We start from the raw sequence: 144,179 nt of genomic DNA on the forward strand, positions 1-144,179 counted from the left end.
TCGTAGATGTTTCAAAAAGCATTGACGATTCCGAGTATAATATGACGAAGGAATTTCTGAAGGCGTTACTACCATATGTAAGTCATGTCCCCTTACAAATTCTCTAATTCGATTAGAACCAGTAAGTATAAAAATATGCCTGTTCTTACCCCGATTCTGTCGATGATCTTAATACTCCTTTGTTTGTTTGGTTAAGACATGCTTTGAAAATCGTTGTAAGCAATTGTTTAGTTAAATAAGTATGTTAAAATTAATCATTTATTCCATTTTTTTGCAGCTTGGTATAAATGATAGTGGATACGGCACCAGATTGGCACTGTATTACTGTGCATCTACATCACAAAAAATATTTAATACACATTACGCAAAGGGAGCATTTGAAGATTACAGCCAGGCACAGTTAAAAATCGATGAAATAAAGATCGATAAAATACAAGGGAACATTGGTAACGTCTCCAATTTTCAAGAGGATAACATTCAGATTGTTTAACAAAAAAGAAACTATTAGCTTATACAATGCTAAGATCGATTATCATTTCGGAATGTATTATATTATGTAAAAATAAGTTTACTCTGTGATTTTCTTATAACATTTGTGACTTAGTACTGTCTTAGATACTTATGCGGTCGACCACTCGCTCTGGTTAAAATTCATTATTTATGATGAAACACCTATATTTTAATCAATATTCTATTATATAATTTTGTACATCTTTAAACTGTTGGACTTTTAAAACGAATTTCCTTGAACAAATGTCACCCAGAATGGTTAACAAAAATCAATAACAAAATACATTTTTATTGTATGACAACAACGAAGTGTAATGAACAAACTTATCATCATTTCTTTGCGTTGTGACGCCCTAGCATGCAAATACTGAGACTTAAAACTCACCAGGTTGATATTCTGAAAATGAGTGTTTAAATCTTATCAAACATGCCCAATAATACTTTTAATGCACAAATTTTAAACAGTTCACCAACAGGCCTTAATAATAAAAATAAATAGTAAATCACGTATATTCATATATATATAGTTTACGAGTAGCACAGCCACATGGGTAACTATAAAGTATCTATGATATCCTCCATATAGTATCTGATTGGTTAGAAAATCGAATATACTTGATTGTAATAGATAACAGTTGTATTGGACAGCATTAGCCTTTTATATCTCTAATAAACAAACTTACATCAGTAACTTAAAAATTAAATTGCAGGAAGTGGTAGAGCTATAAGGAATGCCTTAATCGAAATTCTGGTCGATATTGAATCAAAACGTTTTATAACTGAATTTCGAGATGCTCGACAGATCATTATACTTATAAGTGATGGTAAGTTTTATATGGACCTAATGTGATACATGTTTATTTATAATCGCAATAATATGCTAAATGAATGTTCTGGTATTAAGTGTGTAAAGATTGCGATGGAATTCAGGATTCTCCAATGTGTCAATATAATCAATCATATATATGTAAATATATCGTTTGTCATGGTCTGCTTATAACTATAAAACTATAATCATAATTTTAATCATATTTTTAGGGCAGTTTTCTCGGTTTGGTAATCCGAAATCTGTAGCAGAACAAATTAAGGACATGGATACAGAAATATTTTCCATCGCGTTGGGAATTAAAGAATCAATTGATGGAAGATCTCTCATCGGATATTAAGGGACAGAAACACTTTTTTAAGATCAACGCCGCGACAAAGGATGACCTCAAATGAACAATCGACTTGATGATAAATCCAGGTATGTTGTTTTATTTGATCTTACAGTATATGCTTTCGCCCATAAACGCTTTGATTTTAAATAACTTGCATCATTATGACTGCCCTTGAAGGAAGGGATTTTATTTATTTTTTTTAAATTTGTGCCGGGTGCAAGAATGATATATATATTTGTCCACATTGCTGCAGATTTATCTCCCCTTGTATATATGTTTCTTAAAAAGTAGTCGTTTTCCATAGCACAACTAGATAACGATAGCCGACTGGTAAGAACTAAACGGACCTCCTCATGTGGATATACTGTAATGTTAAGTGGTGCACAGTGCTGGAATTTTATTATTTAAGCAGGAACGTCAAAGCTATTTTGCCTTCTGATATGCATTTGTGCTCATGAACATCAAGGAAGATTTAAAATCATTTCTGCCAATTCTTGCATCATAACGTACAAACACCAAGGCAGATTTTAAATAACATGTATAATTTAATGAAATTGTGCTTATTAAAAGGCATGGTATTTTTTAATTATCATACAATATCATATGTGCCTTTCTCTGTGTTGCATGTTCGAACATAAACGCCAAAGAAGGTTTAAAATACTGTTCATTAGTATATTTGGATTTCGGCAAAAAACGCCAACGATGAAATGTGTTATTGTTCATAAACGGCAAGCATACATTTCTTCATAGTTATTATACATGTGTCATAGTAGAATACGTTATATAAGACAACATTATACATACACATTATTGCAAATATGGCTTCAATTGAATAAGAAAATCCAATGATTGATTGATTGATATATATATGAATGATATCATAGACAACTAGAACACAAATGTTTATACATACATTTTTTTAGCTGAATATGACATAAAAGACATGTTATGAGTAACCTTCTCGTAAAATACTTTTTATTTAAAGACTCGATGAAACATGGGCATACGTCTTTATAACATTTCTGTATTTTAGCTTCAGTAGATACGTCTTGTGGAGCAACAAGGGCTTTTCTGACAAAGATAACTACTCAAAATGCATCCATGTATGATACATATGCCCATAGACACGCATGGCCTTGGATGGTTCAGTTAAGAAGTGTTTGTATTTTTCTTGGCTTATTGGTAAACATTCATAAGTATTAGCTATATTCACATATGCAAATGCATTTGATTAAAGGATACCTAATAAACTTGCATTAAGAGGAATAAGTCTAAAGTAAAGAAATTTGGAGCATAAATCTCGCTGTTGGATTTTGATTTTGAAATTAGATAAAAACTGCAAATATAACTATGATATTAAATTAGCAACGCAGTTGAATTTAATGATATTTCCAACATGATACGGAGCATGTATGCGGTGGATCGCTGATCAACAACCGGTGGATTTTGACGGCTGCCCACTGCTTTGGACCCAATCCTCAGCTCAAAACGATCCGCTTCAGTAATTAATTTCGTTTAACAATATCTAATTGTTAAATCATATTCACTATTCTTTTCCGAAAAAAGGTGCGATTGCACTTTAGTTCAATGAGAATGTTGATGCTAAGTATGTTGGTTTTAATACCTCTGATAATTTTTTCACGTCAACACATATATATATAAAGTCGGAGGACAATAGACACTGTAATCCCAACAGGGTTTGTAAACTGGGCTTTTCCCTGTAGTATTAATTGTATTATTTTCTCGAACAAGTTGGATGACTGCAAATATGACTGCATTTAATTTCTCACAATATTTTTTGTCATTCGAATTCTTCTGCATTTACTGCACCAACTGATTAGGGTAAATCGCACCCATTCGTCGGCAATTTCAACACACGGGGAGGGGGGGGGGGTTACAGGGTCACCACTGATTTGTATTTAAAGATTTGATTTGTTTTAAAAGCAGGCATTGTTATTGACTATGATATTTAAGTTCTATCACTTGCTGTAAAACACATATACATATATTACGTATCTACAAAACACTTAATCGTTATTCGTTAATGTTATAAATATACGTTGAGACAATTCAGTGGTAAAAATACTGGACTAGACTTGGCACTAGGCAGACTTAGTTCTGGACAACATATAGGGCCATCAATGAGTATGGTTTACTAAGTTTACAACTGTTTTTATAGGTCTATATATTTTATCAATTTTAGAAACATTAGAAAGAGATGCCACGAGCGATTTTATTGGGAACCCACTAAATCTCAAATACAAAAATAACAAATTTGCAACCGGAGAGAACCTTTTTATCCATCCAAAGTATGACGATGGCACAAAAGCTTTTGATCTTGCGCTGATACGCCTGAAAAACGCATTGAAGTTTGATGCAGATATGCATGCGTTTTGGAATGACGATCTGAAAGGTTATCATTTGTTTAATGCGTCTTTTGTTTAATAATAAAAAAACATTAATCCTTAATAAAGGTTTACCGGTCTAAAATGTGACTGACCGTCATTGATGTATATAGTTCAAACACGTCGTTACATACTTTACTTTTTCTAATCATCTTATTAATATTTTAGTATACGTTTTTTAACAAAGTACATTTTGCGTTTAATATATATATATTTTTTTATTTTATGACAAACACTTCATACACTTTTGTTCTATTTGTTTAATTATTTGCTTTATTTTTCTGTTCAAAGGTGAATTGGAAAACTATGATTACCAAAAGCTTTTTGAGGAAGGCACATATGGTGTGGCCACCGGTTGGGGATTTGTAGATAAGGACTGGAAAATAAAACCTGAATTTCTTAAACAGTTGCAGATGCCAATTCAAGCTACGTGTTCTAAAAGTTTAAAGCCCAATGATACCATACCTGACTACAATATCATGTTTTGTTCTGGAGACAAGAGTACGTTTATTGCCGTTATTTTTCATTTTCGCCGTCATATTAATTTTTACTGAATGTATAAGTGATATTATCTGTTTTCTATTTTTGTTTTACCTAAAGCAAGTCAGTTTATTAAACTGTACATTAATAACGAACATTGTGAATCATCGAAGTAAGTGCTATCTACATGCACATCTAAATTAAATGCAATGCAAAATATAATGATGCGGCTGTATCACACATAATTCATGTTTTATTTGTAGTTAAGGTTGGCGACAATTTCCAGGTGGTTGACACATGTCAAGGTGACATAGGGGGTCCTTTTGTGGTCAGCACACCGACAGAGCCAAGAAAATACATCCAAATAGGTGATTATTCTAGTCAAGTACATGCATAGTTTAGTCTAGTCATAGGGGCATTTTAAATTTGTGCAGACACACAAGCGTATCCGGGAGGGGCGCATCCGGTGCGCGCCACCCTAAAATCGAGTTTAGTTTGTATTTCAATAAAAGAGAACAAGGAATAAAATACACACAAAATGCACCGTTTCGGACAATAAATTGTTAAAAATAAATTGCATTACTTTGAATCCTGGATTCGCCCCTGAGATAGCTATATTGTGATAGTTGCATAAATGAAGGTTATAAGTATTTGTTCTGGTTCATGGTACGAAACCCTACTAATTCCAGTGTAATACACCAAGTATATCAGATATGTCAACTGAAGTATGTCATTGAAGGTGTTCCTGCGATGGGCTAAAGACCATATTTTTCTTCTTTTCTTCTCTGTTTTCTTTAAAAAATATTTATATTCTTTAGATCTTGCTAACTCAGCGTGTAAAGGTTAAATACTAATAGAATTTACCCTAATATTAACAGTTAGGAAATAAGTTTGAATTATCCTAACGCTTAACTTGTATAGAATCATTATAATACAGTATGTAATTCTTAACAGTTTATGAGCAAAGAATGTCACAATAAGTAGCTTTAAAATAAATAGACAAATATATCTACCCTACATGTATTTTTGAATTTGATAAAACTGTCTACTGATAATACAGCAACACTCCATCATTCTATTTAAACCCTCTTATCGATCTCGTTGTGTTTAAGATTTTAGTTTTCATGTTAAGACAACAAACGACTTTCAATATATAGCATGTATCAACACAATAATTGCCATTTATCAGTTACACATTTTGCCTAAATCATTTTTTACAATACTATTATTTTAGCGATAATCGTCAATACAATATTTACCACAATAATTACCAACAATGCACTCCTAATTGTAGATTCTCAATATTGATATAATTGTATGCTCTTCCTGTACAAAGGATCATTATTAAATTTCATTGAAAGTTCATACCTAGACTAGATAACATTTTGATATAACATGCTTACTGCCAAAACATTAAGAATAAATCACTTTTAACTATTCTCATTTAATATGAAACCTTATATACCTTACATCAGTGTTAACTTGTACATTGGTACAAACACATTCACACTATTCGAAAGTACACTTGAAGAATGATTGTCCTGTTTCTGTGATGTTCCAATGTACTTTTCTATTGTCTATGGTTCTGACATTCACTTGAAAACAATGACGACTAACGCAAAATAGCATAAATACAATGTACCTTAATTTCAAGTACACAACGACCGGATACCAACATCACATGTTAACGAATTATTAAGCCGGAGGTACAGTGCTAACTCTTAATTGGACTAGACACCAGATGGTCGAAAAATTGGCAACAACAGTATTTTCTCGCAACAAGCCTAAAACTATCCACGACTGCTAGGAGGAGGCCGAAAATACATAATTTTACATGATTGAATATAAACGCGACAATGACGTTGCTGTCTCATCTGTGCGTCCCCGTTTAAAAAGCGCATGATGGTTTTCCAGTTTAAATTATATTTGTTTATGAGTACAGACAAATATACCGACGCTATCTTTTAACATACTTGGATTTACGTGGTCGACAACCCCAGTACATTTCGATTTCACAAAATGCACAAAAAGCGAAAGATGCATGTAGTATAAGTGATCTCATACACTAGTAAGTAAGATTACGTTGTACACAGCGATGTCAATTGTATGCAAGATTTTGACAATATTCTGTTTTTCTTGCAATTGTGTCATCTGGTGCCTAGTCCCTTTAAGAGGTACGATAAAGTCCTTCGAAATCATTCAACTAGCCGCAACAAGGTTTCAAATAATGTCATAATCAAGTATCATTGTACAAACTAGGGAGCAAAATCAATATAATTAAACAATTAGTAAATATATAAATGCTGTGTAATATTCTTCGAGATGTAAACACAAAATGAAAAATGGTCTTAAAGGACATTTTCCAAAACGGCACATTGCAACTTTCCAACAAAACGTCACTGATTAATTTCTATTTTAAGTGCTTTGCAGACAGTTTGAGATAGTCTTAGACCTAGAACTGTAGCAAACAGCTCAAATCTTGGAATACTTCTTTAATTCAATAGGTGTAATATGTCTTTTGCAGCAACAAACGTCACACGTCAGATAAATTTCGTTAACATGTTTACATCTAGAGTAGATGTAGATAACAAATTCATTTGCTGCTGGTGATGCATCAACTAATGTATGACAAATCATGTACTTCAATTTGTTGTCACAAGTTCCACTTCTCAAGGTATACGTGTCAGTAGTGTGATTGGTAGTATAACTACTGTTCTTAGTATTTCAGTTCATTTAACAAATTCAGAAACTCGCTGTCCACATTTTCTGTAACATTTTCATCACAACCACTTTGTAGAATTTCCTGCATGATTTCTTAAGCTCTCATTATGTAGGATGCTTTAAATTCTAGGGGATCTAATAGTTTTTAAACATTTCCCTTTGTCAGACTTCTTGGTATGTTCGATTCCTCTCAAACTTTGAACACAAAAATATCATATTTCCTTGGAAGCATTGATCCTAAAGGCTTTGACAGTTGGTATAGTTCCAGTTCTTTGATAAGTTTCCGCTGTTCTGCCTTCTTCTTGAATTTGCTTTATTCAGTATACAAGGGATTTTGTTATCCACCTTCTAACATGCATTCCTGCTTTGTTCCGATTCCTTTTGAAACGAGACATAGCTCTATTGCTTCATCTGCGTTATCAGACAAATCTATGCTATCATCCATATAAGTGGAGTTTAGAATTGTAGCAGAGGCCATTGGATAATCACACAGTACTGCATTGCGATAGCTTACGCACTATGCTAATTAAGGTGACACATTTATCCCAAGCAATAGTCATGACTATCTCAATTGGTTTCTCTGAGGATAGTCTCCATAGGACTCTCTGAAATTAATGATCTCTGCTTTCAAGCTCTCCTCTCAAATACATCTAAGCTTTCTCACAAACTCTCACATCAACTCTCACATCAACTGGTTTCAATCCTTAAGCTTCAAAGTACATTTAACAACTTTCTTTGAAGTTTTAGTTCTCAACTAAAGCATTCATTCAAACTTATCTCGTCATGTTTGCACGAAACATCCGATACAGTTCCGTCTTTTTGACGTTTACCTTTCATGCTTTATAAGTGAAAACTGTGGATTAATCAATCTCTTTTTTCATTAATTCAAAACAGAAACCTTTTCTTCATTTAAGCGTGTGTATTCTTGTTTCAGTTCATCTATTTTTTAGCTTTTACTCGGTAAGCTGTAATATTCTAACACCACTGTTGTATTGCATGGAAATGATTCGTTGTTTTTTAAATGGCAAAGGAACAGTTTAACAACATTTACATGAATTAGGAAGACATTTGTCGTATTGTTCACACTTTTCTAAGAGTATTGTTAACTATTTATATTGGTCCAACGCATTTCACACATAGTTGTGTAAATCCAGCGATTGGTTCACCCTTTTCACTAACAATCTCTTTATTCATCAATTAACGAATTTCTCTCCCTATCTGTATTGTTAGCTTTCACTATACTTGAATGCAATATATTTTGTGTGCTTTACACTCAATGATTCTGATTGTTCATTATTCACAATGGATCATTCGGTTAGATAGAGCTCTCCAGCTTGTACCTTTACAATAAACCACGCATTTCTAGTAATTTTTCATTTTTTAACAACAGTCCTATGCCCATCTGTCTTTTACTGGCATTGGTCTTATTTTGTTAGCATCCACACAGCTTGTGCAAATCAGTACATACGTATCAATTTCTTTCTTCAATTTTTACAAAGAACTATTACTGTTTTGACATTATACTGATAAATTTTGGCGATATCACGTTAAATCGTTTGTTAACTTATTTAAACTTTATGTTTAAACTTTCAGCTACTGAGCTTGTTACTGTAATTTTCATATTAATATTGTACCTTCTTCTTCAACTGTTTAAAATATTAAAATGAACCATCCTGCATATGTCTTTCATTTTTCATGTCTTTGAGATTAATTTATTGCAGTATTTAATTAATCTAAAATATTTTCAAGATCTTTTACACTTTCGTTTCCAAATGCGGAAATGTTATCCAGTTATTTCAATAATTGGTTTACAAGACGTTTCGAGTTAAGATAACAAGTCTATTTTTCTATAACGAATATCAGGACAATTATCTAATATAATGTGTTACGCTTTGATATCATAATTTAAAAAAAAAAATGTAAAAAAAAAATGTGTCGGAGACCGGGTTCGAACCCGTGTCGTCAAAATTGCTGTCCTGACTGAGGCACGGCGGATTACGCTAAATCATTGATATACTTAAGCTATATACCTACCTCGGTAATATCACGTGATAACACCGACTAGCCAATCACGCATAAGAAATGAATTCTACCTGGTAGACATTTCCAGTAATCTTTTTTAATGGAACAATACGAAATAACTGCTAAACTTAAATAAATTGTAAACTATGTGGTACTTTATTTGTAAGTTTCAATGCATTGTACACATCGATGCCAAGTTTATGTCAGTTTTCGACAATTTTCTTTTTTTTTCGCTATTTTATCATACGGAGTACAGCCCCTTTAAAGCTTCCACTATTAAGAACTGTTTTAAATGTCGAAGTTTGATCGTATTGGCTAGATCAATTACATATGCTATCGCTACAATTATTGTTTTTTCGACTTAGTCTTATAGCACATTTGCATGAATGGTATCAACAATATCATTTGAAAGTTATATTTTAATTAATTTCTTGCTCTTGTGTTAGCTTTTTCTGTTGATCTTGTATAAACTCCTTTACTTAAGCATTATTTACATTTATCTAGAAACCTTGCTCTGCCACCACTTGAGGAGCAAAATACAATACATTTCTTGCTTACTTTATCTATTGTTCCTTTTTATCTATCAGCGTGTTTTCTATCACTCGGGACTTGCTAACTCAATGTGTAAAGGTCGCATATTTATGCAGCACTTAACACTTTTATATGATTTCTGAACGAGAAAGAAAGGAACTTACTGATTACAGTGTAATACGTTCAGTCTATCAGATAAATTTATATTCATTAAAATGTTAATTATAGGTAGTTTATCGGCCATATGCTTACTACACTTACCTCGATTTCATCTGAAATGAACAGAGATAAAACAAATATAATTTAAAAGAATTATTGGTCATTGGAAAATAAGACAAAACATCCCGATCGACATTGTAAGGTTAAACAAGAAATATTATTGGCCATTGTATCGGCAGTCGAATAAAATAACGTAGTACCGTCGAGTGCGATCTTTCTATCTTAGTGGTTGGCTCACCACAATGATGAATAAGAATGCTAGAATTATTATACAATATCGGAATTGAACTGTCTGACCGATAATCATAGCCCATGCAAACCGTATTTCGTTTTTGTCAAATACTGTGTCAAATTACTCTTTGATTTCCTGAGTAATCAACGCCGAGATGTCCATCAGCGGTCAACAATTATACAAGGACCAATTTATAGAGTCTTTAAACATTCAAGGCTGCACTAAGAATAGTCAACCGATGGTTTACCACGGCCGAATATATTTTCTAAAGATATTTATGGTTTAAAAAGGTTTGCTTTCAATACAATTGCAAGTTTTTTACCATTTCTCTTATCTATTTATATTACATGATTATAATATATCCTTTTGATCGCAGGTATTGTGTCGCATGGATATGGCTGCAAGGAGGAGGGGAAATATGGATTTTATACAAAACTCAACACAGACTTCTTGGAATGGATTGCAACGACAGTTCAAGAGGAAGATGAGAAAAAGAAACCTTTGCAATGATAATTTTCTTAAATTCAAGTGTTTCTTTAACCTTTGGTGGTTCTGGATTTTTTTTTATCTAAAAGTCACGTGACTGTTTGCTTAAATGCGATTGAGGTGGTTATTTACCCTTGGTGTTTCTGATTTTAAGTTTCATTTTAATGCACAAATGGCAAACAGTATAATTATGACATATATTTTATTGAAATCATCACATACATTATACGTCGTAATTTACCAACAAACATTGATTCAATATGTTTCGGAGCTTTACTTGAATAAAGAGAGAAAGATTTATGAAAAAAGATTCGTATGGATTTTTAGTTTAAAGTTTAGCCATTTTGATTAAAAGTACGTGTTTGCAATTAAGTAGATACCATATTTCCTATAATTTTTCGTTATGTCAACAAACATAATTTCATGTTATGAATACTATTCAGGTAGATTATTAAGACTTTCATGAAGATTGTTGCTGGAATTGAATATATATGCTATATGATTTGTATTGCATACTTACTACCCCCTTTAATTTCAAGGCCTTAAAAGAGCGACAAGAACATGTTCTGTCTTTATTTGGAATATCCAAATAAATCTTAAAATATCACCCTTATTCTTGTTACATGGTGTTGAGTTTATTTCGATTTACTCTTTACATGATCGCTTTCAAATACAAAAATATCGTTTTTATCACAGCACAGACTTGTTGTTTTTTATATAAATTTTGTTGTATGATGCAAAGCCAAGCAGTTGCTCCTGGCTAACTGAAGAATTTGTCTGTAATATCTACTGGGTACAGTCAACCTTGGGCCTAAATAAAAAAAAATGAAATGGGTTGATTATCACGTCATGTGACATGATACAACAATTCATTACGATTCCACGACTATATGTCCAGGTAGCTGCCCGTCGCTGACCCGATATCACATAGAAAACAGAGTTTTGGTTCTCCGGTATCACTATGTTTTCAAAGTTGAATAAAAAGATTAAATTACTGCTCTTTTTGCGTAACTTAAATGAAGTTTACACTAGCTTGCAAGTTTTGATAATTTCCAGTGTAGTTATTTTGATAAACTATAGATTGTGAAAGTCTGTTAATTATTTGTTTGTTTTGATATATTCAGTAGCCAACAGTTTAAACATAAACCCCATTTAATGGCACAGGGCACTTGTTATATTTGACTAAAATATTTTAATTTTACATTCTGACGTTCTGAAATTCGCCTTCTTCCGGATGAACTTGTTCTTGTAGAAAACAACTACAATGAAAAAATGGTGCGATAAAAACCTTCTTTTAAAAACTAAATCATTCATATTCTTAAATAATTGGTTAAACATAATCAGATTTACAAAATGTTTCACAATTTAATAACAATGAGCTAAACGTGACATTTCAAATTCAGAAGGTTTACAAATAAAACAACAGAACATCTTTTCTCCAATTTCAGATAAGTAGATCCAAATGCTGGAAATCCTTATCCTGCTCACGGGCAAAGATAAAAAGTACCCGGCATATGGAACTACTTTTTTACAGTCTGTGGCACCTTTGAAACATTGTATTGTGGCAATATTATAAATCCAAATAAATCATTTCTGGATTCAAGTAGAACAAAGCAAAAGATTTCACGCAGCATTCCAGAAATAATGCTGCACTCTCCTCATAACATTATATATATTTTGAATCGCGCTTATTTATGATAACCGCAAATTATCACATATCTATAGGCGAGTGGTTAGTGGTAGAAAAGGCGTCTTTCATGGGTGCTCGTGTAAAATATGTTTATCCCAACCCTCGCGCAGGGTGTTATGTGACGACTCTTTAAACCTCGTTTCCGAAAAACACCCTGCGCTCGGATTTGGCTGATTCTATCTTACACGGGCCGCCATGAAAGATACTTATAATCTTTTTACAACGCAACAAACAAGATAATTGGTAAACACAGAGGCACTTTAGATGATGATAGCATTATATTTGTACAGGATCAACGTTTACCTGACACATAAAAATAGATAAAAATAATAAAACGGAACATAATATGGCTGGGTAGTACTAGGGTAGGCGATGGAAAACAGATACGTTTTTTAATAAGTAAAATGCTTTCACTCTGGCAAAAGTTTAACCAATTTTAGCAAAACGTATTCCTGTAACCATCTGGTAAAAATCTACGATTGTATAAAACCTACGCCAAAGTCTGGTTTAAAACTGATTTGAGTTTATTTAAGGAACTACGCTGAGCTAAAGCAGTGGATTTAAACACAAACATAATTGCATAAATTGAACAGAAACTAGATGCAGTTTTCGAAAAAAAAAAAATTTTGAAAATTGGATTTCGTTTTTTTTTCGCATGTTGCCTTGTATCATAATTTATATACACCTTCTTTTTAAGAGAAATACTCTACTACGAACATATGTGCATCCTCAGATATAAAAAAAAATTTTAAAATGGACAACATGCATGTGATAAAATGATTGTGAAACAATATATTCAAATGCGATGATAAAAACGCATGCAGACGCTATTTAGAATATCCTTATAACATTTACCAGGACAACCGAATTAATGCATTTCAATGGAATACATATACAGACAGTCTCATTATGCACATGAAGATGACCCACGGTATTTTTATTGAACACGAAATGAACAAAACTTGATAAAGATATGTCACATTTTAATGATTTGTTTTAAAGAATGCCTTGCCTGACGTTGGGGAATACTTAAATGACATCGTATCACTATGAGAGTCTACGAGTACTAAAATGTCACTGATATAAGTTTGACTGTCATCAAAAATCTCTTAAATGGTTTCAGGAATGACAAGGTCATGAAAAAACATCAATCATGCCATCAGCTGAAAAAGAAAAGAAACTTATTTTCCCCCAAACGGAAAATCTAAATTAGTGTATAAATAAATACAAATAATTGTACAGGGCTTTCTTAAGGCATGAAATAAATAACGTTATCCCTTCAACAGTAAACATCCGAAATAGTAAGTGTCAACAACGGGCAATCAGTGATGCACACAATACAATTCCAACATGTTACCACTGCCATTCAAGAAATTGTATTCCTAATCGTTGCAATGGACGTAGTTCATTGTGCAGAACCGGCTATCCCATCTTTTCATTAACGGTAGAGTGTGAACGATTCCAATTGTGCATATATTACTTGTTCTAGTTGTATGTATTGCAAATTTTACGACTGCCCAATACTTAGTATTTCAAACAAAGTTACTTAGTTCAACAGACTGAAAATGAACTTCGACGACATTGTTTGATTACATATGGTAAGAACATTCTATTTATGTATAGATTTGAATATATATGAAAATTTCAATCTTTAAACAGAAACTTATTGATTATTTAAATAATACTGGCACGAATCTATTTCGAACTCAGCTCGTTGTTTTCATTATAGACTCAACTTATAGACTGCACATCTTGTTAATTTATCAACGTAATTTTCTTTAAGAAACTTCCTTTACGTGCGTGCGTGCGTGTGTGTGTTGTCAAGTAATGAGATTATTACCGTTCTGACTTGAATACCATGCTATATGCATATGTAAGCAATACACTAATGAACAAACAAACTAACATTCCTAAACATTTCACAAGTTAAATAAGTATGTATACCATATTCGAGATTATCAATTAAAGGGAGCTCATTGTGTTTAACAAATATGACATGCTTTTTATTGATGCATTCTCTTGATACAATTGCTCATGTATAGAGGTTGGATGTCAAGGAAAACCATGCTTATCAAATAAAACAAATAATGTAATACACTTACAAAATATTTATTGAAATGGTATTTGAATGGCACAACTTGGAATTCCTTTTATACTCAATTGAAAAAGAACATACCGAAACATAACACTAGTTACCACCTTTAATGGATAAACTGTTAAAGGGGGTAAGTCGTGTTTAATGTATACGATATGTTTTTATTGAAGCATTCTTTGACACAACTTCTGATGTATATAAGTTGAATGTTATGTATGTTGGTCCGGTGGCATTTTATTGCCAATTAACAAAATATTTGACGTAAATGAGAACAATTGAAGTAGTTCATATTGTTTATATCGCGCGAAGTTGTAACGTTTTAATTACGTTTTGGTTAAAAGAACGTGACGTCGAAAAACAAAATGGTATATGCTGCAAAAATAATCGGCTGTTATTCAATCCATATAGTAAAATAACATTGAAATATACTACATATACTCACCAATCGACAATATTACTTGCTTTTTCTCCTAATGAATACTCTTTATTAAAATGTATTGTAAGGAAGGTCGCATTTTGTAAGATTTAAGCAAATCGCAGCTTAAGTAAACTGAAGCACTAATTGCATAAGTCTAACGCAGAAGGATGGCAACACTACAAAGGTACTGCTGCTCGATGGGTTTTTAAATGAATTATGTTGGCTGTTTGATGCAGTTTGATTAATTGACTATTTTATTTTGTATTACTATTGAAATATAGAAAATTTTAAAATAGTTCTCAATTACTTCTCGTTACTGAAGACCACAGGAAAAAAGAATGATAATTTTCTACGTTTGAGTAAAACGATCTAGAATTTTTTTTATTTTACTTTGTTAAAGTTAAGAAGAAAATGTTAATGCAAAACTTATGCTATATTATGTAAGTTCATCAGATTAATTATAAAATGTGTTTTCACCTTTCTATGAAGAATACAGCGATGTAATACACACTTGTACAACACGATACCTCACGTATACATGAAACATATATATTAAATGTTTTCTATACGGGTAATGAGGCCCAACATCAAGTGGAAAGACAGATCCTGTAACTCAGAATTAAAAACGCTTGCTGGTTTCTGAGCTTTCCCCAAATAAAGGGTTTATCTCAGTTTTACCTCGACCACTCGACCACGTCTGTTAGCTACATTTAGCATGTTTTTACATTGACATACATTGCTCATGTTTTAAATACATACTTTTTATGTTGATCGGTTTCCCAAATTTATCTCTATGAGATTTGCAACTTATAACTTTGAAATGTTAATTTAGTTGATTCGAGTGTTTTCTTTAGAAGGTTAAAGAAAGGATTTCAGTTAACGGTAGTGCTTTTTATTGCAAGGTTAAAGAGTATTTACAAGTCTGCGTTTGCCCGCAATATAATAATACTTCTAGCCAGTTATCTACGTCCAAATTTTCATACACAGTGCATGGGAGGTTCAGTAAGGTGCTATTGTGATACAATATCTGACTCATCGAGGCACCTTAAACACATGGTCACCAATGAATTAAAGCTTTTAGAAGCATTAATGGAAAGCATGGCAGCATGTTGTTTAGTAAAGTTAACTGTGATTTTAATACATCACTTATATGTTAGTATTATGTTCCTCAATTTATGAAAAGAAAACAAAATATGCATTAATGTTAAAGTCAGCAAAACACAACTTCTTATGTTTGCAAAGCACAACTTGTATGAGTTCTGTCGTTCAACATTTATATGAAATATATTTAAAGATACAAGCCTTATCCATGGTTTTATTTCTCTCCAATCCAATCAATATGTTTTAATTATTGACAACCTATCGCACTTAACGTACCTTTGTTAGTGAAAGCCATTCTCGTTTTTTTTTCCTTTTACAGAACATTATATCAGATTTTAGTATATGCTTTTGACTCGCATGTCCACAGGTTATGATGTATTTTCCGTGGTAATGGTAAGAGATAAAAGCAATGCTTTTAAAGATCAAAGCAGTGACTAATAAATCAAGTTTCGTTGCTCGTTAATTGTTCATGCAGAGGTTAAGAAAATGTTATTATTTAATTTTGAGTCTATTGTTAGTTACAGATATATCTTTTTTTTTTAAATACATGTTTTTCATTAACTCAACATCGACTTCCCATTATGACATTAATCTGGTTATTGGACGGTGTTCAACTTTTGCATTATATATTTGCATTTGCGCGACAGGCGTGTGTATATGAGACGCTTGCCTTAACGGCAGGTGTATTTAGCTGTATATGTGTATGTTAGACGTGCGAAGCGTGAAATACTAAAGGGATTTGAACTCAAATAATGTCATAGCAAACATGTGCCTATGATATTATCATGATGGTCCTTTTATGAACAGGCCTTTTAACCGAATTCGTTTAAAAACGTTTATAACACTGTCCGAATCTGACAGAATAGTCTTTTTTCGTAAACTCGGTCCGGTTATAAGTGTATACACGTTCGCCTCCTCGTTAATCACCGTTTTTATACAACTGCGTTCGGTTCTTTGAATCACTTATATAGATTTTTCATCGATTGTGTGTTTAAATGACTTGTGAATTTCTTCATGTGTCATGTTTTACCTCATGTATTAGATTCAACTGAGAGTGGTCTAGTCAATAGATCCGCCATCTTGGATTTGGAAAAAGGGGCAGATGAGACAAAGGGCTACTTCTAAAGTCCACATCAAAACCTGTACACCCCGTCTCTTGCTTACCTCTCTTCCCCGATGGGTCTACCGCGGTGTTGAGATGTTGTCCAGGAAACAAAAGTCTGTGACTGGTACGTATATTACCTATTTGTTGAGGTTCTCTGACTCCCGAAAAAAACACAACCGCCATTAATAGAGCATGCGCAAAACAGTTGTTTCTAATACTTTTTGTAACAATCAAATACAATTATGATGAAAACCATTAATGACATGTATGCTATTGTCACATAGGTTTTGAAATTTACAATTGAGGAAAGGACAAAGTAACGCGAGAAAACAGATGTTTGTTTTTAACACGGTAAAAAAACTGTATATTAATGTTTTAAACTTAATAATTTAAATCTGATGAAGAAGGTTTCTATTGTGTAATTTACCAAGTGTAAATTCAAAATGTTAATTACATCTACAAGCAAGTATTTCTGGCCGAGTGAATAAAAGGTTCAGCTGATTTGTCATTAGAATGTAGGATTATCGGAATATTCAAATAATTTCTAAAATTTAATACAGAAAACAGACTATCGATTCAGTCACATTTATATCTGAATGCCCTCAACCAGATACTCATACAACAATTCGCACACCAATAACTAATAGCGACGTGTGCACGTACAGCAGGAGCCACGGCTCTGGATCAAATTATTGTGAAACTATGTATCTTGGCCAAGAACTAGCTAATGTTAGAAAATTATAACAAATTCCTGCGTATGTTTAACACTTGTGACTGGGTATGTCCATACCATGAAAAACATGGTTAATGGCAGGTGTATTGGGAGTTGCTATCGAGAAGATTCCTAGGCGAAGTTCAATGCAATTTGTAGTGATGCTCAATAATATTATAAGGCACTTTTCAATGTAAGATGCAGTTGGACTAGTGATCAAGCAGATTTTTATGCGGGATTCAGTGCAATTAACAGTTGAAGTTATATTCAAAAAGATTATAAGATGGCGTCTAAAGTCAGTTTAATTGTGAGTGGTGATCGAGGAGATTATTAAGCTGAGTTCAATGTAATTTGCAGTTGAAGTAGTGACCAAGAAGATCCTTATGAAAAATGTTCCAGAATAATTAAGGACATCGTACAGTGCCAGAAAAGGTGAGAATAGTGTTAACGTTAGTTGAAATACATCATGATACGTTATGGTCAAATTATTTGAGAGAATATCTAGCAGATGTTCTAGCTGTTACATTCAATAACATAGTCTACAACTGATTGACAATGCAATAATAATCAAGTACTATAAAATAATTGTTAGAGCATGAAGTGAAAACAGATTCCTGACAAATACGGAAGACAATTGCAAATACGCCCAAAGCATTTGAATGTGGGCACTTGCGGTTGAGAGAAATGCACTTGCAAACAACGATGATAAATAGCATTAAGCACCACGCTTTAACTGGAGGATACCGCACATAAACGACAGCACTTCAAAACAATTCAACTTGACACAAAATAATTTATTTTCATATTTAGAAAATACTAGCTTATTTACGGTTTTACAACATACGTATTGAGAAGTTATGATAAGAAATATATGAATTTCTCTTCCTATGTACTCGTTCAGTCAGACATAAAAATAAAACATGACTTCTATGAAATGATAACAAAATGTTGTTTAAATGAAAAATAGTCAAAAGTTTAAATTAGAGCTTTCCTTCTAATACATATTTGAAAGTGTAAAAGAAAATGCTATATAAATCGAAAATATTAGTTACGCTATTTTAAATTGAATTTGTTTTGTTGTTTGTACAATAATTCAATGTCAACAGAGTTTAAAAACGATGCCGACATGAAATATATTAACAAGTCTCTTTAAGTACACACTCATCATCATTTCGGTAAATTCCCAACAAACTGAATCATAAGTGAAGTGTTTTTCCTTTGTTTTCATAGTTATGAATGTATTGTTATTGAACATTGAGACCCAACAATTAATTTTGTTTAACAATTGATGCGAATGAACCTTTTTATTTCTGCACTAATGGATACGAATTTATGTGTATGGAAATCACACCGTTTGTTTTAAATCAAAACTAAACATATTTGCTTCCAGTAGTCATCAAAAACATCTATTGCCATAAATATTTTCCGAATAGCACATAGCTGGGCATTAGTGCCACAATTTAAAGTCTTAACTCTCATTATATGACAAATCCACTGCAAAAAAGTATAACTGGAAATAGACAATACATATAAATGAGTCAATAGACTAAGGCCATTTCATGTAAATCGAAAATTATTTGTAATGATATCTTAATTTGAATGTGTTTTGTTGGTTTCACAATAATTCAATGTCAAACGAGTTTAAAAAACGATGCCGACATTAAATATATAAACCAGTCTCTTAAGTACAGACTCATCATATTTTTAGGTGAATCCCCAACAAACTAAATCATAGGTGAAGGTTATTCACAAGTGTTTTTGTTCCTTTTTTTCATAGTTTTACATGTATTGTTATGGCACATTGAGGCCCAACAATTAAATTTGTTCAACAATTAATGCGAATGGACCTTTTTATTTGTGCCACAATTTAAAGTCTTAACTATTATCATATGACAAATCCACTTCGAAAAAGAATAAACGGAAACTGACAATAAATATAAATGAGTCGATAGACTAAGGCCATTACCATTAGCCAACACCCATCTTTACACACAATTTTCCGGATGTTTTACTCCTATTATTTAACTGACCGTTCTTAGCTTAACTTCCGGCAATTTATTAATAATTCAACACTTCAATTCTACGCCCGGTTATGTATCGGCAAGCATACGAGCATTCCACAAGTGTAGCTCCCAGATATGTATTGAGCATTCGAAAAGCTTATTTCCCAGTCAAACACTGGCCATTCCACAAGTGTAGCTCCCAGATATGCATTGAGAATTACAAAAGCTTATATCCAAGTCAAACACTGACCATTTAACAATCTTAAAGCCAAGTTATACACTGACAATTCCGCAAGTTTAACGGGCAGTAGTGTATTGACCATTTCACGAGCTTTATTCCTAGTTATGTACTGACCATTCCACAAGCTCAATTCCTAGTTATGTACTGACCATTCAACAAGCTTACCTCCAGCTATGCACTGAACATTATACCAGCTTACTCCTACCTATACCTTGACCATTCAAAAATCGCTTTGCTCCCAGTTATGCACTGCACGATACACTGACCACTTCACAAGCGGAGAACTCCTTGAATTGTACTGACCGCCCCACATTCTTTACTCCCAGCTATACACTGATTATTTAAACGCACACCTATACAATGACCATTCCACAAGCCTTATTTCAATCCATACACTCAATATTCTCTAAAGCTTAACTTCAAGTTAAACGCTGACCACGTTTTGATATATCTTGTTGTTGTTTTTTCTGCTGCTGTCGTTGTTGATGTTGTTACAGGTTGAAAATGATGATATTAATGAATATTGGTATTTTTTTACCTAGCTGCTTGCAACGTACACATTTGTAACGGATACAATGGGAATTCGTTCAAGTGTTTAATGCAGTGTGACTCATTTCTAGAGAAAATGGAAACTTTAATAACTTAGTAACTTATCATTTATGGATTACTGTATCGCAATGAACACCATTAGCAATAACTGCAATACAAAATAATATCATTTCACTCCCGTAATATTTCATCATACGCAGGGATTATAAAATCAGTCTTAAATCAAAACGATCATCGGAAATAATTGGTCCAACCATTTCGATTAATTTTCGAGTATAAAATCGAAGTGAAAATTTGATTACATTGTTCATATTGTTTATATTGCCACAACGCGTTTTTACGGGATAATGCAAACGATTTCCGGCTATCCAAATCGTACAAGATCGAATTTCAATGTCTATTTACGAAGAAACGTACTGGTCAGAAATAAAGCTTAGGGTTTACCTTTACACCCTAAGTTGTCTACCTATGCGCTGTAACAACCCCTTGTCCAAAGGTCTCATCAAGGTCAATAAGTCTGTTAAATCCATCGTCACTATCACAACGTCAAACTCATCAATATATCAAAATCTGACACAATACACTGATACATATTTCGCATTACGACCAAGCAAACCTCTTCTTAATAATCAAATCATAATTAATTTCTTTTTCTAAAAGTTTGATTTACCTTTTAGACAGCAAAACAAAAATATATATGAAAACTCAATTTCCAAGCATGCGTTTGGATATCTCATATGTAAACGCGTTTTTTAAGTTACTGTTGTCATTCATATCTATATATCCTGAACGTAAATAAGGATATTTACCAACTTGTCAGCTTCTTATTCAAATTGCAAATTATAAATAATGATAAACCCAGATTAATAATATATTTTACTATACCAACTCTCTCAGCACTTTATTTTAACCACTTATGCCCTTGCCGACCACTTGTTATGTTTTTGCTCTTTAAGCTCTATGTTATCTTACGTCGGCACCAAATAATTTTCTTATTCGGCCTACACAGTGGTGGATCTATAAAGGCATAGTTTGTTATACATTCGCTAAACGTTTTGAGTGATTTTGTAACTGATAAACATGTTATTTGTGGTGGTTTTAGGCCTATTTTTCTTAAGCGCTTCTATAACCAAGGCTAAACAAGGTAAATGATTTGTTTACCTAATCAAACAGAACAATTATTATTTGACATATAGACAAAAGAAAACTTATGTTTTGCTTTAAATATACGTGGTTTGGTGACATTTTAGTTCAATATATTGTAATTCGTCCAAATGTCATCAGAATACGCAGAAAAAAATAAAACTTTTAGCAAAAGTTCACGTTATTCTTTATAAACACGTTATAAACTCGTTCTTTACAGTGTTCACAATTTATCTATACTAGTGAATCCATTACATTTTATATAAGAGGTTACACCTCCTGAGGAATATTCCTGTGCATTCCGTGTCATGTGCTTTATTCATGTTAAAGTAAATCGTGCCCAGGGCCTAATGGTTTTAAAAAGTTTGAAATAAAATTTACGACGTTGACGACGACAGACCGTACATAGTATTGAATATTATAACGAGATTTTATTCTAATATTAGATTACCAAAATGTTACTAACTTGACTATTGTCGCTTTCTAACGTAAGCATTTCTTAACGTTACGTGCAGCATCGTTTATATGAACATATTTCTCTGACAAGTTTGAAAACCAACAAGAGCACATGTGTTTCGAACCTTCAATTCAAAATAATGACCAAATTCACCAAAATGCCCCCTAGTTTATAATTTGGTTACAATTAACATTGCATAAAGAAGGGTAAGTAAAACTAGAAATAAGATTTTCTTCTTGAACAAGATTGAATTATTTTGTTTTTAGCAATAATGAGTATTTCAAAACAGTTTAAACAGGGTAAACCCAAAGACATAGAACACAAAAACAAACCCTCACAAACCAAATACATGGAACAAGAGCACAAAACACAGTACATATATAATATATGGCGTTCTCGGGCACTTGCTAATATTATATAAATGCCCCGTGTTTGCAGATATTACACAGGTAAAGGCCTCAGTTTTAATTGTTATTTTATTTATAAAACTTGTATATAAATGGCTATAAATGGCTTTCAGTGCCAAGATGCCCTGAAATTATGACAGCAAACGGAGAAGTGACCTACATTGGAGACAGAGAGAGATACTCTTATGCAAATATTACGTAAGTTTAGTACACAACTATTAAAGTAACGTACTTAACATATGTGTTGCCACTACAGAAACAGTGACAACATTTGAGAAATGTCTAATGCACGTGTATGAACTATCAATGAATTTGAATAGAGTACATAAAACATTCAAACAACATATTCATACAAAGCTCAGAGTTTTATTTAGGTTTACAATATATTGAACAAAACGTAGAAAGGATACAGTTTATACATTTTTGAATCAATTAATCATTGTCTTTATCTGTAGACATTTTTCACACTAAACTTACACTCGAGTCAGATAAATTTGCGATTTTACAAGTGCATCCAATACTGCATTATTAACTGCGTTTTCAAACTTTAAGTTCTTTGATTGATGCACCGATTGACCCTACTTGCAGTTGCAATGAAGGCTACAGTGTAGGAAAAGATGGGCTGAAAACTGTTCTATGTCTTCAAAGTCTTCAATGGGAAAGCACTTTGAATTGTTACAGTGAGTAAACTCTATGATTAGTCGCGTCTTAAGACATCTTTGGTCAGAATGAACATACTTCGAAACATGTATCATTGTACTGTTTAGGATGAGAAAACTCGAAACTGGTATATTTGTTCAAGTAAGAATGATCTTTATTCTTAACTGGTATTATTATACAGGTACGGAAAAGTATTATTTGAACTGGTATCATTATACAGGTAAGGATCAGCATAACTATACACTGGTATTATTGTACACGTTAGAAAATAGCATACTTCGAAACTGGTATTATTGCACAGGTTAGGATGTAGCATCCTTCATATCTAGTATCATTGCACAGGTTAGGATAAAACATACTTCGACCCTGGTATCATTTCGAGGGTTAAGATATAGCTTACTTCGAAACTGGTATCATTTCGATGGTTACGATATAGCTTACTTCGAAACTGGTATCATTTCGAGGGTTACGATATAGATTACTTCGAAACTGGTATCATTTCAAGGGTTACGATATAGCTTACTTCGAAACTGGTATTATTGCAAAGGTTAGGAAATAGACTACTTCGCACCTGGTATCATTGAACAAGTTAGGATATAGCATATTACGAAAGTGGTATCATAGCACAGGTAAGGGTATAGCATCTTTCGAAACTGGTATCATTGCACAGGTAAGGATATAGCATACTTCGAAACTGTTATTATTGCACATATAAGGAAATAGAACACTTCGAAACTGTTATCATTACACAGGTTAGAATATAGCATACTTCGAAACTGGTATCATTGCACATGTTAGTATATAGCATACTTCGAAACTGGTATTATTGCAAAGGTAAGGATAAATATTACTTCAAAACTGTTATCATTGCGAAGGTAAGGATATAGCATACTTCAAATCTAATATCACTGCAAAGGAAGGGATATAGCATACTTCGAAACGGGTATCATTGCACGGAAAATGATATTGCATACTTAGAAACGGCTATCATTACACAGTTTAGGATACATAATACTTCGAAACTGCTATAAATGTATAAGTAAGCATATACCATACTTTGAAACTGATATCATTGTACAGGTTAGGATATACATACACATAAGCTTACATTTGTGTCGACCGTAGATCTACTCTTAGCGTTAGTGTGAAAAATGTGTCAACACTTCGAAATGCGGTCGAAATGATGCAAACACGTTGTCGTGTGTTAAAAATTAGTAAATGGTCGCGAGCGTGATTTTCATGATTATCATTATTGTGTTAGTGTTCAATATACCAGTTAAACATCTATAGAATATGCATTTTCTCTAAGATAGAGGAAACGGTGTTGTGGATATCTTTTGTTTATTTCTTTTAGCATCCCTTGTTCTGTATTCAAGACAAATAGCAGATATGGTGTTATTAAACGTTTTGGGTGGTACGAATAAATGTAGTTAATGTATCATATATACAGTCGATACTATGCATGATGTTTTTTAAAGTAAATTATGTATGGAATAATTGTTTATTATATTAATTCTCAGTTCTAAAATGTAATTAAATAACGAAAGTATGACCGTGTCGTTTGTTCTGAATATTCCAGAAAGGTGTTTTCAGAAAGATTTAAGACTATCGAGCAGGATGATCATTCATCAAAAGAGAAAATATGTGGAGCATGGTCAGTCTGTCCATTTATCATGCAAGGATGGCTATGAACACAGTCTGGCAAGCGACCCAGATTTTGTGTGCAGCTCTGGTAAACTCAAAGGGACAAAACCACATTGTATTCCAAGTAAGTTAACGTGCTTAATTGAAAATATAATTAAGCTTTTAACATTATATATAATTGTATAAATCAGAGTTTTATATTAAATATGTTGTTGTGTGTGAATACCGATTATGATGGTAGTACATTTGATAATCATCGTAATAAAATGATAATTTATAAGGTAATAGCTATGGGAAATCTCGTTTATTTGTGTTGCATCTTTGATATTCATTGTTTGAATGGTCGCTTTCCTGGTGATGAAGATGGCGATTTTAGTGGGTTTTTTTCAAATGATGGTTCTAGTGTTGTTGGTAATAAGGTCGTGTCTTCTTCGTTATTTCAGTACATCTTAAGGTCTTAGATGGAGATGATTCAGACCATTTTCCTATTTCACATGTTTTTGAGTTTCCAATGATTTTACATGATAATGAACAGAAAAATGATGTTAATATTCGGGGTTCAATTGAGAAATTCCGTTGGCAAAGTATTGTTTAGGATGTTGTTTTATTTATTGAAATTCAGGGACTTGTTAGAAAATCAGTACGAAAGTAAACTTCCCTGTTAATTCTGCAGGTTACAGAAGTTTCGATATGTTTCATCTCAGCCCGCATGGTGGGACGATGGGTGTGATCGATTAAAATCAATACAGTATGCTGCTGTACGTAAATTTAGTTGTACTAGCTTAGCATAAGATATCCGGTTTTATAAAGACAGGCGAAATGATTTTAAGAATTGTTGTGATAGAAAACTATACGAGTATCAACGTTCGAGTACATTTTTGTTAGTAAATAGAAGTGATAATCCCAGTTCGTTTTTGAAAGTTCTAAAGAAGAGTAAGCTCATTAAAGCTTTTGTCTCTAGTATTTCTATTGAGGGATATTTCCAGTATTTTCTTGGTCTTCTATTTGTTGATGACTCTCATGTTGCTGATCCTGATATTTGAAATAATCATGCAACTGTCGATGAAACAGCGAGCTCTCTTAACGACCCGTTTACTTTACATTACAAAACTGATAAATGATAAAAGTTTCGATATTAATAGTATTCCGGCGGATTTTCATTAATACACACTCTTTTTTGCTGATATTGCACCAGTTCTTTTGCTTTATTTTAATAAAATACTAGAAGTTTCTCGTAACGTGGTGCAGCAGTAGCAGTATGCCAATACGTAAGTCTGGTCCTTGCAATAAATTTTAGAGGTATTTCTATAACGAACACGCCTTCTTTTTACTTCTTGATTACGATATCTAAGCATATCCAAAATATGCTTCGATATCGTAAGCAATTGGTGATTGTAATTCATTTGTTAAAATGTTTAAAGACAGGATAATTGACTGTTGTAGTCAAACATGGCACGATAATGTGAGTAATGCCAGCCGATGGTACCACTACAACCACTTTAAGAGTTTGCTTAACATCCAACGATATTTGTTGATAGAGATGCCACTAAACATAAAATTGCATACGCTAAATTTAGATGTTCTAATCATGATATGCACATTTAATTTGGAATGCACTTAACAAATGAATGCATGGGTAATTTTGTCTACTGAACTATAATATATCTGAAATTGATTGTGAATATCATGCCTTTCTCATTGTAACATATGCACATTTTAGGTATCAATATTCGGTAAATTGGTATGAATCTGGGGATGATCTAAACAGTTTGTATGCCCTATTAGTAACAAATGACTTTAAAACAATTAAAAACGTAGCAGTGTACATATTTCATCAGATAAATTGTATCAAGGAATAAGAATAATTATACCTTTTGAACAAGTTTTCCTTTCATGTATAAATGTATGACACAACTATTAGCATTACGTATGACGTTTAATATTTTGAAATGTATTTTGGGCCGGAGTCCTTTATTTACAAAATTAAGTCTTCACTTCACTCGACTTAACTTCACTTGATTTGACTTGTTTAAATAAATGTAGTTACATGTTTATGTCAGAAACGCTCTGAAGTCTATTTTAGTTGGAGTTTGCCATCGAGCCTCCATTTTGACCAGAAAAAAATTATGCAATAAATTAAAAGAGAGACTTACTGATTGCTATGAAACGTTCAGGATGTATTCATTTGTCCTTTTGAAATCTATTCACTTCTTTTTTAAATATGTCATTTTTCTTATCATGAAACATAAAAAATAAAGGTGTTGCTAAGAAATCAACACAGAAACTTTAATTCCAAAACAACATATTTTCAGAAATTCTTAACGTAAATAACTAGATGTGAGGCTTCGAAGGTAAAACTTGGTTCTTCGGTATTTGAATCAAACAAAAAAAGGATGCTAATAGAAACGCTACATGTAACGGTTATCTACAAGTTCAATCGGGCATTTTTTAGAATGAACATTTACGTCTGGAGGCTATCAAGTTGTTTGAACAGTTTAATTGAAAGGTGAAAAAGGTATATTAAACATTGCCATTGCATGTGTTCGCAAAAAGTAAAATATGTATGGCTGAAACAAAGTTTTATAGATTTTTAGCCACAGTCTTAGTACTTTAGCTTTGTTGATAGCTCCGAATAATACAACGGTGTAACGTTGACATACTTTTGGTTATTGTCGGTCTGTTGAGACCAAAATTGTAAGCAAGATTTCCATGGAGATGAGCTGCCTCGACAAAACTTTTTTTATAAAAAAAATCAAAAAAATGCTCTCCATGGCTCTGCATTTTGTCAATGTGTAAAACGACATTGATAAAATCCATTTAACAGGGTTTCCAAAACATATATTTGTAGTTTATACATGTTGTTACGAGTATTGTCATCTGACATTGCTTTGACAAACGCACGATCAAAAACTATACAAGCACTTTATACTTGAAGAATTAAGAGCTTAATATCTGGTGGCATAAGTGTACCTTTTTAAGATACGATACCACAAGATTCACTCGATGCATGCGTATGTTCAAGGTATATCAAAGATGTGTACTGTGTCTCAAGAGTCTTTAGCAGTGTGTTTATGAGCCATTGTTTAACAAGCTTGACACACTCTAAATGTTTACTTACCTTTTAGATTGTATTACTCTTGATTGTTTAATTATAAAGATTACATAGCACTTTTTAAATTGCTCTGTCTGTTAAAAATCTTTTGAGCAGTAACTGCTACTACCATATGACCGTGCAAGGGAAGTGACGTTATAAACAGAAAGCTGAGAAAGCAAAGTAAATATATTACTCTGAAGTTGTAGTGTCCATATATTAGTTTTGACCACTTGAAATCTACAGGAATGTTTCTGGAATTCAATAAAAATCCGTGACTTTTTATAATCTAAATTTTGTTTTTTCTGCTTTGTTTTTGACACTTTGCTATGCTCTTGAACACAGGAAAAATCAGAAAAATAAAACGTTATATGATATTCTTCAATAACCCCTGTTTTGACAAGTGAAATAACTAAAAAGGGTAGTTTTGTCAAACTTGCTGTAGTTTTGAATTATAATTTAAAAATAGTTAGTGCTTAAGTAGTCTATAACAGAATGAATACCAATAAAAAACATTAAATTAAACAGTGATGGTAAAATGATGCCTAATTAGTTTCTGTGAATTACAGTATTATGAAAACCAAGATTCACCTTGACCGCACGCTGTATATTGAACGTTGCCTTTAGCATCAAGGGACAACAACGTTTAGTCACCCATTACACTCTTGATTGAAATTTTTCACTCGCACAATATCCGTTTGTAATGTTTACAAATGCAGTTTCGAGCCACATTTCAAGAGGTTCCTAAAAACTTGTATTGCGCGGTCACCGATGAGGTTATAATATACTGCTCATTATTTCTTTAGGTATGCAGAAGTATGGGCATTTTCAAAGTTGTTATATTCTTATGATCAACTTTAAATTATTTTAGAACCTTGTGATACTCCTACAATACAAAATGGTATATTGCGCAGTGGATATTTGAACAGGAATATTTATTCTAGAGCAACCATTATGAGCGGACGAATGGTATGTACCCTTTGTTGTTGTTTATTTCTGAGTCATTTCCATTAAAGATATGTGTATATTATCAATCATTTAAATTGATTGTTACGCCAACCCTGTATGATTTATTAGTATAGGTGTACGCTTAGGTTATGTGTTGAAATATTCACGCTGAATACGTCCATAAAGCAATATAAAAATACATGTATGTTTAAACCTCTTATTAAACTGTTAAAGGTGTCAGTATCATGCGAGGAAGATTTCTTTCTGTATGATAACAGCAAGAACGAATTTATAAAGGAGCATTTGTTGTTCATAAAATGTTCCCTCTGAAACATAAAGACCATACCATCATGCAGAAAAAGTAAGTACATCAGTCTTAACAGTATATCAGTCTTAAGCGTTGAATACATGGCCACACTGGACTATTTCATAAATGTTATGCCCGAAAACGGGCATTTCATATAAGTTGATATGAACGATGTAAAGAAGCCCAATCATGTATCCTGTGAACTGTCTTAATGTATGATTTCACATCGATCTTAAAAATTGTAACACATAATTTACTCTACATAAACTTTTCTTATCAATAAATGAATGTATAACATGAGTTTGGGCGTATGATTTTCGTGTTTGGAAGTGAAAGCACTACAAAATATAATCATCTATTATGCGGATATAAATATTTATGTTAACGTAAATATATTCATTAGTGTACTAATAAGTTAAGTAGTAGTAGTAGTAGGAGTAGTAGTAGTAGTAATAGTAATAGTAGTAGTAGTAGTAGTAGTAGTAGTAGTAGTAGTAGTAGTTGTAGTTGTAGTAGTAGTAGTAGTAGTAGTAGTAGTAGTAGTAGTAGTAGTAGTAGTAGTAGTAGTAGTAATGGTAGTAGTAGTTGTTGTTAATATCAATAATTTTGAGTGTCGTAGTGGTGGTAGTGGTAGTGTTGATGGACGTTGAGATGGTAAGTGTAAGTGTATTTTTATTATAAGTAGTATTAGCAGTAGCAGTAGAAATAATGGTGAATTTAGGTGTTTTACATTCATATAATTCTATGTTATCGACATAATTGCGGTCTACGAAAGGATATGACAAGCGCAATCATACAAAATATAATGTAAGCACGGACTTACAATGTATCTTACCAGCACATGTCAGTTAAAATAAACGAGTAATAAGAAACAAGGCCTAGAGTCGGAGCTCAGTTTTAGGGTTGATCGAGATATTGTACATAGACGTGTTTGTTTACGCCTAAATAATGTAATTAGACCTAGAACTATTGTCCTTGCCCTCTTTAAAGTATCGTGTTGACACGAATAACATATTATAAACAAATCAGGAAAATTACATTTTATTTTCGATACAATCACCTTTTCAGAGAGTTGTGAGTTTCCAGACGATTCATACGCCTCATATTATGTTAATGGAGAAAAATATACCGCAAACACAATCTCTCATGAAGAAAAGGTATATTATGGACTTTCTGAGGCTATTATATAAAGCACTGCATAGTATCGGATTCATAAAAAAAATGTTATCAGCTGAATGAAGAAAACCGAACTAAAAAGATATCCTGTTAACACAATTTCAAACAATGCTGTTATATAAGAAATATATTTTTATAGACAGATAATAATAATAGTTTTCGTTCCTCACTAACCGAACATATTGAATTATGTACTCGCATATAACATTATAATGGTATATTTATATAAGTTAGTTAAACTGAAAGCTAAATTGCTAATATGTAAATCTTATAAGCGTGTTTTTTTTTAAAGAAAAACATCATTTTAATAAAATATACGAATGTATGAAAAGTATATAGTATGATTCAGTGTTTCTAGTAATACACATACAGCAAACACATTTCATACTTCAAATCAATATCATAACAAATGTCGAACATAACTGACAAACCAGTTATTTCGAAAAACAAAACAAACAAATACTCACTTACCAATACCAACAGAAACTTTTACAATCTTACCCGAAATCAGATGTAACAAAAAATGTTATATTTTTAATACCCTCCTCGCTGTAATATATGTACTTTAAACAGGTCCGTGTCGAATGTGAATATGGTACTAGTATTACAGTGTCCTCAGATGTAAGAACATGCTGGAATGGTGCCTGGAAACCAGGAGAGGAATTCCCAGTTTGTGCACCAGGTACATTATTTACATTTTATTGATAGACATGGTAGTGTTATACTTTTACATAAGAAACAACGGATCAATGGTTCCGGAACATAATTTTGGTTAATTACGTGCATGAATCCCGACTTGTAGACCACACGATGAATAGTTCAGTAAGCTCAGTCAGCACAATACGAGAAGGACAACTCTTACAGATACAAGTACTTGTAGAGATGACAGGGTTATCTTACCAGTGTTAAACTCTATTTATACTCCTTATACATATTAAGTCATTTCTTAACTTATGTTAATATCTAAAATCACACGAAAAGGTTAAACAAAAAACAACATAAAACTATTATTTTGAATCAATCAATGAAAATAAACTATTTGAGAGATTATGAAGCGATTATATAATATGATAAGTGAAAACGTACAACGTCCTCAACATACAAAAAAAGAAAGTTCTGAAAAATTTGCTGCAGAGACGTTTTAATTAATCATAGTCAATTATATATGCATTTTAATACAAAAGAGAAAAATCATGGCGATTTACTTCCGAAGATGAGCATTAAAACACAGATGTGATCGTTTAACACAGAAAACGTATGCAGTTACAGTGTTTTTTTCGATTTATTTTTTAATGTTGGCAATATATATTTGAATGCATACATTGAATTCATGATTTATCTCGATTACACAATACAATTTTAAACTCATTTATTATGTTTTATTTTAAATTTGTAAATAAATGTAAAATTAATGGCATGTGGATAAAATTGTACATCACATTTCCTTGTTTTGTTGTTTGTGACGTTTTGGGCCTGGTTTAGTTTATGCTAGGCATTTTTTTCGTTTAAATTGTTGATTATTGGGCTTTTATTATCAAATGAATGTGTATTCTCATGTGAAATCGAATACTGTGTAAATATCTAACATGCCAAATCGGCTACATTTGTGTGTTCAGATGTGTGTGCGTGCATGTGAAGTATACGGATTTGAATTAAGTGCCATGTATCTTCTGTATTGAAAAGTTTTGCCTGCAGTGGTGGTCATACAAAGATCGACTTGAAAGGGACGCTAATATGTTCAATCATTCACTTTTTTATATTTATTATTATAAAATCACGTTCTAGGCATGATACATACAGAAAGACTCAGCTTTAATAATAATGATTAAGAAGGGCGTGCTTAGCGAACAATTCAAATGTTAGTCATTTAGATTTGACTCGATAATTTCTAACTGACTAAGAATATTAAGTTTCAGACCAAATATTGACATCATGTCTGTAAAGTAATTTTAAGAACATATTGTGCACGTTCATTATGCTTAAAGGACAGGACGAGTCTTTGACGAAAAATTTACGCGCACTCTTTTCTACTGGGTTTAAGGCAGTTTTGTGAAGCGACACATTGCCGGCAACATTGTAGAATTAAGCTTTAACTAAAACAAAAATCCATACAAAGATTAACGCAATTAAATATATTGTATTTCTTTTCACTTTTTCTGATAAAGGTACTTGTTCATGTTTTATGTCAAAGGGGCATGTTCATGTTTTATGTTTAAGGGATTCGATTACACTCTTTGTTTAAAGAGCTAGTTTACGCTTAATGTTGAAGGACTCGTTTACTCTTAGTGTATGAAAAGGGTTTGTTCACACTTTATATCTTCGGGGTCGTGTGATACGGATTCTTCCACACGCAACTCGAAGAAAAATATCATAGTTTAACAAATTAAAGTGGATTATCTTTGATGTATATGTCACGACTCTTATAGGGTTCTCTTTAGTAATTTGGGCTGTAGTACACACTGTAAACACAGTATATATGATTATTAGGACATTTATTGTCTTTGAACAAGGGACAGCTCGCGCCTATCCGATGTAAATATATGAACTGCAAAACGAATAAATACACAGAACGAATATAAATGCGAAGAAAATACATTATACACATAGTTAGAACATACATTTCCTCAATACTTCACTAACCTGTAAACACGGTTTATATGATTTTAAGGACATTTATTGTCTTTGAACAAGGGACAGCTCGCGCCTATTCGATGTAAACTTCGCAAGCGTGCCCAACAACAGAAACGGGTGTTAAAAACGCTCACAGTGCAGTAAATTAAAAAAAGGAAATGCATGCAGATCGTTAAATGAGGGGTGATGAGATGAAATGAGAACTCACATATGAATTTATAGAAAAAGACAAAGAAACAAGGACATGACAGATAATAAAACATTTCGGATGACAATCTAACCTGTGACATACTTTCCCGCCAGGACATCAATCTAGACTACTACATGACAATAATTAAATCATAAATTCCTGAAGCTAACTTATGACGTAGTCTATGACCATCAAATCTAGCTAACTAACTAATAACAACTATTGCTCACACATATTTGTAAATATCTATTTATATCATTACAGATCAAGCTAAGGACTTGTTCGATTACCCATGCCTTAATATGTGTAAACAAAACGGTTTATAGCAACACTACTGTCTTTGAATGTCATTAGACATTGAAAGACTGATCATCCTCAATTCATGAACGTTCAAATCTGAAACTCAGGTGAAATCACATGTGTACCTCTTAAAATACATTAACTTAAACTATACTATTTGTGATTGGGTTACCTAAGCACAAACAAAGATAATTAACATCCAAACAATTTCCATTCCAAAATATTGGAATGAGCCTATTAATGGGTTCGAGTTCGAACCATTTAGGCTTTAAAGCAAACAATATGGAATTCCTTACCAGAAAAATAACCAGCTCAAACAATAAAACCACTGACTGTAAATAAGTTTTAATGCAGTTGTTTACAAAGTGTTATTGTAATACATAAACGCAGTACATAGATGATGTTAATATCCATTAATGCAATATTAATGATAACAAAACAACAGTATAACACAAACAAAAAAATCAAAAAAATCACTATATGCACTGTGAAAATAGTTTTTAATCACTGACTTTCATCACAGTTATGTTCTCCAATCGGAGTTCATCTTCGAGGGTTTCTGCCTCGTCCTCTTCGGCCGTGGAGGAACAAATGGTGATGCCTCTGGTCTCAATGGGATAGTGCCCTGTCTATGTGCTGGAATAACATACTTATCAGTTGGGGCTGTGTCTCCAGGAACATTCTCAGGACTAACTGCGGCATCTGAATCCTTATGAGACTGTGTAGGAAGAACATTTCCATGATACTGATCCGCAACCCCTTCCGCTGTCGAAAAGTGAGGTTCTTGTAATGGGAGTCCCATAAATGGTAGCAGTAAATTCCTATGTAGCAGACGTCCATTTCCACACTCTGGAATAACCTGAAAAATAGGAATGTCAGAATTAGGCTGAGACTCAACTATGTACATATCCCGATATCACTTATCTACCAGCTTACACTTTCCTTGCAACCCAACGTTCTTAACAAGAAGTCTGTCACCTTCTTCCAAACGTACATTCCGGACCCGAAGATCACACCGTTTCTTGTGAGGCTTAGCCTGCTTTCGTGCCTCACTGCTTGCCACTTGGTAGGCAAACGCTAACCTTCTCTTCAAGCCATCCACATACTCTGATGAGCTCTTCTTCCGAGACGAGATGTCTGGTTCAACTCCCAGAAAAGCATCTATAGCTAAACGGGGATGTCTACCAAACGTGAGGTAATGGGGCGTAAATTCTGATGTTGAGTTATAAGCATGAACCAAAGTTGGCACAAAAGCCTTCCAATTCGCCTTCTTCTTCTCATCCAGCGTACCCAACATGTTCAGGAGAGTCTGGTTAAATCGTTCCGGCATCCCGTTACCTTGAGGATGATATGGCGTCGTACGAGACTTTTCTACATTTGCCAGGCGGCGCAACTCTTTAATAAACGACCCATCAAAATTCCTCCCCTGATCACTACGCAATCTGCTGGGAAAGCCATCATGACAAATAAACATGTCAAATAACACTTTAGCCGTCGTCTTCGCCGTCTGATTCTTTGTCGGCACCGCCTGAGCAAAATAGGTAAAATGGTCTGTAATAAGGATAATGTAATGAGGATAAGCTCATACCCACCAGACGACATCTCAAGAGTGAGAAAGTCCATGCAAACAAGCACAAGTGGATAAGAGGAATGAATAGGTACGAGACCGGCGGCATTAGAAGCCGGTGTCTTTCGACGAATACAACGAGGGCATCTTCGAACACGTGTCTCCACAAAACCGTCTAGCCCAGGCAAAAGAATCTGGATTTGAAAAGAGAAGATGTACGACCCACACCTTGATGTCCAGCATGGTCGTGTAAACCAAAAAACCAAATCATGAAACGCCTCTGGAAGAACAAGTTGATCAACCTCTTGACCGGCAACACTTCCCCGGCGGCGCCAGACGCCGTTCTTTATATATAAACCCTGTCATTCTCTCAAGTATCTCCGCACAGGTTCCGGTTCTAACGCACATTGGCGTTTGGTTGGCTTATGTCGAGCTGAAATAATGTTTAATACCCTTTAAACGGTAAGATCTCTAGATTGTTCCAGCTTCCAATATATGCCACAAAATGCTTCACAAGGAGGCGACATATCAACATGCTGTTCCAAGCTGATACACTCAAAGGCAGGTGAGGTCTCAGATGATATAATGCAGAGGCCTGAAAAATTGCCTTAACTGCATCGATTAAGACGACAGATTCCTTCTATTGTATGCGTGACAAGAAGTCAGAATCGATATTTGAACGACCAGGCCTTTACTGTTAACTGAGCCACCTGTGTGATGTTGCGTCTAACTTTGCTTTGGACAGAACATATGTAAGTGGGTTGTTGTCCGTGCGAACCCTGAAGGAGTCACAATACATGTAGTGATGAAAGGGCGACTGAAATCTGCATATGCAAGTACAGGTGGGAACGTAAGGAGACCAATCAGCTTGTCAAACCCATTCTGCTGTGCAGGACCCAAGACCTAAGGTGCAATGTCGCGCTTCGTTTAAGATGCCTTCGACCGCTTGTTGGTTGGGCGACCGGCGAGTAAGTCGTTGAGAACCTTTGATATATGTGAGAAGCCAGGAACAAAACGCCGATAATATCCAGCAAATCCCAGAACACTACGCAGTTCCTTTATATTGTTAGGAACTGGCCATTCTTTCAGAGTGCGGACTTTCTCCGGATCAGTTTCAACGCCAGATTTCAACTTGTGAAAGTCAATACAGAAGTGAACAGAGTTATCCTTTTTTTCCCATTAGAACCACATTAGAGGAAAATGGACTCTTTGATGGGCGAATGGCACTCGCAAACAACATTTTCTGCAAGTGTTCCCTTACCTCCTCAAACATACCAGGAGGAAAACGCCTATAGCTATCCTTAAAAGGAAGGGGATCTGTAAGGTTAATTTCATGCTCAACTAGGTTTGTACATCCAAAGTCAGTCGGACCTGTGGAAAATATACTCTTTCATCCCTCGATGAATAGCCAAGCCTTAGCTCTACGATCTTCTGGAATGGTATCTAAAGGAAGAGAAATTCCCAAATCCTCCATCAAAGCAGACTGACTTTCTTGCTAGGATGTATTTGAGCATTCGAACGGATCTACAGTCCTTACAACATCAACCTCCTGCAACTTCCAAATAGTAGTCTTGGGCATGATCTTCACTAGCCTAACTGTCATGTTGAAGATCCGAACCAGTACTTTGGAGTAAGTACGGTTTGGGTTTACCTTTACCAACCGAGGACAAAAATTGACAGTGTTATTATTGTCCACACCTTCAGTGGCTCCCTGCATCATTTCGCCAATACCTCCCACTAGGCCGGTTATAACTGGCATGTCAATCAAAGCTTTCACTGGAACTGCATGTTAGTTTAACATAACTTAAAAAGCTTTCTTCCAGGCAAGATCTACGTGCTGTTCTGATCCCTCTTCACCTTTGAAGTAACTGATCACATTCGTACCAATAACCAACTGTACAGTGTCAGTATAACGAGTGTCGGACACGATCAGCACAGGAACTGACACAGGTAACGGTGAATAAGGAACAACTATGTCTACTAGTGCATAACCAACATAGGGTATAATGGAGTCGATAGCACCGGTAACATTAATATCTGATATACACAAAAGTTCTGGTTGCGGTTTAAGTGAATGAAAGAAATACTCGCCTAGTGTTGTCACCATAGAACTCGTATCAATCAAACCGAGAGCTCCATTGACACTAACTGAAGTCTCGTTAGCATGGCCAACTAATCCTACTGGAGGGCCCAAAGCCACCATGTTCTCGGTTTATACTCCGTCCTGCTCTTCTTCAACTCCTGAAGCTCTTTCACCATTTATGAAACTTTAGTATTCATCGACTTCATCTCTTCGAGTTGTTTCATCAGTCTTCGAGCCCTTACCGAACCAAAGCCATTAATGTCACGACTCTTATTCATGTTCAACGGAAAACGCGCTGCGGATGCCTATTATGAACTCAATACCCATTGGCGAGCTTTTATATAACTCAATTCATTAAAAACCAAAGAACTAGCAATAAAATATGAGAATATTTCCAACATAATAAATGAGCATCTTTTGATTTTAAAATAGACGTTTCCGAACATTTACAATGCATATGTAATGTTTTAGTTTCCAATCCGTATGAATTATTTGTGACGTCGTCTGCAAAATCGAGTTGAGGTATTCACGTTCGGTGCTACACTCGCATGTGATATATTCCATAAAATTCAAACATGGGCGAAAACTAATTCTTATTTTTTTAATTCTTGTTATCGTATTATCGAGTGTGCGGATTCCCGTGCACATGTAAGAGGTTAGGGTTAATGGCATGTCCGTAATAGGTAAGTGAATGATGAATTGAAAGTATAATAAAGGAAGTGAAAGTGTGATTACGAACAGCAGACTGAACGAAAAGCGAAATACAAATAACATTGACAAACACATAGACAAATGTCCTTGCGACATAAAAATAGCTATGATTTCCCGCCTATGTGGCACGAAACCTCGGAAAATGTGAACGTCAGTGTTTCCGTCTAATAATCAAGTTTGTTGATGACGTCACATATATGTTTCAGCTCTTTGTGACGGTGGATGTCAAAACGGTGGGACATGTACCTCCCCAAACAGGTGCAACTGTCCGAAAGGATTCTCTGTTAGTCATTGCGAAACAGGCAAGTCCTCATGCAAATGTTCAAATAAATACAGTTAACGACCTAAACAGGTGCACATGTCCAGATGGATTTTCGGACAGTCATTGCGAAACAGGCGAGTCCTTATGCGCATATATATCTTTTTTTTATCTTAAGTTTTCATCTTGGTTTAACAAATTTAATTTGTTTAGGTTTTGATATAAATCTGATATATCTGTGTAAAAATAATTTAATCGTAATTTGTTGTCGTTCATATTTTGAATTTTGCGAAACATATCACGACGTCTATACGGTGCTATTGTCGTATGTGATATATTCCATAACATTCAAACATGGACGAAAACTAATTCTTTGAATCATTTTGATGCAGCCATGTTTAAAACATTGACCATTAGACCGTGAAATAAACTGGATATTTCCCACTGTGGCCCAAATTCAGAATTTTTACTCTTTGGTCATGGTCAGGAAAATTATGAATTAAACCATTAATTCCCGGCAAAGAAGTTGTACAAGGTAAGGAAATGATTTCGTTTTTCTTTGTTAGAAAGACACAGTATCATTTAAATGACATAATTTGCTGTAACATACAATATATTGAATTATAACAAACCTTGCAGGACTTGTGTCAATAAAGATATCGTCACTAGATAGGACTTTATAATTAAAGACATTATATCATGTTGGCAATAACATTTATTATAGAAATACAGATTTGCTTTAAAAGAAATCTTTAGTTGCCACAATGATTTCTTTTTATCTTTACTTTTTAGTACCTGAAAATTGTTTTGATAATTATTCATTTAAATATGTAATATGTACGCTTGGCTTGTGATTGTGTGTGTGTGTGTGTGTGTGTGTGTGTGTGCGTTCGTGCATGCGTGCGTGCGTACGTGCGTGCATGCGTGCGTGTGTGCGTGCGTGCGTGCGTGTGTGTGTGTGTTTGCTTTAAGTATTCAGTGTGTATGCTAGCCATTTAAACTATGTTTAATTTGACCAAACTGCAATATATGTTGCACTCTGACCGTTTGCACATATAAATAAATCATATAAAAATGGTAACCACCTTGCGTCATAAAAACAAATATTTGCCGAGATAAAGGTTTACAAAACAAACCTATAACATTGTTTACATTTGAAAGAAAATAATATTTTTCAAAATATGTAAACAAAATAGCTTTCATTGCCTGCTTATGAGGTACGAAAACCTCATTAAATGTTAACCATACTTTTCCTTATCATGTTCAATTTCAAATTTATTTTTCAGCTCTTTGTCCCGGGCAATGTCAAAACGATGGAACATGTATCTCTCCAAACAGGTGCAGCTGTCCGTGTGGATTATCTGGCAGTCGTTGCGAAACAGGCAAGCTCTCATGCATTAATATGCAAAGTTTTATCCTTTTTAATCACCTATTGATGTATATCGCAATTCAGAAAGTAAACCTTCACAATTTATTTTCTCTTCGTTGCTTAATTTTGTTGAAAGGAACTTCAAAACAGTTAATATCACTGTTAAAGTGTACCTTGTATATACTTTCATATTAATTTTGTTGCTTATTCAAGATATCTTCAATGTTGATATGGATTTGTTTTGGTTATAAGTAATTTCATTTTATTCATATTGCCGTTTTTCGAGACAAATAAAAAACTATAATTTCGTTATATTCAACAAATGATTGGATTTCAAAACAAACTTATAACAATATTTAAAATTAAATGTAAATATTTTATCTAATTATGTAAAAAAATCCTATATGTCCCTGCTTAAGATGCACGAGGTCTAGTTAAATGTAAACGTCACTTTTTTCTCCTCAAGTTCAATTTCGATGACTAAGTCACATATTTTTTTCAGCTCTGTGTGACGATGGATGTCAGAACGGTGGGACATGTACTTCCCCAAACAAGTGTAGCTGTCCGGATGGATTCTCTGGCGGCCGTTGCGAATCAGGCAAGTCCTCATGCGTCAGAAGGCCTCATTGTTTTTATCATCTTTTTTTATCATAGTTTAACAAATATAAGTGGCTTAATTATCTTTTAATGTATATCTGATCTGTCTGTGTAATTTTGTGACGTTGTTCGTCTTCTATAAAGTGCATTGAACGTTTTGACTCTAAACATATAGTATCGTTGATGACACGAGGTATATTTTTCAGCTCTGTGTGACGGTGGATGTCAAAACGGTGGGACATGTATCTCCCCAAACAGGTGCTGTTGTCCAAAAGGTTTCTCTGCTAGTCGTTGCGAAACAGGCAAGTCCTTATTCGATTATAGGCCTCGTTGATTTTATATTTTATTTGTATCGTAGTTTTACAAGTTAAATGGGATTATCTTCGATGTATATCTGATCTGTCTGTGTAATATGGTGACGTTGTTTGTCTCCTGTAAAAACAATTTAACGTTTTCCCTCGAGAAATATAGTATCGTTGATGACGTTAAGTATATGTTCCAGCTCTTTGTGACGGTGGATGTCAAAACGGTGGGACATGTACCTCCCCAAACAGGTGCAACTGTCCGAAAGGATTCTCTGGTAGTCGTTGCGAAACAGGCAAGTCTTTATTCGATTATAGGCCTCATTGATTTTATATTTTATTTTTATTATAGTTTAACAAGTTAAATGGGATTATCTTTGATGTATTTCTGATCTGTCTGTGTAATATTGTGACGTTGTTTGTCTCCTGTAAAGACAATTTAACGTTTTCCCTCGAGAAATATAGTATCGTTGATGACGTTAATTATATGTTCCAGCTCTTTGTGACGGTGGATGTCAAAACGGTGGGACATGTACCTCCCCAAACAGGTGCAACTGTCCGAAAGGATTCTCTGGTAGTCATTGCGAAACAGGCAAGTCCTCATGCAATTGTTCAAATAAATACAGTTAACGGCCTAATGTTAAATCGTTGAGTTCATGTATCACATTTTGGTGTTCGTGATAACTCAGTTTTTAGAAATAATTGTTTAAGCAAGCATACCTTTTTCTAAGCAGCTAAAGTATATTAAAATGTAGCAGTACGTAATACTTGGTGGGTTTTTTTTGGTCTTCAATGCATTTCAGACGACAGGCCTGGCGCAGCCTTGTGCTGGCTAATTGTTTAGAACACCAAAATGAATTGCTACCTCTCTTCATGATCAACGGAAAATACGCTGCTGATGCCAATATATAACTCAATACCCATTGGCGAGCTTTTAAATAACTCAATTGATAAAACCCAAGTACTAGAATTCCGATATAAGAATATTTCCAAAATAATTAAAGAGCATCTTTTTTTAATCAATTTTGTATGTATCCGAACATTTTCAATGCGTATCTAATGTTTTAGTTTCCAATTGGTATGAATGATATGTGACGTTGTCTGCGAAATTGAGTTGAGGTATTCACGTTCTCAACAAAAACAATTTTAACAAAAACAAAAAATTGCATACGAAACTTTTAATAATGTTTGAAATTCAATTTGAAGAAAAAATGAGACTATGTACAAATAGCTATGAATGTCTGCCAATGAGGCGGTAAACCTCGATAAATGTGTATCAATTTCGTTGACGACGTCTCATATATGTTTCAGCTCTTTGTGACACTGTGTGGGAATGGACACCGGATATAGCTCAAAAAGTGATAAGTAAACATACCAATATGCTGTTGTTTTTCTAGACCAGAGGTAAGATCTTGCTGTGTTAACGATTATCTACCGTATCCACAAATGAAACAAGTGTTTGAACTAATAGCTGAATGCTAAATTTGGCCTATGATGTGCTTTATAATGCTTAAAAATTAGCAGACCATGAAAAATGTTACTTTAAATCTGTGATGATCACCTCAAAACTCACAGAATTTCGACAAGTATTGTAATCTTAGGAAATATATCGAATAAATAAAGAAATCTGAATCGAAGGATTTTACAAACATAAGCTAAACTATGTTTATTGTAAAAACTGGCATTGTAACTTTTAAACTGTTAAAGATATGCCCTTACAAATGTTCACGATACTGTACCGGGGATAGCCGTTTTGTGTACTGGGGATAGTTTCAAAGTTGAGCAATGTGTACTGGGGATAGCATGTAAAAATGGACCAAGATGATCGTAACACAATAACAGTATATATACAATACACATAATATTTAATGGCTTCGATATTTCATTCGCATTTTCTTTAGATTTTGGAGTGCTGGTCCTTGGTATGTCTCTTTGTACATTCATATGCCTTTTCAGGTTGCTTTTGTAGTCAGTTGAATAGGTACATATGCTGCACACAAACATTTTTCCATTATCCTCAGTCACAGTTACCGCTGACAAATCCATGGATGCATCCGTCAAATCCATTTTTCAAATTATCTGCAAAAGTGAGAGTACAATGTAATGACAAATTATTGAATAAACTTAAGTTATCAATGAGTTTGGTACATGTCCTCCTAAATGAACGTATACATGTGTATGCATGCTGCTTATATTTCAAGGTTGGTCACAATACTTAGTTTCTCGGTGAAGTGAACGAGCTGAGACCATTTCCTGTTCTAAGTAATAGCAACATCGATCCAAGCTTAGAAACAGCTTCAAGTGAACAAAATTTGATCACAATATATTATTTATTATTGATGACTTAGTGTGCAAAAACGTTGCAAAAATAGCCGGGACTTTGACTTTCGGTCCAGCCAACCCCGGGTAAAATCCCCGCCCTGCGGGAACAAACTGATGGTTAAACCCCGGCCAAATGCCCCCGCACCCCAGAGACTCTACATAAGGCCCAATCTCCGCTAAATTTGGCGCTATGACAAAACCACCGCGGTCACCCGGCCCCGCGGGGGCACATGGAAAGTAAAAACACGGCCCTTTTCCCCGGCTATCCCCGGTATACCCCAGGACCTGGGGGGCCGTGGTTACAATTGACTGGTGCCCAAAGTGTAATGTAAATATTTTTTATATTATACCGAATCTTTTATATTACCATTAAATACTTTTAAAGCGCTGTAGGTGTGTTTTATAAACAAAGCTAATGAAGTTTTCTTGCGACTTTTCTACGTCGTTGTGAAAATAGCAAGCCGCACTTACTAGTTGTATGACGTCACCTGTCAATATTATATTTATGATATGGACAGCTGATGATATAAAACTGAATTTTCATTAGAATGCAAAGACATACGGACCGATCATCTTTATTTATATATACAAACAAGGGACACATTTATGTAAGGTATACTATTCATATAACAGTAACATTATTGCTCTAATTTATCGATATGGACAACATTGGACAATTTTCCCTGAGCTTGCATAGAGTTAAGAAGACGTAACCATCATCACAGTCTCGTTAATATAAATACATCGCAACTATCCTCAGTACAGCTAATAGCTATCCCCTGTGCAGTTATTTATTTGCTTCAGCTATCCCCGGTACATCTTCAGGTCATCAAAAAGGATGAATATTTCCATAACAACAAAACATATCGTATTGATATCATACACAATATTAGATGCTGTAATTATAATGAAATCGCTCGATTCAGTTTTTATTCTTATTTTCTATTTGTTGTTTTATGTTTGAAATCGTACCACATAACTGAACATTTGTGAACGATCATGCAACTTTCGGCGAGAATTTTGCTATTATACAAAAGAGGAGACACATTTCCATTATAGTCGTGTATTGCACAGGATTGATCTATTCGAAGCTCTTCGAATTTGATAAATATCACTATAAAATAAAATAATAATAACAAAAAACTTACCATGTGTCAGAATCAAATGCTTATTGATTGATCATTTTTCGAGCTATATCCGGTGTCCATTTCCACACAGTGTGTGACGAGGAATGTTAAAACGGAGGGACATGTTCATCCCCAAACAAGTGCAGCTGTTCGGGTGAATTCTCGGGCATTCATTGCGAAACAGGCAAGTCCTAATGCGCGTGTATATATTTTTATCGTACGTTTTTATCGTGGTTTAACGAATTAAAGTGGCTATATAAAGGGGTACATCACATAAAGGTATTGGGTGGTCGGGGGGTATTGATACCCCTATATATAGACAAGGGATCCAGCTGTCAAAATCAGCTGGTATAAGGTCATTATAAACTGCCATAAAAGTCAAAAAAATTATCCAATTTTCCAGATGATACACCCTGACACAGCTTAAACGTTCATCACCACAGAACACATTTTCTTTTCTTGCTATTATAAAATCTTTTTTGCACAGCGAGCTCAGAAACTCATCAATGTTAATCAAAAGTGTTTGTGCCGACAATATCGCGTTCACCGGAAATTGGTGATGTTCGCCTCTAAAACATATCAACTGCACGCGGACGAAGGGAAATGAATAATGCTTTTAAAAGTGTAATCCAAATATATCTCACAAACCTCAATTTTTAATCACTAGCAGGTCTGTGTATCCTGTAATGTCTTATTTATTGTACGTTGTGATTTTGACAGCTGGATCCCTTGTCTATATATAGGGGTATCCATACCCCCAGACCACCCAAAACCTTTATTTGATGTACCCCTTAGGGCATATATGTTGATGTATATCTGATCTGTCTGTGTATTCTTGTGATATTGTTCGTCTCCTGTAAAGTGCAATGAGCTTTGTGCCGCTAAAAGATTAGTTGCCGTTATATTTTTAAGAGTTCTGCGAGAGGTAAATTGGTGGCATATAGAACATGCTCAAGCATGCAAAATTACTTCACATTGTGGCTTACAAAATCCCGTTTGATTTCCATCCACAATTGATGTCGCATTTATTAACGTTAAAAATAAATACAGTTAAGGGCCTAATGGTTAATCGTTAATGTAAATGTTTAGTTTTAACCTATTGTTTACAACGACTGTCTAAATGTTTTGAATTTCGCGGTAACTAAGTATAGGTGATAGGTTTGTATGTATGCGTTTGATTAACTGAGCTTATAAAAATAGGATGTATTTAACTATCAGCCTACAGCTAAATAGTTATTGAGAATAGTAGCAATACGTTTATTGCTATTTTTAGGAAGACCAAAAATAAGGTTAACTTTCTTCGTGTTCAGCGAAAAATACACCGCGAATGCCTTTAATTAGTCGGTGCGCATTCGCGACCTTTAAAAAAATATCTCAGAAAATAAACCGTGAACTAGCATTCGAACATGAAAAATTTTTCAACATAATGATTGAACATCTTTTGATTTCAATCAATGTTGTATATGTTTGCAAACATTAACAATGTGTATCTTATGTTTAAATTTGTAATCTGTATGAATGATATGTGACGTCGTCGGCGAAAATGAGTTGATGTATTCTCGTTTACAACAAAAGAAATGTTCACCAAAAGATATAATTGGAAAACGAACTTATGACAATGTATATAATTTATGGATGGCAACGACTAGTAAAATTAATACCCGAGTACTCGGACGCTCGTTTGATCGAGTACTCGGGTACTCGATTACTCGGAAAAATTGAATATGTGTTCGCGAAGACAAGATTGTGTATACATGTATCGTTAATGGCGTATATTGTGCGTTGGTCGTATTATTAGTCATTTTCACCTTTAAAGTAAGTTTTCATTACGTATGTTAACAAAAATGTTATAAAAATAAAACAAATGTTGTTTTAGGCTTTTAATTTGTTTTATTCGTTTCATTTTATACAAGTATGCGCTGCAGAAATGAACAACAATCAGAATTTTAATGAACGAAAATTAATAGCATACATAAAAAAGTGAACGAAATTCAATACGAAGTTCAGTTTTTTGGTTGTTTACTCTGCAAATTATTTTTTTACTGTGTAATTGTTGTTTACCTCATTAATATTCATAATTCTTGATTTAAAATATCAACCAATCAATTGTAATAATCATTGCAAAAATAGTTAAAATACGCCCATTAAGAAATCAATTCTCGTAACGGTCGATACTCTTTCGCTCGTTAGCGTCCATTGTTTGGTGAAAGGTCTCTAATTGGTATACAGTAGAATTGTGTAGGTGAAAGTACCGCTATCAAAACTTCGCTAATTGACATCAGTGCTAATTTGAAATAGGGGTCCTTTGTTGACAGTTTGCAACTATCACAACAATTGATTGAGGTCAATTGTATACACAGCGGGGATTAGAGGGACCGTAAATTGTCCTATTGGCAAATAACCAGATCTGATATTTTGTCTGTAAATCGTGTATTTCGTGATTTTTATAGATTGTCTTCCGAGTACTCGAGTAGTGATTTGGTACTCGAGTACTCGGATGTTCGATCGAGTACTCAAGTATTCGGGTACTCGTTGCCATCCCTAATATATAGGCATCAGCAGCGTATTTTCCGTTGATCATGAAGAGAGAAAGCAATTCATTATGGTGTTCTAAACAATTAGCCAGCACATGGCTGCGCCAGGCCTGTCGTCTGAAATGCATTGAAGACCAAACAAAACCCGCCAAGTATTACGTACTGCTACATTTTAATATACTTTAGCTGCTGTGAAAAAAGGTTAATTTAGTATTTCTCCATGTGCTCTGTTAATCCAATGCTTGTTTTAACAATTATTTCTAAAACTGAGTTATCACGAACATCAAAATGTGATACATGAACTCAACGATTTAACATTAGGCCGTTAACTGTATTTATTTGAACAATTGCATAAGGACTTGCCTGTTTCGCAATGACTACCAGAAAATCCTTTCGGACAGTTGCGCCTGTTTGGGGAGGTACATGTCCCACCGTTTTGACATCCACGGTCACAAAGAGCTGGAACATATGCTTAACGTCATCAACGATACTATATTTCTTGAGGGAAAACGTTAAATTGTCTTAACAGGAGACAAACAACGTCACCATATTACACAGACAGATCAGAAATACATCAAAGATAATCCTCTTTAACTTGTTAAACTACGATATAAATAAAATATAAAATCAATGAGGCCTATAATAGAATAAGGACTTGCCTGTTTCGCAGCGACTAGCAGAGAATCCTTTTGGACAACTGCACCTGTTTGGGGAGGTACATGTCCCACCGTTTTGACATCCACCGTCACACAGAGCTGAAAAATATACATCGTGTCATCAACGATACTATATGTTTAGAGTCAAAACGTTCAATGCACTTGATAGGAGACGAACAACGTCACAATATTACACAGACAGATCAGATATACATTAAAAGTTAATTAAGCCACTTAAATTTATCAAACTGTGATGAAAAATGATAAAAACAATGAGGCCTTCTGAAGCATGAGGACTTGCCTGATTCGCAACGGCTGCCAGAGAATCCATCCGCACAGCTGCACTTGTTTGGGGAAGTACATGTCCCACCGTTCTGACATCCTCCGTCACACCGAGCTGAAAATATTTTTGACGTCGTCATCGAAAGTGAATTTGAGGAGAAAAAAGTGACGTTTACATTTTACTAAACCTCGTGCATCATAAGCAGGGAAAGATAGCTTTTTTAAATAATTAAAAAAAAAAATTTTTTTTAAACATTGTTATAAGTTGAAAATATTCAGTTTAGTTCACGGAACTTTCCTCTATCGCTGTTCGAATAACATAAAACATGTTCGCATCGTTACTAGGATGTCACACACTTTTGCTCAATGTGTACGTACTACTTAGTGCGTGATCTAATGGCCAATGTTTTAAACATGGCTGCATCAAAATGTTTTGAAGTAAAATTTATCCTTTATAATTTGAAAACATCACATGCGAGCGTGATATGTGCAATAAAGTCAATATATGATCGATAACAAAGTACATTTTGACATATTTTCAGTGTGTGTATACCACGGGATAAATTGCGTCATAAGTCGGAAGGCATCATTTTGCTTTGTATGATGTGGACTTAAAACAAAGAAAATTTTACTTTTTCTTTGCCATTTTTAGACTCAATGCGGATTTATTTTGCATGCTTAAGTATGTTCTAAATGCCGCCACTTTCATGTTAGAAGTCTAAAAAATAACACTTAATAATATAATGGAAATTATATGTTTTGAGGCACAAAGTTCAATGCACTTTATAGAAGACGAACAACGCCACAATATTACACAGACACATCAGATATACATCAAAAGATAATTAAGCCACTTAAATTTGTTAAACTATGATAAAAAAGATAAAAAAATAATGAGGCCTTCTGACGCATGAGGACTTGCCTGATTCGCAACGGCTGCCAGAGAATCCATTCGGACAGCTACACTTGTTTGGGGAAGTACATGTCCCACCGTTCTGACATCCATCGTCACACCGAGCTGAAAATATTTGTGACGTCATCATCGAAATTGAACTTGAGGAGAAAAAAGTGACGTTTACATTTAACTAGACCTCGTGCATCTTAAGCAGGGAAATATAGCTGTTTTACATAATTAAAAAATATTTAAATTAAATTTTAAATATTGTTATAAGTTTGTTTTGTAATCCAATCACTTGTTGAATATAACGAAATTATAGTTTTTTAATTAGTGTCTAAAAACGGCAATATGAATAAAATGAAATTACTTATAACCAAAACCAATCCATTTAAAAATTGAAGATATCTTGAATAAGCAACGAAATTAATATGAAAGCTTATACAAGGTACACTTTAACAGTGATATTAACTGTTTTGAAGTTCCTTTCAACAAAATTAAGCAACGAAGAGAAAATAAATTGTGAAGGTTTACTTACTCAATTGCGATATACATCAATAGGTGATTAAAATGAATAAAACTATGCCCATTAATGCATGAGAGCTTGCCTTTTTCGCAACGACTGCCAGAGAATCCATACGGACAGCTGCACCTGTTTGGAGAGATACACGTTCCACCGTTTTGACATTGCCCGGGACAAAGAGCTGAAAAATAAACTTGATGTAGAAATTGAACATGATAAGGAAAAGTATGGTTAACATTTAATGAGGTTTTCGTACCTCATAAGCAGGCAATGAAAGCTATTTTGTTTACATATTTTCAAAAATATTATATTGAAATGTTAACATTGTTATAGGTTTGTTTTGTAATCCAATATCTCGGTAAATATTTGTTTCTGTTGAAAACGTGGATATTTCAACATGACACCGTCACATAACACTCATACACATTACTCACTAAGAATAATAATTATGCATTGAAAACGTTGGGAAACATACAATGTCGATTGATAATCTAAAGAAAGTCATTGATTATGCGGAAAATGTTTTCATATCCGAATGCTTGTATCCGTGCATTACTCTAATAATAGAAGGTTTTCCATTCACTTACGTGTTTCGCATTGCAGGCCCTTTGTGAACCGTGAACATTTACACGTCTCATCTCGAATACATGTTCCTCCGTTCTGACACTCACACTTTGCTTGAATAAGAGAGGTGCAAATTTCAAAGAGCCACTTTGTAAGACTCTGATTGTTTATGTTCACGATATCGTGCATTGCTGAAATACTCTCAGAAACGTTTTATTTCTTATTCTATATCACGGCTTGGCTTCTGTGACCAGGAAATATATGATTAATTCCAAATACGAAATTTCATCTAGACGTTTTCTGGTAAAACATGTATTTAACAAACTTAACAGATGAGTGCATATGATATTTTCTTAGATACACGAAAAACCCCTAAAATATTGCGAATCGAACTTGATAGGATCACGCTCATCATTTGTTTAAATAAGGATCATATTGACCTTGACCTTTGACATTAAAATCTACAGTAGCCATTTAATGCCCATGACCAATGAAATACCGAGTTTCTAACAAGGTATTCAAAAGTTCATCGATCTGAGTCGAAAATGCAACGACGAAAAAAAGGACGCGGACGCCTAAACTTGACAAAGTAATGCCTATGTGTCTGACATGCTTAACAAGCGAATTAAAGTTTGAGGGACGCTGGCATCATTCATCCTTGGATACCGGACAAGTGTCACCGGTCATATGACCAGTGCTGGAAATATATCTCATACTCTATATACGATAAATCAAGCTTAAAACGAGTCATTTAAAGGCATTAATCCTTAGTTTGCAATTTATGAAATGGCATTTCAAATTGACAATTAACGGAGCAAGGAAATGCATTACAGAAGTATTTCAACTCTGTAAAAAGACGAGATTTTATAAGTTCATAACTTTGATTTCCATTATTCACGTTATTGCACGTCACATATTACTTCTAACGTTAACTCATTTGAATTGAGGTAGATTATGATGTCGGCATATGTTACTTAGAAACTTACTTATGTTTACCTGGAATCATTATTAAGTTTATACCTGGTCGACATTTGGGAAACGTTCCATTGTTACCTAACGACCATACACTACCTCTTCTGTTATCTTCAAACCACTTTCCCCGGTCAGATTTAAACATCCGCCTTTTTGGTTCGTATGTTACACCGTTTGCTCCAGTTTCACAGTTAAGCATGACTGATTCTCCGTGATCGATCGCATCTATGGTCGAAGCAGTGATGAACTTCGATCTGTACTTAAGAGTCATCCCTTGTTCAATAAAACTGTTTAATTTACAGTTAACTGAAAAATAAGTATATATTTAATTTAACAATTTATGCAAGCCTTTCGTTCTATTAATTTTATTTGAAACACTCATTATGATGATGAAATTCTAGTTCCTCATCTTTTCGCAAAATTCACAACTTAAGTTTTTGTATTTACACGTTGAAGAGTTGACTTGAACAAATAAATATATGTCATACTTGGTTTGCACTTAGCCTGCCTTCCATTGCACACCAAGGCAGGGATGGTTCTGTCACATGAACAACTGTATCTCTCGTACAAAAGGCTGTCAGCGTGAACGTAATCCTCATTGCACTGAAATGATTGGCCGTTATCTGTGACCTCGCCATTTGGTACAGTCTTGCACTCCTCCGGAATTGTAACGGGAATATCAGAAGTTTCTACTGTTGAAAGAATTAATCAATCTCGCTTGTATATATTCAAATCAATTTCACTTATTATACATTGAACTATATTGTAAGCGGTATTTGTGTCTTTTATAGTAAACAGCCGTCTAATGTATCTTAATTATCGAAACGTTAAGGTGTGTTTAATGTACTTCCTAAACGGTATAACCTCCTTACAGCCAATAACGTTTTCACTTACCATCGTCACAATCAAGTGTATAATCTGAGATCACTCCCTCTGTACAATTAACTATCGTACTAAGAAGTCTTGTTGGTGGACTAGTTACTTCTCCATCAGCGTCTTCGTAATCTAGGTAGTAACCCTCGTAGTAATCCGTACATTCCATCTCAGCTAAAATTTGTCTACCATGAAGAATCTACAATAAAAAATATTCCACAAACGCTATAAACGACCAATTATTTCATCAGACTGACCGAGTGTTGGCCTTTTGGCAGTTTGTCTTGGTATTCCATTGGTTGTCTAAACGTCTAATGTTGAGACGGCCCCCCACCTCCACATTCTGATGTATAATATATTTTCTTTGAAATCTCCATTTTTTATCAATTTAATTTATTAGAGAATGCACATACGATTTTTAAAACTTTTGATGCGAGGGTAAATGAGTCGAGATTGAGATTTCACTATTTTTGTTATATTGGGGGCGAGGCATTCAAACAATTACAGTGAACTTGTTTATAAATACAGAAGTATTTTCGTGATATTGGAACCCGGTCCTTCTTTGAAGAATACATTGTAGTATTGCTATAACGTGGCATTTTGTCATTACTGTTCCAATCATAACAAAAACATATCACGAAACTGTGTATACGAAATGATATTTCATAAGTCTATTGCTGTTTATTCTGGTGATGGACCTTTATTTATATCGTATATGTATTCTTCTTAATTATGATTAAAGTCTTTATATTTCAGAACAAATCATGTCTTAAGACGAGGAAGAGCAACCGATTCGAAAATGACACGACGAAACTAACTAAATACGTACATTGCAGACATGTTTTTAGAATTAAAAAACATCCTCTAACCTGCGCTCCCTCTTTCAATTCCTCGCCGGAAAGTGTCACAAATTTTACATCGGTGGACTCAGGTATGGTACAGTTAAGCTCGCCTATATATAACACGTTTTGTTTATAGCCAAAATTGAAGTATACTTAATTTAATAAATATTAGATAAACTTATTATACCTTGTGTATGATCTTAGTGATATGTGAGACTTACAATTGTTATTATTAAATATAGAGCTAGAGTGCGTTAATGAATACACTTGGATATTTTGCATTCCGAGTTATTGAATCATTTCAGCTTACCATGATCAATATCAATAGGTGATGTGGTCGGTTCACCTGGAACAGTCCCTCTTTCATTAACAGGTGACCGCGATTGAGTTTTGTTGGTGTCTGTTTGTCTTCTATCGCTGCTGTTGTATCTGTCGTGGTTGTATCTGCTCGTGTTGTATCTGCTCGTGTTGTATCTGCTGCTGTTGTTTCTACTGATGTTGTATCAGCTGCTGCGGCTGCTGCTGCTGATAAACTTGATTCGGCTGTAGGTATAATGTTCTCTTGTTGATCCCTTCTTTATTGTGATAGTTCACATGTTCTGTTACCTATCGTACCGTTTTTGCATGTCAAAGTGAAACATGCGTCATTGCCTTCCACACTGCTTTGGGAACTGTATCCTTTATGGCAAGTTACTGTAATATGTTAAGATAACCTGTCATTTGTAGGTATGCGACCCACAATTATGCTAATTTTGGATACCTGGTGACCACATATTAGTTTGGTATATTTAAATGGATTTTGTGTGTTTATAACAAGAACATGTAATACATTTACCGAAAAATATGTACCAAATACCTCAGTTGAAATGAAGAGAAAAATTATGCAAACTGTTATAACTTTATAAATGATGTACTTTCAGTCATTTTTTTACATCCTAGTAAAGAATGCAAACAAAAACATTTTTAAAATAATACAAAAAATTTTATGAGGTCACCAGACACCCACATCTAGATATATGTCTAATGGAGCTATCAAAGAAAAGTATGTGTCGACCGGATACCTCAATCAATAATTGCAGTCATAATTGAAACTTATGATAAATGCAGCAAGTTTTGATACGGTCAATGTTACGCCTTTGTGTCAATTATAATAACTTATCGTGTGACACACAACGTACTAAACAGTAGAAAATCATTCATGATCATTTTGTTAATTTACGTTTTCTCCGTGCTTCAGCTTATCCGTATTCGCGCCATTTGAGCGTGTGATGTTCGCATTTGAAATATCTGGGATAGCACATCCTGAAAGGTGTTACACAACGCAAATAGTAAATAAAAATATGAATGGAATTATAATAATACCACTTAATTCAGGTAGGAGAAATGTTGAAAATAGAAGAATAATATTTTAATCCTTAGTATTTTCAGGTGGAAAACAACCCTTTTAACAACAAAGTACTTGCACCAGAACTGCATTAAGAACATATGAAAAATATATTTACTTTTACAGAATCACAAAAATGTTAGATGTGACTCTGCAAATCGCTCCTTTAGCTTTATGAGTAACAACTAAAAACAATTGTCAATTTTTGAATGATCAACTGGCTGATAAAATTCAGAGAAAAAGACACGGAAACAGAACATTTCTAGAAACTTACTCTCAACGCATTGGTACATTTTGTCGAACTGCCCTTTTAGGCAATGTATTTCTGAATTAGAATCCTCATCGTTTCCCATTTGATCAAAGTTTCTATCGCAAACGACATTGACTTTCTCTTCATGCGCGACCTCGCCATCTTACTCCTTTTCTAATAGGAAAAACCGACGACCCTTTTCCTTATTTAAACGACATGGCTCTAAACATTAATAAAACATGATAAAACATATTGGCGACCATCACAAGTCTAATTTTTAGCTTTTACATTACGCATTATAGGCAAAGCATTTAAATATAGGAAAAAGAGCAATGATTTAAAACGGTATCATTCCAATGCGTGCACCCAAATGATACCATTTTGGCATATAAGATATTCGCATGGTTCGACATGCATTTAACAATTTATTCAGTCATTATGATTCAATTGAAGAAAACTATTGTGCAGTCGAGATAAAGATAAAGATTTCAAGTATGAAGCAATATGATATTTTAACATTAAAAAATCCAAACCAATTCGGTAATTAAGGAGGCTTAGAGATGACATACCTGGTAAGTGTTCTTATTTTTCTCGTTAAAACAACTTACGTATATGTTTTGAACAATTTAGTAACTCGTTAAAACGACTTTTTAACTCAATATAACTGCATACGGTCGTTTAATAATAATTGTTTATGTTTGTTACTTTGGAAACGATTATAGTAATTGGAGTTAACTGATTCAGAAATCATTAGAACCAACGGATCACATGTGAACTTTGATGCTCATCTTTTTGAAGAAAATTGCCATACATCTTCTTTCGCATCAATGTAAAGAGAGAAGAATAGGTGTCCCTTTCTATAGTAAATATGTGAACAATACAGTTATAACGGGACCATTTTAAAGCTTTCTCATGATTTTAAACGCCATCTTTCAGTAAAAAGTTTTTATCAGCGAAAAGTTACATGTTGATAGTCACTCATCAAACTTTATTTCTGATTTCGAGATGAAAGCAAATGCCATTTCGGTGAAACCAAAATTAGCATGAACGCTCGAGCGTATTGGAGAATGCCCATGTACGCATCTGAATGTCTAGATATCAAGTGCATGTACAGTACCTGGTTCACAAATCGGGAATGATTTTCTTGGTTTCCACACACCATTCCGGCATGTTCTGACATCGGAGCGCACTGTTAAACTAGTACCGTTTTCACACTCGACACGGACCTGTTTTATACCACAAAAACAAACAAACATTTGTTACAGTAAGAAGGGCGTTAACAATAAAAGAAACGACGTTTTTTATTACATCAGTTTTCGGGTCCCAGGAGTGTACATTCTTATTGTCATTTGTAAGTAAGTATTTTTCACGAACTATTAGGAACACGAGTCACAAACTTGTGAATTGTTAGTGTCTGATGACCCCGATACCAATTTGGTATCATTTGAAAGAGTTTTGTGTGAAGAAAAAGAACAGTAAACATTTTGTGACAAAATATTACAAATAAGATTCATTGACCTTTAGAGATTATAATATATTTCCTTTGTTTCAGATTCCGGTAGAAATAAATGAAATATATACAAACTGAATTGTATAACGTATTGGTGTTTTCTTACACTTTAGTTATCAGCAAGCAAGTACCTTCCAAATGGTACAAAACTTGTATGGAGTTACCTGGTTTTACAATTAACGTTAACGTTAATGGGGCTATCAAAAAGAAACTAGCTTATTTGTGGGTCGGATTCCTATAGAACCGTCAACACTCTTAGCAATTCTCTATACTCGTTTCATACAAACATTCACGGATACATCCCACAAACATTGTGGTCGTGAACTGTTTCAGTCGATAATGAATATGACTTGTCCAGACCAATGTGCAATTTTTCTCTCAGAACAGAAAAGTTTTGCTGTTGATTTGACAATACGATCTTCATTATAGAGGAATAGTTGTGTTTTACATTTGTCATGATATTTAAATGAAGTATTACAATGTGCTTGTTGTATGTGTTTCATATATGTATGATTTTGTGTTACAGTGTGGGCCAACACACCATGCTTATAATAAATACATATTTAACATTTGGGATACATGTTTAAATGAGTTTGTATGAATATTTCTATATAAAGTAATAGGTTTGTGCATACTTTAAAATCCATTATGGATGAATAAAACGTATTTATAGGTCCGTATGTATGTCTTTCAACATGTGTATCTTATGTATTACAGCATTGTTTGAAATTCTAGTAACAGTATATCTTTTAATTAAAGTTTTTATCACCTTATATTTACATAAACATTTTATTCCTTAACGATGGTTTGTTGTTTATATATTTCGCATTATTTCTATATAAAGTGCAATGACATTTCCCATCGAAATCGCGTGCGTTTATTCGATACTTCTGTCCTGTCAGTGGGCGCAATAATACTAATGAGCGGGGCATATTTACTACGGAACTTTTTTTTCCAATGAAATCGTAGTTAACTTATTGGCAACATGCAAAACTGTAATCTGCAGTAAAGCAGTAAAAACAAAATAAGCAAACATAATTTAATTGATTTTAATTTAGATGATATCATGATGGAAGGAACAGTTGAAGAAATATTACATTCAATGATGACGACTTATTTTGGTATTTGGAATTGGTAAAAATAAAGCATCTGACAAAACATGAAATCGAGGAAATGAAACAATCACATATTGTAGTGCACCCAGCAACGTCAAGAAGAAAGAGCTCAGTTCAACACTAAGTCTTTTCGCGTCCTCTGGCTTTCCTTCCGCGAAAGTCCACGTTACCCCACCCAACGCCACTGTCGTTTCATCAGAGACGTTTCATCCTAATTGAATGTTTACTTCTAAAGAAATGACAATCTACTTGCTGGATTGTCCAACTACGTATTCCAACATGATTTATACACCAACTGATTCTTTAAAAAAACGCTTAACAAGTAAATTGACTGGAATTTCTCTCCAATTTGAAACCTCTATCGTGACTTAACAAACGCTAGTATCGAGTATCACGCTAGATATAATGAGAATTTGTAGGTGGCAATATTTTTGTTGTTTTCTTGTAACTGTTATTTGTTCATAACTCAAGTGGTATATTTCTAGTTGTAATACAGTAATAGTACATATTTATAATATAATTGACCTTGAAAAAATAGAAAATAAACATATAAATAAGGAACTATTTTATCTGCGCATTCATTGTCGTATAAAGTTAGGTTACCGAAGCTGTTCTAATTTTCCCACCATTGAGAACAACGAGAGAAAAAATAAAGAGAAAATGCTCTTGCATAATCTATTTATTTTAGCGGAAATGTAGATTTAAATAAATGTTAATATAAGTGGTGCTGTTCAAAATGACTCAACCAGCATTTTGAACTGCGCCATTGCATACCATACCCCCCAAAAATGCAACATGTCGATTTTTAATCCTAATATAAAAAAATGAACGAATATTAATTCACTGTTCTGTATAATCGCTGGTGTTTTTCTACAACATACCTTGTTTTTATGTAAGACTGTACCGTCTCCGGTAAATGCTTCACCGTTGACATAATATGAGGCGTATGGATCGTCTGGAATCGAACAGTTCAACGCTGAAAAGAAAATTGTATAGAAAATAAAGAAAATTCAATTGATTTTGATTTAATGAATATCGGTGAATTTATTTTAATTTTTGTCTGCTTTTTAAACATGTTGGTTAAAAATGTAAAATTATGCGCTCACGTTGTTTTAATGAAAATCATAAAATCCAATATAATTGAGTTGAGTGCGGTTACTTTTAAATAAATGATTTTTAAAAAGTCCAGACACATATTCAATCCTTCATTAACCATTGCTACCGATTGCGATTTCTTTTATTTACTTGTTATTTATGTCAAACCCGTTTTCACCAACCAATGTTAGTTCAAATGCCACAACGTCGCGAGGAGCTGTGTAATCTATCTGGTAATTAAACTTGGTCCTCATACCAAGGATATTGATACATAGTTAATATGGTTAATCTGGTTAAATTTTTATAACACATATGCCCTAGTTTGTTATCAAACGAGTTCGCATGTTTACTACTAAATTTAAGCCATGTTATCAAGATTTCATCAAGATAAATATGATTAAATTTCATGAATATTAGACCGAATATAATGTCAGTAGTGTGTTCTAAAGATCTTCTGAAAATTTGCCCCAGTCACCTATTTTTTTACCCCACGTGACCCACTTTCACAAACGGTGGATATTTCATCATTGGGAACATAATGATAAACTTTGAACATTATCTGATCGATTCCGACCAATATATGGTCCCTAACATAATATAAAAGTAACGGACGGACAACGCTAAAACAATTGTCCCGTCCCGGAACAACAGCTACACAAACGTTGTGAAGTATATGTGATGCAATAATGTTTAAGTACAATAACTTAATAACTAATATAAGGGCTGCTTGAAGGCGGTCGTTTAAGTGGAATACTTGGGAACCAGGACACGCATTACAATAACAAGAATGCGTTCTGAGTTGAAACATTTTTACAAAATGGACATATTGACACAAGATGGCCACCATGGCCCTAGACCGCTCACCTGTAAAACGGTCTAAACTGTTGGGCAGGGATAAATTTGACACAAGGGTCAGGATTTGAAGAAAACTTAATAGATGTTTAAGCAGACCTGTAAACCCCTTCCAAGACTTGGCAGTGAATTATTATTAGTTTTTGTAATCAGTCACTGTCTGATAAAGTCACTTTATTATAAATTCAAGTAATTAAAACAACATTTCCGACAAATTTCTAAAATGTTTGAGGCTGAAAATGTAGAATCTAGTGTGAACACAAGGTTTGTCCATATTTGGGCTCTATGACCTAGGTTTTGACCCAAGATGACCCATAATCGATACTGACCTAAAAGTTAACAAACCAACCTTACTGACAAATTTCCAGGATATTTGGACTGAAAATGTAGTCCTAAATAGTTTACAAGGGTTTTCAATACTAAAGCCCTGTGACCTAGTTGTTGATGCCAAATGACCCATATTCGAACTTAAGCTAGAAATCATCGAAATAACCTAACTGATTAATTTCCAGGATATTTTGGCTGAAAATGTTACCTCTAGAGTGTTAACAAAGTTTGTCTATATTTGGGCTCTGTGACTTAGTTTTTGATCCGAGATGACCCATACTTCTACTTCTCCTAGAAATTATCGAAACAACCTTTTTGACAAATTTCCAGGATATTTGGGCTGAAAATGTTACCTCTTGAGTGTTAACAAGGTTTTGGGCTCTGTGACCTAGTTTTTGACCCCAGATTACCCATATTCGAACTTCAGCTAGAACTCATCAAAACAACCTTTCTGACAAATTTCTAGGATATTTGGGCTGAAAAAGTAGCATCTAGAGTGTTAACAAAAAATTTCTATTTTGGGCCATGTGACCTAGATTTTCAACCCATATTCGAAATCTTCGAGTAATTACTGGGAAAAACATCCTGACCAAGTTTCTTGACAATTGAGGCAAAAATGTGATCACTAACTACTAAAACTAAGTATGGATGGACGACGGACGACGGGCGACAGACGACGGGCGACGGACGACAAACATTCATCGATCCTAATAGCTCACCCTCAGCCTACGGCTAAGGTGAGCTATGAAAAGCAAAGACGCAGATACAAATGAGTAAAACACAGTTTTACGGAGAGCTTTCCTAAAAGTATTTTCCATCTATAAATATTTTAAATAATGCTATAAAATAATACAGAGATAAGCCATGTTTGTTTTTTCATCATATACCATTGAATAAGGTTGATGTACTTGTATTCAATATTTTGAACTTAAAAAAATCCTATTGCAAACCAGATTTATGTAGAAGAGTTCCTTATATCAACGATACTATGGTTGTTTAAACTACATTTCAGTGTGTTTTTTTTTTCAAAAATCTCAGTAAATGTTGTTAATAAAAACCACTAATATTCATAAGTTGCACTGCTAAAGCAAACGTCAAACTTTTAAAGAATGGTGCTTCGCCTAGTGGCACCATCCTCGTACACAAGAGCAGAGCGGTGATGATTTGAGTACAATAAGATTTAACATTGCCAAACCCGTGCAGACGTTATTCCTGCTAAGGTTATTTGGAGGCATTACACAAGATTTAACTAAAATTTCCCCAAACCTCGTATATTTATAACAATACACACTAGGTTTTCTTTGTCCATTTGTCTAACAAAAAAAAAAGTTTGACTAGGCAAATAATTCCCTTACCTTGTTCAGTTTGGGTTATAAAAGCACTGACGACAAATAGGCTTAAAACGCGCACAAATAACATTTCCAACAGTTACAAGGTCACCAAAAGCATTTGGCTAATTAAGGGTTAACTGTGCCTTTATAGATACATCCACTGTATAGGCCGACCAAAAAAATTATTTGGTGCAGACGTTCGATAACATAGATCTTATTTGACAAAAAGATAACAAGTGGTTAGTTTGTTAAGATAAAGTGCTGGCTAGAAATTGTTGCCACTGTATAAACCTTAAACATCCAGGTTAATAATCGTGATGCTTGTTTGATCGTAATTATTTAATGATGAGGTAATGTGGTTTGCCATTTGACTAACAAGCTGATAAGTTGTTGGCACACCAATACTCAAGCCCCGCCCGCATAGTTACAGTTATTTTCTTACATATACGCTCCGAGTTGTCTTTCTATGCACTATTTGAAGAATTACCACACTAAATTTTGAAACTTACTTTAAGTCATTGTTTTTTTCGAAATTATATCAAAGATAATGAAACTACAACTAAAGTACAATACATATGTTCAAACACATCACATTTTGTATGTAGTTGATGTTTATTAGTATATTTCAATATGTTTAGTGCATCTAATCATGCAAGGAAGACAAGTTTGTTCTGCACAATTTAGTTTATATACATCCTGTGGGCTAAACGGATATTCAGTTCTTCCCTCTTTTTGGTTATCACTACAAAACACGAAACTCATAACCTTCCAAATCCTATTTCAATGTAGTTTTCATGAACATTAAAGTTCCAACATGTCTTCCCCAGCTTAACTTCTGACCAGCGTATGATAAGTGATAAAGCGATAATCGATAAATGTCGGAAGTCGACCGTTTACGATTTAAGTCGGCGAAAACCGATCGCTTATCACAATTAGATGCAGCTTATTATATTTTTATACCACTTAAGTTTGAACATTTTCACAAAATCTCACTTCGTTTAGATAATAAAAAATGATCGAAATGGCTTGATAGAATATTTCAGATGATCGATTATGGTTAAAAAAGACTGATTTTTCAAAACCGATGTAATAATTAATTTTAGAATGGAAAAATATTACTTTGCACTACAGTTAATGCTTATGGTTGCAATTCAAATACAGTAAGCCATTGATTTTAAGTGATTGGTCACTTAGTTAAAAACATCTCCATTTTCTATAGAATTGAGGTAACATGCAATCCATACTTGAAATAACGCTAAACTCCTTTCAAGGTAAGTTAAGGTTGTAGAATGGTCAGTACATATCTGTTGGTTTAGTTTGTTGAATGATCAGTGTATAACCGGAAGTTAAGCTTAGAAAAGTAAGTGATTATTAGGGAGTTTGGCTTCTGGAAGGGTCAGTGTTTAGTGGAGAGTTGACGATGTGAATGGTTAGAATATGAAAAAAATACATTAATTATACAATAATTTTAGAGTGGCCTTAGTGTATCAAATAATTTACATTAGGAGGCAGTTTCCGGTTTTGGCGTTTTGAATATTCAAAATGTCGATACAATTCGATGAAAGAATCAACAACTTATATAAAAATGTTCAAATTTGCCTCTGCCTATCGAACTATTTACATGAAGAGTCGGTTTCCGATACTAGTATTTCGAAGTGGTTTTATGACATGATAAGTGCGTTACTTCAATTTGTGTCACAAATGGCCCGGCTATGTGCCGTTACGAACAGATGTATAACTAAAATGTTTTCAATATCGTCTTGAAGCAAAGTTTAATTTTAAATGTTTTCCATTTCATTCGTATACATATGTATACATCATTGCACATATAAGTAGAACAACATTTTAACAACAGTAAGGGTTTAATGTTTCGTTCATGTAACGATTTACTGTTAACTCTGCAAACAAAGAAACAGACGACGTGTACAATAGTCTTCAATTGAGATTGAGGTTGTCTGGTGATTCATTTCGAGTGTGTACTTGACCCTCGTTCACATATTTTATGTCGGCGACCAAGATGCACTCTTACCACCAAATAATACATGAACCACAATTGATAGAATTGTTTAAATTTACCAAAAAGATCAATATCGAAATAAGTGGGTTCTCATGAAGGATACCGTGTTTAATTTTAAAGAAAGGTGCAGAAAACACGGTATTTCTACCACATGATACGATAGTTGATCACTGTTACAAAGTAAATACTTTAGGATCCACCAGACATCGTGTAATTTGTGCCTTTACAACCATTAAATACACGGTTAAAATATTCTTATCAGTAATTTATATTTTCCATACATGCATTATTCAGTAAGTAGTTAAAGATTTATCACTCTTACAAAATCTAATTTAGGTCTTAGGCTTTGAATACGACTGTCGCTTTAAACATTGTTGAAATTGAGTTATCGTTCTCTCTGTATGCACAATAATTCAAATTTCAGTACCGCTTCAAACGACGTTCGAAAAGCATAGCACTTTCTTTCATATTTTTAAATAAGTATTAAAAGGCGAGCTCTTATGTGAAATAATGAAGATAATTTATCATTAAAACAACCCAACCATTTCGTTTTCATTTCACACGAAGTCAACGAAATCATGTGTTGTTTTTATGTCTGACCGTTAAAAACGGATACAGAGATAATTTAGTTAACTCAGTACTTCTTTCTTATCCATAGTAACTTCCCGACACATCTGTTGTAAAACAAGAGTTTTCTAAATATGGAGCTGTAGTAATTTAAAGTGTTGTCGTTAAGTGGTTGATCTTATGGAAGGGCTTATCCATTAGTAAATGTATATCTAGGATCTTTCACGAGTCGTCATATAAAACACATTTTTATTCAACGAGTTCAGTAAATATGGAGTAAGCGAGCCTGTGATGACTGGTGTTATATTGTTTTATCATATGCTTTGCCAATAAAGACGTCGTTGTTTTACCTGCTCTAGTGAAGCCGAATACCACCATTTACTGTCATTTCATGCGCTACATGCATTGCAGAAATGTAGTATCCGGAATAATTCAAAACCAAAGATACATCTTATTGTTTAATTTCTGTTTATAATTTTAATGCATACATGATTTCCAGAAAGCACTATACTTTTAACGAAATCTGCTACATTTAAGTCGTGAAATCATGTCTAATAAGTTATGTAGTAAATGTCCATGACGTCAATTCAGGATTGAACACATTTAGAACCGAATGTTATCAGAAATGTTCTTTTACGATATAAAGACTAAAAACCACGCTTTTCTCTTAAGGTTGAGATGGAAAATATACTATTGTATTCAAATAAATAGAGGATATTTGTTGATTTCAGTGTAAGATCGTATTTTATTTCACGACCCATACAAAGGTATTAACCTTATCAAATCTTAACGAATACCCGTTGAAGCACTTCCATTTTAGTGTTGTGACCCTCAGATATTTTTAAGACTACTACAAGTAATATTTGTGTAAGATTGATCGGCCAATGCGAATCAAGAATACCGCTATAACTTGCTTGGATCGTACCAAAACTGATCATTCCTTGTAATTAATTGGTTTAAAACAGTAATTTATCTCAGGAAGAAATTATTTGACTTTCATGCAGCTAATTACTTATTGTTAAAGACAAGTTTGGGAATATTTATATAAATTTAGCATGAAAGAATGTATTATTTTCACAGCGTATATCCTTTGGCAAATTACGTCATGCTCTCTTCCAATCAAAGCGCTATGCTGATACAAACAATAACGCCAACTTTTACCACTTGTAACAAAATATCTGTCCAGTTTTCTTTATCAGATCAACTCAAGATTGTTTGTTTAATTGGTAGTTAATGGCCAAAAATATATTACATACAAAATATATACAAAGGAAGTCGTGTCATGGGAATGCATCAATGCAAGCATATTATATAAATCATTCATCTAAATTACCTCCCTTTAACTATTGCAGTTCAATGAAATATGATAAACATCATTAGTTAATGAGTGCACTGTTTTGGATATGCTTGATTTCAAAAGCGTATTGATGGCTTTTAAATATGTTCCATTATATTTCTTTATGAGAGTTATACAAATATAATACAGCATGGCTATACAATATCGTCCGCACGGTTAACTCAATCGATAGAGCGTTGGACTGTGAATTGGACAACCCGGGTTCGAATCCCGGACTGAGCAGGTCACTTCTATTGTGATTCGTTATGAAAGCCTTTTAACGACCAATCGCACTGTACCACTTCCCCTGGCATGTACAGAAGTTGCTAGTTCCATGCAGAGGTGAAGGCACCTAGTACTGGTTAACCTCCCAGGATAAGTGTGCGGTGGTTGAACTGTCACTCTGGGACCCTTCAGTGTGCTAACGCCAGAATACGGAGTATAAAATCCTAACACCTATATATATAATAAATTGGGCCGCGTCGCGACAAAACCTGTCTTAATGACATTGATGATGTTTTAGGGAAAACCGGATTTAAATGACGTCACGTATTTTATCCAGGAAGTGAGAAGTTAGATTTGTAAACACTGAAGAAAAAATAGATATTTGTACAGGTTATTGACTTAGATGTGTTAAAATGGATGCAGAGTTGGAGGTAAGTTATCTTTTTATGTTTTTCATTATTTTGTTCTGTCAAAGGAGGGCGTAAATTTGGTTTTACCATAAATTTGCACTTAGGTATAACATGTGAATAAATAACGTTACATGCATACATCACCTTAAATCGGCATCATAACATCCTTAAAAACCGGTTAAGTTAACTTATTCACTGTCTTAAACTCAATCCGTCGATATAAAGAAAGTGTGTAAAGATGGGTGTGGGTGTCAAAAGAAATGTTCACAACAGCTTAATGTAGGAAATGTGTATGAACACATACTTAACTTAAGAGAAATAGACACAAATGAAAAAGACATGTATACTATGGCCATCTTACAAGACGACCGCGCCAAGGCAACAACTAAGAAAGGAAAAAAGAGACAACGGATGCGTTATACATTTAAATATAATGGGTCCATTGTTTGCAGGCGAGCATTTCACCTCTGCTATGACATAGGAAGAAGTGCCTTGCAAGGTCTGATGGCGCACATGGCAACGAATGGGATCGTTCCAAGGACCCATGGAAACACTGGAAGACGGCACAAGCACGCCCTAACGTTTGAAGCTGTGCAGCGCGTGGTAAAGTTTCTCCTGAACTATGCAGAACGTGAGGGGTTAACAATGCCTGCAGCTCCAAGAGGGCGAGACAATATTCCGCCAACTTATCTCTCTGCAAGCGAAACGAAACTGAAGACATTCAAGGAATATGAGAAACAGGCTGTAGATTCGGTGGTTCCCATTCGATGTGTGAAGCTGACCGCCTTCAAGACAATTTGGTCGACATGTGTACCCCATATCAAAATCGCATCTCCGCGTGACGACGTCTGTGCTACATGCAAAAAAATCAGGAAACGCGTGATGGACGCTGTCGAGGAAGACGACAAAAAAGAAGCGACGGATGCATACAGCGATCATATAACGAAGGCACAACAGGTAAAGTACAAAGTTTTTTTGTATGCCAAAGAAGTTTTTTGTGATGATAATATGAATAACTGTCGCATCAATTTCCTGTTCTCGAGAAGCAATAAGAAAGTACCCGTGTAGTGGATCGAACCCATGACCTTTATAGTTTTTTTATGTACATAAATCATAATGTGCACACTTACTGAAATCACAAATACGAGTCTGCTATTCTCACCTATTATTATACGACAATGTCAATTTCTGGTAAAAGTGAGTTATATTCAAGGTAAATAAAAGAGCCGATTATAACTTTTTTTCAGGAACGGGAGTTGTACAATGACTGTATACGTCGCAGTACGGAGACGCGTCACACCGCTGAATGTGAGCGGTACCACCATTTCACGTTTGACTTTGCCCAAAGTGTTAGCCTGCCGCATTACTATAGACAAATGGGGCCCTTATTCTTCTTGTCCCTTCGGAAGATCAGTATATTTGGATTCCGAATAGATGGCGACCCACACCAGCTGAATTTCCTCATCGACGAGAACGAGACCATGTGGAAAGACGGTTCGAAATCACACGGACCAGATGCCGTCATTTCAATGATAGACTGGGCCCTTCAAAACTACGACGGCCAATCGACGTCTTGCTCCATCCACGCCGATAATTGTCCAGGTAAATTTAAACACAGAACAAATCTTTCACAAAGCATATACAATTTATTACTAGCATACCAATTTATTTGAGTTCAATTGTGACGAAAGCTGATAGCTTATAGAGTAACTCTCGAATCAATTTCCTTGCTTGAACTCACCAGTACTGTGTGTCAATATGAGTGGTCACAAGAATGTTTCCCGACTGGTGATCGGAATTTGCACCTCTTTGTCGGAAAGCAGACACTCTACCTCTGCGCCATCCCTCTTACTTCTATTGGTAATTGTCTGTAACATTTACAATGTCGCACCTTTGCAGTTTTGTGCGTGTGTGCGTTTACGTGTGTTTCTGCTTTAATTTGCGCGTAAGTGGACGATACATTCTGTACAGGAAATTAATTACACACATTCATGTATTTTTTCGCATTACAGGTCAGAATAAGAATAAGTATCTCGTGGGCTACTTCATGTGGAGATTCAGCACAGTACTATTGAGTATCTTATGCAAATACCAGGTTCGTCTATCTAAGTCATTATAGTAAATATATATGCATATTTTTATACATAAACATATAACGATTTCGTTGAATACGCATATATAGATGTATATTCACATTAATTTTTGCTTATAGATTATTATAAGATTTTATTCTCCTGCTGCTTTTACAACATCGTCTTTTTGTTTCTGCAACTTTAACATCGTGCAAAATACACATGCTCTTAATTAATAAATCCGTTTATCAAACTCTTGCAGGACATGCAAAATGCCTCGTGGATAGTGGGTTTGGAAATGTGAAGCGATTGTACAGGAGAACGGACTGTGAAAGCCTGGATCAGCTGGAGGACGTTGTGAACAAATACTCATATTCTAACACAGCGTTTCGTTATCCAGCATGGTCTTGGAGAAACTGGAAAGGCTTCCTTGGCGATCATTTCAAAGCACTCAATGGAATAAGGTAACGTCACGTTCAATTACAACTCATAAAAGGCCCATACCTTCTACATAAAGATTATGGTTTTACGATTGACTAAAAACCCATATATAAATAATAACCGCAAATGTTACAGTATGTTATAAGTAGCCAATCTCCGTTTATTTATTAATGAAAATCGCTTGTTAATCAAGTGTCATGCATGATTAAATTTCAAGAAGTACCAGTACTTTCGATTTTCGTCCACTGAGCCTGAACGTTCCAAAGGATCCTGCCTTCCGGTTCGAGACCCAAGCCCGACCGGATGTTGTTCAAGCTGCAGGATTTAGCCATTAGCCATTCCCGACAAGAATCATTATATAAATGCGTCCGACCATACGTTCGGCCTCCGTACCAGGACATTTTATGCCCCGTACCAAACACTTTATAGCTGTGTATGCCTTGTCGCCGGTGATTGTTCTATTGTTAATGTAAATTCACGACATCTTTTGTATATTCATATATATTTTAGACAATAACTCTAATAAAGTGATATTGAAAGGAAATGAAGTTGTTGATTTGTTTTTTAAAATGCAGTTTTTTGCATTCTGATGCTATGATTCATGTTATTCTTAACTGTTCTTATGTTGCTAAGCAACGAAATAAAAATTGAAAATAAAACAATTAAAACGGTCTATGTCAGTAATATTCTTATGAATATATTTACTCATAAAGACAGGTGTTCGCTTAATTATCACAAAGTTTTTACGTTAGTTGTTGGTATTTTACACGTCATAACGTCACGCGTTTTCAAAAAATCGACGTTTACCCCTGTGTCACTTAAAGTGGAAAATCTCCAAAAGTTTACGAGATATCAAAAATGAAATTACATATTTTTTATTGTTATAAACACACGTATATAAAAATGTAGAAAAGTCAAAATCGATATTTTGGTCATTAAGACAGGTTTTGTCGCGACGCGGCCCATATTATATATATATAATAAAATGTTGTGGCTTCAATGATTGCCGGCCGTCAATTACCATTCTCTCAAGCACAGTTATGTTCCATCAAGTATATGGAGTATATAGTAGTTCAACAAGTTGAAATCTGGCATGAACGCCCGTCCTTGGTGTGGTCGGTCCCGCGGTAAGTTCCACATTGCGTCATGTCGAAGGTCGTTAAAATTGTACTCCCTTGCCTAGCGCTTTGAATTATAGACCATAACTTGGAAATTTTGAGTTCTCATTGCTTGTTAAAATCTGTGGACAGCAGCCTTTCCTGGTTTTATATCTACCTTACACCAGTTACATTAAGGATACATAGATATAGCGCCCGGATCTATTCAGCAACAACAATCTAAATGTGAGTGGGGAGTGCGGTCAATGTTAACTCATTTTACTTATGGCATTTAAAATCACGTGTGTGATATAACACGGAACAAGTCGTAAAGCAACCAGACCTTTCAACCTGGCAAACAGGACGATTTGAAAATAAACATATTGTAGATTAAGCAAACCCGCATAAATGAAAAATATAAATTCACGATGAGCACATAGACCAATACAAACTTTTCAATAATTATATTCATTAGTGAATTGACCGGTATGCACTGGAAAAAAAACTATAGTATAGTGTTTCATGACCCCGAACACTATACATTGGATGAAATGTCTGCTTATGCACTACACACTAAAAAACAAAAACAAAACTTTTCTCATGAAACAAGTGTTTTTCCTTGTGTTGGATAATTTGATATACATTTGTATACTTGTACTTTGCACATCAGTTGCACAGGGGAGGAAGGTATATAGTTCAACAGTCGTTTGATTCAAAGATCAGTTATAATGTGGTCTAACGGTATTAAGAGAGCCGTAATGGAGAACGAGCCAAATTATGCATTGTTATAAGACCGACCAGGAGGTGCCTTTTGTGCGATCCGATTTTGGTGTCTATAATGATAATAACATTAAGAATACGGATGCTGTTTCATATAAATGTAGTAGCTTTAATAACATGTACGGATGTCTTCAAGATGACTATTTTGTCAAGAGAATAGCCGTATGGTCGTTTAGTTACGAGAACTATCGTAAGGAATGTTCGTATTTTGCGAGAATACGCTTCTAGTGACTCAGGCCTCGAAATAACTAGGGTTATTTTTTTGAAGCAGTCAATTCATTTTATAACATCAAATTTTCAAATTCTGCTTAACCTAAGCGTAGAGTGGAGACACACACGCAATTGTGTTCAGTGAAATTATCTTATGCAATATACTCGCTGATGAATGTATTGGAAGGCCAGGACTATTCGCAAATTAAGACTATATTAAGCAACGCAAATCGCCCTGTATCGTTCACACCGGCGAGTGTGCGATGACAGATGTCAGGTTCCAGCGGAACTACAGTTCGTGAAAATGTGTAGACACTTACAGTTTTTCAATCAGACAGAAAACGACTTGTCAATTTGTCACGTGTTTTATGCAATACGATTTAAAGGTGCAGTCTTACTCCCAATTAAGCATTACCACAATTAAAACAATTGTTCCAATTTACCGAACAGATGATTAAATATCGAAAACAATGGCTTTTATGAAAGACCGTCTTTAATTTTAAAGTAAGGTGCAGAAAACAATATTTTGTACCTAATGAGACGACAGTTGATCACTGTAAATAATTTAGGACCCATTTGTCATTGAATATTAGTTCGTTTTCATCTATTTAGCACACGATTACAACATTGTTATCAGAAATAAATATTTCCATAAATGCGTTATTTAGTGAGTAGTAAAAGGTTTACGAATCAAAATGTTTCTTTGTTATACATTTTTATTTATTTATTTTAAATACCTACAAATATGCCGAATCGACTACTTAAGTATTGATACCATACACTATATAATTTGTCAATATGTTTTTTTGTACATTGGTACAGATAACAACAAGTTATAGATACCTGGAAAAAGAACTCATACTGGTTTTGTGAAGTTTAAAATTGTATGCCAACAATACGATCACTATCAATGTTAAGCGGCACTATTAAATCATTGCACTTTCTATGTGCATAATTCCACATATATAAATGCTATGTTTTACAAATGTGTCAACCCGAGTAGTTGCACTGAAATAGATTCCAGTCATAAACCACGTTATTATATTAAAATTCATTAACACAATATATATCAGGTATGCACAGCCATTTGAACTAGTCTACTTGTGGATTCGGAGATGTTTCCAGCTGTTCAAGGCGATCGTACTTATATTCGCAAACCGAATTTCGTCTATTTCGCCTGTAACTACTATCGAACCGACCACAACACGCGTTTTCAATCGAGGTGTGATGTGACGATGCCAATCACTTTTCTTGTCCCTGGTGTAGTTTGGGTAAGTCTCATTCCGGGTTGCGACCCTGAGGATGAGGATAACATTTACGGTCCTGGCGTTGGTCTCTGAGGAAGTATCTCAAGTAAATAGGCAATGTTTGCATCTTAATATTTCAGACAAAACACATCAACACGCAGTAAATCATCTGACACAACATTTAGCAGAAACAAAGCCCCTCGGTGACTTATGCACAGTTCAAAATCCCAACAGGTATTCACGTATGAATATATAGTACGTTTAGTGTAAAATAATAGACGTGTTATACGGGATTCTTCCAATCCCAAACGTCTAAACGGGAATGTGCTAAAAAGGGGGGTGTTTTAAAAATATTGAAATTGTTTTAAGTGAAGTATTATATGACTGAATTTGATCATAAAGAGTTATATTCATATTTTACCATGTAAGTGAAATGTTATTTTGCACTAAACAAGCATTTAATGCATTAAAACAAGTTGTTTACCTTTCCAATAAACCGAAAGTTGACTGACACAGACAACAATTATGCGAAGGGGAACAACTCGATACAATCGTAATAACTCGGCCTCCTCCGACAAAGCTTCGAGATAGACCTCGTTAGACAATTGTAACAACTCGGCCATGGCCGAAATGTTCCGAGCGATTTAAAACTGTGCCCTGAAGTCTTGCAGGTGCCCTTTATGAATATATCGTTATGTTTTGACTGAATGAAATGAAAAAAGTCGTCAAACTCATAATTATAAGTTGGATATTTATATTTTGTGTACGGAACTAATATAAAATAACATAATCTGGTAATATTTCTTGTTTTTATGATATTTTATAGACGCTATATGCTTTAACCCGGAATCCTGATCGGAACAACTACCCACTTTTGATACTAAACAATTTGTACGTGAAGGAGTTGCCATATCAAAAATCTAAAAACATCCGTCAACGTACAATTATTTGGACTTATAGTACGTTCTGCACTGTCATAAATTTGCAATATTTTCCATCCTTAAAATGCCTTGTAAAGCGTTTTTGTAAAGCACTCTTGTGATATGTTCATCACTGATGTTTGTGTCTATCACCGAGAAATGTTTGAATGTCTCGTCGAAGGACTCACGCGCCTTAAGCCATCCAGCGCTGCCTGTGTGACTATCTATCACGTTACTTTCGTTACGACGCTCGCTAGTAACTGAAAGGGTCCTCAATATACGTGATGACGTCACTTCTTGCTACTGTATAACAAACTCTCACCTTAGCCTGTGGTGTCTGTTGGTCCTTAACATGATCATCACCTGATTAAAATCAGCAACGAAGCCTCGAAATAGCCAGTATCAGGGTTTTGTTTGTAAGCACCCAGGTTAATATTTCAGCAACTACTTTATGCATTGAAATGAGACTTTATACAGCAGTACTCAACCATCTAACCTACTTCAAACACCAAGTTAGAAAACTCTATTTTACATCAAATGCAAATTATGACCCTTTATTATTCTAATTAGGCCAAAAAATTGTTTGTTTAGGGTAACCTTCCCAAAATGTTTAGGTAGGGTAGGTAGGGATTATTTTTTCAAAATCTGTCGTAAGTTCAGAGTGTTTCCTTGCACATGGCAGTCTTTCCTACATTACTGTCATTGCATGACTTAGTTTTATCATATAAACAATAATTATGATCGTCCAATTCGCATTTATCCGCCCTTCGTAACTGTCTATCCGCTAACGAATATTGTTTTGCTCAGATACGGAAAAAAATAGTTAGGGAGGCGCATTTTTATAGGTAGGGTCGGGTTACTCGAAACAGACATATTTTTTTGTTTAGGCCTTACGAATTCTAGATTGGGCTTTGTAAGGAACCATATTCAAGTCAATAACTAAGCAAGTACATCAAGTATTGCATTGCAACTTAAAACATGTGTTCCCACCTATCCGACCTAATTAATTATTCAAATAAAATAACTCTATATTGCATATATTGCAAATTATTGCCCTTTACATTTCGACATGAACAAATAGGTTAATATATCAGCACCTACTTAATGTATTGCATTGAGACTTTAGACATTGATATTCAATCATCCAACCTACTTGAATAATCAAGTTATATAACTATTTGTTCTTTTCTATTCGACTTAGAAATTCTAGTTTAGTTTTGCATGCAGCCCGTTTAAGTCAATTATCTCAGCAAACACATCATCTTACATATATACCTTGCATAGGTACCTTAGACATGTGTTCCCAGCTATCCATTCATCTGAATTCACAAAAATAGATAAATATGCCTTGCATTTTATCCAATTATTTTCCCTTTTATTTTTCGAATTAGAAATGTGGGTTAAGGTTTTGCATGTAACCACATTTCTGTCAATGTCAGAGTCAAAACATCATGTGTTGCATTGAAACTGTATACAATCATCCAACTTCTAATCTTATCAAGTAAGATTACTTTTTCTTGCATATAATACATTTTGCCACGTTATTCTTAGCCTCAGTAATTCAGGTTAATGGTTTGCATGTAAGAACAAGTCAACAATTTAGCAACCACTTGATTTATTTAATCGAAACTTTATATAATCAGGTATGATAACTTTATCTTACATAAGATGGAAATTCTTCCCCTTTGTTATTTATTTTAGAAATCCCGGTCAACGGTGTGCAGGTTATCTAAATTTACAGTGATCCATGAATGTTCCACCAATACTTTTAAGTCCCCAAACTTTAAAGCGGCGTAATAGCAGGCTGTCTGTATGTAATGATTGTATATACCACAAAATTTATTTCTTAAAGTTGGCTTTTCTACGACAAATACATGTTAAAGCTGGTGACAGCAAAATATAGCTAACTTGTAAGATACGAAAATTATATTAAAACAGATAAAGATCTTTTTTATTGTAAGCTGTGAATTATATTAAAATGATATTACAAATAGATGTGGGGTCGGTTGACACATCTCGTCATGCTGATAATGGTATTTCAAAGAAAATGTTTGTTAAAACTTTGAAACGGTACTGAAATATTATCCTTAAGAATGCACCTAAAATCAAATACGTTTGCTTGTATCGGTTTTATGGCCGGAAAATATATTATTCCCCTACCAAATGAACATTATCAACGCAAAATGGTTGTTTTTGTATTTGTCAATAGGATCAGGACGCGTTTGCCTGTAACATATCGCTAAAGGTAAACCAAAAAGCGGTGTAAACAGACAATAACCATGTTTAAATTTATTGAGCCATGCAGATTCCTCCAACATTAATCACTGATGTTTACGTTAGGTTTATTGTATTGTAACGTGTGTTTCTCGTTTAGTGTTGTTTAGGCCTTGATCTATATGCCGTGTTACATTGAAGGCAACTGTGCCTGCCGCTGTAGTTTCCGTTGTTTTATTATGACGCTGTACGGTGATCTTGAAAAGATCTTCTGATCATTGTAGTCCGTCCAATGGGATTTCAGTAGTGTTTTTTGCTGTTTTATGAAACTTGATCGGCAATGTCATTGTTTATGTACATTAGCACAAACCCTCAACCGAATGTCAATAGTTTCACGATCATAAGATACACAATAAGTTTGAATTTAAAAACAAATAAAAAACTGTCAATTCATGTATTTAACTTCTTAATCTTTGGACATTTGTGGTACGTTCGTTTATAAAATGACGCCATTGCATTTAACCTTAAATAATGTGTGTCTATGAATGACATATATGTAGTATTGACTCGGGACTAACGTATCAAAGCTTTATTTGTTAATTTAGGGACAACAACTCTAGTTGTACTAATCCGGTGAATTATTGGTTTACTTTGTATACCACTTCTGTTTTTTGCATACCACTTCTGTTTAATTATTACTCGATATAGTCTTTTGATGGGAAAATGTAACTTTTTTGTCAATCGAAGCCCGGACAAAGGGCAAAATTTATGGTGTTTCTGACCTGTTGTAGCCTAATCGGCTTTTGCTTAACAGCAGTATAGTTACACACACCAGTTTATTAAATCATGTCTAAATGCAACACATGACTAGCTGTTGAATAAATTCGTTTATTTACGGGCATTATCCTCTGAGTTAGTGTTCTTATCCAGATTAAACTACGCGTGTTCACTGCACTTTAGCTGTTCACATTTCATATAAGTTTCATTAAATTTTCTCTATTAATTAAATATAGTAAACGCTCTGGATGTGCATTATTTATTTATTCTAACATAACTAAAGAACAGAAAGTCTAGTGTAGCTGGCCCGCTTTTTACTGTTTTATAGTAACCGACATTCCTTAAAAGCTTTAGTAATTTCAATATTTTAGTTACATAGAAATGGCGGCCATCGAAAAAATCTTTTCTTTTTATCAATCAAACGGCAATCATCTTTGCATCACTGATCGGATGCGAGCGAAACAATTCACTCATTATTGAACTAAGCTATACGCACTGCATGCACTTTTATAAAAGAATGCATATAAATTGAATAGAAGCGGCTCTGGATAAAGCATGTTGACCTCGAATGTAAAACTGAATCTTTTTTCTTTAATGAGAGTCCAAATTGCTAGTGTTAATGAGCCGATGTAGAGTAAATGCGTGTACTGCACCTATAAGTTAAATAGTTCTGCCTTTTGGACATGCACATTTATGCTTTGTCGTGACGGAAAGAGAGACATGATGTGTTGACTTGGAGAAGAGTCCTGTGGGAAATATATATGGTTTCCCATTTATGAAAGGTTTCGTGTCTAATACGTATGTAATAATAGCTAATTTTACATATCTCGAAAAAGCTCTTTAATTCATCTTACACACTACTCTTGATTAAATTGTGTTTTTGTTACTTTCCAGACGAAACTTACGCATGAACCACTGCATTATGAATTCATTATGTTTTGTCTATAAGTAAGTAGGAGAACATACGGTAACTGTTAGTTGTACATCTACGATCATAGTCGTCTCTAAGTGATCGAAATTGAGAAAAAAACACATTTTGTTTCAGCACAGGTCATTTATTTGTCTTTTCCAATGTGACAAGCGAGAAACATATAACTAATGAGCATAATACTATGTCTATTTAGAAATGTAATCTTATGTTACATAGTCGTCCAAAGGTCAAATACCACTTGTCCATATCGGACAAAATTATATAGTAATATGTACACATATTTCATCATTAAAATGTATAAGGATAAAGTCCAGTAGCTCAAATACCTATGTTCAAAGTTCAATAGCACTGAGAAAATATTGTCAACCGACAAAGACAGAACAAACACACATACAGTTCACACAAAATCAACACTTGATCTGGGACTTTGATAAATTCCTTTCACCTTCAAATACCCACAACATGTACAACATCAGATATCATAGAGATGGTAATCATCTCTACAAGATACACAATGCAAATTAATCGGGTTGCTCATTGACAATTGTGTTGTACCCAAAATCAACATATATGATGGCATGTATAAGTGCATCGATTAGTATATTATGTGAAATAAGTGTTTTCTATTGAAACCCAAAACAAAAGGTTCTTAGAAATAAGGCCTGGCATTGAAGAAAATTGTTATTGTGAATGACACCATACTTGCACTTTCTTACTACACCTAATGTATGTCCTTTCTCAATATAATCTGTTAAAATGTTGTTTTAGAAAAGAATAAAGAAAAGCTTAATCTGTACTACATGTATATAAAAGGGGAAATTCATCAACGTTTTATTGGATTAGTTGTGCACGTGTTAAATGCATTGTTACAGAATCACTGAATTCGGCATTTCAATTTGAATTTAAATGTGTTACGTAATTTGCGTAAAACTGTGTTAGTTTTTCTCATTACCTCTCTTGAAATGTAAAGGGTTATGGGGTTGAGCCTCCATTGAACATATTTAAACATGAGCAAGCGTGACGTGTGCATATTTATATAATGATACTAACAAACCCTTAAATTGCGATAAAGGGAAGTAGACTAATAAACAGCACCATGCACTAAATGACCGAATGGACGCGTAAATGATCTTACGATGAAAGAAATATAAGCATTAAAGTTGTTTTAAGGCTTAATTCATTATATTGATCAGTTATTATTAGCAAGTTATCCGATCCACTACATCGTTCTTAGATCCAACTAACACTTATATTGAATACCAGCCCAGTTCTTGAATTCCGTAAATCGAAATCAAGTACCTTGAGATTTACATTTTGACATGAAATTTTAAAGGGATTAATGCGTCGGGGTTACAAAATGGTACCTAGGTGTTATGTGGTTTACAAAAGTACAAATTGGAAGACCGCTATATTTAATACGTTCATAAGATTGCAATGTTAATGTGCATTTGGAAGAAAGCCAAATAATCTTGAATAATTCTAGGTGAGGAACCTAAGGGGATTTTTTAAATAGAATTATACATTAATTTACTGTACACTAGCAATAAACACGCGAGATTAAAGCAATGTGCATATATTTTAGTACAAATATGTTAATCAATTACTGTTATGACAGCAGCTAATTGAATTAAAATATCATCACATACGAAAGGCACTTATCGATAACAGTTTGGGGCCTCTCAAAATATTACTTATTCGATTTTAATGCCTGTGATTACATAATTGTAAAAAAGTAAAATCATGCGTGTCGAAAACAGCTATTCAAGGTTTTCAACGCTTTCATTGATAACGTATTCACCTGAAGAAGTCATAGAGCTGTTGCACCTAAACAATTTAACATGATACGGTATGAACTATATAACAAGAAATACTATATTTACCAATGTGATATCCAAATAAACTATAAAACCCATACTCATTGCTATAACGTCAGAAGAAATATTTGTAAAATTCTAAAATGTTTTCTTTATAATATTTTGTACTATAAAGCGTATCCCGTAAATGATTATTGGTCTCACAAATTTCTAAACTCGTTTTTTATTTGATGGGCTTGAAAATGATTACCACAAACTATTCGCCTACAAATAATACATAAAAATGTTATATCGATTTATCGACAATCTGTCAAGCCGTTGTAGTTGAAAATCAAATTGACAACTGGCAAAATCCTTAAAACGTCCAGATTTCTGAAGTGTATAAGCTTCAAAAAGGACCTTCTAATTCAATCTGAATGAACTAAATTTATTTGTGAAAAGCTTACATTTGTTGACAATAAATCGTTTAGAAATGAATATGAGCCATAGAAAGTAGAGAGAAAACTGACCATGATATTGTTTTGTGGCGTAATGTTTACAGAGACTTAAAATTTGGGCTATTAACTGAATTGTCGAGATAAATGTTAAACATTGTTCCGAATGTTTCCAACTTTGTTAAAGTTAACAACGTTGTTAACATCAACTTGACTGCTCCGTCATTTCTTATGGATAAGCATGCGATTTGCGGTATTCCGACAAATATTTTAGACGTCCTCGCACATCACAGTATGTTTACATATCATAAACATTTTTAACTTTTAAAGTTAACATCAATGCCATAAGAAGGTTATAAACTTGAACAAATGATGACTCTTCGGTCAAATGTCGAACAAACTAAGAAGATTGAAATTAAAAAACTTGATCGGAGCCGACATCGACCTACACACTATATGTAGCAAGATCGTTCTCATTAAATACGTTTTGGGATAGAACTCGGCTCTCAAATCGGTGCAAGGGGGCATTAACAATAGAGGTTATAAAATACTATTTTGCTTGTATATATTTAACACCCTCTTCTTTCATTACCGATCCAGATATCCTCCCGGGTTGATTACCGGACCCTTCTCCGAATTGTTCGGTAGCGGGTCGAGTGAGTGATGCGGCGATCGAATCTGATGAGATAGACATTTTCGAATAATTTTCAGGTTGTGCTTACCAGTAATTATAAACACACAACATCACCCAAATGAATCGCTCATTTTTTGACATCGATGTTTGTTACATACGCGTACTAAATGTCATTCTTTAACAAGCGCGAATTGTGCTCCATTGTCACCTCAAGCCGATACACTAGTGCATTCGCAGTATGGGGTGAAAACTATGAGAAAATCGAATTCGAAATAAGAATTGATAAATAGGTGTGATATACCGAATCGGGGCTGTTATTTTTTTCGATATAGCGATTTCTTTCGAGATAGCGGTTTCGGATTAAAAAATGAGTTAAACAAGAAAGGTATAATATCGGGACCGAAAAATAACTTCTAAATAGTGATAAGTTCTACTATGTTCGGAAAATAACCATACGTTAAAATTTCAATTTACCAAGGATTCCCTAAACATTCCGTTCAAATCCATTTAAACAATTAAAAAAACCTATTAATCAGGGTTCTCCTAAGGACATTTACTTACGTTAAAGGCAGGCATAGTTAATGTTCTATGAATCAATGTTACATTAGGACGGAAGTAAGTCGATTTCTAATTCAGCAGAAGGTATTTTAATCGCTGAGTTATACATGATCTGTTTCTTATTGCAGGTATCGGACTTAACTAAAAGTATAACGCACGGTATATATTAACTTTCCTCATACCAAGATCAATCAAACTTGAAACGCCATCTTTGACTCACGCTTTCTGCTCATTTTGTTTTATTTATTAATGAAAACAGTAACACTTTCCGACAAAACAGCATATTGTTATCTTTATTGTATGTGTATTGGTGACTTATTGGCAAAATGTCCGAAGGACTATAACAAAATAAACTCAATCCTTGGCGGACTGATTCGAGTGAATCAAAACGGACCTACACGTGGCAGATAAACGCGAAACGTCAGATGAGGATCGGCATCAATATTAAAGCTATTTATTCTCCGATTGTTCCCAAACCTGGCTGTATATCTTCATAAAATCCAATCATCAAAGAGCATATCGTTCAGTTTAAGGTTTGATTGAACGCTTAGACTAAAACACGAAGAAAGCCACAATTTTACGAAAGAAGATTCTAATTCAATTAAGTTAACAAAGTTATAAAGTTGCTCTTAAACGCAGAAGTGCTTCAATATTTTTTAGCAGATCCCAATCTCTACTCATTTTAACACTTAACACGTCATCCAACATCCTATATGGTTCAACTGTTTTTGAAAGCTGACTCACATATACTTGGTCGACTTAAAGCTTTGGTAAAAGTTCAAGAGAAAAGAATCGACTGCAAAATGTAAGAAAGTACAACTAATTGAGTTAGATCAATTACTCAAATCTATAATTATATTGCTTTAGAATGAGTTCTCTTCGAAGTATTCAATCAACATCTTTATTAAGAAAATCAGCTTTTAAAAAAGGGCAAAACATACAATTTTCTAAGACTAGGAAACAAACTACTGCATCCCCTTGTTATAATTTAAATGCATAATTGAAAAAGTCAATATATATATGATCAACAAAGTTCTAAATGCTACATTTATCAGACCTGCATCCTACATCAGTCAAAGGCATAGAAAGAAATATCCTAACACTGTGTTGCCAGGAAAAACTCTAGGATATCTTTCAGGAAAATGGAATACAATTCAACTATAGGCATCGAGCAATGCATCAATTGTGTCGAAAACAGAACGAAAGGTCAAATGTTGCGTTTATTTTTGTTCATAAAAGGATGATTCAATATTAATCATATTAGGTAGTACCTTCTGGGTAAAGAGTTATAGTTCTGTCGTGTATGTATTCTCTCCTGTTGTATCGAAACACGTATAAATCGTCCGTGTCTTCATCATGAATGGTTACATAATCTGGTTTCCATAAGTTGCTTTTTCCAGTGGAAAGAACAATCCTCTTAATCTGAAGATCACAAATGTATGCAAATAATAACATGGTTGATAATGACAGACAGGATAGATATTACTATACGAGTGACATATTTCTATCAATTAACATTACATTTTAGAGTATGATCATGTCTATCATTATTTATGATATTATTTTCAATCATAATTGATCGAGCTATGCGTTACTTTACCAAGAACTCGTTTTTCAAATTTATTTTACCATACTTGGGTTTCTTAAATATTCGCAGTATCGTTTCCTGACTAATATAACATTTAATAGATTGTCTGCGGTGACACAGCTTATAATAAATGTAGTGTTTAAGGGACTAAAGATTCTTCCGATAAAGAATGATTACAAGACAAACTCATGCCCGTTGTTAGGATTAAGTTATAAACAATTGTAAATAATGTTAATATTTGAGCATGGGCAGACGATTTTTCCTTCTTACATATATTTGTTTTTCTTATGTTATTTGAATTTTCAATTTAGTGCCTTCATTGGAATCAATACCGACTAGTTAATAGATTGTCTTAAATGTGGTAAAAGAAACGTATTTTACAAAGACGACCATGCGGCTCACTTTTCGACTGCTGATAAAACGTTGCCACATAGAGAAATAACATGAAAATGGCAGGCTCTATCATTTATATTCCTTATGGCTTTAAATTTTATTTTTCCTACACTTTTTATAGAGCATAAAACAAGATAGAGTCGATGATGAATAATACTACTTAAGCAACAAAACCTTCTGAACGAATCAACATGAAACACTCAGGACAGTTAAATATATTCAACGCACGAGTTTGGTCCTACGGATATATTTCTAAGAATTCGTGAGTGTTTTTTTCAATTTAGAAAAGTCTAGCTATCCTAGTAGGAATCCAAAATGATGAACGAAAACCTTTTTTTTAAATATGCATTCTGTCCTTAAAGTTGATGCTATAGATATACAAAATTCACCGACTTGAACCGAAAATGTATGAGATGCTAACATATTATATGCGCATATTGATAATTAATTAGTCTTTGTACAACCTTTCCAATGTTTCGCGTAATCAGCCATTCGTCTGTAATTCTTCCACGTTCAAATGTTTGATTCAATTTTGTCCAATCTGCTGTATCTTTGCTTCCATAAATCTTAAGATGAACATTTTGCTGTGCCCCGTTATGTGTTCTATAATCGGCGGTTTTCACCCGGATTCTAAACGATGGCGCTGAAATAATAACAATAGATGTTCAAATTCCTTATGCGGAAACGACAGAATTTCCAAACAATTTTTGGTTTCCAAGTGTTCGATAAAAACATTAATGCAACTCAATTCCGGGTTATAATGTCACATAGTAGCTCTTTTCTCTGTATGCAATCTTACGCTAATACCTCCAATGCAAAGCAGTAAGTTTAATAAATGGGAATCTGCAACTAATATCTTCATGTTTTCTCAGAAAACAGTTTTCTCGAATGATATCTAAACTCTTGTACAACTTAAGCTCATAGAAAGAAAACACTGGAATCGGAAATTAGATTAGTTTCACTGTTTTGAATTTAACCCCAGACTCAGTTCCAAATCAAACGTCAGCGCGCACAAGACTGGGACACGATTAAAACGACGTGATGTTACGTGTACATACAAATTTGCGCGTTTTTCTAAAAAAGTATAATGCAATGACTTTTAACTTTAATTTTAGGTATACGATAAAAAAGATTGTTTGTTTCAGTGTTAGATAGCGATATATTTCACCTCGTGAACTCCAAAAGTGAATATTTAACTTTTGGCTACGCCACTCGTGAAATATATATTTTGTCGTTCACTCGGTATAATACACTGAAACAAACAATTATCCTCAATACATTCGGTCCCCCGACATTTGAACAGTTAAACACATGCATTAATAGGGGATTTGTTGCACTCAAAACAACTGTATAATGTTGGTGTGTTTTTATCGTATATGTGTACTAAATGCTTTCCTTTTTCAGATAAAGAGCATTTGGAATTGAGGAGCCTTACCGACTCGATGAAGAATGATGCTGGTATTGTCAATTTCACTCAAACGATGAATAAAGATATATCATGGCACTTTGTGATTCTTAATAAGTCTTAACAAATTAGGTTTTCAAATTACTTATTTATTGGTACTTTTTCAATTAATGTTTGTACCAATACATGTTGCAAACTATATTTCACACACACAAACAAATCATTTAATAGGATATACCCTTTGTTGAAAGTTACACTAGTTTTACGTAAATCGAGATACCTCTCAAACACCTGATTTGCTCTGACCAGCGGCCATTTTCACAAGTTATCTGTCCCTTAAAACTGGGTACATTGCCATCGGTGCAGCTGTCATGAGTAACAGTGAATGTGGCTCCATTTCGGTAAATTGCATTATTTCCTTTATCAATCGGAGCCTGACATCCCTCCTCTGAAAAGTAAAAATAACAGTAGAAAAATAGAAATGGGTTATGCCACAAAGCAGTAATCGGATCATTTCAATTATGTCAGTCGGAGCCGGATAGAAGTAGAAAACAGAGTTGTTTTACATTTATGATGGAATATGGTTGCCAATTTGATTATATACGATTTGTTCATTTCTGTGTAAACTGTCGACGACAATCATATACTGCATTTAAGGTAAATGAATCCTAGTTGAAATGGCAAAAAGACACACGAAATACGAACTAATAATAAAATCAAACGCATGCATTGCAATACACAGCGTATATGGTACACATTGAAATTAATCATTAATCAAAACAGTTATAGACAACAATCAAATATTGTTTAGTAAAGAAAGATGCCGCTATGGTCAACTTAATATTACTTTAATGCAAAAGGTATATTCAGGCGCACAATTAACTTGTTGCAATATCAACATGTTTTTTTTTAATATTTTAATGCATTATCGTGTTTCACGCATTTGACTTTTATGATCATAATAAAAAAACGTATGATTTAGGTACATATAACAAAAAGTTTACCTTCAGAGAAGGAATTTGAATTAATAGCTACGTGGCCACAAATTTCCCAGTTGAAAAAATGTCAAAATAACGTTCATATTGTTTAATCTGAACCTAAATCATATGTTTTTTATATGATCGTTAAAGTCAAATAAGTTAAATATGATAATGCAATTAAATAAAAAAAAAACACAAACAAATACGACATCAACCTATATTAAGCGCTTTTCATAATCATCATGTGTTTTTCTGCATTAAACATGTGTAATATTACAATAACTATCCGCTTGCTTGTTAACAACTTATCGGAAACAATACTTGCTTTATTGGTAATACTCCAGCATGTCATACGTGTACTTCCATTCTGTTTTAGTTATACAGATTTATTTGAATAAAATGTTTCTCTTCCATTAAAATCATACGAGGGGATCGGTATGTTGACTCTTGATAACATGTGAAACATTCTTAAAACGTTCGCCACTTTTTTCATTTAAGGAAAAAATGTCGTCAAGAACATATAGCAAAGATATGACATAATTTGACCGGTGGTGACGTCACCATCTAGATGAAAGCAAAATAGCAATAAGGAAAATGTTTATATTTTGATTCTTACTGGATATCATGGTGGTATTAATTCTAATTAGAAAAATAACGATAAAATACATATTTTGTTTTGAATTCTTCCGAGTACTTCATTTCTGGAATGCATGGAGAACAGGAGCGGGTATTCAGTTTATTTCACGGAAATACCGACTATCAATATTAAACTAACATTTAAACGCATCAACATCGTTAAGTTTGTGATTTGTGAAACGTTTTACTTAAAAGGGTACTTACTGCTTGGGGCTGGTCTAAGGTCAATGTTTAATACACGGAAGAATAAAAGTGTTTCCAACATGGTATTTTACCGTCATAGACACGTTATGATGTGTCTGTGTACATTCAATGTCCTTGTTACCTGAACAACTCCTATTTCCGCTTAGAACATTTGTACTGCATACACACGTTTGTTTAACATTATCGTTAGTTAATAACACGTTAACGTTAACTTGCATTTATCAAACAACGGCTTCCATTGCGATGAATCTAGTGAAATAAATACATGTATATTCCCCGGAGAGGATACTTGACAATTTAGGATGCCCTGATTCATTGTCCGAAACATAAGCGCATTGTGAAATAGTTTGTTTCAAAATATTTTATTGTATTAACTATTTTAAAAATAATAACAACACGTGCAAAACTGTTGTCCATAAGACTATTGAACGTTTTTTTAACTGATTTAAAATAAATTTCGTATTGAAGGACCACTTATGAACTATTATTTGAGATAATTAATGCAATTAAATTATAGAACTGAGCGTTTGAAACTATATAGACTTGTTAAAGATTCCTTAAATCAGATCCTCTATAATTAATGGAAGAAATTTATAGTCAAATTTCATCATCCTCTGATTTAGATAGATTATAACAATAACAATGGTTACCAATTCGTTGTAAAATATTAAGTTTAGTTTGTCTTGTATATATACTCCTTTATACTAAATTGTTTGTTACTATGCATACACGTTGACATTGATCTTTAAAACATTTGTGTTGTTGACAATGTACATAGTACAAGTCGAAAAACACTGTCCGTCAAAACCAAATCCTCTTTAGGGAATTAGTTTCAGGCTCATGCTTCTGTTATGCCCCATATGTTGTTGCATATAAGTATAAAACAATTATGATATAGCATACTCTTCAAATATTGCAACAATATGTACATATTAAAAAATTGATAAAAAGCCACAAATAAAAATATTGATATGTTTCAAATTTGTCATTTTTGTTTATGTTTAAACTAGAAAGTATTATTGTTTTTTTAGTGACTTACTATTGTAAGATTTTCCTTTAGTATTAATACAGACCATCAAGAAAGTTGACTTGCCTGTTTGGCAACGATTGCCAGAGAATCCTTCCGGACAGCTACACTTGATTGGGGAGGTACATGTCCCACCGTTTTGACATCCATCAGGACAAAGAGCTGGAATATATATCTAAAGCTATTATTTCCAGCTTACGAGGCACGATACCTCGTTAAATGTAAACGCCACTTTTTCATCCACTGGTTCAACTTTGCTGACAACTTTTAATTCAATTAAAAACATTATTATAATTTTGTTTTTCAATCCTGTCTCTTGATTTACATTTGTTTTTGTTTTTTAACTATCAATACTTTAACACAACTTGTTTTTGCAGACGACGTTAAATATCATACAAAAATACAAACTAAAAACCGTATATATACATTGTATGTGTTGGGAAACATACGAAATCAATTGAAAATCCAAATGTCGTATAAATGGAAAAAAAAACATGCACAATTGTCGTCCATAAGATTATTGAACGATTTTTTATCTGTTTTAAAATAAATTTAGTAATGAATGACTACAAATGAAATATTTTATGAGATAAATGTTGCAATCAAATTATAGAATTGAGCTTGTGAAACTCTGTAGAATTGTTAAAGATTCTTCAAATCAGGTTCTCTATAAGTAAAATTTGATCATCCTCTGATTTATATAAAAAATAACATTTACAATAGTTACCCAATTCGCTCTAGCATATTAATATCAATTATTGTTTTAAACATATACTCCTTTGTACTAAATTGTTAGTTACTATGCATACACGCTGACATTGATCATTAAAATATTTGTGTTGTTAACAATGTACATAGTACAAGTCGAAAAACACTGTCTGTCTAAAACAAACCCCTCTCTATGAAATAAGTTTCAGGCTCATGCTTCTGTTATGCCCCATATTTTGTTGCATATAAGTATAAAGCAATAAAAAAATAGTATAACTTACAAATATTGCAATAATCAGTTCTTCGAGTTCCTTATCATTTTCTGCGAAATGCACACACATAGTATTTTTTATTTACACGTTAAAACGTGAATTTGTTTTATACATATATAGTATACCTGGATTGCACTTGGCTTGCTTTCCATTGCACACCAATGCAGGGATGTTTCTGTCACATGAACAACTGTATCTCTCGTACAAAAGACTCTGAGCATTGACGTAACCCTCGTTGCATTTAACTGATTGGCCGTTATCAGTGACAATGCCATTTTGTACAGTCATGCATCCCTCCGGATTAGTAACGGCAGTATCGTTATTGTCCACTGTTAAAAGAGAGAACTCTTTGAAAGCACATCGCTTGAACAAATTCAATTTAAATGCACTTATTATAACATACATTTAACTATATTGCCAACGATAATCATGTCTATGATAATAAAATGCCGTTGGCTTTATCTTTACTTCTTTAAAACTGTAAATTTATTTCCCAATCGTTATTACCTCCTTAAAGCCTATTACGTTTCCACTTACCATCGTCACAAACCAGGGTATAATCAGAGAGGACACCATCTGTACAATTAACGTGCGTATTAACGAGTCTTGTTGGAGAACTAGTTACTTCTTCATAAGCGTCTTCGTAATTGAGGTAGTAACCCACATAGTAATCCTTACATTCCTTCTCCGCTATAAATTCTTGACCATGCTGTATCTATAACAATAAAAAAACAAATATTACTTAATTCGTCAAAAACAACAACAAATTATTTGTTCACTCGGAATGTGTACTTTAGGCCTGTTGGCAGGATGTCGGTCGGTATTTGATTGGTCTGGTCGTATACACGTCAAGGGCTGCCCCCCCCCCCCCCTCCACCTCGGAATTATTTAATTTATTTTACCGAACGTTCCAAGGCAGCAACCCCATCGTTAAGTGGTATTAACGAAATCTACATTTGGTCGTTGAGGTTTGTTGGACTTTGTTTCTTCTGCATTTGATCAAGTTCTTTTCTATTGTTTGATGCCTGGTCCCAATATCACAAGCCCTAGCGTACTACAACGGACAAGTGTTTAATAATAAATTGTTTGACAATCGTTAAAAGATACATTAGATTAAACTAATATCAGAAATAAAATCTTAATCTCAACTCATTTTATTACGTAAGATCATAGAATGTTTATATAGAAACCTTTGTTATTGTGTTAAAGGAAACTGGTTTCAAAGCAATAAATATACCCGAGTAATTTTTTAAAACAATAAATTGTACTCAATGAACCTTTTGCTGTAAACTCATTTTCAGAATCTGAACCGAATGTTTATTGATCACATTCTATGGGGCAATGCACGTTTGAAAATGTCAAAAATCAAAATCTATTTTTGATAACGTTTGATGTTATTTGGTTTGAGATTAAGATTTTACTAAAGTATGTTATGGATATTGGAGTCGGGCCCTTCCATAAAGTCTCCTTGTATTATTGATATCACGTGACCATTGTGTTATTAATGTTTCAATCAATACATAAACATATCGCGAAACCTTATATAAGAAATAATATCTCATAGGTTCATTGTTGTTAAATAAGGTAATGGTCCTTTATGTAGATTGTAGAAGTTCTCTTTTAAATTATGATCGAAATCTAAAGATTTAATAACAACCCTTGTCTTAACGCGAGGATGAGCGATCAGTTCAAAAAATGAAACGACGAAACTAACTAAACACATATATTGCACCCTTCCTTATGAAATTATTCAAAACATCCCCTTACCTGAGTCCCCTCTTTTAATTCCACGCCGGAAAGTGTCGAAAAATGTACATCTGTGGACTTAGGTATGGTGCAGTTCAGCACACCTAGATAAAAATGATTTTAATGTTAATGCTCTAATAAAGGACATGGACATGGATACCCGATAAATGTTCCATAGCGTGTGTATGATCTTAGTGATTTGGGGGTAACCTATTCGGTTAAATAAGTTAGCATGAATTAATGAATAAACTTGAATTTTTGCATTCTGATTTAATGAATAATTGCAGCTTATCATGATCCTTATCGATTGGTGAAGTGGAATGGTCACTTGGAACAATCGTTGTTTCATTGTCAGGTGTGCTTCGTTTCACCGTAAGATCCATGCTGACTTATGAAAAATACTGTCCTGTGATAGTTCACACGTTTTGTTTCCTATCGTCCGTAATTCGATGTCAGAGTGAAGTTTGGGTCATTGTCGTCAACATCAGAATAGTCAAGATGAAAAAAAAAGTCAACATACTCAATGTTTTGAACACTGTATCCTTCAGGACAAGTTACTGTGATCTGTAATGATAACCAGTTGTTTCAGGTATCCACCACTCAAATATGTAATGTTTGAATGCCTTGTAACTCTTTATTAAGTATGGTATCATTTGAAAGGGTTATGTGCGTATAACATATAATAAAATACGTTTACCAAAATTAATTAAACAAAGTTGTCTGTTCGTTCTTTTTTTGAAAAAGTTGTCGTTTTTACGTCTGATTTCAGACGGAGTAAAGGCACAAATATGCAAACTTTGATGACTTTATAGATTATGTCATTTATTTTACATTCTAGTTGTCAGCAGCAGGCAAACATCTTTCATATGATATCTAAATTATATGCGGTCATTAGATATCAATTTTCAAAATTTAGAGTTGATAGGTATGTCGGCAGAATACCTTATTCAATAATTGCCAACATAATTTTCGATATTTTACCATTGTGAGAGTTGAGCTTCTTAAACACTTCTACAAACCTGATGGAGCACTGTCAAAGTCGGTTTGTCGAAGTGTTTGATGAAAATAAAAACCTAAATACACCCAAAATATAAAACAAAGGCCGGGCTATTTAAGTGACATAGGCTATCATTGGTTTTAATTCTTCATTCAAAGCAGAATGTCTTCCAATGTAGTATTTATGATGTAATTTATTACGTTGTATGCACACACCGATACAGCCACGCTTAGTGAATGCATATGCAAAGGAGCAATCTACATATTGATGCTGATTTGAATAACGTCACAATATCTTGCAGTGATTGATATGCCTTTTAGACAGGCATGCGGCTTGATTTTGGAGGGGCTAACACGAAGTCGATTAAATTTATAAAGTAATTTCGTCGTTAATATGAAACTACGGTCACTTCGTTGCCTTTGGCTACTTAAACACGAAGACTTGCTTTGTAAGCTCTTACTTGTACGTACAAAAAAGAAAAAAAGTAAAATAATATTCGGTCATTTTCATTTATGTTTTCTCCATGCTTCAGCCTATGTATGCGTGCAAATGACACATCCTAAAATGGAAACTAACAAAAATAGTAAATAAAACATAACAATTAGAATAAAACCAAATGCATGTTGAAAACAGGCATTTTTCTATTCCATTGCTTTGTCGGTTCATCTTCAGCGCATGCGAAATATGGAGGTCATTTTGGTATATATTACCTGAAGTTTGCATGTGATAAAAGGAATCTGACTCGTGTTCTCATATTATACATAGTGAATATTATGTAAGTCGGTTGTTCCGTGGTGATGAATCACTTCGAGTTGCTTGTGAAAGAATCCGTATCACACGAGACCGAAGATATAAAGTGTGAAAAAACCCTTTTAATACACAGCGTGAACAAGTACCTTTATCATAAACGTGAACGGACGCCTTTAACCCATATTTTGGACACCAGTCCCTTAAACATTTAGCGTGAACAATTCCCTTCTAAATAATGTGTGAACAAACCCTTTTAATACACAGCGTGAACCTTTAGCATTAAGTGGGAGAACCCCTTTAAAATACGGTTTGAACGATTCCTTGTATTATAAAGCATGAACCAGACCCTTTACCATTTAAAGTTAACCAGTCCCTAGCATGAATGAGGCCCGAAAAATAAAACGTTAATCAGCCCCTATAACACAAAACGTTAACTGGCCCATTAAAATAAAAGCTTTAAAGAGTCTCTTAAGAACAAAGCATCTCTTGATAATAAAGCGTGAACCAGACCCTTTACCATTAAAAGTGAACGTGCCCCTTGAGCATATAGCATGAATGCGGCCCGAAAAATAAAACGTAAATTAGCCCCTATAACACGAAACGTTAATCAGCCCGTTTAACTAAAAGCTTTAAAGCTGCACTCTCACAAATAAACCGTTTTTACAACTTTTGTTTTGTCTTGGAAAGAGCAAATATTGGCGTAAATATCTGCCAACCAAAGCTAAAAGATCGCAGATGTTGATATTTATGTTCAAAGTAATGTTTAATGGCTAAAACTGTTATTTACGTCTTTGTGTTGATTTTTTTTGTTGAACTTAGGTCAACTTTCCAAGTTTTACCAGTTTGGTTAACTATAAAGGTGGTAGGTATTTTGTCCCCTACAACACAAACTAGGTGGTACTCCGCCTACTTCACTCTATTGAGTACCAGACTTAGCCAGAATACTGTTTTTGTATCGATTTTTTGTTAAATTATTTGTCAACTTTGCAAGTGTTTTAAAGTTTAGGAGTATACGACTGTCTTAGTATAGTGACCTATATAGGGTGAGATGTAACCCCTACTTTACTCCTTGTAGGTCATTCAATTTAAACCTCTTGCAAAGTTGACCAAAATTGTCTTGACGATTTATTTCCTTTCATTGTTAAAGGACAAAACAGAACAGAACATTGAAACATTACATTGTGATTTATAAGTATCTCTTATTGATTTTAGGATGTCTTATAAGTTCGTAAACCTTCTTATTATCTCGAGTTGGTTTGAAGTAGGACCGGTTGTAACGGTTTGATTAAGCGTTTCAAATTACACATATGTTTGCACTTTCGTTTTTTATTAGTTTAGCGTATTGTCTATAAAGCATCTTCAATGGAAGTTACTGTGAATTTGTACTTCAGATATTTTTTCTCTGTTTTGTTTGAGACACAGACTCACTGGTTGAAAAGCACTTTAACCTCGCAACTATAAATTATATTGAAAGCATTGTTCAACATTCACTTTAATCGTGTTTTCTTTTGGAAATTGTTATGCATTCTGTGCGATTGGGTCGGTGCAGTAGATATCTGTCCCGCTTGGTGTATGCATACATATTGCAGGGGAGTCCGGTAATTAAGTGCCGCACGTTAAAAGTGCCCAGAAGGGCGCCGACTATATTTGATTTTACATAAGACATTGCTCGAACTAAGGGACCAGTTCATAAATTGCAGAACAATGCTTTCGAGTTTTTCCACGTTGCACGATGAAATGAAAAGTTCAATGTGTTTTATAAAATTTTACACTTTAATTGATAATGAAACCTTAAAATATAATAACCCTGATTATCATTTTATGGATTTATTTTAATTTTAAATACCAGCTTTCCCCCCAAAAGATGAAGGTTACACGGTACTATTACAATATCCTATATGTTTCTAAATCAAATTCGCACTAATCTCCATTGGCGAACAGCAAACAAAGCGACCATGTGACCAATGTGACCATGGCGACAATTCCCCCGAATCGTATAATGACAAAACATGTACACACATATCAAGTTTGGCTGTATTAATCCTTACTCGTCTAATGGACTTAAAAGTACGTTCAGAAATAATTTAAGTATTGGTATTTACTTAATAAATAAAGATATCATAAAAACAATGTATCCAAATTTTATTACAAATATTTGTTGCATGTTCAAACTTTTACAGGTTTATAATATGAAACACTTCGGCTAAGCCTCTTTTACTTTCACGACAATATCGATTTGAAAAACTAATAGGTAAATGAATAACCTTAAAAAAAACAGAAATAATAATTGTTTTAAAATAAAATGAAACATGGTAGTTACTGATAAGAGACTATAAATTGTGAGAATTCACCAAAATGAACTCACGTGTACAAAACTCGTGAATGATGCATTCCTCTGTATCTGTATCATTTCCAATGCAAATTCCATCAGTAACAGGCGGGTGTACATCACAAGACCTGTGTCTACTTCTGTTTCCGCTTTGACATGACTGAGGACAGTCGGACCATGTAGACCAACCACTCCAGGAACTGTAAACTAGATAGATAAAAACTATATTTTACGGAGGTGGTGCAACGCAGGTCCTGAAACGACGTCGGACCATGCGGACCAGTACTAAATAAGGAAATAGAATGATTGTCTACGGAAGTTGGGCATGACAGGTCATGCGACTACTTCTGCTGCCCCTGTCACATGACTAAGATAGAAAACCCATGACGACCAGTTATTACATACACTTTGAACTAAAAAGAGAAAATAACAATAGTAAGCGGTGGTTGTGCAACGCAAGCATTGTTACTTCTGCTGCATAAAGGACATAATGACAATATCTCCATAAAATTTGACATAGATAAAGAAATAGAGCAATAGTTAACGGCTATGTGACTACTTCCACTGACCCATGTCAAAATGTCTATCCCGACCAGTCACTACATTAACTAAATAGAAATAGAACAATATAATAAATCGTCAATTGATAAATTCAAACGCGGGTTAAAATATTAAGTAAATGTTGTTGTGCAGTACTGCTACAATACATGATTATCGACACTATTTATTCGACGTCTACGTCAATATAAATTTGACGTCATTTCCAAACAGTTTTTTTCAGTTATATGGCTTGTCTTATGCAAATGATGAGTGCCGGAAACTTTCTTCTCATTCGCCGTCCATGACATACGAGAAAAAGTAATAAAAATGTCCTTTCGCATATTTTTAAAGTTGTGACAGCTTAAATGAAACAACGTTGAAAGTGCTTGCTACAATAAGAAGCTGTCCTGGGTATGTGTCGTCAGCGTTGTTTATTTTTATTTCCGTATTACTTATAGTGTCATTTTAAATTGTGTATAATTATTCATATTCACGTGTTTTTCTCTTAAAACAACGCTGGCTGCGATCATTTTGGCATAACTCGTACAAATTATCAAAGTCGTATACAAATGACTCCTGATGTATCTTTGACCTGAGCCGCTTTAGAAATGTAGAAGTACCAGCGTGACTTTATCTTCAAAGATCCTGCTTGTAAAGGTCGATATTACATTGCATGTTCTAAATATTCTCTACTCATGGCATATTAAATAACGTAATGACATAAAGACTGATTTAACTGTGGAAAGAACCATACCATACGGTACATTAGCTTAGCAAACCCATCCATTTATTTTTGATGAACATGTTCTATTCCATCATCGTCCGATTTCATTGGCAGCCAACAATGTAATTGCTTTAGACAATTAGAAAATAACTATCCTGACGTAAGCTACGATTTACTTACGCGCCCTGATGGTGACCATAATACCGTCTTCTATTGTAGATCTCTGCTCATCGATGATCCCAACAACTTCATTTGCTTTGCCTATTAGCTTTTCAACCTTCTTTTCAAGTTCAGTTGTTTCGTTTTGGACACGTGCCCGTGTCTCATTCACGTCTTGAAGTATACTAGTTTTAAAAACTTCTAGACTTTCTGTTTCGTTGGCGATATGATCTCGGACTTGAGTATTTAGAGCCATCAATGTTTTATTGTTGTCTTCTATTTGCCCTACAACGTGCAGGGCCAACTTAGTTTTAACATCAGAGCTGAGATTGCCAAAAAACGTGAATATATCAAACTTCACATCGTTCATTTCTTTTTTTTGTTTTATAAATGATGTTTTGTACATAGCGAGCGTGTTTTGAATCTCGTTTAATTCAGGTTTAGTATATTCTATAGAAGGCTCGTTCCTTGAACCGTTACTTCTAGTCAACCCGATATCGGTATCGGACTTATTAACAATTGATTCTAGCTTTGAAACTCTATCAGCTAGTGTATCAAAATATCCTTCAGTTGCGTCCAATCTCTGAAACGAGAACAATATGTTGACCAGAAGGAGAGTATGATGACAATATATACCTATCATTGCGTAAGACTAACTAGCTAGGGTCCACGGTCAATAACCTTAACAGGTCAGTAAAAAGACATATCGACCAAAACAGAAGTCTAGAGTAGTAAAATGTATACCTACCACCTCGACGGAGGCCTGAAAGGATTTCAGTTTCAGTTCCAATCGACGCTCCAATCTCTCAAATCTTCCCGCCACGCAGGTCTGCAGCACCATCATCAGCACAATGGCGGATGGTTGTAACCACATCGTTCTGTAAACATTAAATTGTCAAAATAATATGTTCAAAACAAATATAACAGGTTTTTTTTCAATGTATCTGATTCCATTGTTTATCGATACTTTTATACTATTAACATATAACGACTGAAGTATATCTAATGTATAAACGATTAATTATGTTCGTTGTTTTATTGAATACTTAAATATAATGTTATTTCTATCATGTTTAATTCGAAAAGACGGGCAACTGCTTTAGTACATTTTCTCGGTCATTCAATCAAATACGTTAAAGATGGATCCGAGGGGTTCGAAGAGAATGTAACTATGTAACAGCATCCGGATTAAGTTTGCAAATCCGGAATTTTTGCAAACTTATTTTTTTTATTTTTCACCCAATGTTTTTTATTTTTGTATTTTTAAAATGTGTCAGGTAATACTAATACGAGATATTTTTTGTTTCCTGAAATTTAATTTAGAAATATGTTTTTTTGGCATTTAAAGTCAACTTTTCCAATGGGAGTCCCATTGGAAAATGGCCTTCCCATTGGAAAAATGGTTTTTCCAATTGGAAAATCAGCCCAACATTTTTTTTTGGAAAATTCTCCCACATTTTCAAAAAAGGAATTAGTGATTAATAACAATCATTATCATTAATGGTTATAATGTTATCTAGAAAAAGTGCGTTTATAGTACTTTTTATTATTTTTTGTAAAAAAAAATCCCGTCGACCATTTTTTCCAATTGGATATTTCCCACAATTCAATATGGGAAAAGTCAGGAAATTGGAAAACTCCAATTGGAATATTGTCCCATTGGAATCTTCCAATTGGTAACATTGGCAATGGGCTTAATCCAATTGGAGGTTCTGGCAATAAATTTTAATGGGAAAATATTTCAACTTTCCTAAATCTCTTAAAAGAACACCTATTTATTTATTTAGGAATATATTTGAAGTTTTGTTTTATTGTTTACCTGTGTCCTGACATTGTATCCATCCAATTCCAAGCTAAGACTTCTGTGCTGATATCTTAGCGATAAGATTTAAGCATCTTTTAATGAATTTGAATGCAATAAATCATATCAAAAATTACCTGAAGTATTCTTACTCAACCAGTGACACAAATTCCATTTTTTAAATATCTTTACACTAGTTTCATCTCCTCAGACGCCATTTTTAATCGATTAAGTTGTGGTTACAAACAACTAAGAACTTTTTCATTTTTTCAAAGCTATACTCACTTTTACGCTTGAAAATGTTATTTCGGTTGTCAGTACCTTTACACAGAAAATGTACCATTTTCTTGATTTTTAATGAAGATGTAATTAATTGATGGAAATCCATATGAAATGTTTTACCTAAGATAATAGTTTATTTCATACACACTGTTCTGCAGGGGAGCAGGACCTTTCAACCCCAAGAGGCTTTTTAACCCTTCTAAAAAAGAACACTTTTCAGTTTTCAACCCTTAGACTTTTAAACCCCTATTTCAAAGATTTTTCAACCCCTACCTGTTTGGACTTTTTAACTCCTATAACAAAGACTTTTCAACCCCTAGTTGAATTATTTTAATAACCATATTAAAGACTTTTTAACTCCTAAATCAAAGACTTTCCAACCCCTATTATTTGGTTTTGAGCTGGTCCAAGCTAAACACCATTAAAAATGCTGCAAGGCATTTTAGAATGTTAACATGCATCATGTGCCAATGCCTTCCTCAAACAGTAATACTAGTATATGTTTTAGAAAAAAATATCGAACTGTACAAACATGTAAGGCTGGTGAATTTTGCATTACAAAATAAACGCTATTGGTAATTAATGCCATGTTGTCACTTTACTACATACCCGGTAGTAGTATATAAGCCAGTCATCCTACAAGATAGCAGTGAAGCAAAAATACACATATGATGATAACTTGTAAATCATCTTGTATATGTGGAAAAAATGAACTTGTTATCTAGCTGATTGTAAAAACACTTTGTCATTCTTAAAGGGACTCGTACCTCATTGGCACCAAATAATCATTTTCCAGGTAATGTGTCTGAAATAATTAGTTAACTCTTTGATACTGAAATTGCAGAACAAAATACAATGAAAGTATGAAAATAAAGTCTTGTTTTAATCAGGGGTGAACCTACACTTTTTACGTCATGGACAAATAAATAGCATAACCACTCAGCAAAAGGGACTCATACATAATTTATGGATATTTTGATCATGCATACCTTGGAAGCAACACCTTTTATTTCGTATTTAAAACAAATTTGCTAAAGAACCACATTTTACAAACTACGAGCTATAACTTATACAATAAACTCATACCTGGTTGAGCATTTTTGATGTAGAAATGAGGCACCCAAAATGCCAACAAGTACATATATGCATGCATAAATATTGAAGCAACGGTTAACATCGTCGCTTAAGTATATCCCTCACGCATCAAAATTAGTTTTGCAATTGCACTAGTGGCCAGAAGGAGGGGGGGGGGGGGGGGGGTGACCCCCCCCCCCCAACCACAACGTACCGATGTCGTCCAAGTTAACTTTTCGTTTCGAGGCAGGGGATACAGGGTAATCCAGAAGAACTGGAAAAAAGGTTGTGAAATTGCGTAAATTTGTTTATTTTTTGTTTAGTGACACTGTTATTCAAAATCAATACATACACATATATAACAAACATCAATTGTGACTGATAAACCTTTAACTACATACTAAATAATGCATTTATTGAAAATATTTATTACTGATAACAAGATTGTAACCATGTTTTTAATAGCAGAAAGCGCAAAAAATATTAAATGATTGGTAAATGCTAAAAGATTTATTGTGGTCTACTATAGTCTCATAAGGTAGAAATACCGTGTGTAATGCTCATTTCTTTCAAATTTTACTCGATATCCTTCATAAGAACCATTGTTTTCGACATTTATTCATTCTTTTAGGAATATTGAAACAACATTATTAATTGTGGTAAACCTTATCTGGCAGTACTTAAGAGTGCATCTTTGACTTAATTACTCGAGTGAATGCACCTTCAAACCGGTTTAACACCAACATGTCACAGTAATCAATACCATCTGTGTTAAGATGTCGGGAATGTGTTAGACGAATGATTTTGTTTTATGGAGCTTTGAAGAGCGATGAATGGCACTAAAGTGGTGCCAAATGGATATCTCAAACACCCATTGGTAAGTCATTTATTTTTTCCATTTATTTTTTTGTCTTGATTTTTGAATATATAAACAGTCAATAAGTAGGACATCTCGTAAAGAACGTTCACTTGAAACAGACCTCTTCTTATCCACACTTCGACAGGGAGTGGGGCTACTCTGCCTAAATAGCCGTCAACGAGTATTTTAAGAAATATCAAAATAATAAAAAAATGGTGTCCCAGTGGTTGCACCAGTCAATTGTAACCATGCCCCCCCCCCCCATAGTCCACCTAAATGACCATCAATGGGTTTTGACGATTTTAAGACTATGGCAGTTACAGGGATACACATGAAATGTCAAAATAATAAAAAAAGTATCCCTAATCGCTCATTATTGTTGCTACCCCCCCCCCCCCCCCCCCCCCCCCCCGCCCCCCAGTCTAAAATTGTAGACATGTAATACATTCTTCCAATCCTTACTGGTTGACGGTACATTTCCTAACAGGGCACAAATCCTGAACACCGGCTAAAACACGCGTTTGTTTACCGTGATCGATTATTCGATGATCTAGATCAATACAGAGGCTTGCCTTGGTCACACTTGCGAAGTTTCATCTTGTTTTGTTAAGCATTTTTCTAAAAAATGCCATTTATTTAATATAGCATACTTTTTAATTATAATTGTATGACCATGTATTTTCGCTTTTCAAGTGTTCGGTATTTGTGCCCTCCATAGCGTATTTTGAAGGGTGATTTACTATCCATAAAATTGAACGATTTTCGACATAATATTGACGAGATCGTGAATCTGTACTTTGACAGCTGTTTTCACATGAACCAAAGATGTTTCATACAAAAGTTTAACTTACTACAACATAAACTCTCCAAGATAATTGTAAAAAACATCAGAAAGTGTTCGGATTTGTGACCTTAGCCAGTAACGTCTAAACGGGTTTGTGCAAAAACCGGGGGTGTTTTGAAAAATATTGAAATTGTATTAAGTGAAGTATTTTATGGTTTAAATTGATCATAAAGGTTTATATTCATACTTTACCATGTAAGTGAAAAGTTATTTTGCATTAAAACACATTATTTATCTTTCCAATAAAACAAAAGTTGACTGACACAGACAACAATTATGCCAAGCGGAACAACTCGACCCAATCGTAATAACTCGGCCACCACTGACAAGCTTCTAGATAGACCTCGTAAATACAATCGTAACAACTCAGCCATGGCCGAAATGTTCCAATTGTTTAAAAATTGTGCCCTGAAGCCTTGCAGGTGCCCTTCATGTATATATCGCTATGTTTTGACAGCAAGAAATGAAAAATAAACGTCAAACTCATAATTATTCATAGGATATGACATTTTTATGTATGGAACTGATATAAAATTACATAATCTGGTAATATTTCTTGTTTTATGATATTTTTGCGATGTTAAATGCTTTAACCCAGAATCCCGATCGGAATAACTACCCACTTTTGATACTAAACAATTTGTATGTGAAGGATTTGCCATATCAAAAAAGATACAAAAATCCGTAAACGTACAATTCTTTGGTCTACTAAGATTTAGCTTGTGAATGTCATTTTACAGCGAAATCAACAAGTTAAAAAAATACTCATGACCTGTTCCTTATCAATATGAAATATCTTTAAACTTTTAGGAACATTATGCAAAAAAAACAACAGTATGTTTTACCTTCGGTATAAGAAAATAACTATTTTCTAATAAAACTACTGTTGAAAAATGTAAGCTAATGAAATGGAAAATAAAAAGATGCTTCCAAACATGCCATATTTTCTTGAGACCATTCAGGGGGATTAATGTTCAAAAGTCTGAAAATTCAGGGGGATTTTGGTAGTATTCAGGGTTTTTTTTTTAGCAGGTCTAATTGGACAAAATTTCAAAGTATTTTAAGACGCAAGTACAAAAAAACAAATAGCCATAATTTTGAAAGACTCCCGAGGGGATTATGTCCAGAATTTAAGGGGATTTGGGTCACATACCAGAGAATTTTCATCATCGCCATGTAGCATTACGGGCATGACACACGTGCCAATTTACCTTGTCTACCCCTTTTTCCAGCACTTCATCTATATTTTAATGAGACACAGCCATATTGCATAATAAAAGCACTCACTTGCAAAATAGAATACTTCACAGAAAAATATGTTTCAGAGACAATTTAATGGGCTTACCTTCCTCTAAAATTGGATACAAAATCTGCTCATTATGATCATAAATGATGACTTTCAGACTAATAGAGAGAATGGAATGATTTATCAATATTTTTCATTTTAATTCCCAAATAGTCAGATTTGTTTGCTTCTGATAAAAAGCAAATGCATAATTTATTGTTTAAGTTCATAAACATATCATCTTTTGGCATTCATCAAAAAATAAAAAAACATCACCACCATAATATTAAAATAAATAAAAGTCATTTTATCCGAATTGTCTACTTTCAGTTTCTCTTCTGGAAGTTCTGTTATTTTCCGATATTTGAGATGAAGGTCATGTCATGTATGTAAACATATTAGTGGGTCATAACAAAGAACAGCATTGTCTATTAGTTATTTTAATCCTTTTCTTTACCAAATAATGTACTGTCACCTTTAAATCATAAATCATTTTGATGACAATGACACATGTTTAAACACTTTAATTTGTTACATCCTCTCTGATTGGATAAAACCTATAGTTTTAACCAATGAAAATCGTCCTTTTATCTGACCAGTCTAATTGACATTTCTTATGCAAATTCTGACAGTTTCAATCAAAACAATGCATGAAATGTGCCCTGCTGACTTATTAAGTGTCACCCAATTGGTGTTGTTAAAACACACCATCAGTTGATAATCCAATTAAGACAAGAAGGGCATTATAACTGCAAACAGGCATATATAATTAAACCCTGTGATAATTTTGCGTAATTTTAAACACACTTTTTTTAATTCCGGGGGATTTTCATCCCCCTCTGGGAGACCAGGGGATGGGTCGAAATTCCGGGGGATTTTTCCCCCTCCGGGGGATATGGCATGTATGTCAGCTTCTGGGTTGCTTTGAAGTTGAACTGCTCACATGAACCCACAAAAGATGTGTAGGTATGTGCTTAACAATAAAGGATAAAACATTAAAATGAAGCATTTCAAGTGGAGGTTTTCATTAGGGTAGTGCTACCTTAAACACACACTTTACAATTATTTTTTTCTCTTTTTTAATCTATTTTCTTTAACCAATGGACTATACAAACAGTAGGGTCAGTCCCAGTATACAGGACAATTATTCAATAAAATGTTTATCCTTTTGATATCATAATTGGTAAAAAAATATCAAAATGTAAAGAAAAAATAACAGAGACCGGGTTCAAACTGTGGTCGCCAAAATTGCAGTCCAGTGTTGTATCCACTGCTATGAAAGTTTACATTTGTTTATTTGATTTAATATATACCTAGCTTGGTAACATTAAGTGATAACATCGACTAGCCAATCACACATAAAAATTAGTTATACTAGGTATACCCACCTAGTAATCTTTTTTAATGGAAAAAAAATGTGAAAAATCAATTAATTGTAAACTATGTGGTACTTCAGTTAGTTAGTTTCAATGCATTGTACACATTGATACCAAATTCATGTCAGTTTTCGACAATTTTCTCTTCTTTCGCTATGTCATCATACGGTGTATAGCCCCTGAATAAAGTTTCACTCTGTTTCATTGAGTATATTTCTTAAAAATCCTTTCTTTGTTCTAATCTGCTAAAAGGTCAAAAAGGTCATAGTAATGTGAGCATCTTTGAGGCCTCTCAGTTATTATAACCAATGCAACAGTCAATTGTAACGGTGACTAACCACATCCCCCCCCCCCGGTCCGGGGGTATACTGGGAATATTCGGGAAATGGGCCGTGTTTTTACTTTCTATGTGGCCACGCAGGGCCGGGTGACCGCAGTGGTTTTGTCTTTGAGCCAAATTTAGCCGAGATTGGGCCTTATATAGAGTCTCTGGTGTGCAGGGGCATTTGGCTGGTGTTTTACTGTACAGTTCGTTCCCGCAGGGGAGGGGATTAGACCCAGGGTTGGCTGGACCGAAAGTCAAAGTCCCCGCTATTCCCTGGACCTGGGGGCGCCAGGGTTACAATTGACTGGTGCACAACATATAAGATATTTATAAAATAAATAAAAGTACAGTTAATCAATATATTTTAATTTTAATGTGGTAAATTAACAAAGAATTAGATAGATGCTTTATGCAAAATCTCACAAAGATGTAAAAAAAATACTAAAGAGTTCAGGTTTGCTAGTTTGTAAAAATATTTCATGGAATCATGGTAAATTGTTATATATTATATGTCCAATGACAGCCCATATATTTTTTAACTACTTGAACCTTTCTTGTTATAATTCTTCTTATTTTTTTTTTTAGTTGATGTGTGATGCTGATAATACAGAGACAGCTAGAGTGACAGAGTTTGATGAATAAACTTAAATTAAAAAACAGTGAGTACAATAATCTATTTTAACATGTCTTGTGTGTAAAGTGTGATTCCGAAGCAGTAAATATATATATATATATGTATCTTTAAGTTTTGAATCACAAATTTAGATCAAAGATCTATTATCACACAAAACTTAAAGGATATATATGAAAAGTCATGTGAATTGTGCAAGTCATATAATATAAAATTTATATTGATCAAGTCAAGCCATGCCATGTAAAAAAAACTGACATCATATCAAAGATTGTATGAATCATTCTCAGAGCTATTGAAAATATTTAATTGGTTGTAAGCGGACCATGCACGGTAATTTTGAGTTACCCCACCAGCCAATACAATATGGCTAAAAAGGCTTTGATAATACTTTTATCTAATGTTTATCTTTCCTAAAATATTTATATTTATAAATCTATTTACCAGTATAAATCTGTATTTATTTATTTATTAATGCATTTATTTGCTCATTAATATATACAATACACTTATCGTTGTATATTGTCTAGCTAATACATGTATACAAATATGCATAATATGCATAATTATGGGGGGGGGTCATAATTACCTATGGTGTACTGTCTTGTTCTTACGAAGATATGATTTTGACTAAAATCCTTACTGAAAAGGCAGTGCAGACTGGCCTGTTTAAATAATTAATTAAATCTTAACGGGTTTAAATGTATTTTATTTTATTTTTAAAGATATTTTAGAGTTTAAAAGGAAGAGAGTCTGTTTTAAAGACTAAATAATTATATAGTCAGGAAAATAATTATATAGTCAGGATAAAAAATAATTATTTTTCAAAATCAAGTTCAAATAATTTTCCATTATTTAAATCTTAAATGCTGGTACAAATAAAAGGCGAATTTCGAGCTATTGAAATTCGTGTAACAGTCCAATGACTCTATTGTTTCCTAAGTAATGTGTGTATATTACAACGGTTTAATTTTGTTTGTACCGGAGGATTAGGTCGGAAAAACTAGAATAGCTATAATTCCGGGCTACAACTATTCCGGGCTATATGTATTAATATATATATATATATATATATATATATATATATATATATATATATGCACGAAATCAATGTGGGATTTTCATTAAGTTTTGGTTAAACCATCTTTGTAACAAATTACAGTTACTTCCAAATTACATCTTATTCTACATAATACAAACTGGAGGACAGTTCTTTTTATTTGGTAATGTTAAGAGACTTGAAGACAAAAAAAAATGTTTAAATTCAGAAAACCTTACACAAAGTAGAAACCTTCTATTAATGTCATTATCTTGAAAAAATGAACATGCCTTTTAGCAATTGTATCAATCTGTGAAAATCTACATTTTGCCTTCGACATGTTATACAATTTAAGGATAATTTTACATGGAAATTAAGTTCAATTCTAAATTGACAGTCATGTATTTCTTCCAAAATTTTCATAGTATAAGGAACATGAATTTTTTATGAATTTAAGTGCATAACTGCAGATAATGATCATTATCTTAAATCAATTACAAGCCAATTCATAGTCATGCATATAGCCGCCTTTTCAAAATATGATAGTGATTGTCTCAAATGATCAGTCTTTCTCTGTGGGGGGTGGGGGCTGTCAGTCATAAGGAAACCTTTAAAAGGCATATTCATTCAGCCAATCAGATGTCAGGTTCAGTGAAAGGGGCGATGCCAGGTCAAGTAAAAGGGGTGGAGCTAAAATAAATACTGACATTCAATGAAGATAGATCCCCCAAACACATTATATTATATTGAACAAGAATGAGCATAGAGGGAACGAAATGATAACCGGCACCTTAAGCGACACACACGATAGTGATTCACACGATGAACGAAATACTAAGCTAACAGCCAAATGTATATAGAATATTTATTGTTTTACATATTTTACCTTTTGGAATTACCGAAACATACGAATGGAATTCATGGATTTAAGCAGGTTATCTGGAACGATGAATACCAAATCGACTATCCATTATTATCAAGCCCGGTAAACAAACATTTCATCCATGGAGTTATGAGATGAACGCGTATAAATTGGATCTCTACTACTTTTAGTAGCTATAAATTACTGATTTTCAATCTACATTATGGTGACAAAACATTTCTTTTCTTTTCTTCTTTCGTTTTCACATGAAAGGATGAGGTATTAAGGAGTATGATGATATACATCGATTTAACCATAAATTATTAAATGCAAGTCACCATAACCTAAAACGAAACCAAATTATTTTTCGGGCGAAGTAATCAAGAAAGAAAACCAATATCGGTATAAACTGTATAGAGTCATTTTGAGTTAACAATTCTACCGATTTAAACCGTTACATCCATAGTGCTATTAGAAGTCCATGATGATTTTACATGCTATGGTGATGGTGTTGTAATATAACGCTTCTGGTCCAGGTTTATTGTTAGGAAAAACAGTTTTTGATCCTAGCCCTAATTCATTCATTCACTTAAAGATATTGAAATTTTGAAAATATACATGGTTACGACCTATTGATAAAAAAGAGAAGGCACTGGACCAGGGGCTACATACCTGTGTATAGAAAGTATATTATGTATTTTTTTATCCCGCACATACATATTAAAATGGAAATAATCGGGCGCAGGCCGTTTTTAAAAAAAAAATAATAAAAAAAAATATATATATATTATTAATCATTATTATTTTTAAAACAACCATAATAACCCTCTTTATATATGTACATGTACATTTAATAAACATGTAGGCAAAACAAGTAATGTCAACGCACTCTCTGGTCTTGAAGAATTTCCAATAAGTAAATAGTGAGGCAATAGTCGGGCATCGACAACAAAGTGGTCAGTTCATATATATATTAGAAATATTAATACATATAGTGGGCAAAAAGTCCTGTTCTCACAACACTTTCTTGTCAATGAACTGACCGTGAGTCTTGCCTATCCTTCAAATAAATACCTTTATTTACACGTAAATGTTTTTTAAGATACAATGCAATATCAAATTTAAGACTAGAGAAATGAAACCATATCCAATATTCAGAGCTGTGGGACCTCCCTAGATGTCATTCATCGCAGGTTTCGCGGCATTTTGGGTACAAAATTACTCCTTTGACGAATATCCCATCAACCGATGGGGGTAAAACTCCCCTTTTGGCTTCAAAATTCTGTTTAAGTCACACTTGGGGATGTGACGGGGTCAAGCCATGATGCAGCCATTATAGGGCGCGGGCAGACCTATATAAACTCAACAACAACAACAACAACAGATAGATCCCCCTTTGGCCTCACAAATATGTTTCAGTCACACTAGGGGGTGTGACAGGGTCCAGCCATAATGGAGCCATAGGCAAGCAGACTTTTATTAACCCAACAACAACAACAGGTGTAATTCTTACCAACTGAGGAAAAAACTTTAGAGGTTTATTATTGCTCATTTTTTTATACAAATTAAATATCTAACAATGACAAATATAAAATATGATAATTCAAGCATAATATTGACACCAAACATGACAGTCATCTTGCAAATGGTCTTGAATAAAATTCCTACACTTTTTATAATGATAATACATGGGACCAATATCAAAACCATTATCCTGTTAAATAGGACAATGGATTTGATATTGGTAATTCGCAGACAATACAATGTAATTAAGTAAAAAAATACACAGTATGCACATCTGGCTTCAAACAAAAATTGTTGCTTAGGCCAAAAAAAAGTATTCATAGTTTCCATTTAAATATCAAAAAAGGTAGGCATACGGTAACTGTTGTTTTTTTTAGGACCATGTTTCTTTGGCAAACTGACCTATATCAGGGAATTATTAAGGTCTTTACTAAAAAAGCACATATTGATCAAAACACCAAAAACAAAAAAGGATCAGAAGGATAAAAATAGGGTCAGTTGGGCAGAAACAAAGATTTTTGAATCCTTATTTTGTCAATGATGTCATGTCAGTGATCAAAATGATAACACAATTTAAGCCCTGCATTCTGGAATGTGGGGCTAAATTCTTGATTGTGTTATAGTAGGGCCAAAAATAAAATGATTTGGTTAGGGTTACATCCTTTTTAAAAACAGAAAGAGTAAAAAGTATAAAGGATTACATTTTTAAAATACATAATATATATGGGTTTTCACTTTAAAATACATGCATTGTTACAGTCTTGTTTTCAGTAAGTAACTTTTCCTTAAATGCATTCTTTGGAAAGTAATTTAAGGTTTATTATTCAAAATATATGTTAGTCAACTTGTGTATGTATTGATTTCCAACTTTTTTATTTTTTGTTTAAACTTTATGTATTAGAATTTCTTTGCGTAAATACCTGCTTATGTGATAAAAGACTGCTGACTAAAGATTAGATTTCAGATTTTGATATTTCCATTCCAAATTTAATGTTTTACAGCTTAAACTGCTACTAACAGTTTAAGAAAAATGCATAAAACATCAATTTTGGATGGAAGTATGAAAAGCTGCAATCTGATATTTTGTCAGCAGTCTTTTATCGCTGGTTTGCAGATATTTACGCAAAAATTCGCTAGTTCGAAGACAATTTTTTTTAAAAAAGTTGTCAAAACGTTCAATCTGTGAGGTTGCAGCTTTAATATAAGACTAACGTAAATATTAAAAACACATGAGGCCCCTTTAATATTAACATGTCAATATCAAAAAGAAGATGAAAACTGAAAACTATGAGAAAGTGTTTTTATAATTAAAAATAAATTGCTTAAAGCAAATATCTGAAATTAATAATTGTCATGCAAAGCAGCCTGTAATGAATATGAATATTAGATTTTGGCCTTGAACACCTTTTTAAGAAGAGTGTTTTGAAGTAAGGATTATCATAATGCTGAACTTAATATTGTACTGTAGCTTTGTAGCAAATCCTTATGATTAAAGTCACTGTGTCTTCCTTATGCTGTGATAAAGATCTCCATAGTAACATTTCTAAACCTAATAAATTAAGTGAAAAAGGGTGTTTATTGGGGGTAATAAAACACATCTTGATAATGGCCAATTAGTTTTAATCTTTCAAGTGTTGGTAGGATGGGAGGGGGGTCTTAACTTTTTGAACTGCCAATATTTTCCTGGTTATTTTGTCCACCATGTCAAAATGATCTGGGTTGTTTTGTCAACCCTGTCTAAATGGGTTGGACGTGTTTTGTCCCCTTAGTCAAAAATGACACATGGGATGTTTTGTGCTACATTTTTATAACGGAGTTCAGAATAAATAACACATTAGTTTTCGTGCTTATGTAAAATAAATGCAAATGACTTTCATTATAAGTTTAAAAAATACTCTTAACGCTGCATTCTCACAGATTTACCATTTTTACAACTTTTTTAATTTTGGCTTGGAAAGAGCAAATTTTTGCGTAAATATCTGCAACCCATTGATGTAAGCTTGTTGATAAAAACAGATCTTAGATTTTCATATTTTCGAAAACGTTTTAGAGCTTAAAACCTTACTAACGGTTTAAGAAAAATGCATAAAACATCAATTTATGAACTTAAATATAAAAATCCGCGATCTAATTTTTTGTCAGCAGTCTTATTAACTGGTTTCCATGGATTGTAGCAAAAATTGGCTTGTTCCAAGACAAAAATTAAAAAGTTGTCGAAATGTTTAATCTGTGATAGTGCAGCTTTAATTATGGTAGCTTTTCAGTCATTTGCCTATATATGTCTATTTGATTCAGTAAATACTTCATAATATTAAAGCTAGGCTTTTTAGGATATGCTTATTTTTTATTGGGTTCTATTTTTAGCACATAACAGCTTCATTACAAGAATATATTAATTATTATTAAAGCTGCATGCACTCTCACAAATTTACCGTTTTTACAACTTTTTTTATTTTTTTTGTCTTGGAAAGAGCAAATTTTTGGGTTTAATAGTATCTGCAAACCAATGATAAAAGACTGCTGACATAGATCATATCGCAGATTTGCATATTTTCGTTTGAAAGCCAATGTTTTGTGGGTTAAACTATTACTAACAGTTAAAGAAAAATGCATGATCTAATTTTTTGTCAGCAGTTTTATATCACTGGTTTTCATGGATTCTTGAAAAAAAAAATACTTCCTCTGTTGGCCAATTGAGAACAAAATCAAGAGGTTTTGGGTTTTGCTGTTTATACGTTCTGGAATTTTTCAAAAGCATTTATTTATAGGACTTATGAATTTTATGTCCAGCATTCTGTATATTGTCAAGTGTCCTTTTTTTTAAATTATATACAACATGTATAAATTTAATGTTTCAGGATATAACCACCATCTCTCTCAGAGGTCATCTTTCTCATTATTGTGGGGAAACCTCAAAGGGCATCAGGAAAACCTTCATCAACCTCTTTGTGCCCAGTGGCTTGTGCAACAGTGTTTCAGAAGTATAAATACCTTTTTAATTTGTGTATATCAATAATATAATGACTTGTTTTTATATATTAAATATATATATATATATGATTTATTATATATATATATATAGATGGTTAATCTTATGACTTCCTGATAGTATTTAAGTTGTGAAATATTAAATAATCTAATCATAAAAAATGCTTGGAAATGACAATAAAAAAAAGATATTTGTCGAATAGGAAGTTTCACCTGTCCTGTTTATATTACAAATAATTTTAAATCAGACAGAAAATTCAATATACTTGTTGTATCTCGCTGTTTATTTGTCTTCACATTTTGTATTGTCACATCAAGCCTGTTTGAACATCCTAGAGAAGATAAGTGTATAGAAGCGGATATGATATAATAAATATGCATATAAATGTGCTTGGGATTATTTTCAGATTATCATTAAAATGGGGATAATGGATGACTGGCCACACATATGGGGCTATGGACAAGCTTCAGAGCAGGCTGCCAGGTGGTGGTGTTAGTAGTTTATACTCCGGGTCCCGGCGTGAGCACATTGAAGGGTCCCAGAGTGACAGTTCAACCACCGCACACCTATCCTGGGCAGAACCAGTACTAGGTGCCTTCACCTCTGCAAGGAACTGACAGCTTCTGTACATGCCAGGTGCAGTGGTACAGTGCGAATGGTCGTAGAAAGGATTTCATAACCAATCACAACAGAGGTGACCTGGTCCGCCCGGGAATCGAACCCGGGTTGTCCAATTCAGAGTCCAACGCTCTTCCGATTGAGCTGACCGGGCGGTTATATTAGCTACATTAGATGACAAGCCATCTATGCTGGACATTCTTCACAATAAAATGTGATGTCACAGGAGCTGTCTATCTCAACAGCTCACACTGTCCGTATTTGACTAAAGGAATGAATGAAGTCACTGCAGAAGTTAGATTGAGGAATGTCCATGTCACTACTCATCATTTGGAAGGAGTTGGATAAAAAAAAGTGTGGCCTATGTATTGAAACAGGTCCGATTTCCAGTTACGGACAGTCTTGATTTGTCTGATTACATTTTTGACCAACATGATGGTCTAAAAGAACACTTACTGGTAACTGGTAAAATCATGGCCCAGTTGTTCCAAGAGGCAGGCGAGTGGGAAGTTACTAGACTCCATTTCTTTATGGGTTGATCTGAGGTTCCAGTTCAGTTAAAGTACTGATAGAACACCAAGTGTTTGCCATAATACAGCAACATTTGATTTGTAACTATGTATTTGTTTGAATTGTTGAAACAGTACTGTTTACTAAATAATGTGTATGTATATGAAGAATAATATTATAAATAATTTATAAGAACCTTTTGATATTAAGTAAAATGTCGATAAGTCTAAATATGTATCTGCGAATCATTTTTGTATATCTGTAAAGATTACATTGCCTATATTCCTCAATTTATATTTTTCTTTTAGCCAGTCAATAACTTTTCTTAAGTTCTATCTTCAAAATTGTCGGGACAGGGATTATAGCCCTTAATTAACTCAAATATGTAACATTCAATGCAAAATTTCTAATTGGCTGCATTTAGGCAGTTCAGATGCAGGAACAAACATCACTTGGGTCCTTAATAATAGCTTTCCATCTGACATTGAAGATCCAATAAAAGGAATTTGTCATGTGACTGTTTATTAACTCTCAATTTATTGAAAGTGAAATTACTTACATGATTTGTAACAACTAAATTATAATGATATCAAATGATTGTTTAAATTAAATAAAATAGATGATTACATACATGAACTATTTTTATTTCTTGTTTGTCAATATGAAGAGTAATGCAATGGCTTTTGAATTTCATAAAAAAGGATGGAAAAATGTATGTTTATTGTTTAAGCAATTAATTAAGTAATAAAAGTTTGTTTTCTTTTCTTTTTTCAAATTGTGCTATCTTATAATACAGATCGTCATTTGTTTAATTTTGGTACAAATGAAGTATATAAGGTATGTCTAATGTTACAAATAGCAAAAATTCAAATGCAAATCATGGTGACTTGACTAAATGTGAATGCTAATTGAATCAAAATAGTTAATAAATAATAATGTTCATTTGAAACAATTGAGAGTATAAGTTTGGTTTGTGTATGCCATATATTCCCAGGGGGGGAAGGGGGGGGGAATGAAAAAATGAAAAGTATATTACTATGCGCAGTGCTATGATAATTAATAAGTAAATGTGTTTAGCTCACCTGTCACATAGTGTCACATAGTGACAAGGTGAGCTTTTGTGATCACAATTTGTCTAGCGTCCGTCTGTCGTCCGTCCGTAAACTTTTACTTTAAACGACATCTCCTCATAAACCGCTTAGCCAATTTCTTCCAAACTTTACAGGAATGTTCCTTGGGTGGTCCCCTTTGAAAATTGTTCAAAGAATTGAATTCCATGCAGAACTCTGGTTGCCATGGCAACGGAAAGGAAAAACTTTAAAAATCTTATTTTTCAAAACCACAAGCCCTAGAGCCTTAATATTTGGTATATAGCATCATCTAGTGGTCCTCTACCAAAATTGTTAAAACTATCCCCCTGGGGTCAAAAATGGCCCTGCCCCGGGGGTCACTTGTTTTACATAGACTTATATAGGGAAAACTTTAAAAATCTTCTTCTCAAAAACCACAAGGCCTAGAACCTTGAAAATTGGTATGTGTCATCATGTAGTGGTCCTCTACAAAATTTGTTCAGATTATTCTCCTGGGGTCAAAAATGGCCCCGCCCCAGGGGTCACTAGTTTCATTACATAGTGTTATATAGTAAATCTTTAAAAATCTTCTCCGAAACTGTAAGGCCCAGGGCTTAGATATTTGGTATACAGCATCATCTAGTGGACCTCTACCAGATTTGTTCAAATTATTGCCACAGGGTCAAAATTGACCCTGCCTAGGGGGTCCTTGTTTTTACGTAGTGTTATATAGTAAATCTTTAAAAATATTCTTCTCCAGAACCGTAAGGCCAGGAGATTAAATATTTGGTATACAACATCATCTTGTGGACCTCTATCAAAGTTGTTCAAATTATTGCCACAGGGTCAAAATTGGCCCCGCCCTGAAAGTTATTTGTTTTTATATAGTCTTATATAATAAAACTTAAAAAATCCTCTTCTCCAAAATATAAGACCTAGAGCTTTCATATTTGGTATATAGTGTTACCTAGTGGACCTACACCAAAGGTATTCAAATTATTGTCCCGGGGTCAAATTGGCCTTGCTCAGGGGTCATTTGTTTTTACATTGTCTTGTCACTGAACATCTTTTCCTCTGAAAGTAAAGGTCAGAATGACTCCATACTTGATATGTAGCATCCTTACATGGTCCTTTCTCAACTTTGTTCAAATGGTTTTGTTTGGCCCCTTTTAGGGGTCACCAGAGCAAAAAATAGAAAAACCTTTAAACAACTTGATCTTATTAAGTGCTTGATGGATCTTCAAGTCTGAAGCATCCTAGCATGGGCCTCTGTCAGGTCTTTTCAAATAATTTTGTTTGGCCCCTTTTAAGGGCCACCAGAGCTAAAATTAGTAAAAAAACTTAATATTTTCTTCGCATGAACCCCTTGATAGATCTTCAGCAAATTTGGTTTGAAGTGTCCTTGCATGGACCTCTCTTAAATTTGTTCACATAATTTTGTTTGGCCCGGTTGCCATGGCAACCTAAAGGAAAATGTCAACAATTGGTTATAATCATCTTCTTCTCCTAAACCGCTTTGACAATTTTGATGAAACTTCATAGGAATGATCCTTGGTTGGTGCTTTTTCAAAATTGTTCAAAGAAATTAATTCCATTTAGAACTCTGGTTGACATGGCAACCTAAAGGAAAAGTGTCAACAATTGGTTACAATCATCTTCTCCTAAACCGCTTGGACAATTTTGATGAAACTTCATAGGAATGATCCTTGGTTGGTGCTTTTTCAAAATTGTAAAAAAAATTAATTCCTTGCAGAACTCTGGTTGCCATGGCAACCTGAAGGAAATTATAGGCTGTCGTGTCCGTGCTGTGACTTTCTCTTATATGGACAGATTTTAAAATGAAAATGCCATATGTTTTCAACATACCAAGACAATGTGTCGTGTGCAAGACCCATGTCCCTACCTCTAAGGTGAAAGATACACTAAGTGTTTATTCACAATGGAATGCTGAATATGAGGACATAAAGAGTGCTGGCTGTCATTTAGTATGATTGTGTTTTTTTTGCTCAGAGGCAATTTAATATAACTTGCAATATGTATTTGACACATAAAGGCAAGATAAACTTTTTATATGCCCAAAGGGTCATATTATGTTATGGCCTCCATCGTCTGTCCGTCTGTTTGTCCGTTTGTCCGTCCGTTAGCAATTCCGTGTCCGGGCCATAACTTGGTAACTAATAAAGCGATTTTCAAATAACTTTATACAAATCATCACTACATTAAAAGGATGTGTCGCGCGCAATTTCCAGGTCCATACCTTAAAGACTAGAATCATCATGGGGGTGCGTTAGCAATTCCGTGTCCGGGCCACAACTTTGTCACTAATAAAGTCATTTTCAAATAACTTTATACAAAGCATCATTACATTAAAAGGATGTGTCGCGCGCAATTTCCAGGTCCATACCTCAAAGACTAGAATCACCATGGGTGGGCGTTACAACTTTGTCACTAATAAAGTCATTTTCAAATAACTTTATACAAAGCATCATTACATTAAAAGGATGTGTCGCGCGCAATTTCCAGGTCCATACCTCAAAGACTAGAATCACCATGGGTGGGCGTTACAACTTTGTCACTAATAAAGTCATTTTCAAATAACTTTATACAAAGCATCATTACATTAAAAGGATGTGTGGCGCGCAATTTCCAGGTCCATACCTCAAAGACTAGAATCACCATGGGGGGGCGTTACAACTTTGTCACTAATAAAGTCATTTTCAAATAACTTTATACAAAGCATCATTACATTAAAAGGATGTGTCGCGCGCAATTTCCAGGTCCACACCTCAAAGACTAGAATCACCATGGGGGGGCATTAGCAATTCTGTTTCCGGGCCATAACTTGGTAACTAATAAAGCGATTTTCAAATAACTTTATACAAATCATCACTACATTAAAAGGATGTGTCGCGCGCAATTTCCAGGTCCATACCTCAAAGACTAGAATCACCATGGGGGTGCGTTAGCAAATCGGTGTCCGGCCACAACTTGGTCACTAATAAAGTCATTTTCAAATAACTTTATTTAAAGCATCATTACATTAAAAGGATGTGTCGCGCGCAATTTCCAGGTCCATACCTCAAACACTAGAATCACCATGGGGGGGGGGCGTTAGCAATTCTGTGTCTGGGCCACATCTTTGTTACTAATAAAGTGATTTTCAAGTAACTTTATACAAATCATCACTACATTAAAAGGATGTGTCACATGCAATTTCCAGGTCCATACCTCAAAGTCTAGAATCACCATGGGGGGACGTTAGCAATTCCATGTCCAGGCCATAACTCAAAGACTAGAATCACTAATGGGGGGGGCGTTAGCAATTCTGTGTCCTGGCCACATCTTTGTTACTCGTCTGTTAGCAATTCCGTGTCCAAAAGGATGTGTCACGCGCAATTTCCAGGTCCATACCTCAAAGACTAGAATCACCATGGGGGGGCGTAAGCAATTCTGTTTCCGGGCCACATCTTTTTTACTCGTCCGTTAGCAATTCCGTGTCCGGGCCATAACTTGGTAACTAATAAAGCGATTTTCAAATAGCTTTATACAAATCATCACTACATTAAAAGGATGTGTCGCGCGCAATTTCCAGGTCCATACCTCAAAGACTAGAATCACCATGGGGGGGGGGGCGTTAGCAATTCTGTGTCTGGGCCACATCTTTGTTACTAATAAAGTGATTTTCAAATAACTATACAAATCATCACTACATTAAAAGGATGTCACATGCAATTTCCAGGTCCATACCTCAAAGTCTAGAATCACCATGGGGGGACGTTAGCAATTCCATGTCCAGGCCATAACTCAAAGACTAGAATCACCAATGGGGGACGTTAGCAATTCTGTGTCCTGGCCACATCTTTGTTACTCGTCTGTTAGCAATTCCGTGTCCAAAAGGATGTGTCACGCGCAATTTCCAGGTCCATACCTCAAAGACTAGAATCACCAGGGGGGGGGGGGGGGGGCGTTAGCAATTCTGTTTCCGGGCCACATCTTTGTTACTCGTCTGTTAGCAATTCCGTGTCCGGGCCATAACTTGGTAACTAATAAAGCGATTTTCAAATAGCTTTATACAAATCATCACTACATTAAAAGGATGTGTCGCGCGCAATTTCCAGGTCCATACCTCAAAGACTAGAATCACCATGGGGGGGCGTTAGCAATGCTGTGTGTGGGCCACATCTTTGTTACTAATAAAGTTATTTTCAAATAACTTTATACAAATCATCACTACATTAAAAGGATGTCACATGCAATTTCCAGGTCCATACCTCAAAGGATAGAATCACCATGGGGGAGACGTTAGCAATTCCATGTCCAGGCCATAACTCAAAGACTAGAATCACCATGGGGGGGCGTTAGCAATTCCGTGTCCGGGCCATAACTTGGTAACTAATAAAGCGATTTTCAAATAACTTTATACAAATCATCACTACATTAAAAGGATGTGTTGCGCGCAATTTCCAGGTCCATACCTCAAAGACTAGAATCACCATGGGGGGGGGCATTAGCAATTCTGTGTCCGGGCCACATCTTTGTTACTCGTCCGTTAGCAATTCCGTGTCCGGGCCATAACTTGGTAACTAATAAAGCGATTTTCAAATAACTTTATACAAATCATCACTACATTAAAAGGACCTCAAGCCGAATCTTCTTCGGGCGTATAATGCTCCGTTTCGCGGTGCTCTTGTTATGTACTTGTTCATAGATCAATGTCACATTGGGGGGCATTTGTCACATACTTTGACAGCTCTTGTTCAATATTCTTTGAGAAACAAGCTATATTAATAACAAAGGTTAAACTCTTTTACTCAGGTGAGCGATTTAGGGCCATCATGGCCCTCTTGTTTTATGTATTATTTATTTATCATATGCATTGACAATTGATTATAATTTCATAATATATTATTTATTCTTTTATTGTATGTATTCTAGATCATTAAATAAATATAAGTAAATATGCATTCAAATATCTGTATTTAGTCTTAAATAATAAATGTTGATATTGTTAAGACCAAAATCCGCTGGACTTTAGACCAATATTCCCTGGAATTCAGACTAAAATCCACTGCAAAGCCTCTCAAAAGTATGGCATGCATGTATTTGTGTCTGTCTTTTACCTTAAAGGGTGTACCCACCAGGAATACTTTTTGTATCCTCTCAAAATTCAGACTAGGAAACTGACTTGAGGTTGAATATATAAGATTATATTTTTCATCATCTTTAGACAAATAGAAAATAGCTATCAGCTAAAATCTTATTCAACAATAAATGTTTGAGAATGCTAAATATTAGCAGTACACAGGGTATAAATCTTGTGAAACACATAGCAATAACGTGCTAAATAATGCACGTGAATCTAGGTAACTTGTAGTAGTAGAAGTCAAGTATCATCTTGGTTTATTACAGCAGAAGCAGTGATTACGAACTTCGTAATCACAGCCCCAGAAACAGAAGCGTTTTTATTAAATCTCCCAGCTTGCGGAAACATGGCACATCGCAGGTGCGGATCCAGGAATTGATGTTAGAGGGGTAGTAACTTAGGGGCGCAACTTTTGACATGTGCTCCTCCCTCAGAACCGAAAGTATATGGCATAAACTGTTTTACGGGAATTTGGGGTTACTCCCTCATGTATGTAGTCGGAAATGGTGCATTATGAGCTTATTTTATTACCTTTGTTTTTCCGATATTGATGAAAACAGTATACTTCGATTATTTTAGAGGTGGCGCACGCCGGGCGCTTAAACCGCTAGCGCTTCGACCAAATTCCTTGAGCTACACAGTCGGTCCAAGGCCAATTCCCCGCTATTTTGGCGCGAACACAAAACCACCGACTGTCCCCCCGGACCTGGGGTGGGGGGATGCTTACCATTGACTGGTGCATTACTTTAGCGACAGCGATAGGTTTTCATATTACTTTTTCCCTGCTTGAATGTAATATCTTAATTGTCTGTTAATATGTTCACTGATAAAACTTTTGCGGCCTGGCACATTGCATCTCATTAGTCATGGCAGTATTCTTCAAGTTCAGGCTTCTTTTTTTCAAAATTCAAAATGTTTATTTTCTAAACCATTCATTGATTTATCAACACCATATTCACACATTCTCATTTACAAGAGGTTTGATAGTGATAAATCAAATGTGTAACGCATGGCACCATCACTCTGGTGAACGAGAATAATTTCATATAGCACAATGTACATGAAATAATGACAGTATGGCGAGTCGTTCCTTCACTATTTTTACCCATAAATACTATAAATTAAGCCTTTTCATACAGTAGATCTCCATCACCTCTCCGACTCCTTTATAATTTGTGTAAATATATGAACATAATCATGTGGTCTTTAACAAAGATAGAAGTGTAAAAAAGTTTATATCTTCGACTTCAAAGAACTTCATTAATGCTAATGCTTGACCAAATTTTAGTTGCCTTTAACCTTGAAAATAATCGGTTAAATGGCAAGATGTTTGTAATCAAGCTTAACGACAGCGTTTTGGTGACATTGATGAAAGATGGATTTTTCAAACTCCGCGCAGTGTTACTTCCCTTGCAGTACAGTAATCACTGCCACCACAAGATTTTCATCCAAAATTGGATGAAAACTTTTAATGGCATTTTTTTTAATCATATATATTTATTCTTATATCCTTTCTTAAATAATTACTTTACGCCAGTTGATAGGCATAATATGTTTTATAAAAAAATAACAATTAAAAAAAAACATTCGGAAATGTTCGGTCTTTTTTCAAATTGAAAGTAGGATTTACAAATTACAATATCAACATGGATGTGTTGTTAGCTATTCAGACATGTATCGAACGTTTTGAACCAGGATTGCAAGCAAAACCAAAACAAATCGAATGTTATTTTCTAAACAAATGAAACATGTTGCTGGAATTTCTTTTAAAGGTGTTCCGTCCATTTTGTAAATTGCAATCACGTGCCGTTTTATCTATCATCACGTGATATTTGTGAAGGCAGTGATTACTGTACTGCAAGGGAAGTAATACTGCGCGGAGTTTGTGGATTTTTTTGTTTGTCTTTTTTTTCAATCGGATAAAAAATTGTACTAGTATCTGATACAGGGTTAATGAAGCAATACGATGGTTAGACGTCATGCTAACCATTGTATAGTATAACAGCGATGAGGAATATGGATAAGTCGACAGTTGACAGGTAAGGACATTGTAAGAAGTGTCATTTTGCTAATTTTTGCTTTAAATATGGCAATATTTTTCTTTATTCCCATTTCCTACATGTTCCCATTACAAAATCTTACCTGTCCTTCCAATTGGAAATTTCCCATTTTAAAACTGAACTTTATTCTCCAATTGGAATTTTCCCATTAACCAAATATTCCAATTGGAATTTTCCAATGTTCATACTTACCCACTTTGAATGTGGGAATCCGCCAATTGGAAAGATTCACTCATGGGAAGGATTCGCAAACAAATGCCTTAAATGAATCTATCGGTTCTTCATTTTTAATGAATATATTATTTTTCATGTAGTGAGTGTAAAATATTCTTAATTAAACAGTCAATTTCAATTTTAAAAATTATGTTCCAAATTCTCCCACAATTTTAATAGAGCCAGTTTTCCAATTGGAAAAGCTTGAAAAAGCCATTTTCCAATGGGAAGGCCATTTTCCAATGGGACTCCCATTGGAAAAGTTGACTTTAAATGCCAAAAAAACATATTTCTAAATTAAATTTCAGGAAACAAAAAATATCTCTTATTAGTATTACCTAACACATTTTAAAAATACAAAAATAAAAAACATTGGGTGAAAAATAAAAAAAAATAAGTTTGCAAAAATTCCGGATTTGCAAACTTAATCCGGATGCTGTTTATGTTTGATTTAATTTCTTGGAACAATATAACAATTAATTTCTGTGTGACATTTCAATTTTGGGAACCATAACAGGCATTATTTTGTCCTATTTGACTGTATCGTCTCCATCCCCGGTACTGTATTACACTCTGCATCATTGAAACCCTTAGACTTTTCGCTAGGAAAATTTCGAAATCGTTAATAATAAACAAGGCAGTTTTATTGGTGCCATATGAAACCTCTTCGGAATCAAAACTGTGTTATATTTAGTCGCAAAATCCTTTCATGACGTCAATACTAATCTTTTAGTTTGAAAATAATTAAATTGTAACCATGCGATTCTATAAGATGAACAGTTTTCTCTCATACCTCATAAATGTTTATAAAATTGAGGCTTATTCAATTCTAGGTACGAAGGTAATGCAAACGGAAGAAAGTACCGGGTTTGCCGAAGATGATATGAATGAAAGACGTTTATGTTTTAGGCTTGTAATCGCATCTTAAAAACAACAAAGTATGTTCGTAATATGTTCATTCAAATATATCCCAAACCTAGCAATGTTTCACAAAGTTAAATCAAAGTTACCAACACATAACATTTCGACCCTTTTAACAAAATGTCTCAATGATAATCCATAACCATAAGTGAGTTAATGTTCAAAGTCTTGCTGCATATTGCATTGTGCATTTCACCGGTATTCGTCTAATAATATCATGTAAACGGCGGGGACAAGTACAGAGGGGTATTAAATGTCTACGAAAGCCCTATATGTTAAAGAGTCACAATATAGGTGCAAGTAAAAAGTTGTTTTAATGCATTATTTGGTTTAACTTATTGCTAGTAAAAAGGTTAATGTGAAACAATACAAAAAAAAAAAAACAACAATATTTAATTGATTTAATCATTAAAGTGAAATGAATTAAACATAATAATGAATTATTAATATGTTTTTGCATTAACCTTTTTTGCGCCGCTTTAAGGGCTTAAACCACACAGACAGGCCTAAGCATGTTACAAGTCAACACAGACAAACAACACATGCATTTATATAGTTCTTAACTAATATAAGTAAATCGAAACTGGAGGTCGCTGGAGTTCAAACAAGTTTAGGCACGTAATACGCCACTTTTATACAAATATATATGCTAGCTGAATCCATGCTTTTCACAAGTATTAAGGCTTTGTCACTGATTACAGAAATTGGAGCTTAATTCAATAGCCAAGGTAACTTTTATTTTCGAGTTTACTTTCAGAAGTTTGTACTGTCGAATTAATTGACCAACACTGATTACAGAAATTGAACTGGAGCTTAATTCAATAGCCAAAGTAAATTTTATTTTCGAGTTTATTTTCAGAAGTTTGAACCGTCGAATTAATTGACCAACACACTCAATAGAATCATTGAGGTGTTTCTAAGGATAATTTGCTATACTGATGCGCTTTGGTTCAATACATATCGCGTTATTCAACTATGTGCATATATACATCATTTATCAAAATATTGATTTGAAAATCTCTCTGAATAGCTGAAAATTCACGCTGATTGTTCTATTAAAACATATATACTTATTAACAACAATACCTTTTCTAAATGGGAACGATTACTACGCTTATCCAGTTAAAACATTTGCACTCTTTAACTCACCGGTATTCAGAAGAATACATTCGTCTAATAATATCATGTTATCATGTTGTTATAAACGTATAACAACGTTCAAGCACGCAGGCATCCGCGTTTCTGATAGCTGAGACAAAACAGCAATCTTATTTACGCAGCTATATATTTTGAGCATAATCCCACGTACGCATATGTTTTTAAATGCCCTATTTCTTGCACACATCAGCAGTTCACAGAACGTTTATCAACAGCAAAACATTTAGCAGTTTATCTACAAGACCCATTTCCGTACGTTCAATATCGTAGCTGCAAAGTAATCTCTAAATAAATGATAGAGTATTTAAGGTTTTGTTGAAATGCTTCGATATCGAAGTTAATTTTATTGTCGTTCTATGATCATTCAAATTCATTAAATCATCATTGTTAGCTTCGAAGTTCAAGGCACAATGGTGAAAAAAGTAAAACATATGTGATTGTACTGTTCGGGATGGTGTCTTCGCCTCTCACATTAATAAGTTATTACTGGAATGATAATTAGAGATGTTTAAGGAAATATGAATAAGGTTAACTTTCCTTTACTTTTGTGAAGGCACACCGATCGTTTACTTCATAATGTATTTTAATCAATGATACAAAATGAAGCATCTTTATTTGTACAGGGCAAGGTGTAATGAAACGTATACTGAATACAAGCGTTCTGGACAGTCCTAAAATAACTATTGACTCGTTATATCGGACTAAATCTCAAAGGAGTCCCGTACGGCATTGTGAGCACTGTGCACTGCGCTACCTTGTCAGGTATATTATGTGACTCTATGACTCTATGTTGTCAAGTTATCACACCGGTTATCGCAATCGTCGATCACTAAGGCGACCCGGGGTTAATTCTCAGTTTGGGCGAGTGTGAATTTGGTTGTAGGACAAGTGGGTTTTTCTCAAGTTTTTCGGTATATCCCTCACTACAAGATTAAACTATTGTGCCATCGAGAGCGACTTAGCATAAGTTTATATTATTTTTTAATCGTTTTAAAATAAATAAAGTATACATAATCGTGTAATGATGAAACAGTCTATTGTATTTGCTTGGCATGATTAGCTTTTCTCATGTCCATACTCTTTTCAATAGATCTTTTCATGTACTACTACCTAAAACAAACGCACTTACGCAAATTTTAAAAGCAATTTGCAAAATCCAGCAAAAATTGAGCGATATGTGTCTTTTGGACAAAGATATCTGTATTAAGAAAACGCTTGCTGTAAAACTGATGTATCTTCTAAACCTTTAAATGCGAATGAATGCGAATGATGATGCGAATGCGGGATACGCTATTTTAAAGAAAACACGCTGTGTAGATTAAAGGACAAAGTCGCATATACCTTGGCCTGTTTCATTAATTCAGTAGAGTCAAACATATGCCGCGCACTATTTGGATACATTTTGCTGCCTTTCATTGTCAGTTTCATAAGTCAGTTGCAAAAAAATAATTTTATATTGTCATAATTTTCAAGCTGCATAAGGACATACCTTCTCTCCAAGGAGAAATTGTCAAACTTTATTACGATATGCTTGAATGTATTCTTATATTTAAGTACCTCTTAAACAAGTGTTCCCATAGTCATACAGGTTTAGAAAATGCCACGATATTAAGCAAAATATGTGACATTTCCAAAGAATAAATGTACTTTTTATAAAATGCCATTGAGGCAGAAATTCGCTTGGGAAACAAAAATACTCTAACATAAAAACTAAAATAGTGTATAAAATAGTAAAGAGTTTGTAAATATTCGTACCTTAAATAGTATAAAATGATTTGTGCATATTTTCTCTTAAAATGACCAAAATAAAACACTTTAACTGCGTTTAAACATCCTGAATTATATCAACAGATATCAAAGACGGTTACAAACTGTAACAAACACACCAAAGCCAAAGAAAACTATATAGCCATCAAAACAGTATATTTAATTGATCAAGGTATTTCAAAAAAAGGTATTTTTTGCCAACATTACATTGATAAGTTTCGGTGTTTTTTTCAAAACCAACAAAACATCGTTTAGAAGCCAAAGTATTTAAAAGTTTATCATGTAAGACTTTAGCCATTTATTAACCTTAAAGAGCATAGTTTTGTCTTTTTATTTTACTAGTAGGGATTGCCTTTTTCAAGCGACTGTTTAATGCTTGATTTCCTCAAAGAAGTTAATGTGTAGGTTATATACTCAACATTGTTTTGTGTTTTCTGACTGGTAAGACTTGAAATGTGGACATGACGCTTATCAAAGAATGTATTTTCAATGGCCAAACCAAATGTACCTCTGAGGGGAAACACCTGCATCTATCAATCATTAAAAAGGAATATTTTTCACCAGCAGCTGCTCTGGCAGCAGACAAGATGATTACAGAATATCAGCAAGCAAACAAATAAAAAACATAATTTCATAACAAAACAACATCTGTTTTGTATCAATGAAGGACCTGTTTTTATTTAAAGATCTTGCTTCCTCGCTGTTCTCTGTACTAAAGCATCAATAAACCTGTTGCAATTTAAACATATCTTTACCGATAATGATGACTTGTTTCATATGAGTAAAGGGTCATGCAATGAAGCTACCTTTAACGTTTTATTGAATTTAGCCTGGTAGTTTTAGAGATTTTGTTTACAGCAAAACAGAAAGTCGGCCATTGTGTTGTTGTTGTTGATGATCAATCCTAATGCCTTGTATTTTTGTAGAGGGTCATCCATGCAAGCCTCCTGTAAAGTTTCAGTATATTTGATCTGGTAGTTTCAGAGGAAATGTTTTTTAAAGAAAAACAGGAAGTTGGCTAGATTGTTGTTGTTGTTGATCAATCGCGACCCCTTGTTGTTTTTTTTGGAGAAGGTTACCCAAGGAAGCTTCCTGTAAAGTTTCATTGAATTTGGACAAGTAGTTTTAGAGGAGATGTTTTTTTAAAGCAAAACAGGAAGTTGGCCATTTTGTTGTTGTTGTTGTTGTTGTTGTTGTTGTTGTTGTTGATCAATCGTGACCCCTTGTTGTATTTTGTAGAGGGTCACCCAAGAAAGCTGCATGTAAAGTTTCGTTGAATTTGGAGTGGTAGTTCCAGAGGAAATGTATTTTTAAAGCAAATCAGGAAGTCAGCCATTTTGCTGTTGTTGCTGCTGTTTTTTATGATCAATCGTGACCCCTTGTTGTATTTTTGTAGAGGGTCACTCAAGGCAGCTTCCTGTATAGTTTTATTGAATCTGGACTGGTAGTTTTAGAGATGTTTTTAAAAGCAAAACAGGAAATTGGCCATTTGTTGTTGTTGTTGTTTTTGATCTTGATCAATCGTAACTCCTTGTTGTTGTTTTTTGTACAGGGTCACCCAAGGAAGCTTCCTGTAAAGTTTCATTGAATTTGGAGTGGTAGTTTCAGAAGAGATGCTTTTTAAAGCAAAACAGGAAGTCAGCCATTTTGTTGTTGTTGCTGTTGTAGTTGTTGTTTTTGAACAATCATGACCCCTTGTTGTATTTTTATAGAGGATCACCCAAGGAAGTTTTTCCCTATTAAGTTTCATTTAATTTGGACTGGTTGTTTCAGAGAAAATGTTTTTTAAAGGAAAATAGGAAGTCGGCCATTTTTGTTGTTGTTGATCAATATTCATTGAATTTTGTCAGGTATTTTTAGAGGAGATATTTTTTTAAGCAATTGTTGACGGGCGGACGGACGGAGGACGGACAAAGACCGATCACAATAGCTAACCTTTAGCCTTTCGTGCTCTTGTGAGCTAAAAAGAACAGTTAAATAATGTGCAAATAAGCAGAATCAGACCCTTTATCATCTAGGAATGTTTTAACATACAGGCCTTAACCCAAGTGCTCAAACATTTCAGGTGAATTGCAGCGAAAGTTAAACTGCAAAACTGATTGGTTTAACAGTAACAAGATAAAACTGTGTAACAAGTTGGATTGCTTGAAAGTCGTATGATGTTAATTCAGTTTTCATGAGCATTGTGTTAGCTGGAAAAATTCGATGTATACAGTTTGTCTTAACATTTTGCAATTATTCCTTAGTATGTAAGCCCGGTAATCTAATATAATTTTGGTATCATTTGAACAACTATTGCTTTCTGGGGATATATGTAATTGGACACTCAAAGCGTTCTTTACACAAAAGGAACACACCACTATCGTTAATTCATGTTCTAATTTCAAAGACCTTTTTAAACTTCTCTCTTACCTGAGGAGACTTCTGTTTAAAACTGTAAGATCGGATTAATCTAATTCATGAGTGAAAATATTTTCTCTCTTCACTATTTTTATGAAACTGGCTCAGGTATGTACTATTAAGGTATTCGTAATAGCGTTAACAATAAGAAAGGATTCAACACATAATAATTAGCCTAACACAGTTTTATTCAATGTTAAAAATTGTCCACACCGTTCCCAATTAAATAACAATCTCCAAAGTAACATGTAGCGACCCCATGTTCGTTGATGCTAAACTGTGTCATAAGGTTGAATATGTCTCTGCTTACGACTCTGTGCTATTATACCCTCTATCACACTATTGTTTTCAAAACATCTCTGAACAATTTAACATTCACGATTGTTTTATATATATATATATATATATATATATATATATATATATATATATATATATATATATATATATATATACGTAGACTGTCTTAATAAGTTATTAATTTTTTCAAGGAAGATATACTAAACACATTGATTTATTTGTATTTTAATGATTGTTTAAACACTAAAAGGCTACGACGGAGCACACGGTATAAAATGGGGTTGTATGTTTAAGTTTTATCGATTAAAAATATATACATGCGTATAATGCTATCAAACTTTGTGAATGAATGCCCTAATGTATTATTGATAAAATATAAAAACATAAGACTAACCTAAGTCAAATTTTCTAAGAATCAGGTTTTTATTACTGATGTGAGTGATAGAAATTCATGACGTCAAAATGTGTACGGCGCAACAATTTTTACATTTATTCGTAAAATCCTCAAATATATAAAGTTTTCTGTTTAAGAGTGCGCAAAAGTTACATATAGTTTCAGCGAGAACAGTTATTTATTCGTTTAATGTTGCCATTAGAAGTTGTCAATTTCCTGCTTTTTGACATCAACAACATGACAACCCCAATCAATTGCAAATTGCAAAACATGAGATAACGACGTTATCTCAGCGTGCAGGGCTTAACATACATACATGCTGCTTTTTGCATAAAAGAAACCGCATGATTGATGTAACTTTTCAAAAGTTATATTGTTACGGCATCTTTAACTTTGTAGTCAAAATCTTATTTAAAAATAAAGAAAATAACTATATAAATTGCGAAGCTGAATAATGGTATTCTTGCACAAATGTAAACAACGTCATTTGACGTCATAGGGTTGCACCGCCTTACTCTACCTCACCGATTTTAAAATATTACAACATCAGGCATAATCGATGTACCTGATTTAAACATTTAGAGAACAGATTCTGACGATTTCTCTGATATGCATAAATATAATTATTACCTTTAGTAGATGTTTAATGTACAGTGTCTACTTATTTTTTGAATTTTGAATGGTCCTCGTATATATATATATATATATATATATATATATATATATATCATGTATAGCATCTGCAACAATCCATTCATAATGAAGTATATAATACGGAATACTTACAAATACATATACACAATGTCAGACAATCTAATTAATAGCGCAATCGTTATTCAATACACTGGAACAATGTACATATCTCACACTATATAAAAAACCTATAATACAATCGATAAAAACACAGATAAATACTATATTATGCGGTTTTAACGAATTACCTGTAGTAATGTAAACAATTATCTGCATAAATGGATATTTATTGCACAAATATAAAATGGCGCACTTTGGAGTAAATTGTTGACTTCATAAGTGAAAGAAGATTTTAGTTGATTGGTTAACATGAAACACTGAAGTATTAGTTTTAATGTTAATTAATCACACTCTAGAGTATTGGGTCGGATGTTCGATGTCAGCAAAGAGCTTTGATACAAATCTGTATAACTGATTGTTTCGGTAACGCCTGGACATGTTCATTTTGTCAAAAATATCCAACAACAAGATACATGTCATCGACGGTTTAAAGGCACGTTTTGTCAGGCCGGTTCTATCCTGATTTCCGTTTAGCACTAGCAAGCGTCCCACTTTACACATACGCCAATACTTATTGAATGGAAAATGAATTTAAACCATATACAAGCACTTGTTTAACCGATCAATTAGGACTGGATATAGTGGTTTGATTATGCTGTTGCCAACGCATTTTCGCTGAACAACCATTGCATAAATCATACGATTCTAACTGGCGTCGTAGTTTAGTTTTTTCGATTTGGTTTGGCATGTAGATGATCAAATATATGCCACGTTAAACAAAATCTCCAGATTTTCTAAAACATACGTTAAAATCTTCGAATTTGGCTGCTTTTATATGGACATAGCGTATATGTTGTGATTTTAGACGCCAGATTCAGATCATTTCCATATGAAGTATGGTTTCAACGCTGTAAATTATTACTTAATAGTATTGTACCAACACATTAGGCGAGTTGATATTTAAATTTTCCAACAATGTAAAACTGTTGTGACTTATAACTATTCGATTTGAAATGACGATATTTAAACGCGTTGTTGCATGCCCTCTATGTGTATATGTTGAAAAGCAAGAAATATTTGATTATTTCTATATTATTTTGTTATATCAAGACCTTAGTTTTGTATTTTAATAGGCATATTTCGAGACCAATGACCTACTTTTAAATGTAGCGATGATCAGGAACAGTCGCATCTCCATGTCTTCACTGTTGCATTAAGGCCTTAGAAAGACATATGCGGTGAGAATTTCAAAACAAAAAAAAACAAAAAAAACCCAATACATATATATATAATGTAATATGTTATTTGGACAGGCAATCAGGAAATATATCTATTACATTGAATACTCTATATATACTAAGATGCTATATGAATTGTGTCATTTATAATTTAACGGTATCCTCCCCTAAACCTTCTTGCAGAGACACCATACGTCCCCGGACAAACCGTATAAAGGCGTGCGGCACGTTCACAGGACTTTTGGCGTACTACAGTGAGGGTCCGCTGGTATGTAGGATGCTAAAGGAGGCCTTCAAGAAAGGACGGATGTTTAATGTAAAAAACTGACGGGAGGATTGTCCTGGACGGCATCTCATTGTTTGATGGTCCAGTGTATAAACATAATCGTAGGAGGTCAGTAATAATATATAGTCAAAATTGATAATAGGTAACATCTCCTAAAGACGGTAACCAGGGGAAGCCATTCTTGCTATAAATAGACTGTAATTTTTTGATAGCCTAGTGGTCGAGTTCAATTTCGGTACGGTAGGTCAGTTTTACATGATATATAAATATCTGGAGTAGAGGATGAATGTATATTGTGTGGAATGTACCATATGTTGTAATTGACAAATCTTTACTGTTTGGAAGACGGATGTGTTGTCCTAGTTGGTGTTTCATTGTTTTATGACGTAACGTACTTACTATGGTAAAGTGAAATTAGCTTTTCTTAAATGCAATAGTCCTTTAATAGAAGACAGCGTTTAGAATGATCGATATAATAGTGCTCATTACAGAATAATTATTTTTAGTTAAATGTTACCAGCAAGGGCTCCTTTTATAAATTAAGTATTAAATGAGCACTCATGTAATATCCGATATTTAGTAGAAATACTTTATCTCCATAATAAAGAGGATGATTACAAATTGCATTCATGTGTTTTATGTTGTTGTTTTTTTCTGGGGATGGGGTTTAAATACAATGAACTACATCAATATTATCAAGTTAGCAACTTTAAAGGCCATACTGTTTTTTTAAGAGTAGTTTACTCTTAATCTGTTTTATATAACAAGAGAGTTACACACGTTATCAATCGTTTGACACTGAGCGTATACAATAAGTTTAGAATGTATATCTAGAATTCCGCCAATTAGGTGTGTCGTCTGACAGAAATAGGCTTCAGTAATCTACATTTGGTCGTGGTCAGTCTTCGGGATACTCATCCTAAATATTTCAGTGTGTTTAAGGAACATTGGACAGAAAAAACACCAGCATACGTTCGAGAAGCCAGAACCAGCAGACCTACATAATTATATAAATATAACGAAACATTCACTAGGTTTCTTGCATACTACAACTAAAGATTCAAAAGTCGTTCTTGTTGTGGTTGGGCATTGGTGATAATTATATACTATGGTTAGTAATTGAGGTTAAAAAAATCTTATTTTTACTTTCGTTGTATTTCTTCTAGTTTACTTTGCATTGAAAGGTCCTATCAACATGAAATATTGGCTTACACATTTTATTTTCCAAAGTTATAAAAAAATCACAGTGCCACGTGCAAGATCTATACAAACTTTCTGCAAATATTGAAAAATGTAGAGAAAAAAACAAAAACAACATTGGTTCTGTCCTATTCATTAAATTCTATGATCATATGTGAAACACACACTTATAGTGAAAACAAATAAAACTTATGAAATTAATGCAAAACGTTATCATATTTGGAATCACTGAAATCACTTCACACTTCAAAGGAATTGTATATTTTATCAATGGGATAATTGTATTTGAAATGTACATAAATGAGGTAAATTGTTATTCCTTTATTAAACGTGGAATTGCTATGGAAATGTATAATATTGCATTTGAAACGAAGATCAAATTATCATAGAAGGCCTTGTGAGTATCGTCGTCTAGTTGCATATACTAAACAAGAGTTGAGCTACAAAGTAGGCAAATATGTCCTAAATTAGGCGGATTGCCACCTGAGAAAATTAAAGGACAGCTGAATGTTTTATGTATTCATGAATAAACTTTAACTGTATAAATGTAGTTTAACTGTTACTTTATTTGGATAAGTTTTCAGTTGGATTACTAAATACTGTTTATGAATAGACCCTCTGTGTATCATTGTAGGGGAACTGGGATTGTTATTGGAAGTGAACATGCGTCATACGTGCGGAACATACGGAAGGTGAAAGGGCAACTTGCAGCCAAAGGCATCACAGAGGCCGACATAGATCAGACGGAGAAGCTGGAAGAAATAGTCACTGTCGAAGGTCCGTGACTTTCATTAGTTTTATGTTGTCGACATTCTTTCTTCGAATGATTATGTCTTGTATTGAAATATATGCATTCTGATGTTGTAAATAATATGACATGCCAATCTATAGTATAGCTACTATATACTTCACCTTTGAGCGTTTTTCGAGTTTAGTTTTGAATATGTATGTATACTACAGAATAGTAAATGTTAGATTGAAATATTCATAACGGCAATGATTCATACAAACGGTGAACTATTTTGTCCAGTTTCTGTAGGACAATTTCAAAATCTAGATTTCATTATAAATAATAATGGCTTTACAGCCAATACAATTAGTTTCTTTTTAAAAGCATAATAACACAATTTATCGTCTAAATATTATCTCTTAAATATTAAATGAAAGATATATTGTATTTTCATGTCACAATATTTCATTTTTTCTTTGACCTGGCAAGGTGGATGTTAACAATTCTTATTTTTAAATTCATTAAAAAAAATCAGAATTAATATGACAATACATTATGTAAAATATTTTTTGTCCATTATTCATATTATCTGGATGCGACTATGTTGCCCATGATGGTTTTGTTTAATACTACATTTTTGTCAACAAGGAACTATATTTCCACGTCACAATATTAAATAATTAATGTAGTAGCATTTTGTTTTATATTGTTTTACAGTTTAAGAGAATGCAATGTTATTTTCAGTAATAGGAGTGGGGTATTTTGCATATACACATGTACATGTATTTTACTGTGATGATGGAATACATTTAATATGGTTCATTATTTCAAGTTTATCTGTGCTCTAAGATTTGTTGAGTTCTTCAAGGAGATGATCGTGGAGTTGGCAGACAAGGGCATCACAGAGGCGAATGTAGATCAAAACAGACAATCGCCTGTCAATTGTTTTGTTTTGTATGTTAGCTGGTTTAGGTAAACAACTAACTCCAGTTAGAAGACAACATTTTATTAGTTCTTAACAGCATGGATGCTATAAGCAGAGTGAATACATGTATGAATGGTCAAGTGTATTCTGAGCAGAGAGACTGCTATTGGCTAGTGGGCGATACACCTTTACTACAGTGGGTTGGGCTTATCAGTAATTGGCAGCTAGTCCAATTATGTAACATCTCTCTTTCTTTGAAGTAGGGTTCTCACAGTCAGTACTAGAGTTCACAGCTTGTAGTAATTTGCTAAGTTCCTATGTCAATAAATGCACAGCTTGACTTATCCATTTTATGACTGCATAGTTTATATTACATGTCTTGTGGTTTTCTGCTAATGTAAGAACACTCTCTATTATATCTAAAATCTAACAAGAATTAAACATATAAACATGAAAAAGTAGTTCCTGAAAACATTATTTACATAGTCAATACAGCATGTATTTACAATGAAAGTTTCTGAGGCATTTTGACATTCCGACCCGATCTCGTTGTATAATAAACCCTATCATCAGATGTCTGACAATGGCTATCTGAAATGGTCTGTGCTTGTGAGTTGACAGGTATTTCAACTGAAGGGGAATTAAATGTTTCCTCTGATACTTGTGGCTGTACTGTATTACCTAGAGAAGATGACTTTTCTGTAGCAGGACAAGGTATTGGGCTAGGATTTAGATCAGAGGTGGATGGATTTGACTGATAAGATTGACCATTGGTGGGAAAAGGTTTCTCATTAGTTTTTAAAAGATGTTGCCTGTTTCTTCTGTATAATCCTTCGTTCTCTGTTTTGACAACATATGACCTATTGTTAACCCTTTTTTCTACTACAGCAGGTAACCAACGTTTTCCTTGCCTTACCCTTACATTTTCACCTATTTCAAGAGATCTGAGTGGCTTAGCAGACTGGTCATGATAAAACTTTGACTTTTGTTTGGAAATATGCATTTTGTCTTTAACAGTCTGCATATCATGTACTCGTGGCTTAAGCTGTTTGTCTACTAATGGCAGTGTTGACCTTAACTGTCTGCTCATTAAGAGCTGTGCAGGGGATTGACCACATTGTAATGGGGCATTGCGATACTCTAACAGTGCTAGGTATGGGTCATTTCCTGCCTGTTTTGTTTTTGTGAACAGAGACTTAATTGTCTTGACGGTAATTTCAGCAAGTCAATTACCCGAGGAGTGACCTGGGGAAGATGTTATGTGTTTGAAATCGTACTGTTCTGCAAATTTGTTGAACTCTAAAGAGTCATAGCATGGTCCATTATCAGATCGTAAAACTTCTGGGATGCCGTGACGGCTGAAGTAACCTTTCAATTTATCAATCACTGTGACTGACCTTGAGTTTGGGAGCATGCTAACCTCAAAATATCTGCTGTATGCATCTACCAGCAAGACATAATCAGAATTGTTCCAGTGGAACAGATCTGTGGCACAGATTTGCCATGGTCTATCGGGCACTTTGCTAGGTTGCAGGGGTTCCTTTTGATTTGAACACCTGTGTTCTAGGCAAATTGAGCAATTTAGCACTAGTGATTTTATCTCTGAAGACATATTTGGCCAAAACAGAACCTCGCGTGCGCGTTGTGTGCATTTCTCTACACCAAAGTGACCTTCATGAATCTTTTCCAACATTAAGGGTCTGATTTCCTTGGGAATAAGGATTTTGTTTCCTTTCAGTATAATGCCATCAACTACTGACAATTCATCCCTAAAGTTCCAAAATTCAAGAAGCGTGCTGGGGCATTGTGGTCTGTCATTTGACCATCCTTCAAGAATAACCTTTGCAAGTAATTGCATTTGAGAATCTGACTCTGTGGCAGTCCTTATCAGCTCCATTTTCTGATCACTTACAGGTAAATTTGACATGACAGCGTGTACATGCACGTCTAAACCTTCTGCAATTTCTGGGTATGTGTCAGGTAAATATTTGCGAGACAGCGTGTCTGCTAGAGGAATTTGTTTACCTGGGACAAATATCAATTCTACATCGTATTTCTGCAACTGTAACAGCAAACGTTGCAAACGTGGGGGTGCACAATGCAAGCCTTTTTTCCAAATTGCCAACAGTGGTTTATGATCGCTCTGACATTTGATTCGTTTACCATATACGTACTGGTGAAACCTTTTGCAACCAAAGAAAATGGCATATAGCTCTTTCGTTATCTGAGCATAGTTAACCTCTGTTTTAGTGAGAGATTTCGAAGCAAAACTGACTGGTTTCTCATCTTGCATGAGAACTGCAGCAAGGCCATATTTGGAAGCATCAACCTGTAGAGTTATTTCCTTTTTGGGGTCAAAGTAAGCTAATACAGGACCTGGACTCTGAGTTATGACATTTTTGACTTTCTGAAATGCTTCCTGTTGGGGCATATCCCATACAAATTCTACATCCTTAGAAAGTAGTTGCCTTAAGGGCAGTGTGATTTCAGAGAGTTTGGGTGCAAACCTTTGAAGGTATGTGACCATTCCCAAAATAGTTTGTAGTTCTGATTTTGAATTTGGTGGTGGCATGTCCTGTATGGCCTTGACTTTTGCAGGATCCATTTTTAGTCCCTCAGAGCTGAGAATGTGACCAAAGAAGGGGATTTCGCTCTTGCCTATATCGGTCTTATCTGCATTAAGTTTTATACCCATTTCACGACATCTCGTCATGAGCATGTCAAAATTGCGGTCGTGATCTGCATGATCCTTACCAAAAACGACAATATCGTCAACAATTGTCCTAACACCTGGCAAATTTTCAAGACAATGGTCCATTTTTTCTTGGAACAAATCATTTGCGTTATTCAGGCCAAATGGTAACCGCAAGAAACGATACCTGCCAAAGGGGCTGTTGAATGTTGTCAGGTATGAAGCCTTTTCTGTGAGCTTAATTGACCAATAACCACTGCGAGCATCAAGCTTTGAGAAAATGGTTGCATATGACAACTCTGGCAATATGTCATCAAGCGTCTTGTTTGGATAGTGTGGTCTTTTGATTGCGTCATTGAGGTCATTTGGATCTAAGCATATCCTTAAAGAACCGTTTGCTTTTTCTACAGTGACCAAACTGTTTACCCAGTCTGTAGGTTCAGTGACTTTGCAAGTGACATTTAGATGTTCCATGCGATCAAGTTCTACCTTGAGTTTGTCTTTAATTGCGACAGGGACTTTGCGAGGTGGGTGAACTACAGGTAAGACGTTTTCATGCAAGTGAATTTCACATTCACCTGGCAACTGACCAATACCTTCGAAAACGTCTGCGTATTTCGAGAGGACTTTATCCTTTGTGAGAGGTGTGTGATTTACATTATCTTTGCTTGGGGTACTAGAATTCATTGCAAGTACAAGATTTATCAGATTCATTCTCAAACATGTCTGTAAGCCTAATATGGGGCTTGAACCTGATTTAACTATGTAAAACTCTTCATTGTAAGTTTGACCATTGTACTTACAAGGTATGGTTATGTAACCTTCCACGCATAGTGGTTTGCCATCATAAGCAGTGAGGCGTGTCTGAGCTTGTCGTAATGGACCCTTTAAGCTTAGTTTCAAGTACAGTGACTTTGGGAGGACATTAACTTGCGCACCTGTGTCAATTTTCATGTCTATTATGGATGTGCCTACTTTTACTTTGGCAAATGCTTGGTTTGACAATGAGTCATGTTCAATGCTATTTACAGAAAAATCATTCTGAGAGTAACAATCGAGATCAGATCTTATATCAAAATTGTTTACCTCATTGACCTTCTTGCTGTCATTGTCCTTCTTGCGACACATTTTTGCGAAGTGGTTCAGTCTATTGCAGTAAAGACACACTTTTCCCTTGGCAGGGCAGTAGTCTTTCCTTTGGTGTTTGTTACCACAATTGTCACATATTTGAATGTTAGTCCTTGCACTTTGTCCATATTTGGAACTCCGGGCTTCACTATGTCCATATTTGGAGTTCTGGGCTTCAGGCTGTCTGTGGAACGTCTCCCTCTGTGGCGGCTTGGTCCTGCCTGGTTTCCGACTCCCGACTGCATTTACAAATTGTCCATTTGCAGTGATATCCTTCACTTGAGACTGGCTGAGCTCATGGGTGCGAGCTAGGTCTATACACTTTGTCAGTGTGAGCTCTGATCCTTCATTGATTAGCTTTTCACGGATTTTGTTTGATTTAATCCCAAACACAATGTGATCTCGGATCATCTCGTCTTGAATCCCGACTGGGTAACCACAGTCCTTTATAAGAATTTTCAGCTGCGTGACGAACGACTCGAATGGTTCTCCATCTTCCTGTGCGCGTGACTTAAACTTGTAACGGCTGAAGATGTGATTTGACTTCGGGGCACAGTAGCTCTCAAATCCGTCATAGTAATTCTTAAGTGTCTTGTTGTCATCGTCACTTAAGTTCCATGTGGAGAAAATTTGTCTTCCTTTTTCTCCAACCCATAGCATTAAGTAATTGCACTGGGCTTCCTCAGACTTTTTGTTTAGAGGTCCTCCAAACATAAAGTTTGCGTGCTCCTTGAACTTTCTAAAAGCACTTGGCAAGTCCTTTGACTCCCAATCCATTCTAGGATTGTTTTGTGAATCCATCTTCTTAAAATGGCATAAAACACAAAGACAATTGTCCACAGAATGTAGTGAACTTCGTTAATCCGAATTATACGTCATTGTCACTTTTCTTCTGACACCATGTTTTGTATGTTAGCTGGTTTAGGTAAACAACTAACTCCAGTTAGAAGACAACATTTTATTAGTTCTTAACAGCATGGATGCTATAAGCAGAGTGAATACATGTATGAATGGTCAAGTGTATTCTGAGCAGAGAGACTGCTATTGGCTAGTGGGCGATACACCTTTACTACAGTGGGTTGGGCTTATCAGTAATTGGCAGCTAGTCCAATTATGTAACAGTTTGACACTCTACTTGCGTAACTGTTGTGGATATTCTCTCTCCCGATGACCTTAAGATGCATCAAACTCAGCGTATTGTATATGATATTCCATAGAGTTGTTATAAAGAGTTTATATACTACAGAAATTGAATTTTACAGTTGTTCTTCTCGATGAAAATTATTACATTGCATAATTTTATTATGTCCTCACCCATGCTATGCATGTTTTTAACTCTGTTATGCATAACGTGAATATTAACAAAATAGAAATGATTGGCTGGAAGACTAATTGTTCAGCTTATCTTGTCTTGATCAATTTTGTTCGGGAAGCGCTGCAAGAAATGTTCCATTGAAGTTGCATATTATCATGATATGGTATTCACTATATTGTAGCTGTTTTATAATACAATCCCTGAATATAGTTTTTGCCATACATTGTTTGCGAAATCAAATGGGATTAATTAAAATGCTTTGTATTGACTCGAGATCATGTTTTTATAGTAGCATAACATCTTAATCGGAAAATAAAGACGGACATGCTTAACTTGTGTGGGTTTGCAACTTTATCTTGGGTTTCCATAACATTTCATTTTTTATAAGATATGTGTCGAATGTCTTATTCTAATGATCTGTATGTAAACAGATTGACATGTCCCAACCTTGTTTACTGATATGCACAAAAACATACACTTACAACCGACGAAATAGCTCTGTAATAAGGTGCTCAATACCGAAGGTCCAGGTTTTAATTTAAATAAAAAACGCTTCGTTTCAACGAAAATGTAAAACTAGCATTTACACTCATTTTAGTGTTAAGGTAACAGTATGAAACTGGGCGTACTCAGTACTGGTTAGGCATAGAACAATTTCACCGTTGTTTCTGTGCATTAAACTAGGATTGTGATTGAACCGGCCGGTCGATTCAAAAGAGCAAAGCCACCATTCTTCCCGATAGTTTTATCATACTCTTTATGTGTAAAACTGAATCAAATACAAAACCATATGGGGGAGGGGGGGTCAAGTGCAGGGGTGAATCCAGGATTTGACGTTAGAGGGGACGTTAGTTGGGCCACAATTCTGATGTAATTGCTGGGTCAGCAACCGGCCATAACAAAAAAGCTCCATACGGGACATAACCACTAGGACATATATGCATGTAGGTCATTGGGATATTTTAGTGTAGAGTGAAGTGGTACGAGTTATATTGTCATATACTTGCAGGCTTCTCATCCAAAATATGTTAGGTTCCGGCCCCAATTCCTATGCCTTAAAAATGACAATTGTACTTGCTTGTACCCAGGATAAGAACCTAACACCGGTTCCTATCAGTTTTAGCTTAACAAATTCTTGTAAGTATAAGTATACCTACCCATAATACGGCCCGTGTAAACGATCATTAAACATTGCTTAATTACCCTGGTTCACAATCGTTTTTAAATGTGCGTGTTTGAAGTGTATTTCAAGTTTATGAAATGTTTTTCTTAATGTGCAAATAAATATTGCAGGTACAATAAAACTCGTTAGACGTAGTCAATTTTAAAAATTATGTGAGGTCAAACACGACGGTCCAGACCAATTAAATTAAATGTTTTTATTTGTGCGAAAATGAACCTTATTCAGCTTTGAAATTAATGTAGTTGTTGTCTTAATATTTAAATACCATTTCGACTCCATAGATATATATCTTTACAACATTACCAATGCAAAGTTACATACATAATGTAGATCCTTTTTAAAAACATAGCAAGTTTGCATATGAAGCACAGCATGCTGAGATACCGTCGTTATTTTGACGTTGTTTCAATTTGCAAAACAAATGTGTTTAAACATAGCTTAAAACTATATTATTTGTTCTACTCCTTAATAATACATCATGTTAACATGTGGCTGAATATTAGAGCCTTTGAACGAGTTATACTTTTTCAGACATTTAACTGAGTTTTAAGTTTCTTGACCTAGTCCGCTTATTTAACTGGCAGAGTTGCTGCATAACTTGCTGTGCTGAGAAAAGTTAATTTGTTGGTATATCGGTATAGAAGTACAGGTTATAGCTGTTTTTTATGGTAAAATTGCGTTATATCATTAATATAATTTATTTTAGAATCGTTTTCGTTACTGCATATTATTAAATTCCTTCTCATACACACATACAATTGCCATATTTCTGCACCATATTAAATAATTGTTTAAAGTTTCTCCTAAATACACGAGTACCATTTCAAAAAAAGAGATAATGTATTGTAAATTTAAACATTAGACGGTCTGTCAGTAGAACACGCAGTTAGTTTTAGTTTTTGCTTTATTTATTTCCAGCTTCCAGTCAGTAAAGTAACTACTAACATCCCCCTCAGAAATTTGTTTGATAGTTTGTTTCCAGCGTTCATTGTCTGTGTAGGTCCTCAAATAATAGGTGAACTATTTTGTCTTGCCTCACTCTAATGATAGACGCGAACTAATGGTTCAGGAATTGTACTCATTTGGACTATATCCATGACTAAAATAACACTCAAAACGTATCACAGAGGCTACGATCGTAATTCATTCATATAACTTTGCAATATATTTCTTTTCGGCACTGTGAAGACCCAAATGAAACGCTTGTTCAGACCATAAACGATTAAAAATAAAAATTGGTATACTTTTTCAGGCCTAATCAAGGAATATCTTTGTAAAACGAAAGGCACGTATGAAGTCAATTGTAGTACGATGCGGGGACGCTGATCCTATTATGCAGATCCTAAATTACATGTAACAATCATAATACCCACTATATCTCCGTCAATTTGAGGACTTATGCGACTATATTTTAATCGTATGTACTTAGGCGACCACGTGATACTTCCCGATGTACTATGAACTGTCGACCTGTGTACTAAATGTATGGAAAGTCGACTCGTTTATTATTCGAAATTGGCAATACCGAATGCGTTTCATTCTACAGATTTTTCAGTTACGCTCACAATACGATGGTCCTAAATTAGTTCAAGATGTACATACAAATATACTATAAATAGAATATTTCGGCCAAAAGAAATCATGATTACCTTTTGTAGCTTTCTTCAATACAATCACAAACTATTAGGGGAAAGAGTCATATTTTTCTAGGTAACCTTCGCGTAACCTTTCAAAAATTATATAACCCCCCTTAATCTCGAAAACTATGCAAGCAACTAATGGCAAGTAATTTCTACGTCTTAGTAATTATATTGCCTTTTTATTCTAATAGATGAGTTACCCGGTTAAATCCCACATACACACACTAATCTCCTGATTTGTCCAACAGTTCCAAGGCGGTAGCTTACTATATATATTCATAACTGATACTTAAATAATTATTTATTGTGTGACTTTAATTCTATATGTCTCTCCTTGATTATCTGCTTGGCGTTGATTGTTGTGTAAAAAATATCACTTTAAAACATATGGTTGCTTGGATTGTCCCTGTAGTTTCCATAGCTTTATTTAATTACCCAAATAAGCCAATCGCGATTCTTTCATCTGATTCTTTCAGAAGAAAAATCAACAACAATGTTATCCACATTCCAATACACTAAGCACCATGGTTGAGGCTCAAACAATTCTTCAAGCTGAAATAAGTTAAAAGGAATGATTATTAACAATCTAAATAACAAGAAATCCAATATCTTTATCCGTGCGACTAAAATCTCTTAAGACGAATGTCGAATTGCTATATTTCTTGAACAAGCTTTAATTCATTTTAGCTCGGTTGTAAACAAGCTGTTTTTTTGAATGGAACCATCACAATGGCGTTAAACTATCCGTTGATTGTTTGTTTCGCCGATGCGTCGACTGTTTTTGTTGCTTACATAGTTGTTATGTCTTCATCACGATGTGAGTCGTTCGCTCAGTATTCATAGAGCTTCGACCTTTGTGTCTTAAAACAAGGGTTTAGTCAAAAGTGTGGATGATTTGTTTGTAGTTCTCATTGTAATATACACTTGCGGAAAAACGTTACTGTGCAGGCAAAAACATGGTGTTTCTGCTAAAGTGTAAGAAATAACAACTGTTTGATAGAGGAGTTTTATTCTCAAAAATTGTCATATGTCTAGTTAAACAAGCATTGCTATGTAGCAGGTATTTGGTAAACAACACAAACTCGTCAAATGTTTTCCTACCATTTTAGATTTATCCATTATCATGCACAGTTTCTTTTTTCTCAGTGGCGGATCTACCGAGGGGGGGGGGCTGGCCGGCAAGTAATGTTAATTGGGGCACATCTTTATTGATTTAATGGTACAAATTATTGTTTTGTAACAATTTAAAGTTTATATAATTATTTGAGCAAATAAACAATTGAACCTGATTCTCGTGTTCCGTTATTTATGGTATGCCAATGTCATAGTATTATATAGTATACGACACGAAAAAGTCTCTTGAAAATGACATCGGGGCCCGAACATTCGGTAATTATAAATCGGCGCAGCATTTTACACAGACAGCTGATCAAATGTAAACAAATATGGCTGCAGTTATACGGGTAAGTTTACTGTTTTCAGAATATATCCTATACCAGAAATATAAGTTGTTTAAAACAGTTAACATGTGCACATTATATGTTCGTCATTGCTTTTAATAATGTCATTGTGTGTCAACAAGATATGTGTGTTCATAGTATTTATTCTACATCACATATGTGTGTCTCAGGTGGCCGAGTGGTTAACAACTTCGCCTTCAAATCCGTCGACCCCGGTTCGATCCCCAAACCGGCATGATATTTTTTTGAAAGGTTTATCTTATATCAAATTCATCTGAAATATTGAGAAAATCAATATTTATTTTTTTATATGTTTATAATTAGTTGTGCCCCCTCACCCCCATTTAGAAAGTCCTGAATCCGCCACTGTTTCTGCTAGTATATAAACAAATGCAAATCGCATTAAAGTAATTTTCAAATTAATTCGGGGCAGCATTGCTGTTTTCAGACACAAACGTTTATTTAGAGCCCCAGTATTCATGTAATATTTTGGGTACTTATGTTGATCTTAACAGAAATTGTATGGTTTGGATGAATATATAATCATTATATAGCTTTCTATATTTTAACTCCCTCACCGTGCCAGTGTGTCCCCCCCCCCCTCCTCACCGTGCCAGTGTGTTAAACTCCCTCACCGTGCTAGTGTGTTTAAATCCCCAAAATGCCAGCGTGTTTAATGGTGAGGTAGTTACACACTGGCACGGTGAGGGAGTTTAACACACTAGCACGGTGAGGGAGTTAAACACACTGTCACGGTGAGGGAGATCAACACACTGGCATGATAAGGGGGTTTAACACACTGGCACGTTGAGGAGGTTAAACATATTGGCACTGTAAGGGGTGGGGGTAACACACTTGCATGATGACGGGTTTTAACACACCGGCACGGTGAGGGGTTTAACACACTGGCAGTGGAGAAAGTAAGTCATAATTATGAGTTAGTATCTCCTAATTATAAGTCAGTATATTGTAATTAGAACTTAGTTAGTCATATTAATGAGTTAGTATCTCCTAATTAGGAGATAGTATATTGGAAAATATTTTTCACTTTGTCACCTGGACGCTTTCATATATGACGACGTATTTAAACTAAAACTTCGTGCTCCAGATACCCCGACATGATTTTAAAATTACTGGAATTTTCGTTAAAGAATTCCATATTTAATGACACTGTACTTGCCTGTTCTAGAAAGTTTAAAATTTATTTTGTGTAAAAAATAAACACATTGCATGAGCTGTTTTTAAGTTTTATAATTGTCTACATATTTGTTATCACCCCGTATAATTTAAATGATGATACGTAACAAGAAGATAGAAAACAGAACAAACACACACAACAGGAGAAAGAATAAAACCAAAGACAATAATTATTATTCTGCGTATAGATTAATAGGAAACATTTTAAACCTGTCAGCAACACACATTCCAAATTATAATAATTGTATGATATTGCTTAGTAATACTATTATCTTAATCAGGATATACAAGGGACTCGTTCACGTTTAATAGGGTCAGACATTGAAAACAAATAAATTCACGTGAAATGTAAACAAAACGTTTGTGATAATACATCATCAAAAGTTAAATTTAAAGCTCTATTGTTAACAATTATTTAAAAAATGTTACAGGAATTGCTTTGCTTTGCCGAAAAGCGTTAGTGTTCTAATACCAGTTATGGCTTGGTGTTGATTCTTTACCACACAGTAAGTAAAATAACTGAATTTGAACATATTTGAAGAATTATGTTGCCAACATTCTGCGAACGAGTCCTTTAATGAATATTTATGTCAATAACGTTTGAGTTCAAATTTGACAGGGAATGTACATTGCTATTACATTTTAGTGATAGCTATTTATTTCCTTACGATCTACATAATTTCTCTATATCTAAATACATTATCTTTTTAATAACCCGTTTGCAAATTGATCTATTTCAAATGAATAACCTTATCACACTCAAACCATGTAAGCAATGGTTGTCTCTTACACTTGTGCGTTTTGTAATGACTGTATAATCATACTTTTATATGTTGGAAAGAAAATGTTCACACTACCATTGCGTTTTTAGAGCTATGAAATAGCATGCGTGCCTTTGTTAAAATCGAACACTTACATGCATGTAATATGTCGAAGGTGACCAATGTCTAGTTGCAAGATATATACGAAGTTTAAAAGTTAAAGAAGTTGACACTTCTAAATAATATTACTCGTGAGAAAATACAACATTGATAGCACTTATTAATAATTAGTGGGACAAAAATGATATAGGGTTCCCATACCTTTTTTGCATGTTAAGCCCCCAGTGATTTCCTATTTCGCAGACCGTTTAAAGGTGGTAACATGTAGTATAAAATCTTTGTTATATATGTGAAGTTTTTCTTTTTGTGTATTTTTACGTTGTGTGCCTCTCGTTAAAGTGACACTCTTATTCAAAATCAACACATACACATGTATAACAAACATCAATTTTGACTGATAAACCTTTAACTACTTACTAAATAATGCATTTATGGAAAATATTAATTACTGATAACAATATTGTAACCGTGTATTTAATAGCAGAAAGCGCAAAAATATTAAATGATTGGTGAATGCTATAAGATTTACTGTGCTCTACTATCGTCTAATAAGGTAAAAATACCGTGTTTTATGATCATTTCTTTCAAATTAAACTCGGTATCCTTTATAAGAACCATTGTTGTCGACATTTATTCATCCTTTTTAGAATATTAAAACAATATTATTAATTGTGGTAAATCTTATTTGGGAGTAAGAGTGCATCTTTAAGTGTATGCTAGTCATTAGCATCGTGACTCTAAACAGTATATTGGTTATTGTTTTGGTCTTGTCCTTCTAGTTTGCATTGTTTAAGTATAGAAAAAAAAACACCATAGTTAAACCTTCTAAAGGAAAGTTATGGTCGAAAGCGGTAAATAATATTACATTATTAATCGTTTAATGTCATGTAGACACGGAATATCGTATCTTACTAAAACTGTTGACTGCTCAATTGGCAACAAATCGCAGTTATCTATATTGCTTTCTTGTCTTTGTCTTTTTATTAAAAAAAATGATAATTTAATTTTAAAAATTGCAGAACAAGAACAAAAATTGATCTGTTATAAATTGAAATAATATTTTGTCTAAACGATGAAATATCAATTATTAAGCTAATGAAAACGGTTTTATTTAAGGAAGTTATTTGCTTCAGAATACAATGTGAGTCGGTTTGGATTTCCCCACTGTTCAGTGGTTACAGTATGTTTGCGACCTTGAAATCCACACTTAGTCGTTTGATAACTATGAATTGTGTTTAACGTTTCATTTTCGGATTTTAAAGTAATTCGAAAATTACCTTTAAAATGGCATCAATACAAGTACAGTGTGAAATGTGCTGTACGGAACACGCAGTTGGATGTTGCAATACATGTGGAAATATTGGTGAATCGTGTTTCGAAATTCATAAGACAGGAAGGGCTTTTACAACTCACATCCTGAAGATGTATGGAAAGGATGGATACAATCCAAGGCGCATTATGTATGATATCACAGAGGAGATATGTAAATACCATCCCACTGAAAGAGCGTTTTTGTTTTGTAAAATTCATGATACTATGATATGTGGTCGATGTCTTTATTCGGATCATCTTTCATGTGGTAACGAGATAGTTGATTTGTGTCATGAGGCAAGACATATTGATTACGATCAAGTTAATGCTATGACCGCAGCTTTAAGCGATATTACGGATGACATTAAGCGCATGAAGGTTGAAGCTGATCGAAAAAACGCAACAAGTAAAACCCATGCGGTTAAATGCAATAAGGAAATGGATGATTTGGAAAAAAAAATGAAAGGGAACGTGGAAGATTTGATAAAAGGTTTCAGACAGGAAGCGTGTACACTTATCGACAGAAACACATACGCATATTCATGTATTTCTTCCGTGTGTGAAGATAAATCGGTATGGGTTGATAAAGAGGAACGTCAAATTGATGACATTGTTACTAATTCGTTGACTGGTAACCTATACGTTATGAGCCGGAACTTTGACAAGAGAATTTCGGAGGTCAAAAGGGAGATGAAGGAAGCCGAATATAAGCATACATTTAAACAGGTTTGCCTTCACGAAAATAAAGTAGCCTTAAAATGCTTAACTGAAGACCTGAGAGATGTTTGTGAACTTACGGATGACGTTGATGGAAGCGACGAATTAACCACACACTCAGTTGGGAGTGCGGATCAAGAAACGCAAAAGGTATGCCGTGATACTAATTATTTCCTCTTTACATAAACACGATGTATTGTATAAGGAGGTCTTTGTTTTATATAATATTAAAGCAAAATTACATCATCACAAAAGACTGTTCACTATTTCATCCTAATTTGGGAATATGTCCCTCTCCTAAAATAACTAGAGTAATGTATCAACAATAAACATTATTATATGTTTTCCGGTGATTTATAGAGATTTATCAGTGAACTAAAAATGATATTTCACTGAAATAAGAAATTTATATTTTTCACTATTTTGAAATTTAACCCGCTCCTTATTCGAAATCAAACATCAGCGAGCACAGGGCTAGGACACATTTCAACCACGACCTTTCAGAAATGACGTAACGTTTGCATACAATTTGGCGCGGTTTTCTAAAGTACTACAATTAACTGTCATTTTATCTTCTGTACGGCATATGATAAACAGAAAAAAGTAGTTTCAGTGTAAGATTGCAATATCGACGCTACTCGTGAGCTATAACTTTTGGTGCTCACTCGGTGAAATATATAACGATTTTACGCTGAAACAAACCATTTTCTTGTTTTTTATCAATACCCGAGGAAGATTTGCCAAATGTATTTACTTGCCCTAGAGATAAATTAGTTATATATCGCAAATATTGACAAGGAGAGATGGGCTGAAGGTGAATCATAATTATCGTTTTATATTCAGAATCCGTCATCCGTTGCCTTATTCCTTATTAATGAAAATAAACTTTTCAACCACAAGATTAATCTATGAACATGTACCAGCAGCTGAGGCTCGTTCTTCAATGTTGTTCAAAGTGAG

General features: G+C 34.1%; 4 protein-coding genes, 1 long non-coding RNA gene and 1 pseudogene across 10 annotated transcripts; 3 read left to right on the forward strand and 3 right to left on the reverse strand.

The window, feature by feature from the left end:
* The first annotated feature begins 21,631 nt into the window (after positions 1 to 21,631).
* Positions 21,632 to 38,390, forward strand: LOC128240249 (uncharacterized). Its single transcript, XM_052956792.1, has 8 exons — positions 21,632 to 21,824; positions 22,801 to 22,885; positions 23,276 to 23,367; positions 24,927 to 25,115; positions 28,954 to 29,051; positions 30,406 to 30,494; positions 31,087 to 31,195; positions 38,202 to 38,390. Exons 1-7 carry the CDS (start codon positions 21,761 to 21,763, stop codon positions 31,136 to 31,138), a joined length of 669 nt encoding a protein of 222 aa, XP_052812752.1. The 5' UTR covers positions 21,632 to 21,760; the 3' UTR covers positions 31,139 to 31,195; positions 38,202 to 38,390.
* A 3,002-nt stretch (positions 38,391 to 41,392) lies between these two features.
* Positions 41,393 to 52,555, reverse strand: LOC128240248 (wnt inhibitory factor 1-like). 4 transcript variants are annotated; one of them, XR_008262101.1, is made up of 11 exons: positions 52,423 to 52,555; positions 51,292 to 51,469; positions 50,886 to 51,089; positions 50,446 to 50,703; positions 49,449 to 49,538; positions 48,947 to 49,042; positions 48,366 to 48,461; positions 47,463 to 47,558; positions 47,165 to 47,260; positions 43,993 to 46,964; positions 41,393 to 42,601 (listed from the first exon to the last, which is right to left on the reverse strand). XR_008262101.1 is itself a non-coding variant. In XM_052956791.1 (11 exons), the coding sequence occupies exons 3-11, from the start codon at positions 51,437 to 51,439 to the stop codon at positions 46,831 to 46,833; spliced, it is 1,218 nt and encodes a 405-aa protein (XP_052812751.1). In that variant the 5' UTR covers positions 51,440 to 51,469; positions 52,140 to 52,222; positions 52,423 to 52,555; the 3' UTR covers positions 41,393 to 46,830. The 4 variants fall into 4 exon arrangements, 3 of the variants coding, with proteins under 3 accessions (XP_052812751.1, XP_052812750.1, XP_052812749.1); XM_052956791.1 differs by adding an exon at positions 52,140 to 52,222 and having other exon boundaries at positions 41,393 to 46,964; XM_052956790.1 differs by having other exon boundaries at positions 41,393 to 46,964; positions 50,497 to 50,703.
* On the reverse strand, positions 52,491 to 119,783 carry LOC128240247 (uncharacterized). Of its 3 annotated transcripts, XR_008262100.1 has the most exons (16): positions 119,694 to 119,783; positions 93,867 to 93,996; positions 93,140 to 93,701; positions 91,732 to 91,902; positions 87,641 to 87,723; positions 86,411 to 86,588; positions 85,999 to 86,202; positions 84,960 to 85,055; positions 82,327 to 82,494; positions 81,106 to 81,284; positions 79,932 to 80,082; positions 57,253 to 57,347; positions 54,864 to 54,972; positions 53,771 to 53,968; positions 53,332 to 53,414; positions 52,761 to 52,805 (listed from the first exon to the last, which is right to left on the reverse strand). XR_008262100.1 is itself a non-coding variant. In XM_052956786.1 (15 exons), the coding sequence occupies exons 1-15, from the start codon at positions 119,711 to 119,713 to the stop codon at positions 52,793 to 52,795; spliced, it is 2,262 nt and encodes a 753-aa protein (XP_052812746.1). In that variant the 5' UTR covers positions 119,714 to 119,783; the 3' UTR covers positions 52,491 to 52,792. The 3 variants fall into 3 exon arrangements, 2 of the variants coding, with proteins under 2 accessions (XP_052812746.1, XP_052812748.1); XM_052956786.1 differs by lacking the exon at positions 53,771 to 53,968 and having other exon boundaries at positions 52,491 to 52,825; XM_052956788.1 differs by lacking the exons at positions 52,761 to 52,805; positions 53,332 to 53,414; positions 53,771 to 53,968; positions 54,864 to 54,972; positions 57,253 to 57,347 and adding an exon at positions 75,330 to 78,146.
* Positions 65,908 to 67,071, forward strand: LOC128240250 (uncharacterized; annotated as a pseudogene).
* On the forward strand, positions 97,031 to 109,312 carry LOC128240251 (uncharacterized). Its single transcript, XR_008262102.1, has 4 exons — positions 97,031 to 97,152; positions 101,550 to 101,623; positions 107,879 to 108,001; positions 108,416 to 109,312. It is a non-coding gene; the product is annotated as an uncharacterized LOC128240251 (long non-coding RNA).
* Positions 119,784 to 130,920: 11,137 nt separating the features above from the next.
* On the reverse strand, positions 130,921 to 134,292 carry LOC128241262 (uncharacterized protein K02A2.6-like). The gene has a single exon (XM_052958206.1). The coding sequence runs from the start codon at positions 134,290 to 134,292 to the stop codon at positions 130,921 to 130,923; it is 3,372 nt and encodes a 1,123-aa protein (XP_052814166.1).
* Between the last annotated feature and the right edge of the window lie 9,887 nt (positions 134,293 to 144,179).

The sequence above is a fragment of the Mya arenaria genome, chromosome 7, assembly GCF_026914265.1.
Source record: "Mya arenaria isolate MELC-2E11 chromosome 7, ASM2691426v1".
Lineage (NCBI taxonomy): Eukaryota > Metazoa > Mollusca > Bivalvia > Myida > Myidae > Mya > Mya arenaria.

Bases quoted from the DNA above. Each gene is read 5' to 3' on its own strand.
- LOC128240249 (XM_052956792.1), top strand. From the start codon at position 21,761: ATGTTATTTGTGGTGGTTTTAGGCCTATTTTTCTTAAGCGCTTCTATA. The intron at 21,825-22,800 runs GTAAATGATTTG...AATGGCTTTCAG, and splicing joins TATAACCAAGGCTAAACAAG to TGCCAAGATGCCCTGAAATT. The intron at 30,495-31,086 runs GTATATTATGGA...TACTTTAAACAG, and splicing joins CAATCTCTCATGAAGAAAAG to GTCCGTGTCGAATGTGAATA.
- LOC128240248 (XM_052956789.1), bottom strand. From the start codon at position 52,479: ATGAAAGAGGGACTGTTCCAGGTGAACCGACCACATCACCTATTGATA. The intron at 51,090-51,291 runs GTAAGTGAAAAC...TTCTTTCAACAG, and splicing joins TACACTTGATTGTGACGATG to TAGAAACTTCTGATATTCCC. The intron at 47,261-47,462 runs GCAAGTCCTCAT...TATATTTTTCAG, and splicing joins TGGCAGCCGTTGCGAATCAG to CTCTGTGTGACGGTGGATGT.
- LOC128240247 (XM_052956786.1), bottom strand. From the start codon at position 119,713: ATGTATTCTTCTGAATACCG. The intron at 57,348-79,931 runs GTACTACCTAAT...TTTTCTTTTCAG, and splicing joins TATAACTCTTTACCCAGAAG to CGTTGAACTGTTCGATTCCA. The intron at 54,973-57,252 runs GTATGTTGTAGA...GGTATAAAACAG, and splicing joins CAGTCTTACATAAAAACAAG to GTCCGTGTCGAGTGTGAAAA.
- LOC128241262 (XM_052958206.1), bottom strand. From the start codon at position 134,292: ATGGATTGGGAGTCAAAGGACTTGCCAAGTGCTTTTAGAAAGTTCAAG.